The sequence below is a fragment of the Ranitomeya variabilis genome, chromosome 1 (assembly GCF_051348905.1).
Source record: "Ranitomeya variabilis isolate aRanVar5 chromosome 1, aRanVar5.hap1, whole genome shotgun sequence".
NCBI classification, from domain to species: Eukaryota; Metazoa; Chordata; class Amphibia; order Anura; family Dendrobatidae; genus Ranitomeya; species Ranitomeya variabilis.
Genome location: NC_135232.1, coordinates 170017775 through 170161953, shown reverse-complemented (window position 1 = coordinate 170161953; position 144179 = coordinate 170017775). Strand labels below are relative to the sequence as shown.

Below are 144179 nucleotides of genomic sequence, written 5' to 3'. Positions count from 1 at the left end.
CAGTGTGGTATTTCCGTGACAGCCCTCATATATCTGCGTGCTCCTAGTTTGGTCATTATAGGCCAGTGGACCACTTTTTTGCTGTCTGATACTCTAATTATATTCAGCACTATTTAGCATAAAAAAATATAAAAAGGCCACATTTTTGCCAGTGTGGTATTTCCGTGACAGGCCTCATATCTGCGTGCTCGAAGTTTGGGCATTGTAGGCCGGTGTACCATTTCTTTTGCTGTTTGATACTGAAATTATATACAGCACCATTTAGCTTAAAAAAATATAAAAGGGCGACATTTTTGCCAGTGTGGTATTTCCGTGACAGCCCTCATATATCTGCGTGCTCCAAGTTTGGGCATTGTAGGCCGGTGTACCACTTATTTGCTGTCTGTTACTCTAATTATATACAGCAGTATTTAGCTTAAAAAAAATAAAAGGGCCACATATTTGCCAGTGTGGTATTTCCGTGACAGCCCTCATATATCTGCGTGCTCCAAGTTTAGGCATTGTAGGCCGGTGTACCACTTTTTTTGCTGTCTGTTACTCTAATTATATACAGCACTATTTAGCTTTAAAAAATATAAAAAGGCCACATTTTTGCCAGTGTGGCATTTCCGTGACAGGCCTCATATCTGCGTGCTCGAAGTTTGGGCATTGTAGGCCGGTGTACCATTTTTTTTGCTGTGCGATACTCTAATTATATACAGCACTATTTAGCATAAATTAGCTTCACAAAAAAAGCCCCCAAAAATTGAATACAGTCTGTTATGTCAGGCTGAGGCCTGCCTGGTGTTTGGGTTTAAAAAATCGTAGTTTTGCAGGCATACTGATCAGATATTATTTTGCTACCAATACATTTGTGTTGAGCATTTGAAATAGTGCAGTAGTCCATTTAAAATGGGCAAGGCAAGGGGCAAGAGACGGGGAAGTGGACGTGATGCTGATGGTGCATGCAGAGGATGAGGCCATGGACAAGGTGAAAGTGGGCAACAACAAAGACCCACATCTTCTAGTTCGACCTTCCTGTCCCAGTTTCTAGGGGACCGCAGCACACCACTGTGAAACGATTGTTGGGTGGATAGCGGATAGTGCTTCCAGTCACTTAGCTACCACCACCGTATCTTCCGCACAGTCAAGTCAGAGTAGCCGTGAGTGTGGCCTGGATATTCCTCACCATGATCCTCCTTCCTCTCACCATGCCGAGTTCCCTGAGATAACTGATCCCACACTTGGACACTCTGAAGAGCTATTCAGTTTTCCATTTCAAGATTCCAAACTCTCGGACGGTCAACTTGAAGTGGGGACAGATGAGATCGCATGTAGAGATGCCCAAAGCTTTGACCAACCCTGGTCACACGAAGGCAATGGTGGGAAAGTGTCAGAAGAGGTGGATGATGATGGGACACAATTGCCAGAAAGTCAGGAAGAGGAGGAAGACGAGGTGGTGGATGACTATGTGACTGACCCAACCTGGCAGGAGGACATACAGACCGAGGGCAGCAGCACACATGGGGAAGGAGGCATATCACCCCAACAGGCAGGAAGAAGCAGTGTGGTGGCCACAGACAGAAGGCGTGCATCCGTTCCCTGTAACACCAACATGAGGAAAGTTGCAATTCCAACTGTTGGTTCTTCCCGAGTCTGGTTATTTTTTAAAGACTCTGCCGATAACCCCAGACAGGCCATTTGCAGCAACTGCAATGCCCGCATCAGTAGCGGTAGCAAACAACCAGCGTGACCACCACCAGCATGATCAGGCACATGTCAGCAAAGCACCCGACTTTGTGGGCCAACCCCAAGCTCCAGGACCACTGTCTGCAGGTGATACCACTGGTTCTTCCACTGTTTTGTGTAGAAGCCAATGCCCAGTCCACCGTGCATGTGAAGATGCCTCTAGCCTTACACCTGTTGTGGCCCACAGTCAAGCACCACCATTATCAAGCCCTTCCGTCCTTGTCCCAGCACAGCCTTCATTTGTCTATACCCCAGTCTTTGGAATGCAAGCGGAAATACCCAGCCAACAGCCCACAGGCCACAGTCCTAAATTCTTATATTTCTCTTCTGCTTGCGCTAGAAATGCTGCCTTTTAGGCTCATTGAGACGGAAGCTTTCCGCAACCTGATGGCGGCGGCTGTCCCGAGGTACTCGGTCCCCAGTCGCCACTATTTCTCCCATGGTGCCATACCGGCATTATACCAGCACAATGTCCCACAACATTACCCGTGCCCTCAACAATGCTGTTACAGGGAAAGTCCACCTAACCACGGACACATGGACAAGTGCATGTGGGCAGGGACAGTACAGCTCACTGACGGTACACTGGGTTAACATAGTGGAACCTGGGACCCAGTCAGACCTTGGGATGGAACACATCCTCCCCACGCCGAGGATTGCTGGCCCTATGTCAATCAGGGTTGCCTCCAGTCTACAGCTCCTGCACCTCCTCCTTCTCCTCTTCATCCTCCATCTCTGCAATCAACACATCACTCAGAAGCTGGAAGCACTGCAGCACTGACTCAGCCAAGCAGGAACAGGCTGTGCTGAAGCTAATCTGCATAGGTGACAAACCGAAAAATGCAGAGGAGTTGTGGACAGCGCTGAAAGAGCAGTCAGATGTTTGGATGACAATGCTGAACCTACAGCCATGCATGGTCGTGTGTGACAATGGCTGTAACCTGGTGGCGGCTCTGAGGCAAGGTGAGCTCACACACATACCTTGCTTGGCCCATGTGCTTAACCTCGTGGTTCAACGTTTTCTGAAAAGCTACCCGGAGCTGCCGGATCTGCTAGTGAAAGTTCGCCGTCTGTCTGCCCATTTTAGAAAGTCAGCTACAGCTTCAGCCGCCCTTGCCATGCTTCAGCAGCGTTTGCAGCTTCCAGCTCACCGGCTGTTGTGTGATGTCCCCACGCGCTGGAACTCTATGCTGCATATGTTGGAAAGGATCTGTGTGCAAGGAGGCAGTTGTTGACTACCAACATCAACAATGCCGTCGATATTCAGTTCACACTCCACACGTAAGACCTCAGGAGTGGACATGGATATCCGACATATGTACCATCCTCCAAAACTTTGAGGACTGCACCAAGATGGTGAGCGGAGATGACGTTATAATTAGCATCACCATCCAGCTTCTCATTCTTAAAAACTCTCTGCTCACAATTAAAGAGGATGCATTGCAGGCAGAGCATGAGGACATGGAGCAAGGAACCATACAGGGGGATTACATTCAGCCCAGCCTCATGTCTTCTCAACATGGATTGGTAGTTAATGAGGAGGAGGAAGAACAGGAGCTACTTTCATGTGATATAGACGGTACTACAAACACAGCTGTCATACTGTCTGTTCAGCAGGGATGGCCTGAGGACAGGGAGGAGGATGAGGACAGCATGGTCAGTCGTCCTGTTGGTGAGGACATGGAAGTCTTGCCTGTTAGCAGTCTGGCACGAATGGCTGACTTTATGTTGCGCTGCGTTTCACGTGACCCTCGCATTCTAAAAATTTTGGATGACACTCATTACTGGTTGGTGACAATTCTAGGCCCACTCTACAAGGAGAACTTTCAATCTCTTCTGCCGGAGGCAGAGATGTGTACCAAAATGTTTCAGTACCAGAGGGCCCTTGTAGCGGAATTACTTAGAAAAATAGTTTGTTGTACAACCAAGGAGTCCAAGCGGAAGAGACAGAAGTACAATCCAGCTGAGGCAGGGGAACAATGGCAAAGTTCTGAGACAGTTTTCTCAGACCCTCCCATCGTGCTGGCACAGAGGCAAGGGGTGCTGTCACAAGAAGTGCAATGTTTGGGAAGATGCTGAGGGAGTACCTTGCAGATCGTACAAACATCCTCTGGGATTCCTCTGTGCCTTTTAATTATTGGGTATCCAAGCTGGACATGTTGCATGAACTGGCTCTCAGCACCTTGGAGGTCCTGACCTGCCCTGCTGCTAGAATTCTGTCAGAGCAGGTTTTCAGTGCCGCTAGTGGAGTTATAACAGATAAGCGCATCCACCTGTCAACCGAAAATGCTGACAGGCTGACTCTTATAAAAATGAACAAGGGCTGGATTGGGAAAGACTTCTGTACACCACCAAGTGAAAACAGCGAAACATAACCTCAAATACATTCTCTCTTTTGGTGAGTTGTATTCTCGTGCACCTCTTCACAACCACACATGGCTATACACTTCCAGATTTGGTCTGTTTGTTGTTATACTCCTCCTCATCATCCATAACCAGAAGAGCACCAGAGTGAACGGATTCCGTGATGCCAAAGGCACAATTTTTTTTTGCAAGGGTTTAAACATTATGCCCGTAACTAATTGGAAACTAAAACAAATGTCACTCCCACAAAAAAAAAAGATGTAAGTCTATTTATCCTCTGTATTCTTATATTTTCCATTTTCCCAATCTCTGGCACATTCAGGCTTCAAATCTATGAACCTGTGTTTGCCCCTCCCTTTTGTTATTTACTTTCATCGGTGGATTCACATTTTTTATTTCCTTGTCTAATTTTATAATGATTCAGCTTTATGTCTCTTCATTGTCCACCACTAGATCACCAGGCTTATCAGCCTCTGGGCCGTTACAGGCAGTCAATTTTTTGGCAAGGGTGTCTCGGATGCCCATAGTATGTTTTTAATAAATGTATCCCCCTTGGGGAAATGTTTGTCAGCCCATAGGTACTTAGTGTATGGGCATTACAAGTGTAGGGACACAATCCTTTACATTGGGCCGGGCCTAGGTTTTAATGAGGCCTTCAGCAATGTCTCTTCATTCTCCACCACTAGATCACCAGAGTTCACGTGTTCTGTGCTGCTACAGACAGTTAATTTTTTGGCAAGGGTGTCTCGGTTGCCCATAGTATGTTTTTAATCAATGTATTTCCCTTGGGAAAATGTTTGTCAGCCCCTAGGCACTTCGTGTATGGGCATTACAAGTGTAGCGGACACAATCCTTTACATTAGGCCTAGGTTTTAATGAGGCCTTCAGCAATGTCTCCTCATTCTCCACCACTAGACCACCAGGGTTCACGTGTTCTGTGCTGCTACAGAGAGTCAATTTTTTTGGCAAGGGTGTCTCGGATGCCCATAGTATGTTTTTAGTCAGTGTATCCCCCCTGGGGAAATGTTTGTCTGGCCAGAGACACTTAGTGTATGGGCATTACAAGTGTAGGAGACACAATCCTTTACATTGGGCCTAGGTTTGTAATGAGGCCTTTAGCAATGTCTCCTCATTCTCCACCACTAGATCACCAGGGTTCATGTGTTCTGTGATGCTACAGACAGTCGATTTTTTGGCAAGGGTGTCTCGGATGCACATAGTATGTTTTTAGTCAGTGTATCCCCCTTGGGGAAATGTTTGTCTGACCAGAGACACTTAGCGTATGAGCATTACAAGTGTAGGAGACACAATCCTTTACATTGGGCCTAGGTTTGTAATGAGGCCTTCAGCAATGTCTCCTCATTCTCCACCACTAGATCACCAGGGTTCATGTGTTCTGTGCTGCTACAGACAGTCGATTTTTTGGCAAGGGTGTCTCGGATGCGCATAGTATGTTTTTAATAAATGTATCCCCCTTGAGGAAATTTAAATTTCAAAAAAACGACCGTCTCTTCCAAACATAGAATAAGTGTGAACAGGTGCTGAACCTAGAGTCACCAACTCGTATACAGTCAAATAAATAAGGCAGCACACTGCGACGCTAAAACATGCAAACATGAAAATTGAACTACATTACTGCACTAGAAATATGAAAAAATTAGAGCGTTTAGCCATAAATTGGCCAATTCATGTGTACTTGGTAGCCACATTAGGGCATCTCTCGTATACCAGGTCCTAAACTTTCCTTTCCTTGCTGAGAATAAACTGTTGTACTTTTGAGCGACATCCTTGGTTTTAGCATGTCTTGTACTAGAAAGCAGGGAAAAAAATTCCAAGTGCGGTGAAATTGCAACAAAAGTGCAATCCCACACTTCTTTTTTGTTTGGCTTTTTTGCTAGGTTCACTAAACGCTAAAACTGACCTGCCATTATGATTCTCCAGGTCATTACGAGTTCATAGACACCTAACATGACTAGGTTAATTTTTATCTAAGTGGTGAAAAAAAATTCCAAACTTTGCTAAAAAAAAAAAAAAAAAAAAAAAGTGCCATATTCTGATACCCGTAGCATCTCCATTTTTCATAAACTGGGGTCGGTTGAGGGCTTATTTCTTGTGTGCCAAGCTGGCGTTTTTAATTATACCATTTCTGTGCAGATACGTTCTTTTGATCGCCTGTTATTGCAATTTAATGCAATGTCGCGGCGACCAAAAAAACATAATTCTGGCGTTTCAAATTTTTTTCTCGCTACGCTGTTTAGCGATCAGGTTAATGCTTTTTTTTATTGATAGATCGGGCGATTCTGAATGCGGCAATACCAAATATGTGTAGGTTTCTTTTTTTTTTTTTTAGCGATTTGTTTTGAATGGGGCGAAAGGAGGGTGATTTAAACTTTTATATTTTTTTTATTTTTGTGATGGACGGCCGGTTCTTGGTAGATTTCCAGTGGTAGATACTCCTTCAATTTCAATATGATCACTTGCACAGTGCTCCTTGAGATGTTTAAAGTTTTGTACATCATTTTGTATCCAAATCCGACTTTAAACTTCTACACAACAGTATCACGGACCTGCCTGTTGTGTTCCTTGGTCTTCATGATGCTTTCTGTGCTTCAAACAGAACCCTAAGGGTATGAGTCCACGTTCAGGATTGCATCAGGATTTGGTCAGGATTTTTCATCAGTATTTGTAAGCCAAAACCAGGAGTGGAACAATTAGAGGAAAAGTATAACAGAAACATATGCACCACTTTTGCATTTATCACCCACTCCTGGTTTTGGCTTACAAATACTGAGAAAAATCCTGACCAAATCCTGATGCAATCCTGAACGTGGACACATACCCTAAGACTATCACAGAACAGGTGCAATTATACGGAGACTTGATTACACACAGGTGGATTTTATTTATCATCATTAGGCATTTAGGACAATATTGGATCATTCAGAGATCCACAATGAAATTCTGGAGTGAGTTTGCTGCGCTGAAAGTAAAGGGGCCGAATAATATTGCACGCCCCACTTTCCAGTTTTTGTATTTCCAGAAAAATGTAAAACAACCAATACATTTCGTTCAACTTCACAATTATGTTCCACTTGTTGTTGATTCTTCACCAAAAATGAACATTTGGTATCTTTGTGTTTGAAGCATGATATGTGGGAAAAGGTTGAAAAGTTCCAGGGGGCCGAATACTTTCGCAAGGCACTGTATACACTGCTCAAAAAAATAAAGGGAACATTTAAACAACAGAATATAACTCCAAGTAAATCAAACTTCTGTGAAATCAAACTGTCCACTTAGGAATCAACACTGATTGACAATCAATTTCACATGCTGTTGTGTATTTGTAATCTTGCCTGAAGAAGGAGCCACTGTGCTCTGAAAGCTTGCAAACATATTATTTTCTGGTTAGCCAATAAAGGTATCACTCCTAGAATACTTCTGTCATCATTGTGCAGAAAAATATTCACATCAATTTTTCTGGCTAACACGGTACCACAATACAATTTGTTATTGTACAACACGCTGTTGTGCAGATGGAATATACAACAGATGGAAATTATTGGCAATTATCTAGACACCTTCAATAAAGGAGTGGTTTTGCAGGTGGGTACCACAGACCACATCTCCATACCAATGCTTTCTGGCTGATGTTTTGGTCACTTATGAATGTTGGTTGTGCTTTCACACTCGTGGTAGCATGAGATGGACTCTACAACCCACACAAGTGGCACAGGTAGTGCAGCTCATCCAGGATGGCACATCAATGCGAGCTGTGGCAAGGTTTGCTGTGTCTGTCAGTGTAGTGTCTAGAGGCTGGAGGGGCTACCAAGACACAGGCCAGTGCAGCAGGAGACGTGGAGGGGGCCGTAGCAGGGCAACAACCCAGCAGCAGGACCGCTACCTTCGCCTTTGTGCAAGGAGGACCAGGAGGAGCACTGCCAGAGCACTGCAAAATGACCTCCAGCAGGCCAGAAATGTGCATGTGTCTGCACAAATGGTTAGAAACCAACTCTATGAGGATGGTCTGAGTCCCACAGATGGTGGTTGTGCTCACAGCCCAACAGCGTTCAGGACACTTGGCATTTGCAACAGAACACCAGGATTGGCAAATTCGCCACTGGCGCCCTGTGCTCTTCACAGATGAAAGCAGGTTCACATTGAGCATATGTGACAGACGTGACAGAGTCTGCAGATGCCGTGGAGAGCGATCTGCTGCCTGCAACATCCTTCAGCATGACCGGTTTGGCAGTGGGTTAGTAATGGTGAGGGGTGGCATTTCTTTGGAGGGCAACGTGGCTATAGCCATAGGCAGATCCGTAAAGGCTACAAAAGAGCCTGTTCAGTCTCTCGCAATCAGCTTTTGTATCAAACTACACCCAAAAAGAAGGATGACGCCCAGGTGAGACTAATTACTCCTTTTAATAGTCAATGGACTGAATTCACCCAAATAATCAACAAACATTGGGGGATACTGTTGTCTGACCCAGTCTTAAAAAAGGTTCTTTCAGATAGACCCATGATTACGGCCAAAAGGTCTAATAATCTACGCGACCTACTTGTTCGCAGCCATTACTCCCCAAAGGGTAGAAAGGAGGGTATGAATGGACCCATTAATGGTTTTTTTCCATGCGCCTTGTGTAAGGCCTGCTTAAATCATGTTAAAAGCAAGGAGTTTTCTAACCCTCAGGATGGTCGTATCTACAAAATTCGTCATCAGTTGACCTGTGCCTCCAAGGGCGTAATCTATCATGCTCAATGTCCTTGTAACAAGGTTTACATCGGAATGACAACACGTGAATTAAAATTGAGAACAAGAGAACACATTTGTGACATTGAAAGGGCTAAGACTGCCAAGGATGCTAAATCTCTTAAAACGCTCGCCCGGCATTTCTATCTATACCATGAATGCAATGCCAGTAAGCTCAAAATAAAGGCCATTGATCAGGTCTCTTTAGGACCACGTGGTGGGGACCTGTATAAAGCTCTTGCGAAGATTGAAAGCCGGTGGATTTACCGTTTGAATACGGTTACCCCGGCTGGCCTTAATGAAAATTTTGGGTTCGGGTCCTTCTTATAGTAGACATCATTCACGTTTTTTAAGGGGTTAGGGTTGGTTTTTATCATACATTCTTCTGTTTTTAATTTTTATTTGCTAATTCTAATTATAATTTTTACAGCCTTCCATGTGATTTGTATGTCGGTTGAAGTGCATCTCATCCCTCGGCCAAATTTGATGTATTGAAGTGTATCCATATCCAGGGTTATTTGTGAACCACTGAGAAGAAAGCGGTGTCCTGGGATTCGAGAAATCTTCCTGTAAAGCCTTATGATATTGTCGTTTGACTTTTATTTTCAAGTGTTGTTATGTGTAGCAATTCCTTTATATGTTATTCTTATCACATGCCTTATTAGGCGCGTTTGTCTTTTTATAATGTCTACTTTTCTTTATTTATTCATTCAATTTTGTGTCACATGTCACTATTGTTTTTAGGTACCACTGTTGGAGTGGTTGTAATTATATTTATATATAAATGGATATTAATATATATTTTGTTCACATCATTGCTCTTAATATCACTATTAGGTATTCTCGTTTGTGTGACACAGTTCTGTTCATTTTTTTATTATATGTGTGCCTTCACTGTAACTATATGGGCTGTTGCTACACTGTTTGTTAGGTCCTGTCGCGCGGATATTTATATTGTTTATGTTGTAATAGAGCGCTATGTACTTGTACTTATCATCTGTTTCCCTCCCGGCTTCCCAGTGCGCATGCGCGGCTTCCCTGGTCTCCGGATCCTCCTGGGGGCGGTACTTGGTGCGTGTCAGGTGACCGCCGTCTTCATGACGGCGCTCGCTTGTCTGTGCCCCGCCGCTCCTGAGAGGGTTCATTGGGGCCTTGGAGACGGCGCATGCGCCCCACATATGGGAGCCTGGACGGTATACTAACTTCGGTATGGGACGTCATATCCCCTCTGTCATGTGACAGATGGGGGCGTGGTCAGCGTCGGACCTATGGTTAAGAGATGTACTTTATCAGACATCTGCATTTGGAGCACACTATTGGCTGTAATTTGCTTAAATAGCCGGAACCCTTTCCCCTACGCACGCCTCCTGAAGAAGTTGACACGAAACGTGCGTTGGGGCGGCGGGGAGTTCCTGTTACCAGCGTTGTGCCTGTTTCATACAGTTGTAAGTTATGCTCACCTCCTACTTAGGTTTTCTAATGCATTTTCAATAGGTCCACTAGGACATTGTTGCACTATGCACTTTTGTTAATGCTGCTATTTGAGGTTTAGCCCTTTTTGCACAGACCTATACCTATAGGTTGTATGTATTTAGTCTATGCGTTTTCAATAGGTCCATTAGGACATTGTTGCACTTTGCACTTTCTGTAAATTCTGCTGCTTTAAATTGATTCTTTTTTTGCACTGACCTTATATTTATTGGTCACATATGATTTGCACTGAGGGCACGAGCATTTACTATTCACTATGGCATTGATAGTGCTGGTCACAGTACTCCCTGTGTTATGTGGTATCCAGTAGTTCTTTTACCATTTAGTTTCCTTGAGTTGTATATTTCATGCTATTCTATTAATAAAAGTATTTATGCAAGGATTATACTCTGTGTGTGGTCTCTGTACCGCTTGTTATAGTATCATGTTCAGCTGAGTTTGTGTCCTATATTACCCCCTGGGACATTTGTTTTGTTGTTTCCTGCTAATCATACTCTACTGGAGAATATTTCCAGGTAGTTTTTATTATTAAATCAACACTCTAAATAAAATAACCAGAAAAATAAAAAATGCAAGATTGCGCTTTTTTTGGTAATTTGTCACAGTTCGATTTTTTCACTTTTTTCAGTACGTCACATGACAAAATAGGTGGTATAATACAATAGCGCAACTCGTCCCACAAAAAAAAACAAAGCCTCACACTGTTGTGTCTCAACTGAAAAATAAAAAAGTTATGGCTCTTGGATTGAGGGGAGGACAAAACGAAAGTGCAAAAACAGAAAATCGCCCAGTTGGGTAAGGGTAAATTAGGGAAAACCAAAAACATGCATCCTGTGTGAACAGAACCATTTGGGCCCAACTGCAACCTGAAAAAAATATAAAGTGTACAAAAACAGGTATTGGTTGATTTTCTGGCCATAATACGTAAGCTGGCAACCTGCGTCAAGGGTCCTTACACTTGCCAGTCCTACTCTAACATAAAAACCAGAAAAAGAGGAAAAAATCCTCCAATATTCAAGAAAAAACAAAAACAGGCAGAGATGCTTACCTGTCTAACTGGGCCATAATACCAGGGCTACCACTAGAAATTTTGGGGCCCCATACTGGCAAAATTTTCAGGGCCCCCTTGAGACTCCGCCCAGGCTCCACCCCAGCCCCGCCTCCACGCTCCACCCCTCGAACTGTCCACAGTCCCACGGCTCTTTCTTGGAAAATCTCCACTTCTCACCTATCACACATTGACAGTTCCCATCACCAGATCACACATATAGCTGGCAGCTTTTGTTTTGGCCAAAAGATTTTTTAAGCCACCAAAATGACAAGGTAGACACTTTTGGCCAGGCCCTACTCTACTGTAACCTATTAAATATTTGTTAAAATAAGCAATACAATTTAGGTATATTTTTATTTATTTTTCAATTTTTAAAATGACCTATAATACCACATACAAGGAACAAATACCACAGCACCATGACCAGATGACATATTACCACCACAGTGATCGAATAATGTCAAATACAAGGAACAAATACCGCTACACCATGACCAGACCACATATTACCACCACATAGTGACTGAATACTACAATACTGATCAGTAATAAAAAAAACCCACAATACTATCACCATAAGTGCCATTATACACAGGAGTTCTGTACTTAGTATGCAGTGTCTGTGTACAGGTAATACAGTGATCACTGGTGATATTATACACATTAGCTCTGTATATAGTGTATAGGTAATACAGTGATCACTGGTGACATTATACACAGGACCGCTGTATATAGTATACAGTGTATAGTGTCAGTGTATAGGTAACACACTGACTCAAAAAAAAACACTCAAAACAAATATTAGTGGAATCCTAGAAACAACCAAAAAAAAACAACCAAAACACAAGGATCCCTAAAATGTAACCTTTATTGATTATAAAAGCTAAAATCAGTTTGCTCCAATATAAGAGACAATAATGTTAGAAGAAAAAATATTCAAAATATTAAAAACTAACTTACCCTATCAGGTGTCCTAATTACTGCTCCCTACCTGACAGTGGAGGTTGGCACCCTAAGTTTCTGCGGTAGGCGCCCCCACTCCTCGACGGCTGGCCCTAATAACCCTACTTACACCCTATATTCCCTAGTAGAGACCTACTCATTCTCAGAAAAAATGAAATAAATATAAAAAATAAAAAAAATGCACAAATGAACAAGAAAAAAGCAAAAAATTAAACTCAGCAAAAAAACAAAATTGTTTTTATCATATTAGACAAAAAGGTCCCTAATAGGGCATAGCAAAACACAATTATTGGATAACAATGCCAATATCTTGTTTAGATGAAAAATATCAGTGTCTCGTTTATCCAACAAATATACAAGCGGGCCACTTCATCTCGCACTGCTTCATATAGTCATGTATATCACGGGTTTTCAAACAATCAAATAACACCCAAAAAGATATGATGTCCTTAATAGGACTACAGCCCACAAAAACAAAAACATCCCCGCAGGGAACCACCAGAGCAGATTGAGCAGTCAAAAAATATTAATCACATTCCACAGTATAATACTGTAGCATATGCTTCTACTCATCTGCATCCCAGAAGCGTTGTGGGTCCTGTAGTCATCCAGCTCCGCTGGTCTCCTGCCGGGATATTCTCCCTAGATTGCCCGACGCGTTTCCCCCCCGTGGAAATCCTGGGGGTTCATCAGGGGACATGGAACAATGCCACAAAAAAAGATAGAGATGCAGGAGCTCCTGCGTGATATAATATGATTTATTATATTTATTTCATTTTTTCTGAGAATGAGGAGCCTACCGCAGAAACTTAGGGTGCCAACCTCCGCTGTCAGGTAGGGAGCAGTAATTAGGACACCTGATAGGGTAAGTTAGTTTTTAATATTTTGAATATTTTTTCTTCTAACATTATTGTCTCTTATATTGGAGCAAACTGATTTTAGCTTTTATAATCAATAAAGGTTACATTTTAGGGATCCTTGTTGTGTTTTGGTTTTTTTTTTTAACACACTGACTCACCAGTGACGCCTCTAGGTGAAGTCCTTCATCGTTCATCCAGCACAGACTGCCATCACTTCATCCAGCCAGGACTCGTCTCTGCAGGAAATAACACCGTTATCTCGAGTTCCGCTTACAGAACACATTACTTAATTTTCCCAACTTCTACATTACACCACATGAAGAAGGCGACATAGTATCACTCTACACAGTAACAGGACCGCCCCCCCATTTAAAACAGTATACTAAAAAAATAAAATAAATACATCACTGCAGTAATAATATCCCTTAATTAGCCCCTATGGTAATAATATTCACCATCCTAGCCCCCATGTGTCTCATTCCTGACGTCAGCCATATGTTCTCCCATCCTGCCCTCATGAGTATCCATTCTGCCCCATATGATCTCCCCATCCTGCCCCATCTGTCTCCATCGTATCCATCTTGCCCCATGATCCTGCCCCATCTATCTCCAATCCTGCCCCCAGTGTATCCAATCATGTCCGTATCTCCATTCTACCCCGTCTCCAATCATGCCCCCATGTCTGCAATCATGCCCCCTGTGTCTCCATTCTGCTCCATCTGTTTCCAATCCTGCCCCATTTGTCTCCAGTCATGCCCCAGTGTTTCCAGTCATGCCGCCATGTCTTTCATCCTACCCCTGTGTCTCCAATCATGCCCCGTATCTCCATTCTGCCCGTGTCCAGCACTCTGCCCCAATGTCCAGTTCTCTGCATCAGTGTCCAGCATTCTGCCCCAATGTCCAGCTTTCTGCCCCTGTGTCCAGCTTTCTGCCCGTGTCCAGCTTTCTGCCCGTGTCCAGCTTTCTGCCCGTGTCCAGCATTCTGCCCCTGTGTCCATCCATCTGCCCCTGTGTCCAGCATTCTGCCCCTGTGTCCAGCTTTCTGCCCGTGTCCAGCGTTCTGCTCCTGTGTCCAGCGTTCTGCCCCTGTGTCCAGCGTTCTGCCCGTGTCCAGCTATCTGCCCGTGTCCAGCGTTCTGCTCCTGTGTCCAGCGTTCTGCCCCTGTGTCCAGCTTTCTGCCCCTATATCCAGCTTTCTGCAAGTGTCCAGCTTTCTGCCCGTGTCCAGCTTTCTGCCCGTGTCCAGCATTCTGCCCCAATGTCCAGCTCTCTGCATCAGTGTCCAGCATTCTGCCTGTGTCCAGCATTCTGCCCCAATGTCCAGCTTTCTGCCCGTGTCCAGCTTTCTGCCCATGTCCAGCTTTCTGCCCGTGTCCAGCTTTCTGCCCATATGTCCAGCATTCTGCCCCTGTGTCCAGCATTCTGCCCGTGTCCAGCATCCTGCCTGTGTCCAGTATTCTGCCCGTGTACAGCTTTCTGCCCGTGTCCAGCATTCTGCTCCTGTGTCCAGCGTTCTGCCCGTGTCCAGCTTTCTGCCCCTATGTCCAGCTTTCTGCACCAGTGTCCAGCTTTCTGCACCAGTGTTCAGCGCTCTGCCCGTGTCCAGCATTCTTCCCATATCCAGCATTCTGACCGTGTCCAGCATTCTGCCCATATCCAGCATTCTGCCCGTGTCCAGCATTCTGCCCCTGTATCCAGCTTTCTGCCCCTGTATCCAGCTTTCTGCCCCTGTGTCCAGCATTCTGCCAGTGTCCAGCGTTCTGCCCCTGTGTCCAGCTTTCTGCCCCTCTGTTCAGCTTTCTGCCCCTGTGTCCAGCATTCTGACCGTGTCCATCATTCTGACCGTGTCCAGCATTCTGCCCGTGTCCAGCATTCTGCCCGTGTCCAGCTTTTTGACCCAATGCCCAGCGTTCTGCCCGTGTCCAGCTTTTTGCCCGTGTCCAGCTTTTTGCCCGTGTCCAGCTTTTTGCCCGTGTCCAGCGTTCTGCCCGTGTCCATCTTTCTACACCAGTGTCCAGCGTTCTGCCCGTGTCCAGTGTTCTGCCCCTGTGTCCAGCGTTCTGCCCGTGTCCAGCGTTCTGCCTCTGTGTCCAGCTTTCTGCCCGTGTCCAGCTTTCTGCACCAGTGTCCAGCGTTCTGCCCTTGTGTCCAGCGTTCTGCCTCTGTGTCCAGCTTTCTGCCCGTGTCCAGCTTTCTGCACCAGTGTCCAGCCTTCTGCCCTTGTGTCCAGCGTTCTGCCCCTGTGTCCAGCTTTCTTCACCAGTGTCCAGCGTTCTGCCCCTGTGTCCAGCGTTCTGCCTCTGTGTCCAGCGTTCTGCCCCTGTGTCCAGCATTCTGCCCTGGGCCCCCCGGATCGCCGCTCTCAATAAAAAACAAAACAAAAACAAGTTCTTCTCACCTGACCGCGCTCCTGCGGCGGGCGAAGCTCTCTCCATGCAGGTGAAGCGTGCACTCGCCGGAGACTGACAATGACATCAGATGCCGGCGACATGCACGCTGCGGATGACGTCAGCTGCCAGCCTCAGATTGGCTGGCGGCTGTTCACTATTGACGTGCGGGAATAGCGATAAACAGCTGCAGCGCCGCTAAGGGCCCGGTTTAGCCTGCGGCTGCCGGTAGGAGCCCGGTGAGCAGATGAGACGGGGCCCGATGCGGGCCCCTTCTGCCCACCGGGCCCCTTCTGCCCACCGGGCCCCATACGCCAGTCAGGGCAGTAATGCCCTGATGGCGGCCCTGCATAATACACTAACAGGGTACAGCGGAACCAAGTAAAATGGCAGCTGCACAGGTGCAATAATACCAAATGAGACAGCCAGTCTTCAGTCAGGGATTGGCCGTGTGGCACACCAGTGCAATACTATCTGCTGCATCCTGTTAAGTAAATTAGGACCTCCCAGAAAGTCTATAGGCATGTAAAGTACTTTGAGGTATAAAATGATGTTTGCCCTTCCAGATGAAATTATAGAGTTTGGACTTTAGTTTTTTTTAGTTGTCCTGGATTGATAGGAATATGTAGGCTGCTTGCATTACAGAGCTAAAAATGTCTTCAATCGACTCCAAGAGGAACTCAGCGTTCTGCACATATTGTCCAGGAAAATGAAAGGCTTTTTAATTATGATATTCATGGCAATTTTTACACCGCAAATCATATTTTTGGGAGAATTTCAGCAAATCCGGCACATTCGAATTTAAAAAGATCCGCTCATCTGAAAGCAGTATGAAGTAGGGGCAGAGACCGTGATTCAAGCTTATGGAGCATCTTATTGCAGCTAGGATACAATCAGTGTTTTATCTGCTGCAGATATACCAGTTATATGAATGCTGAGCTGTGCACTGTGCATAGGCAGCAAGCAGCCAATCAGTGGTAGGAGCAGGGTTATAGAGAGCTTGTACATATGGATAGAACTACATGGCAGCAAGTTTACTTCTAGTGGTAATCTTCTGCTGACTAAAACTGTGATTTTCTCAAAACTACAGCAAGTTGCCCTGTAAATGACCCACTGTTTGGCTTAGGGTCTCTGCACCTACATCTGTCACGTTATTGGTGGAGCAGAGCTGGAATCCATTGGCCAGAGGGGCACGAGTAGGGAAAAGCAAGTGCTAGTAGAAGTCCTTGGAGGTAGCAACATAAAATGTAGGAAACAACCTGAGATGAGTGGGAACAGTCTGGGTAAGACAGTGCTAGGAGCTGGAGACTGGAACTAGAGAAACAGCAAAGCACAATACTCAAGCCATGAGTTAAGTGTTGCAGGTGGCTTTACTAGGCCCAAACAGGAAACAAGATGGCTTCCACAGGTTCAGTATCTGCCATGTTAGCAGAGGGCGACTGCTGAACACAGCTGCAGCGTCCAGTGAAATGCAGCACAATTATCATGGTGAACAATAGCAGCCACTAGTGGTCAATTGGCAGAAGAACACCAGGATCTTGACATGCTGCTCTCAGATTCGGCAACAAAACATAGTGACAGATTCCCTTTAAGACAGAAGTACAATACAGATTACAGTGCAATACGGTTGTCACAAAATACCCACTGTATATAAAAACATAATTGGGATCCCAATCAATAAAATCATAAATTGATGAAATTGATTGATGCATATATAAGTGGGATCAGGATGGATATATGGGGGGAGCCAGGATGGAATAATCGGAGGTGAGGCCCAGACAATGGACCAGGATGGATATATGGGGGGGCAGGACAAGGGACATATGGGGGCCAGTATGGATAGCTGGGGGCAGGATGGATATCTGTGAGCAAGGCTGCACAAGGGACATAGAGGGGCAGGCTGGCGCATATTATAAAATAAAGGGGACCAGGCTGGGCGAGATTACTAAATAAAGGGGTCCAGGATGAGGGACTTAATTACTGCTTGGGGGCCAGAATGAGAAACATGCTGTATTAGTCTATGGTGACAAGTGGGGAAGATCATTTCTTTAGAGTCCAATTAGGGACATTATTACTACTGTAATATAATTTACTTTTTAGGAAACAGTTTTTCATGGAGGGAACAAAATGGGGGTCCTCTTATGTACAGGACGGCACTACGTCGCTTTTTTCTTCATCTGACGTAGTGTAGAAGTCGGGGAAAAAGTGGGGAATGTGCTCTGGAAGCGATCAGCAATTGATGAATGTGTGTTATTTTTTGCAGAGATGAGCAATATAAAATGTAGGAAACAACCAGAGATGAGTGGGAACAGTCTGGGTAAGACAGTGCTAGGAGCTGGAGACTGGAACTAGAGAAACAGCAAAGCACAATACTCAAGCCATGAGTTAAGTGTTGCAGGTGGCTTTACTAGGCCCAAACAGGAAACAAGATGGCTTCCACAGGTTCAGTATCTGCCATGTTAGCAGAGGGCGACTGCTGAACACAGCTGCAGGGTCCAGTGAAATGCAGCACAATTATCATGGTGAACACTAGCAGCCACTAGTGGTCAATCCGCAGAAGAACACCAGGATCTTGACATGCTGCTCTCAGATTCGGCAACAAAACATAGTGACAGATTCCCTTTAAGACAGAAGTACAATACAGATTACAGTGCAATACGGTTGTCACAAAATACCCACTGTATATAAAAACATAATTGGGATCCCAATCAATAAAATCATAAATTGATCCATTGATTACATTATTTTAACCAAATATTACACAAAAGGGAAAAGTACGCCGACAATACTTGTAAACTGTGTAAGAAACAAGGGTAGATTTAATACATTTATCACAGGGTATGCAGATATTTAAGGGAACTGGGCAATCAGATCTCCATTTTGGTCTAGTCAGCAATTGTAAACTGTTCTCTGACATAAAAAGACATAAAATGAGGAAGAAGATCTTAAGTAGCCGGCTTTACAGAGCAAAAGTGGATTTAGTTAGGAAACGGATAGGAAAAACATTGATTATTATGTCATATTCATTGTATGTAAGACAGCTATAAAATATGAGAAGGTGCGGCTTTGGCTCTTCAGAACATTTTTATAATTGGGAGAAAATATGGAAAAATGTAGTGGAGAACATTAAAACTTAAGGAAGAGGGATAAACAACCACCAAGACAACAGTTGGGTTTATTTTATTTATTTTTTTAATATTGTGTAATGTTACAAAAAAATTATCTGAACATTTGGAAATGGGTAGCAGTGGGGAAATTAGACGGATTGTTGTTTTTGTCTACTTTCTTTTCTTGTATTTGTACAGTATGTTTTATATATTTAAATAAAGTTATAAAAAATGACAACAAACAATCACAGCATTCCGCTGATGTCACAAATGACTGGATGATATAGAATACCCAGTCATCCAGAGTTCCGTTGAGGGTTTTTGTAGGCGTTTGTAGAGAGAGGAGCGTTGTGAGTGACTATTGCGAATATAATGAGAAAAAAGCGCTTAAGGCGTACTGAAGTTCTCTCTGACACCGAGGACAGCAGCGATGATGATGATTTCCATCAGGTGAGCATCACTTTTAGATTTTCAAATAATTAGAATACAATTGAGACAAAAAATCCCAGAAAAAGATGGTTGGACCAAAAATATAGCTCCAGAAAGAGGAAATATGGCGGGAGGAGTTTGGATCATGTTTGCAGAGTAAAGACGGCCCTCCGTTGTGGTATTTGTGACAATATGTCCATGTACAGGATACATAATAATATTGCATGAAGAAAAGCAAATGTCACCACCTTATCCACTTCCTAACCATAAGTATCCCGTATACCCGTTATACTCTGCACATGAAATAAGCGCAGCCCAATGGTAACCACATTCACACAGGCGTCTAACTGTATCTTACTGGAAAATGGACTAAGATAAATTAGAGATCTTCATGGTTATAGATTCTATCTGACATGTTTGCTATTTTTTACAGTCTCATCCGCGAAAGAGGCCAATACCGAGGTCTCCAAGCCAGGATAACACCAGAGGCTTCAATTCGGGCTCGACCCCGAGTATACCAGGTACTGTGCTCCGATCCAGTAAAGGTCCTGACATATTAAGGAGTTATAGTCATTGGGTGCAGAACACGTGCACATTGTGGTCAGGGCTTGGATTTAAGTCTTTTCCATGTCTACAGTAATGAATTCATATTAGCCATTTCTTTTTAACATTTGGTCAGGAATATTCCTGCGGCCATATTACAGTCAGACAGAAATGGGATATGGGGATTTCTTCTCATGGTGGCCATGCACAGTGCAGGTTACTGTAGCTGAATGTGATTGCCTGCCCCATGTACATATAGGGGTACACTGAATACTATATTACGGTGTATGTCTTTGATGTTGAGCCTCAGTCATTGCTATTACACTATTCTAATAAGAGATTTATATTGTGTTGCCCCCACAGATCTGACTTCACCACCTTCAGATCGTGATCCGGACAGTACCACCTGGTAAGACGCATGTCTCCTCCATTACTAGATACCTGAGGGGGATTAATGACTAATATGGCTCATATTCTTTTACATTTATTTTACAGCTCCGATGAGATCATTTTGATATTTGTTGATGATGATTCCAATAGAGCTGGAACGTCCACATCTAATAGTAAGTTATTATTTCTAAATACAATCCAGGGTTATGTAATTGTAGAAAGAACATTGAGTTTTCAGTTTTATCTCAGATCAGTTTCCAGATGTAATGATTGAAGGCAAATTATAGAAGGTTGTGTGCATATTTAAATTAAAGATACATTAAAAGGGTAATTCTATTTTAGCCATGCTGTATTGGTGTGGGTCCATGTCTGGAACACTTCCATGTTCGGAGAACAACATTTAAGTTCAGCATTTGGTCAGGAATATTCCTGCAGCTGCTCTAAATTCAGGCAGAAATGGGATTTGGAGATTTCTTCTCATGGTGGCCGTGCACAGTGCAGGTTACTGTAGCTGAAAGTGATCTTTTGTCCCATGTACATATCAGGGTATACTGGATACTTTAGTAGGATTTCCTTGATGTTGAGCCTCAGTCGCTGATATTACAATATTCTAACAAAAGATTTATGTTGTGTTTCCCCCACAGATCTGACTTCACCACCTTCAGATCATATTCCGGACAGTACCACCTGGTAAGACACACGTCTCCTCCATTACTAGATACCTGATGGGGAATAATGACTAATGATGACTCATATTCTGTTACATTTATGTCACAGCTCCGATGATGACATCATTGTGGATGATGGTGATTCCGATTCTGGTGAATCTTCCACATATAATAGTAAGTTATCATTTCTAGATACAATCCAGGGTTATATTGTTGTAGAAAGAACAATGTGTTTTCTGTATTGTCACAGATCAGTTTCCAAATCTAACAATTAAAATTATCGATGGATCTGTACCTCTAACCCCTAAGGAAATGGTCAGTCGTTGTGCTTTTGTTTTTTTTCTCCTTCTTCCTTGAGACATAAGTTTTTTGTTTCCAACCACATTGCCCTATGAGGGCTTGTTTTTAATGTGACGAGATGATCTTTTCAATGACCACATTCATATTACCATATAATGCTCTGAAAAATAGGAAAAATTCCAAGTGAGGGGAAATTGTGAAAAAAAAGCCACAATTCCAGATTTGTATTTTGCTTTGATTTTTATGGCATTCATTGCACAGTAAAATTGACGTGAAAATATAATTTTCCAGGTCAATATCATTATGTCCATACCAAACTGGCAAAGCTTTTCTAAGTGTTAACATTTTTCTCTGAAATTGTTACTAAATATATTTGCTTGTGTCGCCATTTTCAGAGATCTGTAACATTTTTACTTTGCCGTTTGTGGAGCTGTGTGAGGACTTGCTTTTTATCAGGATAACTGATATTTTTGCTGATACTATTGATGTGGTCTGGTCCAATAATTATAGTCTTATTAGCTCTCTACACTCCATATCTATAGACCCCTCTCTAGTACAGACCTGCATACTAAAATGTCTGATTTTAGCCTTATAAAAATCATTTTCACTCTTTCATATTTCTGTACAGATGATTTACCATCTGATTGTGAGGAGAGCTCCACTACAGAGGAGAGGTGAGTTATGCCGGACGCATCTATCTTTATATAAAACCATGACCTCGGTAAGAAATATTTCTCGTGGATTCATATATGATTCCTTATCTTCCCCAGAACACAACTATGTAACATCTCCGGCTATATCCTGGAAGATATTATTTCTCCTACTTCCATCTACGTTACCCACTTCCAGGTAACTAAGGAAGAACTGGTGGAGCGACTGTACCATCTATACAACACGACAGTCTTCGAGAATAAGGTATCTTAGCATTGGTATCTGGGTGACACGTGACTTATCCATTATCTCCTCCTTCAAACGGTCATTTCTATGACTGACGTTCTGAAGAGCATACTAACCCCTTTGTCATGATTCTGACACTTAGCTATTGAATATCTCAGGTAAAAGTCCCTTACTTTAGTAAATTATGTCACCCTCTTCTTATCTGTGGGATGAGTGGAGACCTTACATGAGCTACCATGCAGAGACAAAGAAATAAGCAACTTTTGGCTTGACAGTCACAGGGTTTTCACATTTATATATAAAAAAAACCATTTTGTTGGCATCTGGACAATCTTGAAAAAGTGTATTTTTGTTCTCTCATTTTGCACTTCTCCATAGACCCCAGGCTCCATACAAGGAGAGCAGTGCTGGAAATCACGCATTAGATTTAGTTTGTTAGATTGGGGTCAAAGAGTTTTCAGGTTTAATGGAATTTGTTTCCTCTATTCTAGCTCCCTGAGAAAATGGACATTGTGTGGAATAAGAGGCTGACAAAAGCATCCGGTCAATGCCGTCACATAGAGCAGAACAACCAACGTTTCTCAGTTATTGAGCTTTCTGATAAAGTCTGTGATTCTGCAGGTAGGTTTCATGTCACGTCCATCCTGCGGCTTCATAAGACAACCTGTATGCAGGGCACAAAGCTGCTACTTGCAATGTAATACATCTTATATCAAGAAGAATGCAGTTAGATTTTCTCATGTCTGTATAAACTCTTATTTTAGAGCGACTACGATCCGTGCTTGTGCACGAGATGTGCCATGCTGCCTGCTGGATAATCGATGGTGAAGACAGAGACAACCATGGCCCATTATGGCAGGCTTACACAAGAAGGGTAAATGATATCCACCCTGAGCTGCCAGAAGTGACGATGTATCACAGTTATACCATCAACTATAATTACAAATACCAATGTTCCCTGTGTGATAACAAGTAAGTAGATTGTATGATTCATCGTGTCATGAAACACAATCGCTGTGAAGAGAAGTCAGTCCGGTTCTGTTGGTATAAGGTTTTAGTACTTTACTACTATCACAGCGGACCGACGTCTGGGGGCTGTAGGGATTAGGATATTACATATTATATTTTCTGTGCTGGGGTCAGGTTTTAATATATGGTTTCAATTTGTTCTTTTTATTGTAACCCATGGTATTAACCAACATTCACTCCAGTCTGGTAACCAATATTCCTCCTCTCTTTGTAGATTTGGCCGTTTTCGACAGATAGCTCTGAATAAATGTTATTGCCGTCGCTGTGGATGCCGATTACTTCAACTGTCCACCAGCTAAACATGTAACTATTCTCCAGAATATTTAGTCTCTAACTATGCTTCATTATAATTTAATGTTCAGATACTTTTATATATTTTTCCCCTGAGTTGTGACACAATAATTATCTGTGTTCACCACCAGCACCAGCAATTAGCAGCAAACACTCAGATTCCATCCTCATAGGTTACCAGATAAATACTGGATACATTTTCCATGACTTGCTGGATATGTAATGATTGGCAATTCCCATCATATCTACAATGCTTTTGCAAATCTCCTTTAATTTCAAGTTTAGCTGAATGTAATTTTTTTTCTATATTTTCAGGTTCACTATTTGAACATTGACACTTATGTAAATATCGGCACCTCATCTACCTGTGATGGAGGTAAGAAAGAATCATCCACTATTGTCAGCAATCAATAAAACATTATTGTAAAAGTATTGGGAATCCTGAGTATCTAATTTAGTCTCTTATTGCCTTTTGTTATATAAAATTTAAAAGGAACCTGTCACCCCGTTTTTTCCGTATGAGATAAAAATACTGTTAAATAGGGCCTGAGCTCTGCATTACAATAGTTTGCATCTCGGCTTCAGGAAAATGGCCGCCGCGATCTCCATCTGCGCACGCGCGGCATCCCGAGGCGATTTTCCTGAAGCCCCGGGCAGCAGAGCGCTCCATCTGCGCACGCGCGGCCACAGGAAGATGGCCGCCCCCACCGATCACCAGGGGAATAGCGCAGATCGCGCTCTTTTCCCTCCCCTGTGCAGTGGATTCTGGACTTGGGCATGCGCAAACCACTACGCCACCAACGGAAAAATAAGCAAGATCTGGGGGAAGACACCACGCCCATCTGACCAGACCAGCCTGATTGACAGGCGAAAACGGCTACTTTGGTAACGTATTTCGGCAGCATAGGTGGGGAATCGGGGTCCACAAAATACACTATTGTAATGCACAGCTCAGGCCCTATTTAACAGTATTTTTATCTCATACGGAAAAAACGGGGTGACAGGTTCCCTTTAAATACCTTTGTTTATTTTGCCTTTTCTTCACCATGTAGAAACACAATGGGCAAATGTCTTCAGCGCAAGCAAACATTCAGAATCCACCAATTCTGATTCACACAAAGCTTCAAACATGAATTTTCCAGGTAAATATTTCTGTGTAAAATGCAATATTGTTATAATTTCATGTCCGCGTGAATAGCCAGCAATAAAATAATAAAGTTACCTTTGCTTTAGTTTGTTACATTTGATAACAAGTATATATCTTCAATTTTATAAAAAGAAGTTTTTTAAATTGTTTTCAGATTAATGAGAAAGGCGCCTTATCACTTCTATACAAGCACGACGCATGGTTGTTCTGGAAAAAAGAGGCGAATATCTGCACTGGCCTACGCTGAGAACATTATCAGATTGAGTTTCCTTGACCAAGTCATTCTCCATGTTTATTTTTCAAAACGGTGACGACCCAGCATTAGATGGACAAGAGTAGTCATATATTGCTTTGCTTTTTACATCATTTTTCTGGGTTAAATATAAAAAGCATTCAAAAATGAATATCTTAGATCCTTATAGTTTTGAACTTTTGTTCTACAAATCGAAGGCTTTTGCTAAACATATCACAATCAATGTTGTCTAGTTCTAACATTTGATAGTTGGTCTATATTTACAATTATACAGTATAAAAAATATGCACTTTAAAATACAATTCAGAATAACCAGAAACACCATCCAAACTTGGAGAGTTGCATTACATATCCCTAATCAAGTGTGGTGCTAAGATACCTTAACCCCTTAGTGACAGAGCCAATTTGGTACTTAATGACTAAGCCAATTTTTACAATTCTGAACAGCTCTAGAACGCTTCAACCTATCCCACTGATTCTGAGACTGTTTCTTTGTGACATATTGTACTTTATATTAGTATTAAAATTTCTTTGATATAACTTAAATCTATTTATAAAAAATGGAAATTTGGCAAAAATTAGAAGTTTTTGCATTTTTCAAACTTTTAGTTTTTGTACCCTTAAATCAGGAAGTTATGTCACAAAACAGTTAATAAATAACATTTTCCACATATTAACTTTACATCAGCACAATTTTGGAAACACAATTTTTTTTCTTAGGACGTTATAAGGGTTAAAAGTTGACCAGCGATTTCTCATTTTTCCAACAAACTTTACAAAAGATTTTTAGAAGGGACCACCTCACATTTGAAGTGAGTTTGGGGGAGTCAATATAACAGAAAATACCCAAAAGTTACACAATTCTAAAAACTGCACCCCTCAAGGTGCGCAAAACCACATTCAAGAACAGGGTCGGACTGGCTGGGCGGGGTATCGGGGAAATCCCTGGTGGGCCCTTGTCTCTGGGGGTGAGGAGAGGAGGAGGAGGAATAGGATGAGAAGGAATAGAAAGAAGAGAAGAAAGAGAAGAAAAAAAAGTCTGCGGTTTTTAGGGGCACGGGCCCTTTAAAAGAGCAGACAGAGAAAGTGCAGGGGCGCGGGCACGCGGCGTTCATTACCTGAACCGCTGCAGCGCGCGTCCCGATAGTAGCTGTCAATTGTGCGCCCGTCATCACCACTGTATGACTTGTGTCATGCGCCGCATGCGACAGGCGCACCTCAGCCGCCGGCCTCTGCTACGTTGGCGGCCATTTTACTATGTGCACGCCAACCTGCAGCGAGGAGGAGAACGCCACCGCCGGGAGCGCAGGAAAGAGGAAACTTCTGTCTCTCTGTCTGTCTATGTCACTTTGTCTGTCTGTGCCTCTGTCTCTCTCTGTCTGTCTGTCCCCCTGTCTTTCCATGAAGCCAGAATAAGGGTCTAGGATGGATAAATGGGAGGGGGGAGAGCAGGAAAAAAGGGCCTTGATGCTTGATATGAGCAACTGCAGTCATGTTGTCCGAATATATTTGGATGTGCTGTCCAGCGAACTGGCAACCTGCTGCCAGTAGGGCTTCCTCTACAGCTTTTAACTCTCTGAAATTGGACAACTCCAGCTCGTTGTCTGGTCCCAGAGTCCTTGGAATGGGATATTGTTTATCATGGCTCCCCAGCCCCTCCTGCTGCCATCTGATGTAATTGTAGTTAGCGGGACCTGAGTCCAGCTCACACCTCTGTGGAGGTTTTTGGAATTTATCCACCATGCCAGGAAGTCTCTTACCTGACCCGGCATGTGTAGCCTTCTGTTTAGAGTACTGGGATGGCCGTTCCAGTTCCCTAAAATATGAGATTGAAGGACTCTGGAGTGGGCCTGAGCCCAGGCTACCGATTGGATGCAGGCTGTCATGGAGCCCACAACTGACATGCCTTCTCGGAGTGTAGGGGACCTCATGTCTCTGAACCTCTTGACCTTAGTTATTAAGGTCAGATGGTGGTCTTCTGGAAGGAAAGACATGTTTTGCAGAGTTCAGGAGTACTCCTAGGAATTTTCTGGCTTTGGAGGGCCGTAGGTGAGACGTTTTCAGGTTCGGGATCCAACCCAGAGATCTTAATATACCGAGAGTCTTTGATACATGAGATTCCAGAGCCGTCTAGGTGGAGGCTATCATCAGCAAGTCGTCCAAGTAAGGCACTATACAGACGCCTTGACTCCGGATAAAGGACACTGCTTCTGCCATAACCTTGGAGAAGATTCTTGGCGCAGAGATGCCAAACGGAAGGACGTTGAACTTCCCTGCCAGCCGACTTCCCTGTACCGCAAACCTGAGATATTTTCTGTGTGTTGGGTGGATTGGAATATGGAAGTAGGCGTCTTTCAAGTAGATGGTCGACATAAAGAAGTGAGGCCCGATCAAAGTAATGGCCGATCTTAAGGACTCCATCTTGAATCTGCGGAATCTTACATGTTGGTTCAGTCCCTTCAGATTTATGATACGAGCCTCGCTTGAGGGTTTGGCTACCAGAAACAGTCGAGAGTAGTGGCCCAGACTTCATTCAGACTCAGACCTTATAAGATCAAACGTGATCTCCCAAGTTCCAGAGACCTACTAGCAGCGCTGTTTGATCCCTTGGGGTTGGAAAGGAGGTGACTTTCAGACCCTGTGGAGGGGAGGAGATGAACTCTATCAATAGGCCCTCCTTGATGACATTGAGAATCCAGTGACAAGTGGTGATGTTCTGTCACTGATGTATATATCTTGAGAGTCTCCCCTCCACCGGGTCGGAGTAATTGTTTCTCCTGTTGGGACTGCTGTTGCTGGAGGACAAGAATATACTTCCCCCCACCTTTTGCATAGCTCCACCTCCCAGTCTTGCCTTTCCCCCTTTGGGAGGTTTGAGGCTGTGAGGCACGGAAAAAAATGTTTTTTTAGAGGGTTTTTGTTCCGGGAGGGCTTTTTTCTTGTCAGTGGTCTTTTCTAGGATCTCGTCTAGGGAAGGACAAAATACATATTCTCCTTTAAAGGGTATGGCACATTACTTGGCTTTGGAGGTGATGTCACCAGACCACATCTTGAGCTAGAGAGCTCTCCTAGCCGAGTTGGATTGCACAAGTGACCTGGCGGCAACTCTGATGGATTCCCTGCGAAGGACAGGCAGTGGGTCTAGCAGTTCACCCCTGGAGGTACCCTGGGATATGAGTTTCTAGTTCCTCTAACCAGCGGGAGAGGGCTCTAGCTACGCAGGTGGAAGCAATGTTAGCCTTTATGGCAAACGTAGATGTCTCCCAGGACTTCTTCAAGAGACTCTCTATTTTTCTGTCCTTTGGATCCTTCAATTGCGAAGAATCTTCAAATGGGAGTGAAGTGACGTTCTTTTCGTAACCCTTGCCACCTGTATGTCGACTTTAGGAATGTCCCATCTAACAGAATCACCTTCCAGGGGAATCTGTGTTTCATCTCTGAGGGGGTGCTGAGGCGTTTCTCCAGCAGCTCCCGCTCCTGAGAAATCATATCAAGTATATTAGTATGCACTGGTAACCCTACAAGTTTCCCTATTTTTAGCCCACCAAACATCTGGTCCTGAATGGACTGAGGCTCTGATTCCTCTTCCAGCCCCATAGTACTGCGTACTGCAAATACCAGCTCCTCAATACGGTCAGAGGAAAATAGATATTTTCTGGTTTCAGAGGCATTGGGTGACACGGGTTCCTCCTATCTACCAGAGGACGATGAGTAGAATAGGTCTGATTCAGACTCAAAGTCCTCAACCTGTACTTTCCTTTTCTTTCCTGGAGAAGGGGGTGGTGGATGTGGAGGGGTAAAAGCCACCAGGTTATACTGCTCCTCTTGCTTGACCAGCGAGCGAATTTCTTCCAAATTGAGGGTTGCTCTGTTCTGACTACTTTGTCGATGCATGACTGGCAGAGCTTTTTATCCCATAGTGAGGGTAGCTTTATATAACAAATGGCGCACTTTTTCCTAATAGTGGCTTTGGGGGTAGACTTGTCTCCCTGGAACGAGAGGGAGAGAGGGGTCAGAAAAGAAGGACCCCCTAAATTATCCCTGCATACACTTACTGTGGCAGGGGCAGAGCTGGGCTCTGCAGAAGCAGGGCATGAAGTGCCTTCCATGCTGTAGGATAGCCTTACTTCTGTGGCGACTTCCGGTAGGTTTTATGGTGGTTGGTAGCCAGCCCCTGCCCCCAGCGTGGATAGTTTCCCCCTCCCCGTCCTGGGTCCATGTGCAGGCGGTGCGGCGTCCGCGAGCACTAAGCGCTGTTCCTGATATCCGGAAGTCCAGATGTGTTCCACTGGAGCGCAAAGTCCCAGAAGTGATGCGCATATGGAGGGGGAGAAGAACGGGGAGCTCCGGGAGGCCCCCGGTCGGAATCTCTGGCCTGCTTTGCCCTCTTGGGGGTGCGGGAAGGCCAGGAGGGGGTCCCGAGGTCACGGTAAAGGGGGACGACGGGAGCAGCCAGAAGGAGGTGAGGAGTGACCACCTGCTGCCCAGCAATACAGGCTCTGCCTGTCAAATCAAGGTAACTGCAGTCGCCGGCCACCACAGCACACGGAGACCTCTCCCTGCCCCATGGGGAACAGGAAAGACACTGGCAAGTGGGAGGGCTTTTTAACCTCTCTGTGTTTCCTGTCCCCCATCAGGGCAAAGAGGCAACCTCCATATGCCGTCGTGGAAGGAGACTAGAGAAAAAGGGGTGACAGATTCCCTTTAACAATTAAAGAGTGGCTATGGATGTCTGACATTTGTTTGGCTCTCCAAAACTTTGAGTATTCCACAAGGATGGTGAGCAGCGATGATGCTTCTGTGGCTACTTAAACAGTTGCTGCTCACAATTAAACATGGAGCTTTGCATGCGGAGCAGGTGGGGATGGAGGAAGACATAACACAGAGTAATTGTAGCCAGCCCAACCCCATCTCATCTGCTCAGCGCGAGTACAGTTCGCTGCTATATATGCCTCAAAAAACTTGTTTAAAATGTATCGGTATTATATTCCTCACCCATAGATTATTCCATGGTCTGGAGTCCATTTCATTTGTATATAACCCTCAAAAAACTTGGTCAATATTTATTGGTATTATATTACTGATCCAAAGGGTATTACATATTCTTTGGTAAATTTGGCAGGTATATAACCCTCAAAAAAGTCTTCAAATAGTTAGGCTGTGCGCACACGTTGCAGATATGTTGTATTTTTGTCTCTTTTTTCCTCCGCAAATTTGTGACAAAATCTGAAGCAATACCTGATGCCAGCAAAGTGAATGAGAAACCTGGCATGTTATGCACATGTTGAGTATTTTTTACTTGCAAATTTTATGCAGATGACCTGCTGCATGTCAATTCTCTGTGTTTTTATCCATTATCTTCACTCCAATCAATCAAAAACACAGGCAAAAATGCACCAAAAACGTGTGGTTTGCAGTTGCGCTTTCCCTGCCAAGGGATGCATACATTTTACTCAACGTGTGCATATACCCTTATCGGTATTATATTGCTCACCCATAGACTATTCTGTAGTCTGGAGTACATTTCCTTGGTATATAACCCTCAAATGTGTAAAGTCTAGGAGTACCAATACAAGACAATTTGAATAGAATGTGTATGAGGCCCTCCTTTATGTCTAATACAGGGTTTATCAGTCCCTTTAAGTCCTTAATTTTTGGCACTTCTTGCTTCCTTCAAAAATTCAACTGAAATTTTCTATTTTTAATAAAAAATCTATTTTGCTTTACTAAAATTATTAGTTTTTTAAAAATACTTTTAAAATGTTGCCTTATATACAAATTGTCTCTTCAGAGAGAAAGAGGACTAGAACTCTAGTGCCACCTAATGGAAGTAGCAATCCTAAGGCTATGTGCACACGTTGCGGATTTGCCTGCGGATTCGCAGCAGTTTTCCATCAGGTTTACAGTACCATGTATGTACCTATGGAAAACCAAATCCGCAGAGCCCATGGTGCGGACAATACAGCGTGGAAAAGCTGCGTTGTATTTTCAACAGCATGTCATTTCTTTGTGTGGATTCCACAGCGTTTTACACCTGCTCCTCAATAGGAATCTGCAGGTGTAAAACCACAGGTGAAATCCGCACAAAAAACGCAGAAAATCTGTGGGTAAAACGCATGAGAGGGGTCTGACCAGGATCCAAGAAGTATCATTTCTAGACTAGAACTCTAGTGCCACCTATTGGAAGTAGTAATCCTAACAGTCAATGTCGACCCTTTAACGAGCCTTGTCCTCTTCCTCTCTAAAGAGACAATTTGCGTATTTCCCAGAGAAGCATTGCGGCTTTAAGTCTCCTCATCTCGACATGCTTAACATGTCACTCTCCGCAAAGAGAAATGATACTTCTTGGATCCCGGTCAGACGCCTCTCACTCAGCCAAACTAGATTTCTACTTTGCACTGACGAGGGGCAGTGCCCCAAAACACAGTGTCTGCAAATTGAGATCTGGTTTGGCTCTTATCATAAGTCATGTGACAAGGCTCATTAAAGGGTCAACATTGACCATTAGGATTGCTACTTCCAATAGGTGGCATAACCAAAAAATGGATAACAAGTATGCAGACACACCACTCATGAAAAAGATATAATATAAAAATATATAGATTTTATTGAAAGATATAACACAATAAAAATATTAAATAACACACATCGGGTCAGAGGAAAAGAGTATACCCAAGTATAACACAAGTGGTACAGTGGAAAAGTAACGGATTATGGGTTAATACAAAGACCAAACAAAAGTCACTCCTAAAGTGGATGCTATTTTGCAGGTACTGGATACACCAAGTCATAAAGTGCCAATACTGCCAGAAGTACAAAGCAAGATGTCATATGTATGATCTAAGACATACCCATGTTAGACTGAAATGCCCGTCCACGGTACCACTAATGCCCCGACGCACGTTTCGCAGAGTGCATTCTCAAGGGGAGGTGTGTGTGTGTATTTGTCCTACCTCGTCCTGCTTTTATATCCCATCTGGTTAAAGGGAACCTGTCACCCCCAAAATCAAAGGTGAGCTAAGCCCACCGGCATCAGGGGCTTATCTACAGCATTCTGTAATGGTGTAGATAAGCCCCTGATGTATCCTGAAAGATGAGGAAAAGAGGATAGATTATACTCACTCAGAGGCGGTCCCGGTTATGTTCTGGTCCGATGGGCATCGCGGTCCGGTCCAGGGCCTCCCATCTTCTTACGATGACATCCTCTTCTTGTCTTCATGCTGCGGCTCCGGCGCACTTTGTCTGCCCTGTTGAGGGCAGATCAAAGTACTGCAGTGCGCAGGTGCCGGGCCTCTCTGACCTTTCCCGGCGCTTGCGCACTGCAGTACTTTGCTCTGCCCTCAACAGGGCAGACAAAGTACGCCTGCGCCGCAGCCTGAAGACAAGAAGAGGTCGTCATAGTAAGAAGATGGGAGGCCCCGGACCGGACCGCGACGCCCATCGGACCAGAACAGAACCGGGACCGCCCCTGGGTGAATATAACCTAACCTCTTTTTCTCATCTTTCAGGATAAATCGGGGGCTTATCTACAGCATTACAGAATGCTGTAGATAAGCACCTGATGCTGGTGGGCTTAGCTCACCTTCAATTTTGGGGGTGAAAGGTTCCCTTTAAGTCTAAGGCGAATTGTAAGTAGCGCATGTCACCGCCGCCCCCAGGTCCCAGGTGCATTGGTTTCTGGCACTCACTCTCAGCAAGAAGGGAGGAACTCCTCCGTGACGTCACTTCTGCCCACCGGCAGCCAATAGAGGCCTTTGATCAATGAAGGGATTCCGGGCTTATTGCGCATGCACGTCTCCATTTTTTAGAAGACCAAAGGCAGAGAGGTATATCGCTAAGCTATATTGTATGTGTGTGTGATGAAGGGGAGGGGAAACTTAGAAATACGCTAAAACACAAAAATACAAACATACAGCCACAGAGATGTAAGGTAAAACAAATTAAGGATATAACAAAGAAAATTCTTTCCAAACAGCCTATCTCATCTCCACATGATAATTGTCATACATAAATAGCCATACAGGAAATACGCCTTAAATGGGAGCACCACAAATATAAGAGTACAAGTACATCTATGTATCAGTGCTCAGCCTCAACAGCAATCACAACCCCCACATTCTCACATATATAATATAGTTGCAAAGAGAGGAACCTACAAAGATAAATGTCATTTAAATACCAATATAAATATTTAATCCAAATACAAAATCATTAAATGGATCATGTCAAAATGTAAACGATCTCTTCCTTTCGTTCCAGCTTGTACCATGCAATGATCAAGGGGTTCTAATGATGGAAGGTAAGTATCACACAATCGCATACGTAAGCAAGATGGATGAGGACAGGTTACTAAGAGTAGAAAGAAATACACAAGATATAAAAAATTTAAATACACACAATTACAAAACAGAGAACTATAAGAATGGAGCAAAACTCAGTTTTTCGTTAAGTCCCAACGGGGACATGGTATTCAGCTCGACAATCCACCTGACTTCAGATTGTGCTAGTATTTGTTTTAAATTGCCTCCCCTAACACCACCATACACTCTGCCAATGCCTTTGACCTTTAGGCCGCTAGGATCTGAATTATGGAGCTGTCTGAAGTGTTTCGGTATAGTTTTGAGTAACGAAGGATCGTTCACCTCCCTCGCCACAAGGATGTCCCGAACATGTTCCCTAACTCTAAGACGCAACTCTCTGGAGGTCAAACCAATGTATATTTTAGAGCATGGACTTTGGGCAAAGTAAATAACAAAAGACGTAGTACAAGAAATATAGTGGGTAATGGTGTATTCTCGAGTCCCATCCGCTGAGCAGAAGGACTTGGCTCTCTGAATATTATTGAGATTGCAGGTCATGCAATCCCCACATGGCACCAAACAGACCAGCTCGGGGGGCAATATGATGGCTTTTGACCAAATGTGTTAAGAACTGGTGGCCTAGGAGCAGCATGGACGAGCTCTGGAGTAGGTGGCCTCTATACTGACCGCAGACCCTGAACTTAACACCGCAACTAGAAGTAGCCGTGGGATGTTCCTGTAACTGCCTAGACACCTCGTCACAGCCGGTGGACTAATTACCCCTAAAGAAAGAAACAGGAAAACTATCTTGCCTCAGAGAAAATTCCAAAAGGAAAGACAGCCCCCCACAAATATTGACTGTGAGAGGAGAGGGAAATTACAAACGCAGACAGAAAACAGAATTTAGCAAAGGAGGCCACGCTACCTAGAAAGAAAAGACAGGGCAGAGTACTCTGCGGGCAGTATTAAAATACTACAAAAATCCACCACAGAGAATACAAAAATCTCCACACCTAACTAAAGGCATGGAGGGTAACTCTGCAACTCCAGAGCTTCCAGCTAGGCTGAATAAATCCTTACACAGACAAAGCTGGACAAGAAAAACATAGCAATTCACTGAACTATAAAGTCCACCGCATGTGGACTGAAAAAACAAAGCCAGGACTTATCTTTGATGATTTGGACAATCCAGCAGGAGAAACCAAGCAGAGATGTGAATTCTCCAGAAAACAATGGACAACTGGCACTCACCAAAGGGTGAGGCCAGACTAAATAGCCCCGTCCAAAGTGGTAGCACCTGATGACTGCTGTGAAGGACAAACAGCAGCACTACCACTTATAACCACAGGAGGGAGCCCAAGAGCAGAACCCACAACAGAATTCACAACACAAATGGTCCTTAAGATTCTTGCCCCGCCTGGCTGTTATAAAAGGCATCCTTGAAATGTCCCTACTCAATATAGGGTTAGTATGGAGAACTGGCAAATGCTTATTTAGAATTGAGCAAATTGTATCCCACTCACAATTAAAAGTGGAGATAAACCTAGTCTGTAAACCACCTTCCTTTTTAATGCCTGAATTAAGGTAGTTTTTCCCGTGGGGTATGTTTGGCTTGATGATATCCATTTTTAAAATTTCTTAACCCATAACCTCTATCAGAGAACCGAGTTTTTAAATCTTTGGCCTGTCGCTAAAATTTATCTTGTGTATAACATATATGGTTGGCCCTCAAAAATTGGCCAATAGGAATGGCTTTAATTGTCGAGTATGCGTGTGCAGATGAGGAATGCAATAGGGAATTAACATATGTTTCTTTGCGGCGGATATCAGTCTGGACATAACCCTCCCCATCGACCGATAGGGCAATGTCCAAAAAATCAATATTCTGTTGATGCCACTTATATGTCAATCTAATGTTAAAGGGATTTCTATTCAGATTAGGCATAAAGTCATCAAGTTCAGAAACAGAGCCCTGTCAAATAATTAAAAGGTCATCGATGTAACGAAACCAGCACTGCACATGGTCGGCGGCGCATGCCCCCCTCGACTCAGAAAACCTCCCTCTCCCAGTACCAGAGAAAGAGGTTTGCGTAGGCGAGAGCACAGGTCGCCCCCATGGCAGTGTCACGCCTCTGCAGGTAAAATTTCTGAATCTCTGCATTGATCGAAGGCCTCTACTGACTGCCGGTGGGAGGAAGTGACGTCACGGAGGAGTTCCTCCCCGCTTTCCAGGAATGAGTGCCAGAAACCAATGCACCTGGGACCCGTGGATGGCGGTGACATGCACTACTTATATAGTAACATAGTTATTAAGGTTGGAAGACTTTAAGTCCATCTAGTTCAAACCATAGACTAACCTAACATGCCCTAACATGTTGATCCAGAGGAAGGCAAAATAAAACCCATGTGGCAAAGACTAAGCTCCATATTGGGGAAAAAAAATTCCTTCCTGACTCCACATATGGCAATCAGACTGATTCCCTGGATCAATGCCCTATCAAGGAATCTAGTATATATAACCTGTAACATTATACTTTTCAAGAAAGGCATCCAGTCCCCTCTTAAATTTTAGCAATGAATCACTCATTACAACACTATAAGGCAGAGAGTTCCATAGTCTCACTGCTCTTACAGTAAAGAATCCGCGTCTGTTATTATGCTTAAACCTTTTTTCCTCCAGACGTAGAGGATGCCCCCTTGTCCCTGTCTCAGGTCTATGATTAAAAAGATCATCAGAAAGGTCTTTGTACTGTCCCCTCATATATTTATACATTAAAATAAAATCACCCCTTAGCCTTCGTTTTTCCAAACTAAATAGCCCCAAGTGTAATAACCTATCTTGGTATTGCAGACCCCCCAGTGCTCTAATAACCTTGGTCGCTCTTCTCTGCACCCGCTCTAGTTCAGCTATGTCTTTCTTATACACAGGAGACCAGAACTGTACACAGTATTCTAAGTGTGGTCAAACTAGTGACTTGTATAATGGTAAAATTATGTTCTCCTCATGAGCATCTATGCCTCTTTTAATGCATCCCATTATTTTATTTGCCTTTGCAGCAGCTGCCTGACACTGACCACTAAATGTGAGTTTGTCATCCACCCATACAGCCAGGTCTTTTTCATTGACGGTTTTGACCAGAGTTTTAGAATTAAGCACATAGTTATACATCTTATTACTTCTACCCAAGTGCATGACCTTACATTTATCCCCATTAAAGCTCATTTGCCATTTATCAGCCCAAGCTTCTAGTTTACATAAATCATCCTGTAATATAAAATTGTCCTCCTCTGTATTGATTACCCTGCAGAGTTTAATGTCATCTGCAATTATTGAAATTCTGATCTGTACGCCCCCTAAAAGGTCATTAATAAATGTTAACCCCTTCCTGACGTCGGACGGGATAGTACGTCCGACGTCAGGTCCCCTGCTTTGATGCAGGGCTCCGCGGTGAGCCCGCATCAAAGTCGGGACATGTCAGCTGTTTTGAACAGCTGACATGTGCCCGCAATAGGCGCGGGCAGAATCGCGATCTGCCCGCGCCTATTAACTAGTTAAATGCCGCTGTCAAACGCAGACAGCGGCATTTAACTACCGCATCCGGCCGGGCGGCCGGATATGACGTCATCGCCGACCCCCGTCACATGATCGGAGGTCGGCGATGCTTCTGAATGGTAACCATAGAGGTCCTTGAGACCTCTATGGTTACTGATCCTCGGCAGCTGTGAGCGCCACCCTGTGGTCGGAGCTCACAGCACACCTGCAATTCTGCTGTGTAGCAGCGATCTTATGATCGCTGCTACATAGCAGAGCCGATCGGGTTGTGCCTGCTTCTAGCCTCCCATGGAGGCTATTGAAGCATGGCAAAAGGGAAAAAAAAAGGTAAAAAAATGTGAAAAAAATAAAAAAAACATAAAAGTTTAAATCACCCCCCTTTTGCCCCAATCAAAATAAATCAATTAAAAAAAAATCAAACCTACACATATTTGGTATTGCTGCGTTCAGAATCGCCCGATCTATCAATAAAAAAAAAGCATTAACCTGATCGCTAAACGGCATAACGAGAAAAAAAATTGAAACGCCAGAATTACGTTTTTTTAGTCGCCGCGACATTGCATTAAAATGCAATAACGGGCAATGAAAAGTACGTATCTGCACCAAAATGGTATCATTAAAAACGCCAGCTCGGCACGCAAAAAATAAGCCCTCAACCGACCCCAGATCATGAAAAATGGAGACGCTACGGGTATCGGAAAATGGCGCAATTTTTTTTTTTTTTTTTTTTTAGCAAAGTTTGGAAATTTTTTTCACCACTTAGGTAAAAAATAACCTAGTCATGTTAGGTGTCTATGAACTCGTAATGACCTGCAGAATCATAATGGCAGGTCAGTTTTAGCATTTAATGAACCTAGCAAAAAAGCCAAGCAAAAAACAAGTGTGGGATTGCACTTTTTTTGCTATTTCACTGCACTTGGAATTTTTTTCCCGTTTTCTAGTACACGACATGGTAAAACCAATGATGTCGTTCAAAAGTACAACTCGTCCCGCAAAAAATAAGCCCTCACATGGCCAAATTTACGGAAAAGTAAAAAAGTTATGGCTCTGGGAAGGAGGGGAGTGAAAAACGAAAACAGAAAAACGGAAAATCCCACGGTCATGAAGGGGTTAAAAAGAGGGCCCAATACTGACCCCTGTGGTACCCCACTGCTAGCCGCGACCCAGTCCGAGTGTGCTTCATTAATAACCACCCTTTGTTTCCTATCTCTGAGCCAGCTCTTAACCCACTTACACATATTTTCCCCTATCCCCATTAATCTCATTTTATGTATCAACCTTTTGTGTGGCACCGTGTCAAAAGCTTTTGAAAAGTCCATATACATTACGTCCACTGGGTTCCCTTGGTTCAGTCCGGAACTTACCTCTTCATAGAAATTGATCAGATTATTCTGACAGGAACGGTCCCTAGTAAACCCATGTTGATACTGGGTCATGAGGTTATTCCTCTTCAGATACTCCAGCATAGCATCCCTTAGAATGCCCTCCAGGATTTTACCCATAGTAGAGGTTAAGCTTACTGGCCTATAATTTCTGAGTTCAGTTTTTGTCCCCTTTTTGAATATTGGCACCACATTTGCTATACGCCAGTCCTGTGGAAGAGACCCTGTTATTATGGAGTCTTTAAAGATTAAAAAATAATCGTCTATCAATGACGGTACTTAATTCCTGCAGTACTCGGGGGTGTATCCATCCGGGCCCGGAGATTTGTCAATTTTAGTGATTTTTAGACGTCACCGTACTTCCTGCTGGGTTAAGCAGGTGACATTTAATTGGGAATTTTTGTTATCACTGATCATATTGTCTGCCATGGGATTTTTTTTGTGTAAATACTGATGAAAAAAAGTCATTTAGCATATTGGCTTTTTCCTCATCCTCATCTACCATTTCACCCAGACTATTTTTAAGGGGGCCAACACTATCATTTTTTAGTTTCTTACTACTTACGTAGTTAAAGAATATTTTGGGATTATTTTTACTCTCTCTGGCAATGAGTCTCTCTGTCACAATTTTTGCTGCCTTGATTTGCTTTTTACAGAATTTATTTAATTTTCTGTATTTAATTAATGTCTCATCACTACCTACTTCCTTTAACCCCTTTCTGTCATTAGACGTACTATTCCGTCCATGTGGGGTGGGCCCTACTTCCCAAGGACGGAATAGTACGTCCAGCACGATTGGCCGCGCTCACGGGGGGAGCGCGGCCGATCGCGGCCGGGTGTCAGCTATCGCAGCTGACATCCGGCACTATGTGCCAGGAGCGGTCACGGACCGCCCCCGGCACATTAACCCCTGGCACACCGCGATCAAACATGATCGCGGTGTACCGGCGGTATAGGGAAGCTTCGCGCAGGGAGGGGGCTCCCTGCGGGCTTCCCTGAGACCCCCGGAGCAACGCGATGTGATCGCGTTGCTCCGAGGGTCTCCTACCTCCCTCCTCGCCGCAGGTCCCGGATCCAAGATGGCCGCGGCATCCGGGTCCTGCAGGGAGGGAGGTGGCTTACCGAGTGCCTGCTCAGTGCAGTGAGATCGCCGATTTGACAGAGTGCTGTGCACACTGTCAAATCACCGATCTGTAATGTCTCCCCCTGGGACAAAGTAAAAAAGTAAAAAAAAAATGTCCACATGTGTAAAAAAAAAAAAAAATTCCTAAATAAATAAATAAAATAAAAAAATTATTCCCATAAATACATTTCTTTATCTAAATAAAAAAAAAATCAAACAATAAAAGTACACATATTTAGTATCGCTGCGTCCGTAACGACCCCACCTATAAAACTATATCACTAGTTAACCCCTTCAGTGAACACCGTAAAAAAAAAAAAAAAAGAGGCAAAAAACAACGCTTTATTCTCATACCGCCAAACAAAAAGTGGAATAACACGCGATCAAAAAGACGGATATAAATAACCATGGTACCGCTGAAAACGTCATCTTGTCCCACAAAAAACGAGCCGCCATACACCATCATCAGCGAAAAAATAAAAAAGTTATAGTCCTCAGAATAAAGCGATGCCAAAATAATTATTTTTTCTATAAATTAGCTTTTATCGTATAAAAGCGCCAAAACATAAAAAAAATTATATAAATGAGGTATCGCTGTAATCGTACTGACCCGAAGAAAAAAACTGCTTTATCAATTTTACCAAACGCGGAACGGTATAAACGCCTCCCCCAAAAGAAATTCATGAATAGCTGGTTTTTGGTAATTCTGCCTCACAAAAATCGGAATAAAAAGCGATCAAAAAAATCTCCCGTGCCCGAACATGTTACCAATAAAAACGTCAACTCGTCCCTAAAAAAACAAGACCTCACATGACTCTGTGGACTCAAATATGGAAAAATTATAGCTCTCAAAATGTGGTAACGCAAAAAATATTTTTTGCAATAAAAAGCGTCTTTCAGGGTGTGACGGCAGCCAATCATAAAAATCCGCTAAATAACCCGCTATAAAAGTAAATCAAACCCCCCTTCATCACCCCCTTAGTTAGGGAAAAATTAAAAAAATTTAAAAAATGTATTTATTTCCATTTTCCCATTAGGGTTAGGGCTAGGGTTGGGGCTAAAGTTAGGGTTAGGGTTTGGATTACGATTACATTTACGGTTGGGAATAGGGTTGGGATTAGTGTTAGGGGTGTGTCTGGGTTAGAGATGTGGTTAGGGTTACCGTTGGGATTAGGGTTAGGGGTGTGTTTGGATTAGGGTTTCAGTTATAATTGGGTGGTTTCCACTGTTTAGTCACATCAGGGGCTCTCCAAACGTGACATGGCGTCCGATTTCAATTCCAGCCAATTCTGCGTTGAAAAAGTAAATCAGTGCTTCTTCCCTTCCAAGCTCTCCCGTGCGCCCAAAGAGGGGTTTACCCCAACATATCGGTTATCAGCGTACTCGGAACACATTGGAGAACAACTTTTGGGGTCCAATTTCTCCTGTTACCCTTGGGAAAATACAAAACTAGGGGCTAAAAAATAATTTTTGTGGAAAAAAAATATTTTTTATTTGCACGGCTCTCCGTTATAAACTGTAGTGAAACACTTGGGGGTTCAAAGCTCTCACAACACATCTAGATGAGTTCCTTAGGGGGTCTACTTTCCAAAATGGTGTCACTTGTGGGGGGGTTTTACTGTTTAGGTACATTAGGGGCTCTGCAAACGCAATGTGACGCCTGCAGACCATTCCATCTAAGTCTGCATTCCAAAAGGCGCTCCATCCCTTCCGAGCCCTCCCATGCGCCCAAACGGTGGTTCCCCCCCACATATGGGGTATCAGCGTACTCAGGACAAATTGGACAACAACTTTTGGGGTCCAATTTCTCCTGTTACCCTCGGGAAAATACAAAACTGGGGGCTAAAAAATAATTTTTGTGGGAAAAAATGTTTGTTTTATTTTAACGGCTCTGCATTATAAACTTCTGTGAAGCACTTGTTGGGTCAAAGTGCTCACCACACCTCTAGATAAGTTCCTTAGGGGGTCTACTTTCCAAAATGGTGTCACTTGTGGGGGGGTTTCAATGTTTAGGCACATCAGTGGCTCTCCAAACGCAACATGGCGTCCCATCTCAATTCCTGTCAATTTTGCAGTGAAAAGTCAAACGGCGCTCCTTCCCTTCCGAACTCTCCCATGCGCCCAAACAGTGGTTTACCCCCACATATGGGGTATCAGCGTACTCAGGACAAATTGTACAACAACTTTTGGGGTCCAATTTCTTCTCTTACCCTTTGGAAAACAAAAAATTGGGGGCGAAAAGATCATTTTTGTGAAAAAATATGATTTTTTATTTTTACGGTTCTGCATTATAAACTTCTGTGAAGCACTTGGTGGGTCAAAGTGCTCACCACACATCTAGATAAGTTCCTTAGGGGGTCTACTTTCCAAAATGGTGTCACTTGTGGGGGGTTTCAATGTTTAGGCACATCAGGGGCTCTCCAAACGCAACATGGCGTCCCATGTCAATTCCTGTCAATTTTGCAGTGAAAAGTCAAACGGCGCTCCTTCCCTTCCGAGCTCTCCCATGCGCCCAAACAGTGGTTTACCCCCACATATGGGGTATCAGCGTACTCAGGACAAATTGTACAACAACTTTTGGGGTCCATTTTCTCCTGTTTCCCTTGGTAAAATAAAACAAATTGGAGCTGAAGTAAATTTTGTGTGAAAAAAAGTTAAATGTTCATTTTTATTTAAACATTCCAAAAATTCCTGTGAAACACCTGAAGGGTTAATAAACTTTTTGAATGTGGTTTTGAGCACCTTGAGGGGTGCAGTTTTTAGAATGGTGTCACACTTGGGTATTTTCTATCATATAGACCCCTCAAAATGACTTCAAATGAGATGTGGTCCCTAAAAAAAAATGGTGTTGTAAAAATGAGAAATTGCTGGTCAACTTTTAACCCTTATAACTCCCTAACAAAAAAAAATGTTGGTTCCAAAATGGTGCTGATGTAAAGTAGACATGTGGGAAATGTTACTTATTAAGTATTTTGTGTGACATATCACTGTGATTTAATTGCATAAAAATTCAAATTTGGAAAATTGCGAAATTTTCAAAATTTTCGCCAAATTTCCATTTTTTTCACAAATAAACGCAGGTAATATCAAAGAAATTTTACCACTATCATGAAGTACAATATGTCACGAGAAAACAATGTCAGAATCACCAGGATCCGTTGAAGCGTTCCAGAGTTATAACCTCATAAAGGGACAGTGGTCAGAATTGTAAAAATTGGCCCGGTCCATAACGTGCAAACCAGCCTTGGGGGTGAAGGGGTTAATTCTCTAAATGCTTTCTTTTTGTCACTTATTGCGCCCCTTACAGCTCTATTTAGCTATATTGGTTTCCTCCTATTTCTAGTATGTTTATTCCCATACAGTATATATTGTGCACAGGTCCTATCCGGGATGCTAATAAACATCTCCCATTTTCTTTGTGTATTTTTATGTCTCAGGATATCGTCCCAGTTAATTGCACCAAGATCATCCGTTGGAAATTTGCCTTCCTGAAGTTTAGTGTCCTTGTAACGCCTCTACTACACATTAAAGGATACACGAAAACTTATTATTTTGTGATCACTATTACCCAAGTGACCCCCAACCCTTACATTTGATATGCGGTCTGGCCTGTTACGATTCGCCTTAGACTTAACCAGATGGGATATAAAAGCAGGACGGGGTAGGACAATACACACACACACCTCGCATTGAGAAAGCACTCTGCGAAACGCGCGTTGGGGCGTTAGCTGTATCGTGGACGGGCATTTCAGTCTAACATGGGTATGTCTTAGATCTTACATATGACATCTTGCTTTGTACTTTTGGCACTTTATGACTTGTATCCAGTACCTGCAAAATAGCATCCACTTTAGGAGTGACTTTTGTTATTTGGTCTTTGTATTAACGCATAATCCGTTACTTTTCCACTGTACCACGTGTTATACTTGGGTATACTCTTTTCCTCTGACCCTGTGAGTGTGTTATTTAATATTTTTATTGAGCTATAGCTTTCAATAAAATCTATATATTTTTATATTATATCTTTTTCATGAGGGGTGTGTCTGAATACTTGTTATCCATTTTTTGGTTATGAATTCTCAACACACCCCTGTTGTAGTTATATTTTGGAAATCACTATTATGGTGAAGGTTCCGATTAATATGTCTTTGGACATTTGTAGTTCCAATAGGTGGCACTAGAGTTCAAGTCCTCTTCCTTTCTGAAGAGAGAACTTGCATATTTCCCAGAGGAGCATTGCGGCTTTAAAGGCCCCGTCTCACATAGCGAGATCGCTGCTGAGTCACAAGTTTTGTGATGCAACAGCGACCTCCATAGCGATCTCGCTATGTGTGACACGTACCAGCGATCAGGCCCCTGCTGCGAGATCGCTGGTCGTGTCAGAATGGCCTGGACCTTTTTTTGGTTGTTGAGGCCCCGCTGACATCGCTGAATCGGTGTGTGTGACACCGATCCAGCGATGTCTTCACTGGTAACCAGGGTAAACATCGGGTTACTAAGCGCAGGGCCGCGCTTAGTAACCCGATGTTTACCCTGGTTACCAAAAAAAACAAACAGTACATACTCGCCTTTCGGTGTCCCTTGCCGTCTGCTTCCTGCTCTCACTGACTCCCGGCCGTACAGTGAGAAGTGAGAGCACAGCGGTGACGCCACCGCTGCGCTCTGCTCTCACTGTACGGCGGCTCAGTCAGAGCAGGAAGCAGACGGCAAGGGACCTGGACACCGAAAGGCGAGTATGTACTGTTTTTTTTTTTTTGGTAACCAGGGTAAACATCGGGTTACTAAGCGCGGCCCTGCGCTTAGTAACCCGATGTTTACCCTGGTTACCTGGGTGCTGCAGGGGGACTTCGGCATCGTTGAAGACAGTTTCAACGATGCCGAAGTCGTTCCCCTGATCGTTGGTCGCTGGGGAGAGCGGTCTGTGTGACAGCTCCCCAGCGACCACACAGCGACTTACCAACGATCACGGCCAGGTCGTATCGCTGGTCGTGATCGTTGGTAAATCGCTTAGTGAGACGGGGCCTTAAGTCTCCTCATCTCGACATGCTTAACATGTCACTCTCCGCAAGGAGAAATGATACGCCTAATATAGTTATTATACAGGAAAACATGTTTAACATTTTTTTCCTGTAAAATGCAATTTCTCTCAGTTGTGAATGTTTTAGTGTCACTCCTTAACCCCTTCATAATAGGAGGTATTTTCGTTTTTGCATTTCTGTTGTTTGCTCCCCTTCTTCCCAGAGCCATAACTTTTTTACTTTTCGGTCAACATGGCCATGTGAGGGCTTTTTTTTTTTGCAGGACGAGTTATACTATTGAACGAAACCATTGATTTTAACATATCATGTACTGGAAAACAGGAAAAAAATTCCAAGTGTGGGTCAAATTGCAAAAAAAAGTGCAATTCCACAATTGTTCTTTGCTTTTCTTTTTTACAATGTTCACTAAATGCTAAAACTGGCCTGCTATTATGATTCTCCAGGTCTTTACAAGTTCATAGACACCAAACAAGTCTAGGTTCTTTGTTATCTAAGTGGTGAAAAAAAATTCCAAAGTTAAAAAAAAAACCTGTGCCATTTTCTGATACCCATAACTTCTCCATTTTTCACAATCTTGGGTTGGATGAGGGCTTATTTTTTGCGTGCCAAGCTGACGCTTTTAAAAATACCATTTTGGTGCAAATACGATCTTTAGATTGCAATGTTGCGGCAACCAAAAACGTAATTCTGGCGTTTGACTTTTTTTTCTCATTATGCTGTCTAGCGATTTTTTTTTTAATATTGATAGATCGGGTGATTCTGAATGCAGCGATACCAAATATGTGTAGGTTTGATTTTTTGTTTTATTTTGAATGGGGTAAAAGGGGGGTTATTTAAACTTTTAAAAAATAAAAAAAATATATATATTTTTTTACTTTTGGCATGCTTCAATAATCTTCGTGGGAGACTAGAAGCTGCCATAACCCAATCACCTCTGCTACATAGAGGCGATGATCAGATCGACTGTATGTAGCAGAATTGCTGACTGGCTATGAGCGCGGACTAGTCTCAAGGCTGCAACACTTGCAGGGACTCCGGTTTGTTAGTCAGTCCCTGTATATGGTGCAGCTGTTGTACAGCCACAAGACATGCAGCCACGACAATTCAAACTTAGCATTCGAGCGCGCCAATACTCCTCCATATCCAAGCATGCTCGAGTGCGAACACTTTATCTGAGCACGCTCGCTCATCACTATTTACATTAAAAAAAAAAACAGCTTAAGGGGAACAGGGTTTTCTAAAATCAGAGAACCCTATACACATCGGTTCACAGGACAGACACTTCTGACAGGGATGTGTGAGAACTGCCACGGCCCGCACACCGAGAACCGGACATGTGACAAGCCGGGCCTTGCACGTCAGAGTGAGAAGACATATACAAGGTTTAGTCACAAACTGAACCTAGAAACCACCTTTAACTTTCCTGTGAGAATTTTTCTATGAATAGTCACAATTGCTGCCTCTTTTTGTATTAGATTGTACACAGCTGGGTGCCAGCAGCACTGGGCCTACAGGGCAACAACCAGCCACCAGCGCAACAGCTGTAGTTACAGTCTTCACTATGGAGTTAAGGGCAAAAAACTAAATTACCCTCGTAGGAAATCATTAATACGCGAAAAAAGCCGATACAATTAGTATGTCGGGAAAAACAAGCAAGTAAGCAGCTGAAGAGCGCACGCCCACACAAAAGCCTCGGCCAGCACTGTCTGAGATGACGCGAAGCCAAGTCACGGGCGGCTCACACAGAAGCCTCCGCCACCACTTAAGTAATAAGTATGCGGCGGATCACCGGCGGCTCACACAGAAGCCTCCGCCAGCATTTCCCGCCTTTTCTCCTCAACCCCGCGCTCAGGTATGAGGCACTGACTGCACCTTTATTCCTGTCTCCGCCCACTTCCCTTTCTCGGACCTTGCTCCGCCCAGGGGCGTGTCCTGTTAGCGAGGGCTGCTTGTAGCGATAACATGGCCTCCTTAGCAACCGGTAGCACGGAGACAGCAGAGTCCGCGGTGCAGGTACGGGCGTAACGTTATATGGGTGTAATAGGGAGCTCAGACACCGGCTACAGCTGCCTACAGATCGTGTGCCTTTATTCTGCGTTATTACATAGGTTCTATAGCTTCTGACGTCATATCGTCATTGACGTCATGGCTGTAATCTTGTGTTGTGGGATCTGTCACTGTCGCATGATATGTGCACACGTAGGTGGGATGTCTGCGGATTTTTCCGCACCTGTTTTTGTAAATCCGCAGGTAAACCGCACTGCGGATTACCTGCAGAATTACCACGGATTTCCTGCGATTTTTGTGTGGATTTCACCTGCGGATTCGTATTATGGAGCAGGTGTAAACCGCTGCGGAATCCGCACAAAGAATTGACATGCTGCGGAATGTAAACTGCAGCGTTTCCGCATGTTTTTTTCCGCAGCATGGGCACTGCGGATTTTGTTTTCCATACATTTACATGATACTGTAAACTCATGGAAAACCGCTGCGGATCCGCACCGTGTACACATACCCTATAAGTTTGGGCACTACTTGTTACATGCTTTTCTTAGGCTATGTGTACACAGCGCGTTTTTGATACGTTTTCGCTGCGGTTTAGCCACACGGAAATGGGCCAAAAACGCTATGGAATTCTTAGGCTATGTGCACACTTTGCGGGTGACCTCTGCGGGTTGTCCCGCAGCGGATTTGATAAATCTGCAGGGCAAAACCGCTGCGGTTATCCCTGCAGATTTATCGCGGTTTGTTCCGCGGTTTCCGCTGCGGGTTTCCGCCTATACTATTGATGCTGCATATGCAGCAATATGCAGCATCAATGGTAATGTTAAAATAAAAATAAAAAGTTTATATACTCACCCTCTGACGTCCCGATCTCCTCGGCGCTGCACCCGGCGGTCCGGTTCCAAAGATGATGGGCGAGAAGGACCTTCGTGACGTCACGGTCATGTGACCGCGACGTCACCGCAGGTCCTGTTCGCACAGCAACTCTGACCGGCTGGCCGCGTGCAGCGCTGAGAGGTGAGTATAACATGGTTTTTTATTTTAATTCTTTTTTTTTACACTAATATGGTTCCCAGGGCCTGGAGGAGAGTCTCCTCTCCTCCACCCCGGGTACCACCCGCACATTATCCGCTTACTTCCCGCAACGTGGGCACAGCCCCATGCGGGAAGTAAGCGGCTCAATGCATTCCTATGGGTGCAGAATCGCAGCGATTCTGCACAAAGAAGTGACATGCTGCGGAATGTAAACCGCTGCGTTTCTGCGCTGTTTTTCCCGCAGCATGTGCACAGCGGTTTGCGGTTTTCCATAGGTTTACATGTAAACGCAATGGAAACTGCAGCGGACCCGCAGCATCAAAATCGCCGCGGATCCATGGTAAAAACCGCAAAGTGTGAACATGGCCTTAGGGTACGTTCACACAGGATGTTTTTGCTGCTTTTTTTTTTTCTGCAGCAAATCCTGATCCTGGCAGGAAAGAAGCAGCGTCAATAATGCAGGTTTTGTTGCGTTTTTGGTGCATTTTTTTCTCTTTGTCCTTGCTAATGTCCTTGAATTTTCAGCAGCAAAAATGCAGCAAATAATGGTACCTGCGTTTTTGCAAAAACGCTGAAAGAAGTGACATGCTCCATGTCCGAAAAACGCAGCAAAGTACAAAATCCTGATGACACAAAAAACCAATGTGTGTGTATGAGATTTCTGAAATCTCATAGGCTTGGCTGGTACTGTAAAAAGCAGCTGAAAATTACCATAAAAAACGCAGCAAAAATGCCCTGTGTGAACCTACACAAAGGGCTCATACTTGCGCAAGACTCGGATGAATTTAGCACGGCGATTCCCGGCACTCAGGAGCGGAGCGTGCGGCTGCATGTATTCCTTTTCGGCCGCATGCTCCGATCTGAGGTGGTTTTCCTTTATTGGATGTTTTCCTTTATTGGATGCTGCCCTTCCCGTGGTTGTTCCTTCCTGGGGAAAGGCCTGGCTATTCACTGCTTGCGTTGAGAAACACGTGATGGTGTCTCCGCAGCTACTCTACATGCATTTGCATATTTCCCATAAGGGATGGGGGCAGTGTTCTGGATCACTGCGTTGAGAAACACGTGATGGTGTCTCCGCAGTGTTGGGTGTTTTGGTCTCCCCGAGGTCAATCATCCGTGCCTTTACACTGATCTGAGAGCCGGCAGCAGTTAACATGTGAGACTCATCCAAGTCTCGCGCAAGTGAGTATGAGCCCTTAGGGTATGTTCCCACGGTCAGTAGTCACTGCTTACATCTGTAGGGTCCAGATATTACAGCATTATGTGTGCATCGCCACCCGCGGCTTCCCTACGGAGACGGACATGCGGCGCGTCTTTCCAGACCGCAGCATGTCTATCTTGTGAAGACTCTGGTCTCTGCAAGAGAAATCCCACCCGTGCAATATATTGGACTCGGTGATTCTGCACGGTTCAATGATCACATGCGGAATCACCTGCGTACAATAGCTGGCAGCACTATGGACGGAGCGGACATGTGCTGCATCCAAAGCGCTGCCGATTCCTGACCGTGGGGGCGTAGCCTTATGCAAGCTAATTCAATGACAATCCTGAAGTGTTCTGCACATGATCAGTACATTTCCTTAAGTATTTGCAGTGCGTTTTTTCTGCAGCATGTCAATTCTTTGTGTTTCTGCAGCGTTTTTCACCCATTGACTTCAAGTGAGTCAGTCAAATCCGCAGCAAAAACGCAGTTATTAAAATGTTTGCAGATTTGCAGAGTTTTTGTTTTGCATTTTACCGGCGTCCTATGGTTTTTCCTACGCTGTCATCTGTGTGACAGCGTGGGAAACACTGGCCTGGTAGTTATCGGCCGTAATGCTACCGCCGGTAAGACCGTCAGTCAGAGGGCTGTGGAATCATGCTGTCAGATGTCAGTGTGACCCCGCAGTTGTGACAGTCACCCACGGTGACGCTACTTCATACTGTTGATCAGAGTACTGCGGGATCATGCTGTCAGGTGTAGGTGTGACCCCGCAGCTGACGGTCACCCGTGGTAACCTACTGCAGTCAGAGCGCTGCGGGGTCATGCTGTTAGATGTCAGCGTGACCCCTCAGCTGTGACTATGACCTGCAGCAGTGACCTGCGGTTAAAAGGTTAGGATATTCATAGCCTGGGAACCTTTAGGCTATGTGCACACGTTCAGGATTTTTCGCGTTTTTTCGGCCGTTTTCCGCGGAAAAAACACTAAAAAAAAGCTTACATTAATCATCCCATCATTTTAATGCATTCCGCGATTTTTGTGTACATGCTGTGTTTTTTTCCGCAAAAAAACACATTGTGGTAAAAAGCACAGCGTGTTCATTAATTTTGCGGATTTTTCTTGTTTTTGCCACTATATTATTGCATTGGGAAGCTCCAGAAAAAAAGCATGAAAAATCCGCAAAAAAAAAAAAAAAACGCGATAAAAACACACACAAAAAACGTGAGCAGATTTCCTGCAGAAAAAGTCTGGTTTTGTTCAGGAAAATTCTGCAGACATTCCTGAACATGTGCACATAGCCTTATGGCTATTGGCTCCTTCCCAGAATATTAAAGGGAACCTGTCACCACGTTTTTGGAAGATGGGATAAAAATAGCGTTAAATAGTGGCAGAGGTGGGCGTTACATTAGTGTGTGTGTTATGCGTTTATTACCCACCTAAGTTGCCGAAATAACTTTGCAAAGTCTCCGTTTTCGCCTGTCAATCAGGCTGGTCAGGTCGCATGGGCGTTGTCTTCCCCCAGATTTGGCGTAGTTTTCCGTTGGTGGCGTAGTGGTGTGCGCATGCCCAAAGTCCGGAATCCTCTTCCAGGGGATTTAAAATAGCGCGGTGTTCGTTATTGCATTGGTGATCGGTGGGCGCGGCCATCTTCCTTTGGCCGCGCGTGCGCAGAAGCGGCGCTCTGCTGGCCGCGGCTTCAGGAAAATGGCCGCCGCGATATCCATCTGCGCACGCGCGGCATCCCGCGGCCATTTTCCTGAAGCCGCGGCCAGCAGAGCGCCGCTTCTGCGCACGCGCGGCCAAAGGAAGATGGCCGCGCCCACCGATCACCAATGCAATAACGAACACCGCGCTATTTTAAATCCCCTGGAAGAGGATTCCGGACTTTGGGCATGCGCACACCACTACGCCACCAACGGAAAACTACGCCAAATCTGGGTGAAGACACCACGCCCATGTGACCTGACCAGCCTGATTGACAGGCGAAAACGGAGACTTTGCAAAGTTATTTCGGCAACTTAGGTGGGTAATAAACGCATAACACACACACTAATGTAACGCCCACCTCTGCCCCTATTTAACGCTATTTTTATCCCATCTTCCAAAAACGTGGTGACAGGTTCCCTTTAAAGGGAACCTGTCATCCAAAAAATCGAAGATGAGCTGCGGCCACCGGCATCAGGGGCTTATCTGCAGCATTCTGTAATGCTGTAGATAAGCCCCCGATGTAACCTAAAAGATGAGAAAAAGAGGTTATATTATACTCACCCAGGGGCGGTCCCACTGCTGTCCGGGTCCATGGCCTCCCATCTTACGATGACATCCTCTTCTTGTCTTCACGCTCCGGCGCATGCGTACTCTGCCCTGTTGAGGGCAGAGCAAAGTACTGCAGTGCGCAGGCGTCGGGCCTCTCTGACCTTTCCTGGCGCCTGCACACTGTATTAATTTGCTCTGTCCTCAACAGGGCAGACAAAGTCCGCCTGCGCCGGAGCTGCAGCGTGAAGACTAGAAGAGGACGTCATCATAAGAAGATGGGAGGCCCCGGACCGCGACGCCCATCGGACCCGGACCGCAGTGGGACCGCCCCTGGGTGAGTATAATATAACCTCTTTTTCTCTGTCGCCCATGACGGCACCACAGAGAGAGGGGATCCGCCCACCAAGGACAGGAAACCTACAGATAAAAAGGGCGGTACCACTCTCCCGCATCAGTTGGTTTCCTGTCCTTGATGGGAGACCTACAGACTTACCAGAAGGAAGATCGTCGTGGGATTCCGGGGCCAATCAGTCTGACTCAGGCAGCTGGGGTCCCTCTGCCTCGGCTGGTGTGGTCACCCGAAGCGCCACCGCTGGGGCTAGTGGGCCTCTAGGGTGTGCGGGGTAGGTGACATGGAGTTCGCGGTCACCTCCCTAGGTAAGATGCAGCAGCGGCAACATCCAGGGGGGTCCCTCTGTGGTTGCGGGAGGAGCGGCGCGGCTCTCCCTTTGGAAGCGTCAGCCTGCACACTGCATAGCCGACCGGCGTGCAGGGACCGCGCGTTAGGGCAGGCTGCAGGCTGCAAAAAGACCGGGAGCTTCGGTGGGCAGCAGGTCATGTGCGGCACCATCTTGAAACTGCACGTTGGAAAGAGCGATAATGGCACACTCCGCAGGCGCCAGAAGAGGCGCTTCTGCGCAGGCGCATAATTGAATCAAGTGGTGGGAATCGCCGCTGCATAAAAAAAAAAAAAAAAAAAAAAAAGGCTGCTTCAGTAATCCGTCGGTAAAGGAACCGCAGCACGAGCCGCAGCGCAAACCGCAGCACTAGCCACAAAAAAAAAAAAAATGCCACAGCAGCGATAAACATACAGGGGGGTCCCTCTGTGGTTACGGGGAGAGTGGCGCTCTCCCCCCTGAAGCATAAGCCTGCAATCTGCAAAAGCCGGGGCCCCCGGTGTGCAAGGGGGAAAAAAAAAAAAAAAAGCCGCATGCTGCCTCTCCCAGAATCTTCTCTAGGGAAACACCTGAGCTCGGCCTACTTCAGTTGCCAGGCCTGGACCTCATGGGGGAGAGAAAATCATTGACAGCAATGCAGCATTCCTGATGGGACGCCGCTTCCCCTTATGATGGGCTCTCGGCGTCACCAGCTCCCCCTGTTTTTTAGCAGGTATGGAGCCAGCACAGGTAAGTGCATGGTGGAATGTTCTGTTGATAGCTCATGCCTTTGTGCAAAGCTGTGCTAGAGCTTCATATGTGAGGTATGTTTTCACATATACACAGCCAGACCTTGGACCTCTAGGCTATAATAAGGCCATATGTCCAGGCTACATCTCATGATTTGCCTTAAGTTAGTTGCATGTCTTGTCTGCGCAGAGCCTTATGATTAGACTTCAAAAGTGACCTTTGGAAGCATGGTTTTCACTTTTTTTTTTTTTTTTGTGAGGGGGGTCTGATAAACAGGTGTCTCACTTTTCTTTGCAACTTAACTACTCTATGCCTTGGGAGGACAATTTGGGAGCACTTTGCCTCCATGAAGACTGCCCTCCAGCTGCGACTCATTAGTTAGCTCCTTCGGGTGGGGTCAGTCTGACAAATGAGATGTACTATTCAGAGTGGAGGCTTATCCGTATCTCTGAGAGATTGCTCTTTTGCTTGTAACTATGTGCCAATTTTCAAGCATGACTGTAGCTCTATGCTTTATATTGCGTGTGGCTGAACATCATATAATAATAATAATGGTCTTTGTTTTTGTATAGCGCTAACATATTACGCAGCGCTTTGCGGACCTTGCCATCGCTGTCCCCGGTGGGGCTCACAGTCTGAATTTCCTATCGGTGTGTCTTTGGGGTGTGGGAGGAGGCCGGAGTGCCCGGAGGAGACCCACGCAAACACGGAGAGAGCATGCGGGCTCTTTGCGGATGTTGTCCTGGGTGGGATTTGGGCCCGGGACTCCAGCGCTGCAGGGCTGGCCACTAAGCCACCGTGCTGCCCCATATCATACGGCATCATGATACTTTTATGCATTATATTGAGTGCAACACATTGCATCATGTTTCCTCTATGCATCGTATTGAGTGCCTCTGTGTGTCATATTGCATCTTAGAGCCTCTATGCATCTTACCGAGTGCCCTTGCATGTCATGGTGCCTCTTTGCATTATATTGCGTGTCTGTGTATCATATTGCTTCTATGCATTATGTCGTGTGTCCCTGTATCATGTAGCATCATAGTGCTTCTATGCATTATATTACATGCCTCTACGTATCATATTACATCATGGTGCCTCTATGCCTTATATTGCGTGCCTCTGTGCATCATATTGCGGCATGGTGCCTCTATGCATCTTACTGAGTGCCTCTGTGCGTCATATGGCATCATGGTGCCTCTATACATCATACTAAGTGCCCCTGTGCATCATATTGCATCATGGTGCCTCTATGCATTATATGGCATGTCTCTGTGTATCATATTGCATCATAGTGCTTTTATGCATTATATTGCATGCATCTATGTATCATTTTGCATCATAGTACCTCTAGGCATCGTATTGAGTGCCTCTGCGTGTTGTATTGCATCATAGTGCCTCTATGCATCGTACTGAGTGCCTCTGGGTGTCATATTGTATCATAGTGCATCAATGCATCATACTGAGTGCCTCTGTGCTTCATATTGCATTATTGTGCCTCTACGTATCATATTGAGAGCCTCTGTGCATCATGTTGCATCATAGTGCCTTTATGCATCATATTGAGTGCATCTGTGCTTCATATTGCATCAGTGCCTCTATGCATCATATTGAGTGCCGCTGTGCAGCATGTTGCATTGTAGTGCCTTTATGCATCATATTGAGTACCTCTGCTTCATATTGCATCATTGTGCTTTTATGCATCATATTGAGTGCCTCTGCATCATGTTGCATCTTAGTGCCTCTATGCATCATATCGAGTGCCTCTGTGTATCATATTGCATCATAGTGCCTCTGTGCTTCATGTTGTATTATAGTGTTTCATATTGCCTGTGTGCATCATAGTTCACAGTGCCTCAGTGCATCATGTCGCATCTTAGTGCTTCATATTGCCTTTATACATTGTATTGCATTATATTGCATCGTGGTGCTTCATTGTGCTTTTTTGCTTCACATTGCACATTGATGCATAGCCCCTCCATGCATCAAGATGTGTTCTTACGGGCATCTTATTGCTTCAGTGCCCCTGTGCCTTAGGGGGTATCATTAGTATCATAGTACCTCTGTGCTTCCTAGTACTTCGGGCTTGGTATTTTCTTTTTTGGCTCTGGGTTAGACCTTCTGATTTAGGTTATGCAGCCACGCACAAGGTATATCGTGGATCTACCATTTCACATTTTTGTCTTGGGCCCCAACTTTGGCTTATAGAGTCCTAGTGGTTTTGTACCCAGTTCCAACTTCTGTTGATTCATTCTTTACAACAGGGCTTAGCTGAGCTTTGCTTGAATTGGCTGAGTAAATTAGCAGTTCTTCCGTATGGAACAGTTTTTCTCAACCTATAAAGGGACATACTACTGTCCTGGGAGCAGAGAATACCAAGAGGTGGAAGGAAAAAATCCTTAACAATTCCACATGTGACAATCAGGCTGGTTTCCTTGATTAACATCCAGTAGACAGATTCCCGTCCCATAAGTCTATTGTACTATGGTTACCAGGGATGGCATGTCTGCCTTTGGCACCTTGTGGCGAATCAGCACCTCTCTGGTGGGAAGAATCCTGTTTTTCTCTAGCCATGGAGTATGGTTACTCCCTCCATGGCTGATAACACTGACAAGCTTGCCTTTTAGGATATGTATATGTGTGTAATGTCAGTAAAATAGGAGCGATGATCCACGTTTCCCTTTCAGCGTTTCTAATGAGAGGCCAACTCTGGTAATGTTGGGAAATATTACCTGCCGGATTGTGTATTCCTTAGTTGCAATAATATCCAACCCTTGTTTGGGGTTTAGACACCTAAGGATTCGGAATAGACGTGATCTCCTGGATGAGTAATGTGTGTACATCCTAATGCTCTGCCATTATCCATGTACTAACTGTTATTGGTTTGATCTTCCCATTAAAACTCCTATCCCTCAAAACATCCCTGCTCGTCGCCCTTTCATCTGCTCGTAGAATAAGCGACATACAGGCACTACCTTCTAACCCTCCTCATACACTGTTTTTAGAGAATAGGGTTACTCTCAAAATAGATCCTGCATACCTCCCGAAGGTGGCATCCCGGTTCCACAGAACTCAAGAGATATCTCTTCCCTCCTTTTGTCTTAACCCTAAAAATAGGGAGGAGGAATCATTGCATACACTAGATGTCAGGAGATGCTTCACGTAGTACTTAGAAGCCACCAGAGAGAATAGGGAGGATGCCTCTCTTTTTGTGTGCTTTCAGGATCCCTGGAAGGGGAAAAAAGCCTCCAAAGCTACTCTGGCGAGATGGATCACAGATGCTATCAGCCTATCATACTCATCAAGTGGAATGTCTATTTCCGGGGAGGTCAAGGCTCACTCAACGAGAGCAGTGGCAGCTTCTTGGGCGAGAAGGCCGGAGCTTCGATTGACCAGATATGTAGAGCTGCTACTTGGTCATCACCTTCCACATTCTATAGGCACTATAGATTGGACCTTATCTCCTCTTCGGACCTTACTTTCGGTAAAGGGTTCTGGAAGCGGTGGTCCCTCCCTGAATGTACAAATCTATGAAATCTCTCCGTGGTGCCGTCATGGGCGACAGAGAAAAATATAGTTCTTACCGATAACGGTATTTCTCTGAGCCCATGACGGCACCTGTACATTCCCTCCCTTCACTCATGGGTGTGCACATTAATATAGTGCCATAGTTTATTTTATGATAGGTCACGCGGTATCTCAATTAAGTTAAGTAATATTGAAACTAATAAGCTGTTCCATAGTCTCCCATTGTTCTCTAGTAAACAACTGATGCGGGAGAGTGGTACCGCCCTTTTTATCTGTAGGTTTCTTGTCCTTGGTGGGCGGATCCCCTCTCTCCGTGGTGCCGTCATGGGCTCAGAGAAATACCGTTATCGGTAAGAACTATATTTTTCTCATCTTTCAGGTTACATCGGGGGCTTATCTACAGCATTCCAGAATGTTGTAGATAAGCCCCTGATGCCGATGGCCACAGCTCATCTTCGATTTTTGGGGTGACAGCTAGCGTCCAGATGTTACAGCATAGTGGAGGGGATTTCATGAAATCCCGTCTCCACTATGCGTTAAAAAAGCCAGGCGGCAGACCCGTGTAACGGACATGCGGCGCGTCTTTTCGGAACGCAGCATGTCTGTTTACACTGCGAAGACGCTCCGTCGCCGTGCCGTAAATTTCCCATAGATAATCATTAGATGCGATAAAATCGCATCTAATGATTAGTGAAATGCGTAGAAACTGCGTTAGGCTAGTGTCACATTTGCATTAGAATCCGCAGCATTTAAACCGCAAATGAAGGAAAAACCGCTTTGTGGAATGTTCTCCGGGATGAGTTCATACCCCTACCCACGGAGGACATGTGGATTGAAATTGTTGAAAAATTCTGGAGTGTGTGCGATTTCCCCAACTGTTTGGGAGCGGTGGATGGAAAGCACATACGCATTATCAAACCCACCAGAATTGGATCGGAGTACTTCAACTACAAAAAATATTTTTCAGTTCTCATGGCAATAGCAGATGTGGACTGTCCCTTCATCGCCGTGGACATTGGAGCTTTTGGCCATGGGACTGACTCACAGACTTTCAAGAACTCGGATATGGGCCAACGTGTGTATGGAAGAAATTTTAATTTTCCGCTGCCACAACCTCTCCCCAACACTCAAGGCCCACCGATGCCATTTGTTATGGTTGGGGATGAGGCCTTTCAGATGTGTGAAAACCTGCTGAAGCCATATTCCAGTTGGGACTTGAACCACACTAAAAGGATTTATAACTACAGACTGACCAGGGCCCGAAGAACAGTGGAGTGTACCTTTGGGATTCTTGTCTCAAAATGGCGCATTCTTGCGACAGCCATTAATCTAAAAATGGAGACAATCGATGAGGTGGTCAAAGCCTGTGTGGTTCTCCACAATTTACATAATGGCTAAGGAGCGACCCAACATTGAAATGGATGAACCAGTTGCAAACCCATTGCCAGATTACCAGCATCACCCGCTGCGGTCAACTGTTGAAGTTGGCCACATGCGGGACCAATTTGCTGCCTATTTTGATTCTGATATTGGACGTGTGGCATGGCAAGACAATATTGTGTAAAATGTCCTGTTGGGTTTGGGTCTGTACCAGTTATGTTTTAAATGTTACTAATATTTTTTGTTAATAAACTTCGTGTTTTGATATCTTGACCGAGTCTCCTATGTATTTCCTCTAAAAAACACTTAGGTTGCTAGTGATAAGGTAGTTGACATCATTACGTCCTGATTCTGTTCTGCAGTATCTATTGGACGCAGACTGAAGAGACGATGGAGGTATAATACAAAGCAGATTTACACTCATCAAGTCAGGTGTCAAATAATGAATTCATGATGCACAAATAACAGCCTCATGAATTCACTATTTCTGACACATGTCCAGGTGAGTATAGATATGCCTTGTATGACCTCCATCGTCTCTTCAGTTTGCGTGAAATAGATTACGTACGCTGAAGAAAAAATGGAGGTTATACACAGCAGTTCTCTACTCACCAGGTCGGTTGTCATAAATAATGAGTTCAAGACGCAGAGTTTTGTACATCATGAACTCACTATTTATGATATATGACCTGTTGAGTATAGTTCTGCTTTGTATTACCACCATTTTCTCTTCAGTCTGCAACACAGATTAATCAGACTGAAGAGATTATGGAGAAAATACAAGTTATATTTTTTTTTGCCACCTCATAGCTCTATACCAAATACACAAAGCTGCAGTGTTGTACTTAATAACTACTGGATCTATGAGTTGGCAAAAAAATATAGTGTGCGGCGCAGTGTTTTATTAGGCGCAGCGGTGTGTGTTGCCGGCGGCGAAATACACAAATAACCAAACATTGGGAGCAAAAAACATTATTTATTTTTTAACAAAAAAAAAAAAATTAACTGCGCCTGCTTGGGGTAGAGTGATGGAACTGGGGGGGGGTGTAGCTGTGAGGCCTGGCTAAGTGTGGACGACGCAGGGGTGGCAGGAGAAGGGGCAATTAAAGTAGTGGGGTCTGGGAGTTCGGGGGTGGACTTGACACATGAGAGGCCTGAAACACACTGGAAGGGTGAGACAAACCTGACATTACAGACACATTGGGAGGTGATGGGGGGGAATACAGATAGTACGCTGTTTTTTCTTTTGTTTTCCCTTTTTTGGATCTACATGGTCTGGGGAGCCTCGGTGGGCTCATTTGTTGCGGCCTGGTCGTGGGTGACCTGTCAGGGCCCGGCTGCTGCATTGTGCTCGTAGAGCGTACAGCCATGCCAGAGTCCATTGTGCTAATAGAGCGGAAGGCCATGCCAGAGTCCATTGTGCTCGTAGAGCGGAAGGCCATGCCAGAGAGTCCATTGTGCTCGTAGAGCGTACAGCCATGCCAGAGTACATTGTGCTCGTAGAGCGAAAGGCCATGCCAGGGTCCTGCTGCTGCATGGTGGTGGCAGTGGAGGAGGTCCAAGCTGGAGCAGCAGTTGTCATGGTGGTGGCAGTGGGCTGTCCAACAGCACTTGGCATGGTGGTGGTGCTGTAGTGGTGTCCGGCAGTGTGCTTGGAATGGAGGTGGCCGTGCAGTGGTATGCAGCAGAGCTCGGCATTGAGGTCAAGCGTGACAGTGTTGGCACAGGTGGATATGCCGCCACTGTCTGCTGAAAATACAGACTCTGCTGCATAGCCTGCACGTAAGCAGCATTGCAGACCTGCATGACACTAAGCTGGAGATCAGGAGTAAGGTGTTCCGACATGCCCTGTTCAATTTGATTAAAAAAATGATTTGCTGGCCTCTGGAGGTCGGCTTTCACTTGGTCAAGGCTTTTGGTGACCTCCTAGATGCGTGTATTTATATGGCTAATGGCAGTATCCAGTCAGTCACCCATCGCCTTGAGTCCATCATGAAAGACCGAGCTCAAGTGCAAAAACTCTGGCATGATTGGCCTGTCCGAGGCCCTCTGCCGCTGCCCGGAAGAGCCCAAAAAAAAGGGGCAGAGGACTTCGAAAGGGGAACACCTGGTGGACCAGCTTCATGATCTCCAGTTTGTGTGGCAGGGCCACTTGCTGCAGCGCTGCTGGATGGCTGGGACGGGTCCGTGGCTGTCTGATGAAGGACCGCTCCAGAACCAGGGTCAAGAGTGCTGCTCCATGTGCTGTGAAAAAAGAAAAAAAAAATAATACCAAACATTTACAAAACGCCAACTCCTGTGGAATAGAAACATACAGATTAGGGCAATACAACACAACCTAATTCACCAAAAAAATACTTACGTTCTCTGGGCAACGACCGGTCTCAAAAATGCCAGAATGCGGTGGTATTTATATTTTCGGATCCTTGCTTCCGAACCACTAGCAAGCCGGCTCTCTTGACGAAGGTCCTTGTTGAAGCGATCTTTCATCGAACGCCAACGTGTTTTGACTTTGAGCACTGTTGAAAAAACAAAAAGAATGGTTAGACAATGGACTTTTGGCCGTGATCACACAACTGTGTGTGATGAGAGAAACTCCTGAGAGTTTCTCTCATCACACACAGTTGTGTGATCCCGGCCAAGGTCACCGCTGCAGCACACTGCATTGCAATACTTACAAAATGCATTTCGGACCCGAGTTGGGGTGTTGTCCCAGCCATCCCACATCGCTTTGGCCACCTCATTCCATAGCCGCCGGATCGTCACGTTGTCCGAGTGCTGTGGAATTCATGTGTCTCACAACGGGACTCGCTAACGGACCAGGGAGATTAGGAGGTCATTTTCAATGAGGTCCTCATCCCGTTCTGAAACCTAAAAAATAAAAAAGACATTAATGTTTGAGAGATTAACATAAGGAAAAGAAAGAAAACAGAGGCAGAAAACTGGCATGAATATTAAGTCAAGAAAAAAAAGGAGTCGAAAAGAAAAAGGTAAAGAAAGAGGACAGTAAAGAAATGAACATTCAAGAATAGTAAAGTGAGGATACAATAAACAGTCAGCCAGGTATACTTACACGCTGCCGCCTTGCCACCCGACCGTGAACTCGCTGCTCCTGCTCAGCCTCTGCCGCAGTGGAAGAAGTGCTCTAAAAAAAGGGAAAAAAAATTGTCACGTGTAGATGTGACAGTGAATACTTACCAATCTGAGGAGGTGAGTACTCACTTCACTGACATGTTCGGCTTGTGCAGGCCCAGGACGTTGCTCCTCCTCAGAAAAAGATGACATTCTGATGCATGCAGAAAGAAAAAAATGGCAGAAATTAGGACATATAGAGACAGAAAATAGAAAATAAATGCATTGGCTTTGATATACTCACATTGTTCAGAGTCTTGTTTCCTCCAAGGTGCTTTCCTCTGTCTGGTCTGCTTCCCAGTCTGCTATATAGTGACCTGCAAATGCCCACTCCCTCCTTTTATCAGATGGTATGTGGGGGGTGGCTAATCAGTGTCTTGACATGTTTTCCTGTGATGCAACGCATGCGTTCACAAACGCAAGCAACCGCATGTGCTTGCGAACGCATGCGTTCACATAGACAGCGTTTTTTTGCCACAGTCCTTCCGCTAAAAACCGCATACGTTTCTAGGCGGGAAATTGACGCCTCTAAAATTACTACATGTAGCGTTTACCGCGCCAAACCCCAGACGACGAAACGACGCATGCGTCGTCAAACGCGGCAAAACGCAACCGATCGCAGACACATGCGTCCCTAATGTTAAATATAGGAATACACAACGCATGCGGAAGAAACACTGCGTACACAACCGCAAATGTGAAACCAGCAGCTTGCTATGCATGTCACATGCCGGCTTACCTGTCCCGCCGCCGGAAGCCCCGCGTCCACTGCAGTTCTCGCGGTAAGATAAGTTCTTGCGATAACTTAGCTTACCGCGAGAACTGCCGTGCACGTGACCGGGGGTTATCTCCAGTCACACTAGGCTGGTTCTCACGGTCAGCTGACCGTGAGTGCTAGAATGTAGGTGATCGCTGGAGAGTTATCTCCAGCAATCATCTACAAGCTCTGCTATGTCTGGATGTCAGGCATCCAGATGTAGCAGAGCTGGACTTGTCGTGGGACACTCGTTATGGGATATCTGCGGACAGGGAGTATGAATTTGGTTTTTTTTTTTTTTTTTGCAGGACGAGGGTCTTCAAGAGGATTCAGCGTACAATAAAGATATGGTCAAAAAGTGTGTGTAATCATTTCATTAAAATCCTTTTTCTAGCGTCTGTGTTTTATTTACACTTTACTAGGATTAATAATGGATAGGCGTCTTATTGACGCCTCGCCATTATTAACCGGGCTTAATGTCACCTCATTTCTTAATGTCTTAATGTCTTCCTAATACCCGACACTGCCGCCGGCACTCGGGACCGGAGCGTGCAGCTGCATAGAAATACATGCAGCTGCACACTCCGCTCCTGAGTGCCGGCGGCAGTGCCGGGCAGTGCAGGGAAGCGGACGCCGGGGGACGAGACAGACACCGGAATGTAAGTATGTAGTGTTTGGTTTTTTTTACATTTACAATGGTAACCAGGGTAAATATCGGGTTACTAAGCGCGGCCCTGCGCTTAGTAACCCGATGTTTACCCTGGTTACCAGTGAAGACATCGCTGAATCCGCGTCACACACGCCGATGCAGCGATGTCAGCGGGTGATCCAGCGACGAAATAAGGTGCTGGCCTTCTAGCTCCGACCAATGATGTCACAGCAGGATCCTGATCGCTGCTGCGTGTCAAACAACGATATCGCTATCCAGGACGCTGCAACGTCACGGATCGCTATCGTTATCGTTGTTCAGTGTGAAGGTACCTTAAGCCCAGAGCTAGGTATCAATGACAGCTGCTGGCACCAAGCCCTAATCCCATTACCCCACACATCAGCATGAAATGGTGGTGTTGAACCAAGAAATTACATCACAAAACCTTTTTTTTATGTCTTTATTTAGCACAAAAAAGCATTAATTGCTGTACAAAAACGCATGCAAAAACGTGAGTTTTTTTTCTGCAGCGTTTTCCCTGCCAAGAGATGCAGGAACCTTGCAGAAATTTCTGCAAGCAAATACTCAATGTACGCACATAGCCTTAGGCTATGTGCGCGCGTTGCGTATTTGATGCATTTTCACAGCTTTTTTTTTTTTCTGTGCGTAAATGGTCAAAACACGCAATGGAATACTTAAGCAAGGTAATTCAATGATAGTCCTGAAGTGTTGTGCACATGATCAGTAAATTTCCGTTTGTATTTGCAGTGCGTTTTTTTCTGCAGCATGTCAATTCTTTTTGCGTTTTTGACCCATTGAATGCACATGAAAAAACCACATGCAAAAGTGCACCAAAAACACAGCGTATTTTTCCGGAGCGTTTTTGCTGCCAAGAGATGCAGAAATCTTGCAGAAATTTCTGCAAGCAAATACGCAACGTGTGCACATACCTTACAGTGAGGAGGTTTCTGGAGCAGATTTCTTTCAAAAGCTTCATTAATCCTGCAGATCCGCTGCACGTCACACGGCAAATCTGTGGCAGAAAGTGACGGTTAATCCTGATTTCTGCTGCAGAATTTGCAGATACATGTTGAATTTTTCCCAAACAAAAAATGTAGTGTGTGAACATGGCATCCACTACTGCCAGCCCTTTCTCAATCACTTCACCACCCATGTGAAAGAAAAGCATCTGTCCGCCCTCTGATGTTGGCGCCGGATCTCCTGGGGCTTGTGATGTCATGGCACATGAACCCTGCAACCAATCACTGGCCGCTTCATGCTCACTTCCTGCGGATGACACTGACCTGTGAGCTGCTGCTGCTCTCTGCCTCCGGAGGACCCAGTGCTGGCTCCGCCGGTCGGTACAGCATGCTTTCATTTCCCATGGGGCATGTAGTACCTATTTGTACCTCTTTAAGGCTACGTTCACATTTGCGGTCAGCGCCGCAGCGTCGGGCGCCGCAGCGGCGCCGCATGCGTCATGCGCCCCTATATTTAACATGGGGGCGCATGGACATGCGTTGTGCTGCGTTTAGCGCCGCATGGCCGCAAGCGTTGGACGCAAGAAACGCATCAAGTTGCATTTTTTTTGCGTCCAACTTTCGGCCAAAAACGACGCATGCGGCGCAAAACGCAGCGTTTTAGCGTGCGTTTTGCCGCGTTTTTGTTTGCGTTGTGCGCTGCGGCGCCGACGCTGCGGCGCACAACGCAAATGTGAACGTAGCCTAATTCACATCATGGCAATTCGTGCTGCAGATTTCCACAACGGATTTCCCTGTGTGAAATGTATAGGAAGAAATCCTCTCAAAATCTGCATGCAATTATTTTCGCAGATTTACAGTGGATTTTTTTGTTGTGTGTGTTCTGCTTAATTTCCATCCTATGTACACTTAACGGTCCTAGGTCCATATGATGGTTTTTGGGTGATCAGACAATTATTCGGCCAGGTACTTGTACGAAATTGACCTAAGGCTAAAAGCACACTTGCTGTTTTTGGTCCAGTTTTTGCAGGCAAACACACAAGTGGATACAAAATTGAGAATTATGAGGCTATACACTACATTTTTTGAGAAGTTTATTAACAAAAAAATCTTTCAAGTGGTAACCTCTTCAGGAAATGTTTCTTTTTTTGCGTGTTGTAGGAGAGGTTGTAAATGGTGATGAGCGAGCTTGCTTGGATAAGATGTTATCCCAGCATGCTCGAGTGCTAGTAGAGTGTCTTTGGCGTGCCCAAATAATATGTTTCAGTCACTGTGGCTGCATGTCTCGCGTCTGTTTGACAGCCGCAACACGTGCAGGGATTGTATTCCAGCATCCCGAAGATAATCCATTACACCTTAACACCTTATCCAAGCACATTCACTCATCGCTAGTTGTAAAGTGTTGGGTTTTTTTGAATGTTCATTGTCTAGCTTGGAGCTTCAAAAAAGTGACATCCTCTTTTTTGTGGGGGTCCATTTTATGGGATCCCAGTCATCAGGGATTTATCGTTTGTCTGTCCTGTGGATAGGTGATACATTTTGATTTTAGTAAAACCTCTTTCAGCTTTCTTCACATTTTCTTTTTATCTGGCTTAAAAGGAAATTTAATGCATTTTTTTTAAACATTATGGAGTTTTTCATGTACTTTAAAGAAGCATATGAGAAAATACTAGTAAAAAAAAACACAAACCGAAAGCATGTTGCATATTTAGATAAATGCAAAGTACCCAAAAATGAATGGACTGCACAAGCAAAAAAGCTTGTGGGTTACATTTATGTTTCAGAAGGAAAAAGTAAGGGGCTGATACATTCCGAGCACTGCGATGGAGGAGACCAGGCTATTCACAGGATGAGACATTTAATGGCCCTACAGGTTTCAGGGACGGACTATTCCTGAAATGCTTAGTGCCATTAAACGTCTCATCTTGTGAATAGTCTGGTCTCCATTGCAGCACCCGGAACATATGTGCCTCCTTCTTTTTCCTCTTGAATTGTATCTCTAGCTCCTGTCCAGTGAGGGTGGGGAACCGACAGTCTTTGCGGCAGCTGAGCGGGGAAGCCATCCATCATACACCTCCTCGAAGAGTGTGCTTATTCAGTACAGCGGGGCAGCTCCTGCCCGGTGAGAGTGGGGAGCTAAGGGTCGGTGCAGCAGCTGATCGGGGAAGCCATCCATCATACACCTCCTCCAAGAGTGTTCTCATTCAGTGCAGCTCCTGCCCCGTGAAAGTGGGGAGCTAACGGTCGGTGCGGCAGCTGAGCGGGGAAGCCATCCATCTTTCACCTCCTCCAAGAGTGTGCTTATTCAGTACAGTGGTACAGCTCCTGCCCGCTGAGAGTGGGGAGCTAACGGTGGGTGCGGCAGCTGAGCGGGGAAGCCGTCCGTCATACACCTCCTCCAAGAGTATGCTTATTCAGTACAGCGGTGTAGCTCCTGCCCGGTGAGAGTGGGGAGCTAACGGTCGGTGCGGCAGCTGAGCGGGGAAGCCATCCATCTTACACCTCTTCCAAGAGTGCTTATTCAGTACAGCAGTGCAGCTCCTATCCAGTGAGCAAAATCTACTTGGTCCTTGTCTTCTGCGGTTGCCTATTCACAAGGAGCGCTTTTCTGTCTTTTTTTCTCCACATTTTTTATGTTGACTTTCACCTAACATCTGGCCAACTTGTTTTAAGACATGTAAAACTGCTACAAAAAGCTGGTATTTCCGCTAAATAATTATTGTAAAAAACACCAAAGAAACATTTGCTTCTGTTGGAAAACAAACTGAAAAAATGTTCTGACATTGATATTTGACCATGAGACGTTTCTGATGCATTTGTATTTTTGCAGGATGATGGTAGTTTTTCTATTCCTGGTGGTGATAATGCTCACATCTGGAAGCTGAAACAAGCAAAAAAAGCTGAATTTATCCGTGAAGCTGAAAAACTCGGACACCAGTAAGTGGACACTGAGGTCTCATTAATAACATTACCATGTAAGGCATTCTGGTCCTTAAAAGGATTGTCTACTATTCGGAAACCCATTCTCAATCCCAATGTTTGCCCCTTGTAAAATAACACCTATACTCACCTCCGTTGCTGGCGCCGTTCCTGCGATATCCGCACAGAAATAGCTTGACATTGGCTGTAGGGCAGAGGTGTCAAACTGCATTCCTCGAGGGCCGCCAACAGGTCATGTTTTCAGGATTTCCGTGTATTGCACAGGTGATAATTTAATCACCTGCACAGAATGATTCCAGCACCTTGTGGAATGCTAAGGAAAATCCTGAAAACATGATCTGTTGGCGGCCCTCGAGGAATGCAGTTTGACACCTGCTGTAGGGGTCACGTGAGATAACAATCTGCTTCAGAAGCAGCGCTCTGTTCCTCTGAATGTATGTGGTGCGTCCAAGGTTGGGGAGAGTGAATGAAGCACTGATTGGCCTCAGGGATTGTTGTCTCACTCGATCCCTGGGAGAGCCAGTACTGACACCAATGGAATTGCACCAAATGTGAGTATAGTTGTTGTTATTTTACTTGGGGGAAAACATAGTTATTGAGAAGGGGTCATCTGAGTAGTGGATAACCCCCTTTTAAAGGTACCTGACAGCTGATTCATTCATTCATGCAACTCCATCATTGAAGTGTGGTATGTTTTACTCTAAAATACAGCGGCATAAAACCTACCATGTGGTACAGGTGAAAACCTACCATGTGGCACAGGTGACTAGTCTAAGAAGCCTAGTGGATATAAGGGGAGAGACCTGTCATTCAGTGGGGCGGAGAGAACCATCAATTACTTGTCTTTTGGACTAGTTGCCCAAACTGCAAGATCCTCAGCAGGCTTCTAAATGTTTGCAGTTTTTTTTTGTTTTGTTTTTTTTTGCTGAAAAACCATAATGTTTCACAATGAAACTTACCTGTCTGAAATTATATAGCCAGTCTCTGGTTCATGCTGCTAGTTTGGGCAGCATGAACTAGCTGTCATGTTTCTTATGAAGAGTTATGCCTTTCATGGCTGAGACTGAAATAACTCTATCCAGCCTAGCACAGCCAGATATACTGAAACTGTGTACGGTAACTGTGTAGCTTAACTGCTCTAGGAAGTTGCCATAATCCAACCTCAATTGGTCGGAGCCTCAGTGGAGTTATTTCTGTCTTGGCCGTTAGAAGTTGAGATGGTAATAACTCCACGAGATTTAAGTTGGGTCCCTCTGGTTTGAAGGAAATATGTTGGAATGGTCTATGCACTACGTAGTAAGTATATTGTATAACAGTACTTTTAGGAAGATTCATGAGACATTTCTGCTTACAAATCATTTTCTCTTTGTAACACCGCTGTTGGCGTGCCTCCCCCCCACCTCTGGCCACACGGCATGGTCCTCGGTATGCTTCCTGCTTCCATGTGTTGTGCATGCGGTACTTCCCAGCGGCGCACCTAGTGCATGCTCATTGTAAAATGGCCCCAGCCAATGGCTGGGAGGCATTTAGTATAAAAGGCACCCTACCCAGTAGAGAGGTGCCGAAGCTACAAGTATCATTAGGTAGTGTGTAGTGGTCTACTAGTGAGTTGTGAGGTCTCCCTGTTCCTGGTGCGTCCCGTGTCCTGTACCCGTAGTCCCTGGTCCTTGTTTGGCCAGTCTTCAACCTGAACCCTTGTTCCCTGTGTGACCAGTGTCTGAACCTCATCCCCCGCTTCGTGTGCAGCCAATACCTTAATCAGTGTACGAGACCCGTGTGTATGAACGTGTGCCTACCTGAGTATTCCGTGTATCCGGACTGTCCTATCAGTCTCTGAATCAGCCTTGTCTGAGACTCAGGGTCACTGACCTTAATTTACTTTCTCCTTCGCCAATACCTTGTAGATTGTAAGCCCACAAGTGTGCTCTCCTTCTGTACAAGTCTGTTACTGTTAACCCATTAATGACAGGGCTAATTTTTTTTAAATCTGACATGTCACTTTATGTAGTAATAACTCTGAAATTCTTCAACATATCCCATTGATTTTGAGATTGATTTTTTTCCGTGACATATTCTACTTTATGATAATGATCAATTTAGGTTGATATGTTTTGCTTTAATTTTAAAAATATCAGAACTTTGACAAAAATGTAAAAAATTAGCAATTTTCAAACTTTGAATAATTATCCCTTTAATCCAGATAGTCGTACCATAGAAACACATTAATAAATAACATTTCACTAATGTCTGCTTTACATCAGCACCATTTGTAAAATGTTGTTTTATTTTGTTAGCATTTTAGAAGGTTTTAGCGGTAACTTTTCATTTTTTCAAGGAAATTTACAAAACTTGTTTTTATAGGGACCTGTTCAGTTTTGAAGTGACTTTGGGGGTCCTACATATTGGAAACTCCTAAAAGTGATACCATTTTAAAACCACACCCCTCAGCATATTCTAAATTGCTTTCAGGTAGTTTATTAATCCTTCAGGTGCTTTTCAGGAATTAATGCAGTGACATGTCAGGAATGAAAACACTTATTTTGCCACCTAAATTTTGATAGCTTCCGAACAGGCTGCTATAGCTGGCAGACTCTAAGGCCGTTGTTTGCCATGGCAGTTCATGGCCAAATATCTGGACCACACGATCAAGATCTCAAGGTGCCAATGCGGTTAAAGAGGGAACCTCAGCACTTTCTTAACCATTTAGATGCTGTAGTCCCTACTGACAGCAGCATTTAAGGGGTTAAACAGCCATGGTTGGTGTAAACACTGATTGTGGCTGATGCAGCAAGTTCTCAACTATAGTGTATAGCTGACAACTGCTGGATTGTCATCTATACGGGGAAGCTATTCTCTTATATCTCAGGTCAGTAAAAAGACGTATTAGTGATCACTAAAGGGGTTAATTGGTTTATTGTACTTTTATATATGTATTTTATACGTGTAAATCCTCTTCATGCAGCCGGTAATTAACCCCTTAACGACCGCCGATACGCCTTTTAACGGCGGCCGCTAAAGGTTCTTAAACCACAGCGCCGTTAATTAACGGCGCTGTGGAAAAAGTGAATAGCGCCCCCCCAGAGTCGGATTTTCTCTGGGGTCTCGGTTGCCGAGGGTAGCCGAGACCCCAGAGAACATGATTCGGGGGGTTTTTACCGACCCCCGAGTTGCGATCGCCGGTAATTACCGTTTACCGGCGGTCGCAACAAAAAAAAAAACGCGATTTGCCATTTAATTTCTCTGTCACATCGGAGGACAGAGAAATGGGGTCCCCGATAGCCCCCCAATACTCACCTATCTCCCCCGGTGCTCCTCGTGGCTCCCAATGGGCGCCGCCATTTTTTTCCGGGGAAAAAATGGCGGGCGCATGCGCAGTGCGCCCGCCGCCCGGCACCCAGAAGATCTTTGGGATCTCGGCTGCCGGGGGTAGCCGAGACCCCAAAGAACATGATCGAGGTCGGTTTTTACCGACCCCTGTTTTGCTATCGCCGGTAATTAAATGTTTACCGGCGACCGCAAAAAAAAAAAAAAGCGTTGTCATTCTCTGTCCTCTGATGTGATCGCACATCAGAGGACAGAGATATAGGGGGATTCGGGGACCCTGTTATACTTACCGGTGTCCCTGGGTCCTCTTGCTTCTTCTGCTGGCCGCCGGCTTCTTGCTCCGGTAAGAAAATGGCGGGCGCATGCGCAGTGCGCCCGCCATGATCTGCCGGCCGGCAGAGGAAGATTATTCCACTTGTTTTATTTTGGTCACTGTGAGATCCTATCACAGTGATCAAAGTAAAAAAAATAGTAAATAACCCCCCCCCCCCTTTATCACCCCCTTAGTAAGGAAAAAATAATAAAATTAAAAAAATGTATGAATTCCTATTTTCCAATTAGGGTTAGGGGTAGGGTTAGGATATGTGCACACGTAGAATGGTTCTCTGCAAATTTTTCCGCAGCGGATTTGATAAATCTGCAGGGCCAAAACGCTGCGTTTTTCCTGCGTACGGATGTACCGCGGTTTTTGTGCGGATTCCCCTGCGGTTTTCTATTATGGAGCAGGTGTAAAACCGCTGCGGAATCCGCAGAAAGAATGGACATGCTGCGGAATGTAAACCGCTGCGTTTCTGCGTGTTTTTTTCCGCAGCATGGGCACAGCGTTTTATGTTTCCCATAGGTTTACATTGTACTCTAAACTCATGGAAAACTGCTGCGGAAACGCTGCGGATCCGCAGCAAATTCCGCAACGTGTGCACATAGCCTTAGGGTTAGGGTTAGGGCTAGGGATAGGGCTTGGGTTAGGGTTAGAGCTAGGATTAGGGTTAGGGCTAGGGTTAGGGTTGGGGCTAGGTTTAGGGCTAAAGTTAGGGTTTGGGCTAAAGTTAGGGTTAGGGCTAGGGTTGTGGCTAAAGTTAGGGTTAGAGTTGGGATTAGGGTTTGGATTAGGGTTGGCATTAGGGTTACATTTGGGATTAGGGTTAGGTTTGGGATTATGGTTAAGGCTAGGGTTGGGATTAGGGATAGGGGTGTATTGGGATTAGGGTTAAGTTTTGAGGTTAGGGTTGAGATTAGGATTATTGGTGTGTTGGGTTTAGGGTTTTGAATAGGGTTATGGTTAGCTTTGGGATTAGGGTTAGGGGTGTTTTGGGGGTTAGGGTTGTGATTAGGATTATGGATCGGGTTGGGATTAGGGTTAGGGGTGTGTTGGGGTTAGGGTTGGAGTTAGAATTGGGGGGTTTCCACTGTGTAGGTACATCAGGGGGTCTCTAAACGCCACAGCCAATTTTGCGCTCAAAAAGTCAAATGGTGCTCCCTCCCTTCTGAGCTCTGCCATGCGCCCAAACAGTGGTTTACCCCTACATATGGGGCATCAGCGTACTCGGGATAAATTGGACAACTTTTGGGGTCCAATTTCTCCTGTTACCCTTGTGAAAATAAAAACTTGGGGGCTAAAAAATCTTTATTGTGGAAAAAAAAAAATATTTTTTATTTTCACGACTCTGCATTATAAACTTCTGTGAAGCACTTGGGCATTCAAAGTTCTCACCACACATCTAGATAAGTTCCTTGGGGGTCTAGTTTCCAAAATGGGGTCACTTGTGGGGGGTTTCTACTGTTTAGGTACATTGGGGGCTCTGCAAATGCAACATAACGCCCGCAGACCATTCTATCAAAGTCTGCATTCCAAAACGGTGCTCTTTCCCTTCCGAGCTCAGCCATGCGCCCAAACAATGGTCTCCCCCACATATGGGGTATCAGTGTACTCAGCATAAATTGCACAATACATTTTGGGGGCCAATTTCTCCTGTTACCCTTGTGAAAGTAAAAATTTGGGGGTGAAAAGATCATTTTTGTGGAAAAAATATGATTTTATTTTCATGGCTCTACATTATAAACTTTTGTGAAGCAGTTGGGGGTTCATAGTTCTCAGCACACATCTAAATAAGCTCTTTGGGGGGTCTAGTTTCCAAAATGGGGTCACTTGTGGGGGGTTTCTACTGTTTAGGTACATCAGGAGCTCTGCAAATGCAACATGACACCCACAGACCATCCCATCAAAGTCTGCATTCCAAGCGGCGCTCCTTCCCTTCCGAGCCCCGATGGGTGCCCAAACAGTGCCCCCCCACATATGGGGTATCAGCGTACTCAGGACAAACTGGTCAACAGATTTTGGGGTCCAATGTCTCCTGTTACCCTTGAGAAAATAAAAAATTGCAGGCTAAAAAATCATTTTTGAGGGGAAAAAAAGGATTTTTTATTTTCACGGCTCTACGTTATAAATTTCTGTGAAGCACTTGGGGGTTTAAAGTGCTCACCACACATCTAGATAAGTTCCTTAAGGGGTCTAGTTTCCAAAATGGGGTCACTTGTGGGGAGTTTCTACTGTTTAGGCACATCAGGGGCTCTCCAAACGCGACATGGTGTCCGATCTCAATTCCAGCCAATTCTACATTGAAAAAGTAAAACGGCACTCCTCTTCCAAGCTCTGCGGTGCGCCCAAACAGTGGTTTACCCCCACATATGGGGTATCGACGTACTCAGGAGAAACTGCACAACAACTTTTGTGGTCTAATTTCTCCTGTTACGCTTGTCAAAATAAAAATTTTGGGGCAAAAAAATATTTTTTGTAGAAAAAATGCGATTTTTTTTTTTTTTTTTTTTTTTTTTTTTTTTTTTTAATTTATTTATTTTTTTTAATTTTCACGGCTCTACGTTATAAACTTCTGTGAAGCACCTTTAAAGTGCTCACCACACATCTATATAAGTTCCTTAAGGGGTCTAGTTTCCAAAATAGTGTCACTTGTGGGGGGTTTCCACTGTTTAGGCACATCAGGGGCTCTCTAAACATGACATGGCATCCGATCTCAATACCAGCCAATTCTGCATTGAAAAAGTCAAACTGCGCTCCTTCTCTTCCAAGCTCTGCGGTGCGCCCAAACAGTGGTTTACCCCCACATATGGGGTATCGGCATATTCAGGAGAAATTGCACAACAAAATGTATGGTTAAATTTCTGTTTTTACACTTGTGAAAATAAAAAAATATGGTTCTGAATTAAAATGTTTGCAAAAAAAGTTAAATGTTCGTTTTTTCCTTCCACATTGTTTCAGTTCCTGTGAAGCACGTAAAGGGTTAATAAACTTCTTGAATGTGGTTTTGAGCACCTTGAGGGGTGCAGTTTTTAGAATGGTGTCACACTTGGTTATTTTCTATCATATAGACCCCTCAAAATGACTTCAAATGTGATGTGGTCCCTAAAAAAAAAATGGTGTTGTAAAAATGAGAAATTGCTGGTCAACTTTTAACCCTTTATAACTCCCTAACAAAAAAAAATGTTGTTTCCAAAATTGTGCTGATGTAAAGTAGACATGTGGGAAATGTTATTTATTAACTATTTTGTGTGACATCTCTCTGATTTAAGGGCATAAAAATACAAAGTTTGAAAATTGCAAAATTTTTAAAATTTTCGCCATATTTCCATTTTTTTCATAAATAATCGAAGAAATGTTGCCACTAATATGAAGCACAATATGTCACGAAAAAACAGTCTCAGAATCAGCGGGATCTGTTAAAGCGTTCCAGAGTTATAACCTCATAAAGTGACAGTGTTCAGAATTGTAAAAATTGGCTCGGTCATTAAGTACCAAATTGGCTCTGTCACTAAGGGGTTAAAGGTAGTCCATCACCCTCAAAATGCATTGTTAATGGGTTATATAGTGTTATAAGGGGCTTAGCCCCTATAACAACCATACTAGCACTGTATCTGTTGCTGGTACAGACCCCTAGTAAATAACTTTAATTTATATACAAGTGAAGCATCTTTGGGGCACCTTTGGTGTGATCGAGAGTTTGGTCCACTGTGACGCCTCTTAATTTGCATATTGCAGCCCTTCATCCCGCTAATACACTCGGGTGTCAAAAAAAAGGAGAAGGGGACGAATACGCTTGCGGCCAGGCACGCATCAGCAGCATTCAGACTGTGCTTACTCTGGGAAGCAAACACTATGAATCAAAAGTGGTGGAAGACCCTAATATGTAGGTGAGGAGGTATAACCGTGCACCACACTCTTGGCCAGGCCAGGGAGCACCAAAGGTGCAGGTGCAGTTCTAGTATAGTTGTTTTAGATGCTCAGTCCTCTACAATACTGTATAGCCCGTTTAAAATGCATTTAGGGGGTGGCAGACTCGCTTCAACGGAGCTTTAAAATAAATAATAATAATTACAATATTTCTGGATTTTATACATGGGTGACTGACCGTACTTGATAACACAAGTACCGTAACTATTACGTAGAATAGCAATACTTGGAATATTACTCCATTTAACTATTCATGGCCCTTTCCATCATGGTTGGTACTATCTCTCCCTCATCTCTGAGAGAGCCTTTAGTTTTTGAGCCCCATGGCATCTGCTATATTGACTTCTGATTTGCTGCCATTAATATGATTCAGAGCTGCTATTGGCTTTAGCCTCCTTTACCCTTTTGATTCTTTGACATGCATGTGGGATGACTGATTTCTATTTTTTTTATCCTTTTATTTTTCCTAATGTAGAATAACTGTTTTAGAAAAAGACAAGAATGGGCATCTCTATAACAAGAAGAATGACTTCCGGATTGAGTACAGTACGCTTGAAGAGTATGAGCAAAAGCTGTCAAACAGCAGAAAAGCAGACAGTATGCAGTTTATTTACTATATTATGTGTTTTATCTGATGTATGTGTAAATCCTGTATTATATATGTGATACAGGCTGATTTTTTTTTTTTTTTCCTTTTGTTTTTGTTCACAGAAAATAAAACTGAACAACAACTCACAAAAATTCACAACAATGTCCGACGGCTGCAGCTCCAGCTTAAAGATGTCAGACCTACTCCAGAGTGTAAGTACGCTGCACAGAGATGTACAACACAACTGTAAATGCAAATCTGCTAATTACTATGGTGTGGGTTTATGTACAGGGCTTTAAAACAAAAATTAGAAACCAGCAGACCAGTATGCTTTAAAAGTAACCTCCCTTTCCCTGGAAAACAGCTTGTCACACTCTCGGCATTCTCAGAACCAACTTTACGCAGCAGCCACATGCTTCTCCATAGTCTTGAAGCAGTTCTCATGTTTAGGCCAAGGTGCTGTGGAGGCCAGGTCACTTGACACAACACCCCAGGACTCTACTTTTTACCAGGGGGCTCTTGCTCATTCTGGTAGTGCTTTTTGTGTCATTGTTGTTTCAAAGATGAAATTAGACCCCTATTCAAGGGAACCTGTCTTGAGGTTTATGCTTCCCAATCCATAGGTAGTAGAATGAACCAAAGCCTTCTGCAGTATTAACTGTCGATGTGACAGAGGAAGGCGCACTGACTGCACTGTGTCGGCTGTGTGTGCAACAACCAAGCCAACATATCAATTAATATGGTTTTCTAAGCTAGAAGATGTGAAGAAACCAGAGTATATCGTAATTACTCAGACACCTATGTTTTTGCAAACCAATAAGAACTGACTTTTCATCTGTATATTGGCTTGTGGATTTAAGTGTTTATGCCTGGTGGTTCAAGAAGACAGACTTACAAACTGATATACCATTTAACATACTGTGTAAGTCTGTAATAGTGACTTGTACATAGTGTGTTTATCTTTGTTTATTGATGTGGGCTGATATGCTAATTGTGCATTGAATTCTGGAACCAGCTTGGTGACTTCTAAAGCAGAGAGGGAAAGACTGTGCAGATAGATTGAATGGTCAAGTAGTGCTTACTTGATCTCATCACCATTGTTTACCTTATCTTGATGTTGGCATGAAGGACACTGGGTAATTCTAAAAATAGCTTACATGCCTTGGGTATAAAAAGACTCAGAGATCACATCATTAGCTGAAGTAACACAGAGCAACCAGCCGGACATTCTGCAAACCACCCAATGGACAAGAGACAGGACTGCAGCCAATTCATCATGGCACCATCATGAGGGACACAGTTCTATGATTCTACAGGACACAACCTAAGGGTTTTCGGCTCCGGTTGAAAGGACACAGATCCGATCCAGTGACCATCTCTGAACCATGGATATGTTTGGAGAAAGCCAGGTTTGGGACCCACTGGTTGCCTGGTTCCATGGAGATGGTTGGATAAGCCAGGTGGTGACTCTCGTGTCAACTGGCTTTGGACCTTGTATGGACTCTATCGACTGTTCTTGGTCATCTCCCTACGCTTGTCTTTACCTCTTCTCTGTGTGTATCACAGGTGGAATAGTGACCCTGGGAGCTCTGACGTCATGTCAACTGGCTTTTGACCTTGTACGGACTCTATGGACTGTTCTCTGTCATCTCCCTACGCTTCTAGATATCTCTTTTCTGTGTGTATATCACAGGTGGAATAGCGACCTTGGGAGCTCTTATATAACATCTACCTTTATCCCGTCGAGACAACGGAAGATTGAGACCCTGCAATGTGCACTATGTTGGGGTAATTGCTGGGACTGTTCTGTTTGCTATTGTGTGTTGTAGTTCAATAAAGTATTGCCACACTATTTTACCCTACCCCTGTTTTTGTGTAGTGTATTGCCCACCGGGAGATAGAGCGGGCGTTCAGTGGTATGAGTCCTGGTCCATGCAGTCTTGCTAAAGGCAGCCAGGCCAGTGGACAAGAGCACCCACTGACCCCATTTCTCCACAATTAGTGGCAGCGGTGGGACACTACTCAGCCCGGCGGAACCGGGGGGCTGCAGGGGACTGGTGCTCTCACACACAGTCCAGGGCTCCACAACCAGAGTGGTACAGACCCAGCAGACCATTGGTGAGGCATGCACAGCAGGTTTCGGATGCCACTATGTCCAACCCCACCAAATCAGCCTTGGGAAGAGGACCAGAGTGGATACATGACCTCAACGAGAAATGGAAACTACAGGAGATGTTACATATTCAACGGATTGAATGGGATTTTATCCAGAAACTATGGAATGCAGAGGAAGCTATGCGTTGACCCAATGGATACCAGTTGTTTTTATTCAATTATGTGTGGAGTTTATTTTCATAAGGAGGACATGGAATATACTCTAAAGAAACTGGATGATCGGAATCCTATAAATTCTGGCTAATTAAGATGGGGGAGCTATGTGAAAAAAACAGAGTATATCTTAGTTACCCAACAGCTATGTTTTTGCAAACCAATAAGAACTGACTTTTCATCTGTATATTGGCTTGTGGATTTAAGTGTTTATGTCTGGTGGTTCAAGAAGACAGACTTGCAAACTGATATACCATTTAACATACTGTGTAAGTCTGTAATAGTAAAGGTACCTTCACACGAAGCGACGCTGCAGCGATAGCGACAACGATGCCGATCGCTGCAGCGTCGCTGTGTGGTCGCTGGGGAGCTGTCACACAGACCGCTCTCCAGCGACCAACGATGCCGAGGTCCCCGGGTAACCAGGGTAAACATCGGGTTGCTAAGCGCCGGGCCGCGCTTAGTAACCCGATGTTTACCCTGGTTACCAGCGTAAAAGTAAAAAAAACAAACAGTACATACTCACCTGCGCGTCCCCCAGCGTCTGCTTCCTGACACTGACTGAGCTCCGGCCCTAACAGCACAGCGGTGACGTCACCGCTGTGCTTTCACTTTCGGGCCGGCGCTCAGTAAGTGTCAGGAAGCAGACGCTGGGGGACGCGCAGGTGAGTATGTACTGTTTGTTTTTTTTACTTTTACGCTGGTAACCAGGGTAAACATCGGGTTACTAAGCGCGGCCCTGTGCTTGGTAACCCGATGTTTACCCTGGTTACCAGTGTAAAACATCGCTGGTATCGTTGCTTTTGCTTTCAAACACAACGATACACGGCGATCGGACGACCAAATAAAGTTCTGGACTTTATTCAGCGACCAGCGACATCACAGCAGGATCCTGATCGCTGCTGCGTGTCAAACTAAACGATATCGCTAGCGAGGACGCTGCAACGTCACGGATCGCTAGCGATATCGTTACAAAGTCGTTTCGTGTGAAGGTACCTTAACTTGTACATAGTGTGTGTTTATCTTTGTTTATTGATGTGGGCTGATATGCTAATTGTTCATTGAATTCTAGAACCAGCTTGGTGACTTCTAAAGCAGAGAGGGAAAGACTGTGCAGATAGATTGAATGGTCAAGTAGTGCTTACTTGATCTCATCACCATTGTTTACCTTATCTTGATGTTGGCATGAAGGACACTGGGTAATTCTAAAAATAGCTTACATGCCTTGGGTATAAAAAGACTCAGAGATCACATCATTAGCTGAAGTAACACAGAGCAACCAGCCGGACATTCTGCAAACCACCAAATGGACAAGAGACAGGACTGCAGCCAATTCATAATGACACCATCACGAGGGACACAGATCTATGATTCTGTAGGAAACAACCTAGGGGTTTTTGGCTCTGGTTGAAATGACACAGATCTGATCCAGTGACCATCTCTGAACCATGGATATGTTTGGAGAAAGCCAGGTTTGGGACCCACTGGTTGCCTGGTTACATGGAGATGGTCGGATAAGCCAGGTGGTGACTCGTGTCAAGTGACTTTGGACCTTGTATGGACTCTATGGACTGTTCTTGGTCATCTCCCTACGCTTGTCTTTACCTCTTCTCTGTGTGTGTATCACAGGTGGAATAGTGACCCTGGGAGCTCTGACGTCATGTCAACTGGCTTTTGACCTTGTGCGGACTATGGACTGTTCTCTGTCATCTCCATATGCTTGTCGACATCTCTTCTCTGTGTGTATATCACAGGTGGAATAGCGACCCTGGGAGCTCTTCTATAACATCTACCATTAGCCCGTCGAGACAACGGAAGAGTGAGACCCTGCAATGTGCACTATGTTGGGATAATTGCTGGGACTGTTCTGTTTGCTATTGTGTGTTGTGGTTCAAGTATTGCCACACTGTTTTACCCTACCCCTGGGTTGTCTGTGTAGTGTATTGCCCACCGGGAGATAGAGCGGGCGTTCAGTGGTATGAGTCCTGGTCCATGCAGTCTTGCTAAAGGCAGCCGGGCCAGTTCATGAGAGCACCCACTGACCCCGTTTCTCCACAGAAGAATTTTATTGTTGCTGGTTGTACAGCAGGTTGGCTATAGCAATGAAACTGCTTTCAGCTTCAGTTAATTTGAATATCGCACCACCCTATGTCCTGGGGTGTTCAGTTACATTGTAGCCGCACCTTGACTATGATGTATCCGCAATGTGTGAACCAATTAGTAATAAAGATGCCGCAAGATGGATAATAAAGTGGAAAAGACTCGAGAAAATGCAGGGTGTACATAGCCTTACTAGTGTTTGACCCAACAGCTATCAAAACTGTAAGGTCAGCTTTAGTCTGGGAACTGAGCTCAAAAAGTGCATAGTGCAGCATGTCCTATTAATATGGCCTTATGTGTCAGAAAGCTCCTACCAATTTATTGGCCCATGTACACATACCAACGCACATGTAAAATGCTAAATTGGGTGGTTTATTTTGAAGGAAGAAGGAAACATCCAGCTCAACGAGATAGTGAAAAAAAATGATCATGACTAAGGGTGCTCTGTCACCAGAAACGCGTTGATACTGTTTTTATTCCTGTTGTTGCTGATGTTTTTATCCTCCACATATATTATTGAAGTGAATAAAGGAACGACACGTTTTTTCACTATCTCGTTGAGCTGGATGTTTCCTTCTTCCTTGATCTTTCTACGCCCTGACACAGCGGTTCCATGCTTCGAGTATCCAGAGATGTCAACCATGGTGAGCTGAACTTTGCTTTGTGGTTTATTTTGACATAGAAATCATCCCGATCAGTAGGACATTGGAATAATGCTGTATATACAACAATTGTATTAATGATCTTTTCTTATTGGTCTGTGTAAACAGGTTAATAAATGAGTGCTGATCGACAAGGGGACATCATCAGCTTTTCTAAATGGACTTGAACTCTATTCTGAGGGACTGCTAATTTAACATTAATCAGTCTGACTATAATATACAGTGCCTTGAAAACTGATTCCTACCCGTGAACTTTTTCACGTTACACCCACAAACTTTAATGTATTTTATTTGGATGTTATGTGATGTACCAACACAAAGTAGAAAGTATTTGTCAAGTGTAAAGAAAATGATACATGGTTTTCTAAATATTTTAAAAATCTGAAAATTGTCACTTGCATTTGTATACTTTTGTAGGACCATCTTTCGCTGCAAATCTTTTGGGGTATGTCTCTACTAGGTTTGCATATCTAGAAGCTGAACTATTTGCACAATCTTCTTTGCAAACAAGCTCCAACTCAGTGAGATTGGATGGAGTCTTCTGAATATATTTTGAAGTCTTGCCACAGATTTTAAATAAGAGTTAGGTCTCGATGTTGACTGGGCCACTCACACTCATGAATATGTTTTGATCTAAGCCATTCCATGGTAGCTGTGGCAGTAGGTTTAGGTTTGTTGTCCTGCTGGAAGATGAACCTACACCCCTGTCTCAAGTATTTTGCAGTCTGACAGATTTTCCTCTAGGATTTCCCTGTTTAGCTGAATCCATCTTCTGATCAACTCTGACCAGCTTCTCTATCCCTGCTGAAGAAAAGCATCCTCAAAGCTTGTTTGACAGTAGGGGATGGTGTTTTCAGGGTAATCTGCAGTGTTATTTTTCTGCCATACATAGTTTTGTATTTGGCCCAGAAAGTTCTAATATCGTCTCATCTCATTTGACCAGAGCATCTTCTACATTCTAGCTGTGCCCCCTGTATGGCTTTATACAAACTGCATATGTGACTTCTTATGGCTTGCCTTAAAAAAAAAAAAAAAAAAGGCTTTATTCTTGCCGCTCTTCTATGAAGGTGAAATTTGAGCAGTATTTGGCTAATAGTTGTCCTGTGGATGGACAGATTCTCCCACCTGAGCTGTGAATCTCTGCAGCTCCTCCAGAGTGACCATGGGCCTTTTGGCTGCTTCTAGTGCTCTCCTTGCTAGGGATGTCCATTTAGGACCTAAATTTTAGGTGGACGGCCATGTCTTGGTAAAGTTTTGGCTATGCCACACTCCTTCCATTTTTGGATAATGGATTGAGTGCTCCATGTGATTTCAGAGCTTTGATTGTTTGTTTTTTTTCCCTTTTAAACTATTCTTGCTTTAGTTTTATCCATAACTTTATCCCTGACCTGTTTGGTGTGTTCCTTGGTTTTCATTATGCTAGTTTGATACCTATTGTTCTCAAATAAACCTGTGAGGCCTTCATAGAACAACGGTAATTATACTGAGAACAAATTGCACACTGCTGAACTCAATTTACTAACTATATTACTTGTGGAAGTAATTGGTCACTGAGGATTTTATTTAGGGGTATCAGACTACAAGGTGACTGAATATAAATACACGTCACAATTTTCAGATTTACATTTTTTAAATGATTAAAGGGCCACTGTCACCCCCCTCCAGCCGTTATAAACTAAAAGAGCCACCTTGTGCAGCAGTAATGCTGCATTCTAACAAGGTGGCTCTTTTAGTTTTAGGTTCAAGTATACCCCAAATAAAGCATTTTTATACTTAGCCACAATTCCTGTCTCTAGCCAGGTAGGCGGGTCCTCACTCCCCAGCTTGGCCAGCTCCTCTGCCGTCACTCACATCTTCCTGCGCTTTCGGCGCCGCCCCCTCAGCGCTGTTATCGTTTCAAATCCGGCGCCTGCGCTGTGTACTGGTGTCCTGCGCAGACGCAGTAAGCTCTGGCCGTCTGATGTAATGGCTGATACCAGAGAACAAAAGACATCCACAGAACACCTGGATGGATCTGCTGCACAGCAAATAGCTGTAGGACCTGCGATGATGTCACTGCCATGTGATTAGGGCAATGCATAGGGTGTGGAGATTCCGGATGTGGGCAACGAACACATCCGGAATCACCGCACGTACAGAAGGGGGCGACGCTTTGGGCGGAACGGGTTTTCCACTCCATCCAAAGCGCCGTAAATCCGGACAGTGGACACGCACCCTTAGCGTAACCGGGGCTTATCTTTTGGAGCTGTTAAACCGGTAATGGTTGGTCACTATATTACACCAGATGTAACATTTCAATATTTCTCTTGCAGTTGTTGAGAGGCTTAGAGAAATGATGGAAGAAGTAGATAATGCAGTTACTGCTTTTAAGGAAGAACAAAGGATAATGTAAGTTACAAAAACTTAACTGTAATTTTATGACCATTTAGTATTCTTCCCTTCTTTGCTTACAATGAATACTATAAAAAAAGAAGGAACCCTGCAGACCAGTACCCTATGCAGTGGGGAACATAAGTATTTGATACACTGACGATTTTGCAAGTTTTCCCACCAACAAAGAATGTAATTTTTATCGTAGGTACATTTCAACTGTGAGAGACAGAATCTTAAAAAAATCCAGAAAATCACATTATATGATTTTTACATAATTAATTTGCATTTTATTGCATTAAATAAGTATTTGATTCAGTAGAAAAAACAGAACTTAATATTTGGCACGTAAACCTTTGTTTGCATTTTCCTGTAGTTCTTGAACAAGTTTGCACACACTGCAGGAGGGATTTTGGACCATTCCTCCAAACAGATCTTTTCCAGATCTTTCAGGTTTCGGGGCTGCCGTTCTACCTTCCTCCACAGATTTTCTATTGGGTTCAGGTCTAGAAACTGGCTAGGCCACTCCAGGACCTTGAAATGCTTCTTACGGAGCCTCTTCTTAGTTGTCCTGGCTGTGTGTTTTGAGTCATTGGCCAAAATCTCGTAATGCATGAACTCATCCATCCTCCCTTCAATACTATGCAGACATCCTGTCCCCTATGCAGAAAAGAACCCCCAAAGTATGATGTTTCCCCACCATGCTTCATGGTTTTGATGGTGTTCTTGGGATTGTACTCATCCTTTTTCCTCTAAATGCGGTGAGTGGAGTTGATACTAAAAGTTAAATTTTGGTCTCATCTGACCACATGACCTTTTCCCATGACTCTTCTGGATCATCCAGATGGCCTTTGGCGAACTTCGGATGGGCCTGGACATGTGCTGGCATGAGGCGAGTGACATTGCGTGCCCTGCAGGTTTTTAAACCATGACATCGTAGTGTGTTACGGTAACGTTTGAGACTGGTCCCAGCTCTCTTTAGATAATTGACCAGGTCCTCCCATGTTGTTCTGGGCTGATTCCTGACCTTTCTCAGAATCATCCTTACACCACGAGGCAAGATCTTGCATGGAGCCCTAGACCAAGGAAGATTGACAGTCATCTTCTGTTTCTTCCATTTTCTAATAATTGTGCCAACAGTTGTTGCCTTCTCACCAAACTGGTTGCCTATTGTCCTGTAGCCCATCCCAGCCTTCTGCTGGACTACAATTTTGTCCTTGGTGTACTTAGACTGCTCTTTGGTCTTGGCCATGATGGAGAGGTTGGAATGCGATACAGGTAACGAGTTCAAACCGGTGCAATTAACCACTTTCTGACATCGGACGTACTATCCCGTCGAGGTGGGGTGGGCCCGTATGACCACCGACGGGATAGTACGTCCAGCGCGATCGGCCGCGTTCACCGGGGGAGCGCGGCCGATCGCGGACGGGTGTCACCTGACTATCCGTCACGGACCTCCCCCGGCACATTAACCCCTGGCACACTGCGATCAAACATGATCGCAGTGTTCCGGCGGTATAGGGAAGCATCGCGCAGGGAGGGGACTCCCTACGGGCTTCCCTGAGACCCCCGGAGCAATGCGATGTAATCGCTTTGCTCCGAGGGTCTCTTACCTCCTCCTCCCTGCAGCAGGCCCGAATCCAAGATGGCCGCGGCATCCGGGTCCTGCAGGGAGGTGGCTTCACTGCGCCTGCTCAGAGCAGGCGCCGGGAAGCCTCCAGGAGCTGTGCATGTCAGATCGCCGATCTTACACTATAACATCATGCCCCCCATCCTGGGGCAATGTTATAGTGTAAAAAAAAAAAAAATTCCAAAAAAAATGCAAAAAATATATATATATATATATTGTTCCTATAAATACATTTCATTATCTAAATAAAAAAAAACAATAAAAGTACACGTATTTAGTATTGCCGCGTCCGTAGCGACCCGACCTATAAAACTGTCCCACTAGTTAACCCCTTCAGTGAACACCGTAAAAGAAAAAAAAAAAAAACGAGGCAAAAAACAACGCTTTATTATCATACCGCCAAATAAAAAGTGGAATAACACGTGATCAAAAAGACGGATATAAATAACCATGGTACCGCTGAAAACATCATCTTGTCCCGCAAAAAAAGAGCTGCCATACAGCGTCATCAAAGAAAAAATAAAAAAGTTATAGTCCTCAGAATAAAGCGATGCAAAAATAATTATTTTTTCTATAAAATAGTTTTCATCGTATAAAAGCACCAAAACATAAAAAAATGATATAAATGAGGTATCGCTGTAATTGTACTGACCCGAAGAATAAAACTGCTTTATCCATTTTACCAAACGCGGAACGGTATAAACGCCTCCCCCAAAACAAATTCATGAATAGCAGGTTTTTGGTCATTCTGCCTCACAAAAATCGGAATAAAAAGCGATCAAAAAATGTCACGTGCCCGAAAATGTTACAAATAAAAACGTCAACTCGTCCCGCAAAAAAACAAGACCTCACATGACTCTGTGGACCAAAATATGGAAAAATTATAGCTCTCAAAATGTGGTAACGCAAAAAATATTTTTTGCAATAAAAAGCGTCTTTCAGTGTGTGAAGGCTGCCAATCATAAAAATCCGCTAAAAAACCCGCTATAAAAGTAAATCAAACCCCCCTTCATCACCCCCTTAGTTAGCGAAAAATTAAAAAAATGTATTTATTTCCATTTTCGCATTAGGCTTAGCATAAGGGTTAGGGCTAGGGTTAAAGGGCCACTGTCACCCCCTCCAGCCGTTACAAACTAAAAGAGCCACCTTGTGCAGCAATAATGCTGCATTCTAACAAGGTGGCTCTTTTAGTTTTTGCTTCTGTTATTCCCTCAATAATGCGTTTTATAATTTTCCCCAAATACCTGTCTTTGTACCTGGAGGCGGGTGTGAAGCCTCCTCTGTGAAGCGCCCAACTGCCGTCACTCATCCCTTCTGGGGCGATGGTCGCCGCCCCCTGAGCGCTGTTATCTTCTGAAATCGGGCGCCTGCGCTGTGCGTGCCTGCCTGGGGCAGGCGCATTGAGAATTGCCCGTCAGAGCTCAGATGCCGGGTTCCGTTCTGCGCCTGTGCGGGCAGTGCGGCCAGTCTGTTGCTGAATCCCCGCACTGTATTATGCACAATGCGGGGCTGGGATTCCTGGGCATGCGCACTGCGCTGTTCAGACGCTCCCCCAGTCCCCCACCTTCCAGCGTTGCCGTAATATACAGGTTTCCTTGCCGGCGTTTGGAACAGCCGCACAGAACAACGCTGGAAGGCGGGGGACCTGGGGGAGCGTGCAGGGGTTCTGTCCTCAGACTTTCAATTCCGTCCGAGGACAAAAAGGGGTTAAAGAAAAATGAACAGGTCTGTGAGAGCCATAATTCCTGCTAGTTGGTAGGTGATCAAATACTTATTTCATGCAATTTAATTATTTAAAAATCATACAATGTGATTTTCTAGTTTTTATTTTTAGATTCTGTCTCTCACAGTTGGTGTTTACAGTACAATATAAATTACAGACCTCTCTATTCTTTGCAGGTGGAAAAAAACTTGCTAAATCGTCAGTGTATGAAATACTTTTTTTTTCCCCACCATACTACTTACTATAGGAAAAAATGCTGGTGCATTCATTGCAAGTATTGACTTCAGTGTGGCCTTCACACATCAACTAAAAAGACAAGTGAAGTGTTAAGAAACAAAACATATGAAAAGCCCATCGATGTTGCATGAATAACATGTTGCTATTTCCCAGCTCTGTGTTTCTCGTTCAGCTGAGATTTAGGAACTAGCATTTATGTAGTGTAGGACAAGGGTCTATGCTAGTGTTATTTATCTTCATTCTTTATACCTTTTTTAAGCAGTGATAGCTATATAGCCATTGTAATACATGACTTTATTTTTTGAGTACTTGACTGATGATGAGAAACCCTGTCATATACAACCCAAAGAGAAGCAATTGATGCACATTATAAAAACTTTCGCCAATGTATTCCAATCCAAACAAGTTATCACATACTCAGAATATCCTTTTATGTGAGCAGCGAGGCAATTGAAAGCACCACTTTAGTAGACTGCAGATGTGTATTTTCTGTGCAGAGAATACAGGTACCACAATCTGCATCGTTTACCTATAGATAGTGCTAAGAAGGATGGTGTATTTGTTTCTAGTAATATGCCAAGTTGTAACTAGGTGAGCCAAAAATGCAGCAGACGCACAGGGTGTATGAGAGTGGAAATAGTATTTACTGTTATAGGTAAAAAGGCAAATGTGTAGTTAAAGTGAACCTGTCAGCAGGATTGAGCTGAGTAAATGACAGACTTGGTTGGCGCTGTTATACTGATTAAAATGATACCTTGGTTGATGAAATCCATCTGGTGGTTTTGTTTAATCTTTATTTGTAGTTTGCAGTTATTGATATTCTCGTGCTTCGGGGCGGCCCCTGTCTTTATGTGGTGCTCTGCTTAGCTATTCATCTTTATGGCTTATGAGAGGTCACTGATCCTTCAGTGGCCTGCCCCCATTTTACATACTAAATATAATATGGTTTGCAAAAAAAAAAAAATTCAAAATCAGCAGGTAGGCGGCACCTGCGCTGTAGCATGATACGGTAGATAATATGCATATTTTCATTTTAGTAAAATTTTTTTTTATAAAAAAATATCTCGGTCAAAATGACGCCAGCGGCCATGTCTGCGCAGTAGCATCTATCGCGTACCGATAGATACTACTGTGTAGGCGCAGCTGGCACCATTTTGATGAAGCTCAGTTTTTTTTTTCCGAAGCTTGATAGATGCTACTGCGCGGCCGCCAGCACCATTTTTCTTTTTTCTTTATAATATATGTCTAAATAAAATGAAAATATGCATATTATCTACCATATCATGCTACGGCGCCTGCCTGCGGAATGTGATTTTTTTTTTTATCTTTTTGCAAACCAGATTATATTCAGTATGTAAAATAGGGGCAGGTCACTGAAGGATCAGTGATCTGTCAGAAGACATAAAGATAAATATGTAAGCAGAGCACCACATAAAGACCCCCTCCCCACAGGTCTCTCCGAACCACGAGAATGTCAATAACTGAAAACTACAAATAAAGATGAAACAAAACCACCAGATGGATTTCATCAACCAAGGTATCATTTTAATCAGTAGAATGATGCCAACCTGACACTGTAGTGTACTCAGCACAATCCTGCTGACAGGTTCACTTTAAGTATGGACTCAAAATAATAAGTTGTAAATAATACAAGTTAACTAAGCATATAATAGTAGAGCAGCTATACAAACTCTAGAAAATGTAGTACATAGCCAAAAAATACAATATAATAAATTTTTTTATTGATAGAAGATACAAAAAAAAGCATAAAAAAGTGTATCAATCACTTAGAAGGCACTGTACACAGCAGGAGGAGGTGAATGGTGTTGTATGTTATGAATTGATAATTGGTAACTAAAGGAAAGAGCCAAGCATAGTAGGATGATATAACAACAAGTGCTGAGCATCTGAAGTAAGGCAAGTATATCTGGGAGAAAACTCCACATAAAAATAGACCGATGTATATATAGAAATAATGATGGCACTTACCGATATGTACTCCTCTGGCTGGAAGGGCGCCAGCCCTTTTTCAGGGAGTCAGCCCTTCTTCAGGGAGTGTTGTTTTGTTATACCATGGCTTGTTGTTACACCATCCTACTATGCTTGGGACTTTCCTACAGTTATTTATCTATTCAGAATATACATCAATCAACTGCTCTTGCTGTGGAATTCGCCCTTTATGACATTTCTCCCACCTTTTTTTTTTGTATTTTCTATCAATAAATAATTACCTATACCTTATACTTTGGCTATGTATTTTTCCAGGATGTCCCTCCTGACAGCACCATGGAGATTATCCTTCCTTACACGGACAGGAAATGCACAAGAGGTTAAAAGACCCTCCCCACCCACATTCACCGGTGTTGTGCCTGACCTTACAGGGACAGGAAGAAGATAGAGGTTGGGGTTGGAGCTCTGGCGGGATTTACCTTTTTTTTTTTGTTTCAATATGTTTATTTAAAGTTTTCATAACAATATATAACAAAAACGACCTTCCATGTAAAGAAGGCATAGTTATTTTCAGAGCATCTTGACAGCAATGTAAAAGTAACCATATCCATAAAGGTCAATCATATAAACCGAACAAGAAAGACGAGACAGGACAGACTAGGGATAGAAACAACAGGGGGAATAGCATCACTTCGATTTACCAAATATGGGGGGAAATCCAACATGTCATGGCATCAGGCGCAGATAATTGGGCGAGTGCTGATTAATCGTAGTATACTAATTATGTTAATGGGCTATTACAGATATAAGATGTAAGAAATTCATGGAGACAGTAGGAGGGTCCGTGTCAGGGGTGTGCTGGAGGCGAGATCGAGCCAAGGGCTCCAGATTCGAAAAAAGGCACTCATGTCATCACACCTAGTTGCTTGGATTCTCTCGCACATTAAAATTTCATTCATTCTGTCTCTCACCATCGAAATGGACAGTGTCTGAGTTCTCCATTTAGAAGCTATATGGATTTTAGCTGCCATGCACAATGTATTCGCTAATCTCTGAAGGTTCTTCGAGAATCCATGTGGCATCTTACCCAATAGGAATACTGTGGGGTCCATGATAATTGGTTTACCAAATAATTGGTTAATAATTGAATTAACTTCTTGCCATAGTTTCTCAACAATCGGACATTTCCACCAAATGTGGAGCATATCCCCAGGGATATTACAGCCCCTAAAGCAATCTTTAGAGATGTGCGGATAAATGGCATGTAATTTGGTTGGAACATAGTATGCCCTATGTAACACCTTAAGTGATGTTTCAGTCAGAGATGTTTGATGGCTGCCTCTAGACAAGGTTTCACTGCATTTATGCCACGTCTCCAGAGGCAAGACGAGCTCCAGATCATTCTCCCATTGCAGCATATAATTTAGTTTCCCTGATGTATGAGCAGCATTCATCGTGGAATATATTAGCGAGATTATCCCATTACCCATAGGGTTTCCAGAATACCTTTGTTCAAAACCAGTGAGCCTAAAAGGGGCCCCTCGTGACAGATACTGTCTGGCAAAGTGAAAAACTTGATTGATGCGCATAACCTCCCCAGTCGGAGGGCCATGACATTGTATAAATTCTTGCTTAGTGAGTAAAATATTAAAAGGGGAGCAGAGGTGTTTTAGCATGGTAATCCCCTTCCCGATCCACCAGGAGAACAGTGCAGGCTCCAACCCCGGTTGAAACATAGGATTTCGAAACAATGATGTAAGGGGTGAAGACTTAGATTGAAGATTATGCTTAAATCTCTCCTTTCTCCATATGATCAGAGAGAGGGCGGAAAATGGAGCTGTGACCTGAATGCCCGGCGGGAGTCTTACCGTAGACCACAAGAGGCCACAAAGAGAATATGGTTGCAGGAAGTAGGATTCTAATTGCACCCACCTGGGAGTATTACTGTTAGAAGAAAGTTTGGACAATTGAGCTATTTGGGCTGCTTTGAAATATATCAAGAGATTAGGCAATGACATGCCTCCATACTTTCTGTGTAAACACATTATGTTTTGTTTGATACGGGGTCTCTTTCCATTCCATATAAATTTGGAAATAATTGACTGGATCTCTCGGAGACATTTCAAAGGGACCGCAACAGGTAGTGACCTAAATAGGTATAGGAATCTCGGCAAAGTAACCATCTTTATAGTGTGTAACCGGCCAAGCCATGAAATTTTTAAGCGAGACCATTTTGCTATGTCAGTCTTAAATTTAGCAATTAAAGGGGAATTGTTCCACTTGAAAAGGGAGGATTTATGAGTCGTAAGGTTAATTCCCAAGTAGGATAGGGAATGTTCCCTTCTCGTAAATCCGAACTGTGAGATCAAATGTCTTGGTCAGTCTTAGAGGTGTTGACGAATAGGGCCTCTGACTTATCAACATTTATCTTGAGACCTGATATTTTTTCAAATGTACGTAGAAGCGAAAATAGGTTGGGCAGAGTAGAGTAGGGGTTAGACAATGTGAGTAAAAGGTCATCTGCAAAAAGGCTCAGTTTGTATTTTTCACCCAGACCTGTGGGTCCTAATATGTTTGGATTTTCTCTTATGGCTGCGGCCAACGGCTCCATGGCTAAAGCAAATAATGCTGGGGATAACGGACATCCCTGACGAGTACCTCTTTGTATATTTATAGATAACGGTTTAGTGGATGGGAGTTTGAGGTATGCTGATGGGTTATCATATATTAGTTGAAGGCAGGAAATCAGCTTTTGAGGGAAATTAAATTTGTCCAACACTGAAAAAAGATAAGGCCAAAGAACTGTATCAAAAGCCTTTTCGATATCTAGAGCCAGTACCATCAAAGGCTTCTGCGTACGGTTCGCTGAGTGGATAATGTTGAGATTTCTACGTATGTTGTCAGGTCCTTGTCTCATCGGGATAAAACCCACCTGATCCCGATGTATAAGCGAGGGAAGTATTTTGTTCAGTCTATCAGTGATAAGGGAAGTGAAAATTTTTAAGTCGACGTTTAATAAAGAAATGGGGCGGTAGTTTTTAACTAATAAGTGATCTCGTTTTGGTTTAGGAATGACAGTTACGTGGGCGATGTAGAACTCAGGGGGCATTTGGGAGCCTGAAAGAAGGGCGTTGCAGAAATTTTTAATGTGGGGCACTAGGAGATCTCCAAATTTTTTGTAATAAAGGGCTGACAGGCCGTCTGGACCCGGAGCCTTGCCCGATTTTAATTTTTTGATTATTGTAATAATTTCCTCAGGAAGGATTTCTGACTGGAGTTGCTGTATAGCAGGTTCAGAGATTTTTGGAAGGGAAACACCTTGTAAAAAAGAGTTCAGGGAGTTCAAGGGGGTGTCTTGAGGGGAGGAGTACAATTTTTGATAATATTCATAAAAGACTTTATAGATAACCTCTGGATGAGCTGATATGCGTCCAGAGTTATCCCTGATGGAGGGGATAGAGTTTAAAAACTCTCTTGCGCGTAGCTGGCGCGCTAACATTTTGGAAGGTTTGTTTGCCTGCTTGTAAAAGGAGGCTCTAGTCCAGGCGAGGGTTTTCTCTGTTTTAACAGTGAGCAGTGATTTCAGCTGTTTTTTAACATCTGAGATTTGTTTTATTAGATAGCGAGATGTCGAAAGCTGATTAGCCTGTTCTAGCTTGAACAGTTTGGTTTCCAGTCTATTTTGGAGGGCTGATCTGTTTTTTTTTCGGGTGGAAGCTATCTTGATTATAGAGCCAGTTATGAATTTTTTATGGGCCATCCAGATGTTACCAGGGGAGGAGTCATTAGTTACATTAGTTTGAAAGAAAAGTTTAAGATCTTCTTTGAGTTGAGAGGATATAGTGGGGTCTGTAAGCAGAGATTCATTTAAGCGCCACTTAAAAAGGCCAGACGTGGTAATATCAAATTTAAAGACCGACAGAACAGAATCATGATCTGACCAAGCTGATGGGACATGTCGTGAGTATAAGGCTGATGTTAGAGTGTTTGCAGTCGTTAACTGTAAGTCAATGCGAGAGTACGATTTGTGTACCGGTGAGTAGAACGTGAAGCCCCTTGCCTGCCCGTTAATCTCCCGCCAGACATCCACCAATCTGTTCTCCCTCATCAAATGCAAAATTTGTTTCCTATCTCTCTTGGAAACATCAGACCTCCGTACTGCACTACTGTCCTGGGTTGGATCAAGGACCATGTTGAAATCTCCACACCATATCAGGTGGTGGTATGAGATTTGAGAGAGCTTTGATAGAATTAATTTAAAAACCCGGACCTGGGAGGTAGCGGGGAGATAACTATTAATAATACAGATTTTTTTACCCTGAAGGGTTCCCTGTAGTATTAGAAACCTTCCTTCTGGATCTGAGTATGAGTCAGTCAAGTGGAAGGAGAAGGAGTTTTTTAGTAATATAGCAACGCCTCTGGTTTTTCTGTCCCAAGAGGCAAGGAAATAGCGGGAATAGCTCGAGTCAAAAAATTTAGGTGAGGAAGAAGAGGAGAAATGGGTTTCTTGTAAACACAAGATATCTGGCTTGTGTTTATGGTAATCTATGAATGCTCTCCTCCTTTTAATGGGAGAGTTAAGACCCTTTACGTTGTGAGAAATAACCCTACACATTAGTAAAGATACAAGTAATGCTTACAAACTCAGACACTCGACTAGTCCTGCCAGATCTCCACCGTTGGAAGCTGCGAAGCGAACGACATGGGGTAAGTCTACAAGAAAACAAAGGGAGAGAGACATAACAAGGGAAAACAAACACATATAACATTAATAGAACAATAGTGTGAGTTCTAGCCTCACGAAATATGGAGATCCGGAATACCATATTAAAAGTAAACCGGGGATCACCAAAATAGGGCAACATGTAGTAAACCCGAGGCCGCACCCGTTATGATTACAAGCCCAGCCAAGGAGGGGAGGGGGATGGAGAAAAGGGAGGAAGGAAAAAAAAAGGAAAAAAAAAAAAAAAAAAGGGGGGGGGGAGGGGAAAGGAGAGGGGGGAGGGGAAGAGAGGGAAGAGGAAAGGAAAAGGAGGGGGGGGGAGGGGGAAGGAAGGAGGGGGGGGAAGGAAGGGGGAGAGAAGAAGGGGGGGGGGGGAGAAAGAGGGGGAAGGAGGGGGGGAGAAGGAGGGGGAGGATGGGAAATCTAGTATAAAAATAATAAATAAGTGAAATAGAAAGAATAAACTGGTGCGGGCTTATTCAGAAAAGTTCGAAATCGGGAAAAATATAGATCAGTCTAATGATCATTAACAGACAACTGTAAATAATTCAATGTAGTCAACCGGTGGAGTCAATGTAAAGCCACATCTTAGGAATTAAACCCAAAAAAACCAGGAAACAGTCAAGTGATTCGTGAACGTTGGCTTCTGGTCGCAGGAACCTGCTGCCATTCTTTAGCTGGTCTGGGTCTTCTTTGCGGAAGTGGAGGCAGAACATCAGGAAGCGGAATTCCAGCTTGCTCTAGCACCTTTTTGCCTTCATCCAGTGTACGACAAATATGCTGCTCATTCTTATGTGTAAAAGATAAAGAGAATGGGAATCCCCAGCGGTATTTCACTTGCACTGACTGTAGTGCCATGGTGATTGGTTTAAGGGCTCTCCTGCGAAACAACGTGGCTGGCGCTATGTCCGCAAACAATTTCACAGAGTCTGGAAGTCCAGGAAGTGTAGATAAAGATCTCGCAGCATTAAGAATTAAATCTCTAGATTCTTCATATTGCATTTTGAGGATCACGTCTCTGGGAATGTCTGCGGAACGTGTTCTGCCTAGTGCCCTGTGGATTCTTGTGACATGTAATGAGGACGGATCTGCCTGCGGCAGGAGCGCAATAAATAGGGTAGTGACTGTCTCTTTTAATGTCACATAGGATTCTGGTAAGCCACGCACTCTAATATTACCTCTTCTAGACCTGTTCTCTAGGTCCTCACTTCTCAGCTCTAGGTCCATGATGCGGTCAGCATGAAGTGTGAGGGTCTCTTGGTCTTCACTAAGGGCCTCTGCAGTGGCCTCCATTTTCTCCTCCAAACATACTGTGCGCTGGGAGATATCTTGCAGCTGGGTGGAGACTGCATTCATGGCTGCAGAGAGTTCTGTGCGGAAGGTCTCCTGGAGTGATTTGGTGAGTGCTGCAGTTGAGATAACAGCGTCCCCTCCATTATTCAGATCCTCATCGTCTGCCCCTTCAGTGAGCTGCAGCGCCGGGGTGTGAGAGAGAGTGAGGACAGGCGCGGCGGCCATTTTACCTGCACCGCCGCCCGCCAAGAGTTCTAATATCGGGCGACTTGCCGGCTGTCCTGCGCCACCTTTCCTGGGCATTGCGGATCTCGGCGCTCTCGGAGGTGAGGAGAAGCGAACCGCCGTGAAAAGAACCCGATTCCGGCGTCCAAAAGGGGGGAAATCAAGCCTCGGGATGCGGAGCTCAGCCGAGCACTTCCTGCTCCATTAGAGTCCGCGCATGCGCCCGGGATTTACCTTTTGAGGGGCTCAGGGGGCTCGGGGTTCATCCTCTCCTTCCCCCTGTCAAGACGCCTGGGGCCGACACCCTCAAAAGGGGGGTACCTCAGCCAGGTCCTCCATTGAGCGGGAGCTCCGGGGTTGGAGCCGCTTCCCTCCAGCGAGGGCTCTCGGCGTCCAATACCGGCAGGTCACTTCCGCTGACGTCACATCCGGGGCAGTCGGAGGAACGTTCGGATGCGTTCCAGGCTGGAACGCAAGATGCGACGTGCTTACTGGTGACGTCAGATGCCAGGTACCCAGCAGATGGTTTCCGAGAAAGGATCTACCGGGCAGTGAGAAGGCAAGGTAGGAAATAAAAACTGCCTTAGTCGGTGTCAGGCTGTGACAGAGTAAACCTCTGAAACAGCATAGAGGACCCTGGAAAGAGTATTGCCCCTCCTGAATCACCAATGATCGAAAATATAACACCGGCCTTGACACCTGTAGCTAGGAGGTCTGCCAATGCCACAGGGAAGTCCAGGAGATGTGCCCTCTAGAAGCAAGCTGCCTGATTCAGGGGCTAAACAGCTGTGTGAAGCATTGATATGTAAAGTCATCAGGGACGAAAAATCTTCCTTTCTGACCGAGATGCGATCCATGGTTATAAAGAGGAAGTTCAGGCTTCCATCTCAGGCCTTTTACCGGCCCAGTCACCCCAGCAGGGTCCCCGTCCTAAAAGACTGAGAGGGGAAATGGAACAATCCTCAGAGGAGGAGGATCAGTCCATATGCTCGGACCTGGAAGAAGAGGGGGAAATCACCTCGGAAGTGGTTTTTTCCTTAGACGACAGACGAATTGCTCCGGGCCGCCAGCGACTATGCAGATACAGGAATCCATGAGGCCTCAGTCGATACAAGATGAGATGTTCGGGAGTCTGAGGTCACAAATTCAGCGTGTGTTTCCTGTCAATGACCATATCCGGGCAATGATCATGGAGGATTGGTAGGACACGGAGAAGTGTTTTAGTCATTCCTCGGGATTTCAGGCTCCGTCTGCCGTTTGACCCAGAAGAGATAGAGGCGATTCCAAAAATCAATGTTCCAGTAGCCAGAGTGACTAGAAGGACTTTAATTCCATTTGAGGACTCAACTAGCCTCAGGGAGCCTATGGAAAGAAAGGCAGATGGACTCCTTAAAAGGGCTTGGGAAGTATCTATGGCAATCATTAAAGCAAATATTGCCGCCACATCAGTGGACAGGTCCATGCATAGATGGGTCGACCAACTGGGGAGGAGCAGTTAAAGGGAAAGACTTCTAGAATGACTATGTTAGAAGGACTTCCGTTGTTGAAACTCGCCACCGGGTTCTTGGCGGATGCCTCAGCGGAATCTGTACATTTAGATGCCTACAATAACTCTTTGTCCAATGCAGCTTGGAAAGCTGTAAGGATGAAGACCTGGTCGGGTGATTACCAATCAAAGAATAAGCTTTGTGCCATACCTTTTTCAGGCTTGAGAGTGTTCGGCCCAGTTCTAGATAACATACTAGAAAATGCCACCGACATGAAAAAAGGGGTTCCCTGAGGAGAAGTCTAGAAGACATTATCTCTTTCAAAGGTCCTGGCCTTCCCAGGGACAGGAGTTTCGGGGGAAAGGAAAATCTAGTCGTTGGGACAACCCTAAAGGGGGAAAGAGCAGAGCCCCTCCCTCACGATTCGGCTCCAGTTCAAAAAGTAGAAGGCAATGACGCCGGGTTGGTAGGGGGTCGCCTGGGGAAATTCATAAAGTCTTGGAGACTAGTCTCCCAAAATCAGTGCGTCTTAAATACTATTTCTCAGGGCTACACCCTAGAGTTCATCATACCCCCTGCAAGGTTTGTGGTGACAAATCCCCGATCAATTACCACTGCCTCCCCCATATGAACAGACATAAAGGACTTTTTAAAAGCCAGAGTGGTGGTCCCAGTTCCACAGTCAGAGTTGGGTCTGGGACATTACTCAACACTGTTCTCAATAAAAAAGCTCTCAGGAGAGAGTCGCACCATCATAAACTTGTACAAGAGGTTCAGAATGGAGTCTCTAAAGACCACTTCCCCTCATAGACCAAAATTCAGAAATGTGCACAATAGACCTAAATACTACCACGTTCCGATTCACCCACTCTCGCAGAAATACCTACGGTTCGCGCTAAAGTTAGGAAGCAAGTTCTACCATTTCCAGTTTTGCGCTCTTCCATTCAGCCTCGCTTCGGTGCCTTGAATGTTTACAAAGCTGGGCGGAGATCATGGCCCACCTGAGACGGAAAGAAGTGTCCATTGTTCCATATTTGGACGACTTCCTACTGTTAGGAGTCGAGTTCCCGCCTCTGCACAGGGGAAATCTCGGGCCATCTCCGCTGCGGTCTCCCATTCTTCTCCTGCTGCAGTGGAGCCTGCTCAGCGGAGACGTTAGTCCCAGCATCTCGCTCAGTCTGACTCTGTACTAAGAGTTACTGCTGCTTTTCCTGCTTCTGCCATTGAAGTCAGTGCTGGGCAGCAGCGAGCAGACGCTTCTGGGACTAAGTCCTGCTTTTCTCGTTCTGAGCATGCCCAGAGTAAGATCTCTCAGTGGAGATCGAGGGTCACATAATCAGATACTGCAGCTAAGGCATTGGTCCTTCAGGTCCTGTAGGTGCTCACGCTCTGTGGCAGCCGCTCATTGGTCCTTCTAGGAAGGTCCTGTACGTGCTGCAACTATTTAAGGCTCGTATGGCCGCACGGCCATGCGCTAGTATTCTATGTTATGTGCTTTGCGCCAATGTGGTAATGTGAGTTTGTGTTCAGGGATCCGGCTGAAATAAGCCCCTAGAATGCTGGCATCTCCGGCGAGGAGTTTGTGTGCATGCATGACCACTGACTGCTCTTAGTTGGGTAGTTAGCCTGTGCCACTGTGAAGTCAAACAGGGCGCAGTGCTTTGAGTTTCGGCTACTCTGTGAAGTAACGGTTAGCTCATACTGCCATATAGTTCCGCCGTTTGCTAGCAGCAGGTTCTCCTGCACGGTGGACCCAGGGCTGCGAACGCATCAATTATAATAAAACCTATATACTTACTCGGTGTGTTCCGCTAGCCCTAACTTAATACTAGCGCCTGGATCTGGCTAGTAAATGGCGGACATTCAGCAATCCTTGCAGTATATCCAGCAGCTGGAAGGTAGGTTGGCGGCTCTCGAGAGCTCAACCTCAGCTGTGGATGTTACCGCAGTTGCTGTACAGGCTGCTAGCGTGGCTGCAGCAACCTTGTCCACTGCAGAATTTTGGGATGGGGTGAATCTTGTGGGGGTAGGTGTCAGAGGGAGTGCGTTCAGGTTGCTACTACAGAGGTACCCGCAGATCTATCCTCTCTCCCCAAGCAATATTGGTCTTATGCGGACGTGTTCTCCAAAAAGGCGGCGGAGACCCTACCGCCCCATCGCCCCTATGACTGTCCTATTGACCTCTTGCCTGGTGCTGAGCCTCCCCGGGGTCAAATCTATCCGTTATCTCTCCTGGAGACGGAGGCAATGTCTCAGTACATTCAAGAGAATCTGGCAAGAGGGTTCATCAGGAAGTCAGTGTCACCTGCTGGGGCTGGGTTCTTCTTCGTGCAGAAGAAGAATGGGGAACTGCGTCCATGCATAGATTACAGGGGTCTTAAAGCCATCACCGTTAAGAATAAGTATCCTTTGCCCTTGATATCTGAGCTCTTCGATAGGCTTCGGGGAGCAAGGGTATTTACTAAATTAGATCTGCGGGGTGCTTACAACCTGATTCGCATCCGTGAGGGGGACGAATGGAAGATGGCTTTTAACACCAGGGATGGGCATTATGAATATCTGGTGATGCCCTTCGGGCTCTGTAATGCCCCAGCCGTTTTCCAAGACTTTGTGAACGACATCTTCCGGGATATGCTCTCCACCTCGGTCGTAGTCTATCTGGATGATATTCTCATCTACTCTCCAGATATTGACTCCCACCGGAGAGATGTTTGCAAAGTCTTCGACCTCCTACAGGCAAACTCCCTCTATGCCAAGTTGGAGAAGTGTATGTTCGAGCAGGAGTCCTTACCTTTCCTAGGCTATATTATCTCCGCCCAGGGATTGGCTATGGATCCTGCCAAACTACAGGCTGTGATGGACTGGCAGGAACCCCATTCTCTTAAAGCGGTGCAGCGCTTTATGGGGTTCATTAATTATTATCGCCAGTTCATTCCGCACTTCTCAACTTTGGTAGCTCCCTTGGTTGCCCTCACCAAGAAGGTAGTAAATCCCAAATTGTGGTCTGAGGAGGTCTCCAAGGCCTTTAACTCCATAAAGTCACATTTCGCTAGCGCTCCCATCCTACATCACCCCGATGTAGATAAGCCATTTATCATGGAGGTGGATGCCTCATCTGTTGGTGCTGGAGCAGTCCTCTTCCAAAAGGATGCTCAAGGTCGGAAGCATCCTTGCTTCTTTTCTAAGACCTTCTCACCAGCAGAGAGGAATTATTCCATCGGGGACAGGGAGTTGCTAGCCATGAAGTTGGCTTTCTCGGAGTGGAGACATCTCTTGGAGGGAGCTCGTTTTCCCTTCCAAGTCTTCACAGATCATAAAAATTTGGTGTAACTGCAGACAGCCCAGCGGTTAAATTCTCACCAGGCCAGATGGTCCTTGTTCTTCTCCCAGTTTCATTTCACCCTCCATTTTCTTTCTGGGGAGAAGAACATTCGTGCCGACGCTCTCTCTCGCTCCTTTATGTCATCTGTGGAGGAGGAAGAGGAGCCTCGGCTTATTGTCCCCACTGCGAGCCTGAGAACTGTGGCCCCGGTTTCCCTAGAGTCTGCCTCCGGGCAAGACTTTTGTACCATCCAGTTTGCGACCAGAGGTTCTCTTGGGCACACTCGTCCAGGGTGGGTGGACATTTTGGTTCCAAAAGGACATCTGAGTTACTGGCGAGGACATACTGGTGGCCGCATATGGCTCGTGATGTCGCAGACTATGTTCGGGCGTGTGTCTCTTGCGCCAAGAACAAGTCCCCTCGGCAACGGCCAGCTGGGTTGCTTTACCCTCTGCCGGTGGCGGACAGGCCCTGGGAGATGGTCGGGATGGACTTTGTGGTGGGCTTACCCAAGTCTTGTAACTGCACCATTATCTGGGTGATCACCGACCATTTTTCCAAAATGGTTCATTTGGTGCCTCTTCCATGGCTACCTTCTGCACAGGCTCTGGCAGCCTAGTTCATCAAGCATATCTTTCGCTTACACGGTATGCCGGACAAGATTGTCAGTGACCGGGGTCCCCAGTTTGCGTCTCTGTTCTGGAGGGAGCTTTGTCGTCTACTCAGTATTGAGTTAAATCTCTCCTCGGCTTATCATCCCGAGACGAATGGGTTGGTTGAGAGGGCCAATCAGACTCTGGTCACTTATTTACGACATTTTGTTTCTGCCAGGCAGGATGACTGGGCATCCTTGTTACCGTGGGCTGAGTTTGCCCTTAACAACGCTGTAGCCGACTCCCCCGGTCAGACTCCTTTCCAACTTAATTACGGCCAACATCCGCGGGTTCCTGTGCCGTCTGCTGACTCCAGGGTGGCAGACTGGGCAGTGGACGCACAAGACATTTGGGACTGCACTCAGGAGGCCATCCGGGCCTCCAAGGAGAGAATGAGGTCCTCCGCCGATGCACATCGGCGCCCTGCCCCGACCTTTGCTCCTGGCGACTTAGTGTGGCTCTCCGCTCATGACATCAGGCTGCGTGTTGAGTCCACTAAGTTTGCACCTCGCTACTTGGGTCACTTCAAGGTCCTCGAACAGGTTAATCCTGTGGTCTACCGTCTAGCCCTTCCTCCACGCCTAGGTATCACCGACACCTTTCATGTGTCCCTCCTTAAGCCTGTATACATGTCCTGGTTTTTGGAGTCGTCTGTCGGGACATCGGGTTCGTCTACTGATGATTATGAGGTGAACGCTATTTTGGGGTGCAAGGTGGTTGGTGGCAAAAAATTTTATTTGGTGGACTGGAAGGGTTACGGTCCTGAGGATAGGTCCTGGGAGCCTGCTGAGCACATTCGGGCCCCGTAGCTCATTGTTGCCTTCGAACGTAGCGAGGCCCAAGGAGGGGGGGGGTCCTAGGAGGGGGGGTAATGTTAGGGGTTGAGTTCCTGCCTCTGCACAGGGGGAATCTCGGGCCATCTCCGCTGCGGTCTCCCATTCTTCTCCTGCCGCAGTGGAGCCTGCTCAGCGGAGACGTCGGTCCCAGGGTCTCGCTCAGTCTGACTCTGTACTAAGAGTTACTGCTGCTTTTCCTGCTTCTGCCATTGAAGTCAGTGCTGGGCAGCAGCGAGCAGATGCTTCTGGGAGATCGAGGGTCACATGATCAGATACTGCAGCTAAGGCCATTGGTCCTTCAGGAAGGTCCTGTAGGTGCTCACGCTCTGTGGCAGCCTCTCATTGGTCCTTCTAGGAAGGTCCTGTATGTGCTGCAACTATTTAAGGCACGGCCATGCGCTAGTATTGTTCTATATTATGTGCTTTGCGCCAATGTGGTCATGTGAGTTTGTGTTCAGGGACCCGGCTGAAATAAGCCCCTAGAATGCTGGCACCTCCGGTGAGGACATTTTGTGTGAATGTATTCAGGGACCTGGCTGAAATAAGCCCCTAGAATGCTGGCACCTCCGGCGAGGAGTTTGTGTGCATGCATGACCACTGACTGCTCTTAGTTGGGTAGTTAGCCTGTGCCACTGTGAAGTCAAACAGGGCGCAGTGCTTTGAGTTTCGGCTACTCTGTGAAGTAACAGGGTTAGCTCATACTGCCATATAGTTCCGCCGTTTGCTAGCAGCAGGTTCTCCTGCACGATGGAACCCGGGCTGCGAACGCATCAATTATAATAAAACCTATATACTTACTCTGTGCGTTCCGCTAGCCCTAACACCTACTGATATCAGCTTCAAAGGCAGAATTAGAAGAACAGCTAAATCTGGTGATCCCTACTTTAGAAGGTCTAGGTTGGATCCTCAACTGAGAAAAATCAGACCTGCTGGCTGGTACCCAGAAGAAGTTTCTTGGAGTTATTTTAGACTCCAGAGGTTCTCGCAACTTCAGAGGAGAAGCAAGAGCCGGTAAAGAACAAGATTTGTCGTCTTTTTCGGAATTGAGTTTCCATAAGGACAGCAATGAGGGTTCTAGGAACATTAACGGCCTGCATATCATGTGTCTGTTGGGTCAGTCCCATACAAGAGGACTGCAGAGGGAGATCCTGTCAGCCTGGGACAGAAGACAGACGTCCTTGGACAAACAGACCCGTCTATCCCCGTCATTAAAGTCATCCCTAACATGGTGGACCAATATTATTAACCTCACACAGGGAGTTCTGTGGATTTTGTCACCTGGTTTCAGGATGCTTTACAGTTGGCATGAGACAAGACTGGTGGTAGCGCTCACCTCTTCTTCTCCGAATAAGCTGTTTTCCAGATGTCCCAAACAATCGAAAAGGGGATTCATCAGAGAAAATGACTTTTCCCCAGTCCTCAGCAGTCCACTCCCTGTACCTTTTGCAGAATATCAGTCGGTCCCTGATGTTTTTTCTGGAGAGAAGTGGCTTCTTTGCTGCCCTCCTTGAAACCAGGCCTTGCTCAAAGAGTCTCCGCCTCACAGTGCGTGCAGAAGCACTCACATCAGCCTGCTGCCATTCCTGAGCAAGCTCGGCACTGCTGGTAGTCCGATCCCGCAGCTGAAACAGTTTTAAGATACGGTCCTGGCGCTTGCCGGTCTTTCTTGGGCGCCCTGGAGCCTTTTTGACAACAATGGAAGCTCTCTCCTTGAAGTTCTTGATGATGCGATAGATTGTTGACTGCGGTGCAATCTTTGTAGCTGTGATACTCTTCCCTGTTAGGCCATTTTTGTGCAGTGCAATGATGGCTGCACGTGTTTCTTTAGAGATAACCATGGTTAACTGAAGAGAAACAATGATACCAAGCATCAGCCTCCTTTTAAGGTGTCCAGTGATGTCATTCTTACTTAATCATGACTGATTGATCGCCAGCCCTGTTCTCATCAACACCCACACCTGTGTTAATGGATCAATCACTAAAACGATGTTAGCTGCTCCTTTTAAGGCAGGACTGCAATGATGTTGAAATATGTTTTGGGGGTTAAAGTTCATTTTCTGTGCAAATATTGACTTTGCAAGTACAGTAATTGCTGTTAAGCTGATCACTCTGACATTCAGGAGTATATGCAAATTGCCATTAGAAAAAATGTAGCAGTAGACTTTGGAAAAATTAATATTTGTCTTATTCTCAAAATTTTTGTCCATGACTGTAGATTTAGTTGTCTGATCTCCTGAATCCCCACCCATCACCATTATGGTGGTCGTCCCTTTGTCAGTGTCAAAGAGTGTTTGGAATGCGAGTTCTAGTGATTGGATTCCGGGGGTTACTATACGTAAGCCTGTTACTACTTTTGATTCATTTATACATTTATTGCATGTTTTAGATATGAAGAGCTCATGAAAGAAGAAAAGACAACTGTTATTGAGCTGAATGCCCTGGAAAAAAAAATAGAGGCATCATTCAGCGCTGTAGTGGAAAAGTCCTTCAAGGTTCCCTCTGGTAAAGCACAGGTGGAGAACATGGCCTGTAGTCAGCTTCCAGAAGATGTTGTGGCATTTGAGAAATTTCTGCAGCAGACAGGTGGCCGTTTAGGAGCATGGGATGACTTTGATCATCAAAGCTTTCTGAAAATTTGGACAAAGCACAAAGGAAGGCCCTCATATTTGGAAGAGGCCTTGACATACCTTCCAAGCAGGACAAGGGAAGATGTTGAACAACATGAAAGTTGGTATAAGGAGTTTCTATTCTTAGAAGAGAAAAAGAAAGACGTAAGAATAATTATTAAAAATAGTATAATGGTTATTCACTGGTTCTGATAATATTCATCATAAATGCAAGAGCTTAATTCAAACTTCTGAAAGTACTAATAGATGTAGGAAAAGCAGAAGTCCAGCGTGGGTGATGTCCATAAACAATACCTTTTATTCCATTTTTGTTAAAAGCACATAAATCCAAAGTCCATCTTCATATCCATAGACACAAAAACGGGTGATTCATACCAGTGACAGTCACAGGCTTAAAGTGCATTAAAATCAAACGCGTTTCAACGGTCTTGCCGCCTTACTCATTGTGATAAAAATAAAATGAAAGAGGGCTGCCATATAGGACTAGGCCCATTAGGTTACACCCCCTGATCTTGCAGACAACAGAAACAGGGCAACACCTACAGGTAATTAGTGAGTTTAACCTGAAATTTGCATGTACAAATACTATGCTTAAGGCAGGAGAAAAAAAAAAAAAAACATATGCAAGAATTATAACTTATCATTCATAATAATTCATAAGATCCTGCCGGATATTCATGCCTAGGAGGGCTCTGGACTTAAGTTGATACATCCACCATATCTCTCTGTTGGTTATTTTTCTTTTTATATCTCCCCCCTCGAAATGGAGCTTTAACCCTTTCAATCCCGCGGACCTCCAATGAGCTGACATCCCCATTGTGTTTATGGATGAAGTGTTTGGATGCAGCAGAGCTCTTATGGGTGATTTTATTCACTGCATCAGACAGGTGCCTCCGTATTCTCACCTTCAGGGGACCCCCTGTGCACCCCACATATTGCTGGTCACAGGTGGTGCAATTAATCAGATACACCACATTGGAGGTGTTGCAGTTAATGTAGTGGTGAATTTTGTACGTCTTTTTAGTGACAGATGAGTGGAATTCCTTACTGGTCACCATATATTTACAGCAGGTGCAGATATTGTGCCCGCACTTGTATGTGCCTTTAGTACTGAGCCAGTTTTCTTTCTCTTTTAACCTTTTGTCCTCACTAACAAAGAGGCTGGGGGATAAGATGTCGTTCAGACTGGGGGCTTTTTTAGCGATATAACGCACTGGTTTGGCCAGGATTTGGTTCAGCTTTTTATCCTGGCTCAGCATAGGGATTCTTTTTCTAATGATGTCAGTAATCTCTTTGAACTGAGGGCTGTATGTAGTGGTGAAGGTGATGTGCTCCTCACTGGACACACGGGTATTACTCGCCTTATTCAGCATAGTATCCCGATCTATATCCTCCACAATGCTCTCAGCCCTCTGCAGCATCCAGCTGGGGTAACCCCTATGAGCCAGCCTGGCCTTCACCTCCCTCTTACTCCCCTCATAGACTTCCTTGGTGGTACTGTTCCTCTTAAACCTGTAGAGTTCCCCCACAGGTATGTTTTTTATTACATGTCTCGGATGACATGATTTGGCATGTAATATGGAATTAGTCGCGGTACGTTTCCTGAAAGGGGAGATTGTGATTGAATCTGAATTTAGATCTAAAGTGACATCTAAAAAATTAATGTTTCTACCACCAATTGTATAGGTGAATTTCAAATTCATTTCATTACACTGGTCAACAGCATTTTTGGTGCCAAAGATATTTCATCGAATTTGGGGTATTTTTGGGGTGCTGATTCTGAATATGTCATCAGGTTTGCCAGATTGGCTCAAGTTTTTGAGATTTTTGGTATCTTATTTATAGCACTTGTTGGTAAATGCGACACATCATCTCATTAATTTCTTTGGATTAGTACTTGAACTGAGCAGTTCTCAATATAGTTTTGTGTTAATTAGTGTTCTAAAAGTTTGTTCATAGCTTGATTTTTGCACTAACTTTATGTTGTTGTCTGTTTTCCAGTGAAAAGCATGAACTCATCAAGAAGAAGTTGTCTTAACGATCCAGACTCATTCTGTTACATTTGTGGTGAATACACACTGCCAAAACATAGAAGAAACATAACAGACTTCGTAAAAAAAGTGTATTTTGCCTATTTTGGGGTTATGCTTGGGGACCAAGACAAGTTTTGGGCACCACACATAGTGTGCAAAGCATGTATCGAATTATTAAGAAAATGGAGCAAAGGACAAAGAAAAAGCTTCAAATTTGGTGTTCCAGTGGTGTGGAGAGAGCCAAAAAATCATCATGATGACTGTTATTTATGGTAAACACAGGTACAGGCACATCTTCACAATGAGGGACAGGCCTTCTTGCAGATTCCATGTTACTCCCATTTTCGTTTCTTATGCTTATTGAATCCTTGCACTTGCACTGCACAGAAATAACAGTCATCATGATGATTTTTTGGCTCTCTCCACACCATTGGAACACCAAATTTGAAGCTTTTTCTTTGTCCTTTGCTCCATTTTCGTAATAATTCGATACATGCTTTGCACACTATGTGTGGTGCCCAAAACTTGTCTTGGTCCCCAAGCATAACCCCAAAATAGGCAAAATACACTTTTTTTTACGAAGTCTGTTATGTTTCTTCTATGTTTTGGCAGTGTGTATTCACCACAAATGTAACAGAATGAGTCTGGATCGTTAAGACAACTTCTTCTTGATGAGTGCATGCTTTTCACTGGAAAACAGACAACAACATAAAGTTAGTGCAAAAATCAAGCTATGAACAAACTTTTAGAACACTAATTAACACAAAACTATATTGAGAACTGCTCAGTTCAAGTACTAATCCAAAGAAATTAATGAGATGATGCGTCGCATTTACCAACAAGTGCTATAAATAAGATACCAAAAATGTCAAAAACTTGAGCCAATCTGGCAAAACTGATAGCATATTCAGAATCAGCACCCCAAAAATACCCCAAATTCATTAAAATATTTTGGACACCAGAAAAATTTTTTTTTTTTGTTGACCTGTGTTATCATTCATATATTTGATAAGTTCAGGTATCAAGTCCGCAGGTCCCTCCCATATGAGGAGCAGGTCGTCCAGATAGCGCCCCAGCCACCTAATATAGGGGGAGAAGGGGTTAACATGTGAAAACATGAACAAGCTCTCCCAAGCTGCCATATACAGGTTAGCAATAGATGGCGAGAACCCTGCGCCCATCGGGGCTCCGCAAACCTGCAAAAAAAACTTTGTTAAAGGAAAAAAAGTTATGTTTGAGGAGAAAGTCCACAGAGGAAATCAAAAATTCCTGTATAGCTGGAGTGTAGTCGCTGTAGTCCTGGAGATGTCTCCTCAGGATGGAGATAGTCAGGTCATGCATCAGGGAGGGATACAAGGCCTCCATGTCACAGGAGATGAAGATACAGTCTCCAGACCATTCAGTCTTATCCAGGGAGGAAATCAGATGCTTGGTATCTTTTATATAGCCTGGTAGTCTAGAAATCAGTGGTTGCAGATACATATCCACCCAGGTACTGAGGTTTTCACCCATGCTTCCAATCCCTGCTACTATGGGTCTGAATGTAGGAGGGAAGACCTCCTTGTGGATCTTAGGCAGGGAATGGAAGATGGGGATTATAGGGTGTTCCACAAATAAATCCTCAGACAGTTTTTTATCCAGTGCCCCTATAGCAAAACCCTCAGAAAGCAGATGTTTTAGTTTTTTCTGGAACAGTTCAGTGGGATCATGCTGTAGTCTCCTATACGTGCTGCTGTTATTCAGCATCGCCATGTTCTGCTGGACATATAGACCTGCATTCAGTAGGACCACAGCTCCTCCCTTGTCCGCTCTTCTGACCATGAGATCCTGGTTGCCTCTGATCTCCTCCAGAGCTTTCCTTTCTGTTTTACTCAGATTGGGTCTGTTATGGTTACATGAGGATTTTTTCTTAAGTTCTATCAGGTCCTCCTCTATGCATTCCTGGAATGAATCCAAGATGTTAGGTCTTGAATTGACAGGGTAAAAATAGGGTTTTTTTGATTTATAACCAGAGTTTAGATTTTTGATGGATTCTATAGATTCACTCTCAAGGGTCCTCAGGTCACTAATGGAGCAAAGTTCCTGGAAAGTCCCTATTTCACCCAGTGTGGTCTGGTCACTCTGTGTGGTCAGGTTCTGTATAGTGCCCTGATCAGATTTTTCCTTGAAAAAGTGGTATTTTAAAGTCAAATTTCGAACAAATTTATTCACATCTAGTAATGTTCTGTACATATCAAATTCATTTGTAGGGGAGAAGGTGAGACCTTTAGATAGAATCTCCATTTGGGTCTCACTAATTAGATAGCTGGACAAGTTAATTACCACATTTTTCTCGCCTTCTTTCGCCTCTGTGGATATCTTCTTGTTGTTATGCTTCCTGCCACCCCTTCTCCTGCGTCTCGTCTGTTTTTTTGGAGGCGCTTGAGTTGGGGCGTCTTTCCCAAATCTTTGGTCATGATAAGGGGTAAATCGTTGTCTTTCATAGGAGGAATCAGACGTATTTCCTGAGGTGTACTCGTCTGAATGTTCATGAGAGACGTCCGTATCAGAGAAGTTAACCCTTCTTTGTTGATAATTCATCTGTCCATTTCTATTACTCCATTTCAGGATTGAACTAGGTGATTTATATGGTGCACGTCTTTTTTTCATGCCAGTCATATACCTCATTACGAATATAGTCCTGATGGTCCCGTTCAAATTTGCTTTTTTTAGTTTGGGTAATATATTCCTCCAGTTTGCTGAGATTTAATTTAATAGATTTCATCCATTCATCATATTGTTTCAGAGATGAGTATACTTTTAAAGAGTTTTTAGTCTCATCAATTTGTTCATGAACTGAAGCTAAAACTTTCTCTTCCTCTTGAACAATAAGTTTCATAAGCTGAATGGAGCAATTATCCAGGATCTCATACCACGATTTCTCAAAGCCATCAGAGAAAGTAATGGTAGCTTTCTTCTTAAGTCTGAGTCCCCTGGGGATCATGTTTTTACTGATATATGCATTCAGTGTGGTAAAGTCCCACCATGTTTTAAGTTCCCTTGTTTGTAATTTTTCCAATAGTTTCATAAGGGTATCAAGTTCACATGATTCCTTTGTGTAGTCAGGTTTGGTTCTTGAGAATATTTCCTGTGCCTTATTCCCTCTAGCCGTAAGCTCTTCCTCCAGTGATTGTGTGGTGTGTAGTCCTTGTACTGTGTCCACATTAGAAGCCATATGTGACATTTTAGTCAAGTAACCCGTGTGTCTCGTTCAGTATATTATGATGGAAAATTGTAATTGAGAGGGGAGCAAGATCGCACTAAATATCAGAAAAAGAAAAAGCAACGAAGATCAGCTCACCTCCTCTCAGTCCCAGCGCACGGATCATGCAGTGCTGCAAGTGGTATGAAGGAAAAGCAGAAGTCCAGCGTGGGTGATGTCCATAAAAAATACCTTTTATTCCAGCTACCATTACTTTCTCTGATGGCTTTGAGAAATCGTGGTATGAGATCCTGGATAACTGCTCCATTCAGCTTATGAAACTTATTGTTCAAGAGGAAGAGAAAGTTTTAGCTTCAGTTCATGAACAAATTGATGAGACTAAAAACTCTTTAAAAGTATACTCATCTCTGAAACAATATGATGAATGGATGAAATCTATTAAATTAAATCTCAGCAAACTGGAGGAATATATTACCCAAACTAAAAAAAGCAAATTTGAACGGGACCATCAGGACTATATTCGTAATGAGGTATATGACTGGCATGAAAAAAGACGTGCACCATATAAATCACCTAGTTCAATCCTGAAATGGAGTAATAGAAATGGACAGATGAATTACCAACAAAGAAGGGTTAACTTCTCTGATACGGACGTCTCTCATGAACATTCAGACGAGTACACCTCAGGAAATACGTCTGATTCCTCCTATGAAAGACAACGATTTACCCCTTATCATGACCAAAGATTTGGGAAAGACGCCCCAACTCAAGCGCCTCCAAAAAACGGATGAGACGCAGGAGAAGGGGTGGCAGGAAGCATAACAACAAGAAGATATCCACAGAGGCGAAAGAAGGCGAGAAAAATGTGGTAATTAACTTGTCCAGCCATCTAATTAGTGAGAGCCAAATGGAGATTCTATCTAAAGGTCTCACCTTCTCCCCTACAAATGAATTTGATATGTACAGAACATTACTAGATGTGAATAAATTTGTTCGAAATTTGACTTTAAAATGCCACTTTTTCAAGGAAAAATCTGATCAGGGTACTATACCGAACCTGACCACACCGAGTGACCAGACCACACTGGGTGAAATAGGGACTTTCCAGGAACTTTGCTCCATTAGTGACCTGAGGACCCTTGAGAGTGAATCTATAGAATCCATCAAAAATCTAAACTCTGGTTATAAATCAAAAAAACCCTATTTTTACCCTGTCAATTCAAGACCTAACATCTTGGATTCATTCCAGGAATGCATAGAGGAGGACCTGATAGAACTTAAGAAAAAATCCTCATGTAACCATAACAGACCCAATCTGAGTAAAACAGAAAGGAAAGCTCTGGAGGAGATCAGAGGCAACCAGGATCTCATGGTCAGAAGAGCGGACATGGGAGGAGCTGTGGTCCTACTGAATGCAAGTCTATATGTCCAGCAGAACATGGCGATGCTGAATAACAGCAGCACGTATAGGAGACTACAGCATGATCCCACTGAACTGTTCCAGAAAAAACTAAAACATCTGCTTTCTGAGGGTTTTGCTATAGGGGCACTGGATAAAAAACTGTCTGAGGATTTATTTGTGGAACACCCTATAATCCCCATCTTCCATTCCCTGCCTAAGATCCACAAGGAGGTCTTCCCTCCTACATTCAGACCCATAGTAGCAGGGATTGGAAGCATGGGTGAAAACCTCAGTACCTGGGTGGATATGTATCTGCAACCACTGATTTCTAGACTACCAGGCTATATAAAAGATACCAAGCATCAGATTTCCTCCCTGGATAAGACTGAATGGTCTGGAGACTGTATCTTCATCTCCTGTGACATGGAGGCCTTGTATCCCTCCCTGATGCATGACCTGACTATCTCCATCCTGAGGAGACATCTCCAGGACTACAGCGACTACACTCCAGCTATACAGGAATTTTTGATTTCCTCTGTGGACTTTCTCCTCAAACATAACTTTTTTTCCTTTAACAAAGAGTTTTTTTTGCAGGTTTGCGGAGCCCCGATGGGCGCAGGGTTCTCGCCATCTATTGATAACCTGTATATGGCAGCTTGGGAGAGCTTGTTCATGTTTTCACATGTTAACCCCTTCTCCCCCTATATTAGGTGGCTGGGGCGCTATCTGGACGACCTGCTCCTCATATGGGAGGGACCTGCGGACTTGATACCTGAACTTATCAAATATATGAATGATAATGAAATGAATTTGAAATTCACCTATACAATTGGTGGTAGAAACATTAATTTTTTAGATGTCACTTTAGATCTAAATTCAGATTCAATCATCACAATCTCCCCTTTCAGGAAACGTACCGCGACTAATTCCATATTACATGCCAAATCATGTCATCCGAGACATGTAATAAAAAACATACCTGTGGGGGAACTCTACAGGTTTAAGAGGAACAGTACCACCAAGGAAGTCTATGAGGGGAGTAAGAGGGAGGTGAAGGCCAGGCTGGCTCATAGGGGTTACCCCAGCTGGATGCTGCAGAGGGCTGAGAGCATTGTGGAGGATATAGATCGGGATACTATGCTGAATAAGGCGAGTAATACCCGTGTGTCCAGTGAGGAGCACATCACCTTCACCACTACATACAGCCCTCAGTTCAAAGAGATTACTGACATCATTAGAAAAAGAATCCCTATGCTGAGCCAGGATAAAAAGCTGAACCAAATCCTGGCCAAACCAGTGCGTTATATCGCTAAAAAAGCCCCCAGTCTGAACGACATCTTATCCCCCAGCCTCTTTGTTAGTGAGGACAAAAGGTTAAGAGAAAGAAAACTGGCTCAGTACTAAAGGTACATACAAGTGCGGGCACAATATCTGCACCTGCTGTAAATATATGGTGAACAGTAAGGAATTCCACTCATCTGTCACTAAAAAGACGTACAAAATTCACCACTACATTAACTGCAACACCTCCAATGTGGTGTATCTGATTAATTGCACCACCTGTGACCAGCAATATGTGGGGTGCACAGGGGGTCCCCTGAAGGTGAGAATACGGAGGCACCTGTCTGATGCAGTGAATAAAATCACCCATAAGAGCTCTGCTGCATCCAAACACTTCATCCATAAACACAATGGGGACGTGAGCTCATTGGAGGTCCGCGGGATTGAAAGGGTTAAAGCTCCATTTCGAGGGGGAGATATAAAAAGAAAAATAACCAACAGAGAGATATGGTGGATGTATCAACTTAAGTCCAGAGCCCCCCTAGGCATGAATATCCGGCAGGATCTTATGAATTATTATGAATGATAAGTTATAATTCTTGCATATGTTTTTTTTTTTTTTTTTTTCTCCTGCCTTAAGCATAGTATTTGTACATGCAAATTTCAGGTTAAACGCACTAATTACCTGTAGGTGTTGCCCTATTTCTGTTGTCTGCAAGATCAGGGGGTGTAACCTAATGGGCCTAGTCCTATATGGCAGCCCTCTTTCATTTTATTTTTATCACAATGAGTAAGGCGGCAAGACCGTTGAAACGCGTTTGATTTTAATGCACTTTAAGCCTGTGACTGTCACTGGTATGAATCACCCGTTTTTGTGTCTATGGATATGAAGATGGACTTTGGATTTATGTGCTTTTAACAAAAATGGAATAAAAGGTATTTTTTATGGACATCACCCACGCTGGACTTCTGCTTTTCCTTCATACCACTTGCAGCACTGCATGATCCGTGCGCGGACTGAGAGGAGGTGAGCTGATCTTCGTTGCTTTTTCTTTTACTAATAGATGTAGTCTTGGTAAGCAACAAGCTATAGTACAGATTTGTTCTGCATCATGCACACTGCTGGAGACGGTATGAAGACCATAGGAATTCTGTGGGTGCTATATTGCAGCTGTGTTCATGAGGCCATAGTCAAATATCCAGAAGCCTGGTGTTATTGTCAAGTGATACTGCAGGGGCATTGCAAGTAAAGTGGTCTTCATAGTCCATTTCGTATTGTGAATTTAGCTGTACTTCTGAGCGAATGATGAGTTCATGAAGAAGGTGGGTCAAAAATACCGTAAGTGGCTGATAAGTAGAAGTCGCATTTGTCTCACACTATTTTACAAAGTTTGTTACCGTAAATTTGCTAGATTTATGCAGTTTGCTGAAAGTGACCATCTAATAATAATAAATAAATCTTTATTTTTATATAGCACTAACATATTCCGCAGCGCTTTACAGGTTGCACACATTATTATCGCTGTCCCCGTTGGGGCTCTCAATCTAAAGTCCCTATCCATATGTCTTTGGAATATGGGAGGAAACCGGAGAACCCGGAGGAAACCCACGCAAACACGGAGAGAACATACAAACTCTTTGCAGATGTTGTCCTTGGTGGGGTTTGAACCCAGGACTCTAGGGCCTAATAACTAGAAGCACGGATCATTTCTTTTATTCAGCGTCTGTTATTCACAGACATGTTCTATCTGTGTTTTTCACTGAGCGAACACTTTCCCTGTGTTTTTTTGTGTACCAATTCACCGATAAAAACCACCCACATAAACGTATAGATCTGTAAAAATCACACACCGTACATTGATGCCTACCATTTGCAGTCCTTGTGTTGATTATTTTTTTTTTTTTTTTTTTTTTTAACATTCTCATGGGTAGGAGAAGCTCTGCTTTTTTTTGTTTTGTCTTAAAGCATGTGAAAGCATGTGGTGAAAAAAATGATACTGATGAAAATCTGATCCAAAACACTGCTGAATTGTGTTTTTAAAGGGAACCTATCACCCCGTTTTTTTCGGTATGAGATAAAAATACTGTTAAATAGGGCCTGAGCTGAGCATTACAATAGTGTAGTTTGTGGACCCCGATTCCCCACCTATGCTGCCGAAATACGTTACCAAAGTAGTCGTTTTCGCCTGTCAATCAGGCTGGTCAGGTCGGATGGGCGTGGTTTCTTCCCCCAGATATTGCGTAGTTTTCCGTTGGTGGCGTAGTGGTGTGCGCATGTCCAAGGTCCCGAATCCTGCACAGGGGTGTGAAAATAGCAGCGATGTCCGTTAATCCATTAGTGGTCGGTGGGCGCGGCCATCTTCCTTTGGCCGCGCGTGCGCAGAAGCGGCGCTCTGCTGGCCGCGGCGCTCTGCTGGCCGCGGCTTCAGGAAAATGGCCGCCGCGATATCCATCTGCGCACGCGCGGATGTCCGCGGCCATTTTCCTGAAGCCGCGGCCAGCAGAGCGCCGCGGCCAGCAGAGCGCCGCTTCTGCGCACGCGCGGCCAAAGGAAGATGGCCGCGCCCACCGACCACTAATGGATTAACGGACATCGCTGCTATTTTCACACCCCTGTGCAGGATTCGGGACCTTGGACATGCGCACACCACTACGCCACCAACGGAAAACTACGCAATATCTGGGGGAAGAAACCACGCCCATCCGACCTGACCAGCCTGATTGACAGGCGAAAACGACTACTTTGGTAACGTATTTCGGCAGCATAGGTGGGGAATCGGGGTCCACAAACTACACTATTGTAATGCTCAGCTCAGGCCCTATTTAACAGTATTTTTATCTCATACCGAAAAAAACGGGGTGATAGGTTCCCTTTAAGTATGAGAAAAATCACAGACATCTGAATAAGGCCTAACTCTGCCTAGCATAAAAGTATAGATAAATGAAATCTTGGTATTCTTATATATTGACCTTTTATTTCCAAGTCTATTCAAAAGTGGAAAGCTAAGAAACAGGAGGAAAAAATAGATGTATCAAAAGTGCAAGACAAAATACATGAAATTTCTGAGTTTGATCAAAAGCAGCAGGAAGAGGCTCAAAGGCAAAAGTTGGAAGAAGAGAGGAGGAAACGGCACCAGGAACTTAAGGCCTGGAAGAGGCAGAAAGAGATTGAGGCTGCAGCAAAACTGGAGGCAAAATTGAAGGAAGAGGAAGAACATCAGAGAAAACAGAGGAAAGAGCGACAGAGGCAACTGGAAGTCAAGCTAGTAGTTGAGAAAAATACCAGGATCAGGAAGGAGCAAGAAGACTTTCTAAAACTAGAGAAAGAGATAAGGGAGGAAGCAGAGAGAGAAGAGAGAAAAAGAATGGCTGCTTATGAGATCTGTAGGTTTCAAGAACGGGTGAGTAAGAATAGTGGCTATTTTCTGAAAATGTGTCTTGTTTTCTGAAATCTCTTGTAAATGCTGTCAAAAATATTAGCAGCTTTGATAGACCTGCCCTGGTTATTTGAGATCCACAGCATGTCAATTAGTGTTTCAGATGTCAGTTCGTATTTCATCTTTTGCAATGCAAAGGATTAGATGAGCAGCTTCTCCACATCATGTTCAGAACAACATATAGCACTAAAAATCACTGCTGATTTTAGTACAGGCAGTTCAAAGGAGGGAGGCAACATGAGAACGCACCCCAGATTCTGAAATGAACACTCCAGGAAAACTGAAACGCTGTATTATGCCTGGTGCCCTGAGGGGGGTGATGTGTGTCACAGGGATTCAAAGACAGAAGTCACGCACCACCCCTTTACACTTACACTATTAGGAGGTACATATGCTTTTTCTAAGGGTTCCCTTAACTGTAATGTGGTTCATAGAGGTTTTCTAAGATTTACTTTAACCATTTATTCTAGGACCAAAAAAAAATTGAGGAAAAGACACATGAAAAAAAAGCCAAAGAAGAATCTGAAAAAGAGAGAGCGAGAAGGCTAGAGAAACTTAAAGAAAAGGTAATGCCTTCTTTCCTAAGGACCAGAATTAAAATTAATTATGCTTTTACTATTAAAACTCAACAATAAATCTTGCCATACAACTACAAATGTAGGTAGTAGCAGTCCACTAAAATGCCTGTTTTGACATTCCCTAGCAAGGCAAGATTTTTTTAAGTTGATATTAGAAAGGTCCATGTATGTACCATTAAAACGTTTATGCACTCGGAGCTCTCTGGTTCCTGCTTTTTGAGACTCCATTATAAAGGTGAGCCTACCATATACTGTAGCATAGAAAATGAAATAATAGAATGTCAGTTTTACAGCAAATTGCCTCTGCCTCTCCAAATTTCATCTGTTATGCCAGTGGTTAAGTTTATTGAATGTGTTTTTTTCCCAAGTAGGAAAGTAGAACACATTATCACGCTGCTGCAATGCAGGTATCACGCCTCTGCAGCACCACCTAGAGTGGACCCTCTGGGTCGTGATACCAGAGCCCCCTGAGCAAGCTGACCTAGTGAAACCTCCCCCCCCCCCCCCCCCCATACAGGGAGCATCAGGGGCAGGCCCAAAGGGGACAATAGCATGATGGCCGGAACCAAAGGGGCGGCCGTAGGGGACAGACCCACAACAAGGAATAGGACTAAGATGACGGAGGGCACAGGGACAAGGTGTAATGGCAAGGAGCCAGCAGCAATGCAGTAACAGCAGAAAGGGATGGAGATGTAGATACAGGATCTGAGGACCAGAGGCCAGGGGAACAAGGAGGATTCCAGGGACCTATGGGAGCCACAGGGAAGGCAGGCACTAGAAGAAAATAAGAGCACAGCAGGGTAAACACCAAAGAAAAACACGTTGGGGAGTGAACAGGGACCTGAATAAAGAGACTAGTAAGAGCACCAGCATCAGCGCTGGCAATAGAGCAAGTACAAACAATAATCAGGCACCTACCCTAGCAGGGAGCAGCCTAAAATACCCAGTCGTGGCCACCATGACGGGGCTGTGCTTCCGGGTCATGACCTCCCCTCCGCACAAAGTGCTGAAGGAGAGCGCGGCCGGGACCCAGGGCTCATGCGCGAGCAGCAGGACCTCCGGCAACCAGGAAGTGCTGGCAAGACGCGACGAGGAGCCTGCACATCACCGTGCTGGGGAGCAGGGGAGACAAGGTGGGAATCACAGGCAGCGGAATATGTAACAGCAGGTAGAAGCTAGCTCCGCTAGGTGGTGATAGAATGGAGAGAGGTTATGCACACAGATGAAGCAGACCTGCTGTGCAGCAGTGAAGCTACCATCAGGTGGCAGCAGACAAGTCATAAACAAGCCGGGTAAAATCCAAGACTGTAGTGCAGTAACCAAAGGAATAAGCAAACTCCGGGTCAGAGACAAGCCAGGGGATCAGTAACTGTCAGGAGCGGATATGCCAACGACAAGAGACAAAAGCAGGTCAGGATCCAAGCCGAGTTCAAGTATTAAGAAGTCCAGACACAAAGGGGACACACAGAGACAGGACAGGGTATAACACAGACAAGGGTCGAGTCAGGAATAACAGCAGGACAAGTCAGGGTGTAACAGAGTCAGCTACTCACAACTTAGGCAGAACTATAACTGACACCACCTGCAGGATGCAGTGAAGAGAAATAGCCTGAAGCCAAAACGAGGCAGAGAAAAGTTAACCTTTGACATGATCAGAGTGGGAAAGAAAGACAGAATACAAAACCTGGTCTGGATCATGACACACATTTTATACACTTAATATTACCATATGCATTGAAGGGTCTCTGTTAGCACAGGATGACTGTTCAAACCAGGTCCCACCGCTCTGCATTATGGCGGGGGCCAATCATTTAACTACACTTTCTCACCTGCTTGGATTCCCTGTATCTCCACCATTTTGTGGCTGTATAAAGCCAGAGCTATCAATCAAAGAAGAGCAAGGATACAGGTAGGTGGGACGGTGCACTTAAATATTATGTAATTGGTTTGAGCAGTCCTGTGCTGACAGACTCCCTTTTAAATGTTTGTAGGGTTTGCAAATCTGGGATGCACACCTATAAGATGAAAAATGTTGATCATGGATATGGGTATATGTATAAAACTGTACAGTGGAGATAAGGGCAATTACCTGTGCGACTTAGGTGTAGTAACTGTGCCAAAGACAATTTATTTGTGCTCAACTTGTGAATCATGTTTGGTTGTGATTGAGTTATTTTTTAATCATGTTTATGAAATGTGATCTTTTAAAATCTTGCAAAAGATGTTCTACATGTCATGAGCAGGTTGGTGTAAGTAACATCACGTGAAATGGAGTAAGCGAATAAGCCAGAATTGATCTGATGATTAGTTATGTGACATAGTACTTTCACAAACACTGGGAAGGGAAGTTGGGTTCTCATTCTTTCGTGAAGTGGTTAAGGAAGAGAGAAAAAAACAGACTGAAGTCATCTATCTGATGGTATAAATTATGTGCATTGTTTCAATTTGATTGTTTAATGAAACACTAGGCATACTGTGATTTTATCTATTTTAGGTGCACGTTCATGTTGATAGAGATCCTTCCAGACTATGCAAGCTTACTAAAGGATGGGAGGAGCGCTGTAAAAACATTGGCCCAACCGGATCTGCTCCATTAGCACATATTCCACACCGGTAATACTGATGTATATATTTTAAGCACAGTTCAGGGCTGGATCTATCATAAGACAGATGCCACCCATGCCCGACTTTGCCTTATGATTTACTCCTTTGTGGTTTCTGTCAGGCTGGAGTCACACTAGCGAGTTTTACGGATGTAAGAGCGCAGAAAATACGCCCGTAAAACTCGCCAAACAAACGGCACAATTATTCTCAATGGGTCTGGTCCTATCAGCCGTATATTACGGTTCAGTATTATACGGCTTTCTACGGCCGTAGTAAATCGCAGCATGCTGCGTTTGTCAGCGTATTGCGCAAATAATACGCCAATGAAAGTCTATGGTGGCGAGAAAAATACGGATTACACACGGACCAGCAGTGTGACTTGCGAGAAATACGCAGCGGTGTTAGTGAAAAGCCGGTAATTCAATTGCCGGCTTTTCATTTCTCCTTCACAAACCCGACATGATATGAGACATGGTTTACATACAGTAAACCATCTCATATCCCCTTTTTTTTTTTTGCATATTCCACACTACTAATGTTAGTAGTGTGTATGTGCAAAATTTGGGCGCTGTAGCTGCTAAAATAAAGGGTTAAATGGCGGAAAAAAATGGCGTGGGCTCCCGCGCAATTTTCTCCGCCAGCGTGGTAAAGCCAGTGACTGACGGCAGATATTAATAGCCTAAAGAGGGTCCATGGTTATTGGCCCCCCTGGCTACAAACCTCTGCCCCCAGCCACCCCAGAAAAGGCACATCTGGAAGATGCGCCTATTCTGGCACTTGGCCACTCTCTTCCCACTCCCGTGTAGCGGTGGGATATGGGGTAATGAAGGGTTAATGTCACCTTGCTATTGTAAGGTGACATTAAGCCAGATTAATAATGGAGAGGCGTCAATTATGTCACCTATCCATTATTAATCCAATTGTCTGAAAGGGTTAAAAAACACACACACACGTTATTAAAAAGTATAGTATTTTAATGAAATAAACAAACAGGTTGTTTTAGTATTTTATTGCTCTCTCAATCCATCCGGAACACCCTCGCTTGGCAAAATAATAAACCCACAATATACATACCTTCGGATGAACTGTCAGGTCCCACGAAGTAAATCCATCTGAAGGGGTTAAATCATTTTACAGCCAGGAGCTGTGCTAAAGCACTCGCTCGTGGTTGTAAAAACCCCGGGTGCTGAAAGGAAATCAGGGTGATCTGTACTTACATTGAGTTGCGGTGAGGCGCCCTCTGCTGGATGTTCTCATGAACTGCAGCCTTGGAAAAGTTCCCACGCTCGAGTTCATATGAGTTCATCCAGCAGAGGGCGCCTCACCGCGACTCAATGTAAGTACAGATCACCCTGATTTCCTTTCAGCACCCGGGGTTTTTACAACCACGAGCGAGTGCTTTAGCACAGCTCCTGGCTGTAAAATGATTTAACCCCTTCAGATGGATTTACTTCGTGGGACCTGACAGTTCATCCGAAGGTATGTATATTGTGGGTTTATTATTTTGCCAAGCGAGGGTGTTCCGGATGGATTGAGAGAGCAATAAAATACTAAAACAACCTGTTTGTTTATTTCATTAAAATACTTTTTAATAACGTGTGTGTGTTTTTTAACCCTTTCAGACAATTGGATTAATAATGGATAGGTGACATAATTGACGCCTCTCCATTATTAATCTGGCTTAATGTCACCTTACAATAGCAAGGTGACATTAACCCTTCATTACCCCATATCCCACAGCTACACGGGAGTGGGAAGAGAGTGGCCAAGTGCCAGAATAGGTGCATCTTCCAGATGTGCCTTTTCTGGGGTGGCTGGGGGCAGATGTTTGTAGCCAGGGGGGGCCAATAACCGTGGACCCTCTCCTGGCTATTAATATCTGCCGTCAGTCACTGGCTTTACCACTCTGGCGGAGAAAATTGTGCGGGAGCCCACGCCAATTTTTTCCGCCATTTAACCCTTTATTTTTGCAGCTACAGTGCCCAAATTTTGCACATACACACTATTAACATTAGTAGTGTGGAATATGTAAAAAAAAGGGATATGAGATGGTTTACTGTATGTAAACCATGTCTCATATCCTGTCGGGTTTGTGAAGGAGAAATGAAAAGCCGGCAATTGAATTACCGGCTTGTCACAAATAACGCGCTTAATTAAATCTAAATACAGAATATAAATATATATATATATATATATATATATATATATATATATAATGTGTATATATGTTTATATATGTTTTACCGAACATTTGAGCACATAAATCCATTAGATGTCGGTTTTGCAAGCCTGCGAGAAAATATCGCCGTACGGATGCCATACGGATTACATACGGAGGATGCCATGCGCAAAATACGCTGACACACCCTGCCTACGGATCACTATTTTGGGAACATTTCTCCGTATTACGGCCGTAAAAAAACGGACCGTATTGTCTTACGCTGAGTGTGACTCCAGCCTCATTCTGTCAGGAAGAAAAGTGATGCATATGCAAAGCTGTTCTTAAACATTTGGCGAAATCTGAAGCTGTGGTTCTGAATGGAAATGCCTGAACAGAGCCTGGAAAAAAAAATGAACAGATCAGTTCTTTTATTTCACACTGAGTGAGGGGTGCATAGTATAGCAGTTAGAATAGTGCTAGTGCAAGAGACTAGTTGGTCTGTACGATGAGAATATTCAGAGGTCATTTCTCAAGGATACTCCTTCTTGGTTCAGTTTGACTGGTGAGTGGATTAGAAAGGGACTTTAAAAAGTGATGCAGAATAGTGTACAAAAATATACATCTTTCCAGTTTTTTTTTTAATAAAATTAACGATGTCCTAAATTATATTTTTCAAGTAAATTAAACTTAGTAATGAATTCTTAAAATTTATAAAACTTAAAAAATCTAACAGAAAAATTGATAGAGCATTTCAAATTTTATGTATTTTTATTTGTAGGGCTGTACCAACATGGAGACAAGGTTTATAATCTGCTACATTCTGAAGATTATTGGACTATTAGCATTCACTAACTACAATACAGGACATCATCTCGTTTGTGCTGCGTTAAATCTATACTACAACCGCTACTTGTAAATGCAGACTTATAAATTAATGAACTAAATAACTACAAAACCTGCGGCAGCTACAAGGATCAGTTTGCCTTTCATGATGGATTTTAAGGCATATTGCGGTTGAGAATGATGTCTGACCACCGAACTGTACCACAGACAGCCGGCAATGGCACCTGATATGTAGGTCCACTAACATTGTAGCAGGGTTGTTTCAGTGTCAGTGTCAATTTTTTTTGTGTGTCGGAATTGATATAAAATGGACCTACTCCTGACTCCTAAAATATACAATAAATTGGATACATTAGTACAATGCAGAATGTGCTGTAAGGCTGTGTGCACACGTTGCACATTTTTCAAGTTTTTTTCTCGATAAAAACGCTATAAAGCCGCAAAAAATCTGCATACATTATGCATCCCATCATTTTTAATGAATTCTGCAATTTTTGTACACATGATGCGTCTTTTTCCGCAAAAAAAACGCATCGCGGTAAAAAACGCAGCATGTTCATTAATTTTGCTGATTTTTCGCGGATTTCCCACTATATAATGCATTGGGAAATGTCTGGAAAAATCCGCAAAAAAAACACACCAAAAACGCGGTAAAAACGCACAAAAAACGCATGCAGATTTCTTGCAGAAAATCTTAGGATTTTCTCAGGAATTTTCTGCAAGAAATCCTGAACGTGTGCACATAGCCTTAAAGGGAACCTGTCACCACGTTTTTGGAAGATGGGATAAAAATAGCGTTAAATAGGGGCAGAGGTGGGCATTACATTAGTGTGTTTGTTATGCGTTTATTACCCACCTAAGTTGCCGAAATACCTTTGCAAAGTCTCCGTTTTCGCCTGTCAATCAGGCTGATCTGGTCAAAAGGGCGTTGTCTTCCCCCAGATTTTGCGTAGTTTTCCGTTGGTGGCGTAGTGGTGTGCGCATGCCCAAGGTCCCGAATCCTCTGCCAGGGGATTTAAAAGAGCGCGCTGTTCGTTTTCATTGGTGATCGGTGGGCGCGGCCATCTTCCTTTGGCCGCGCGTGCGCAGAAGCGGCGCTCTGCTGGCCGCGGCTTCAGGAAAATGGCCGCCGCGATATCCATCTGCGCACGCGCGGCATCCCGCGGCCATTTTCCTGAAGCCGTGGCCAGCAGAGCGCCGCTTCTGCGCACGCGCGGCCAAAGGAAGATGGCCGCGCCCACCGATCACCAATGAAAACGAACAGCGCGCTCTTTTAAATCCCCTGGCAGAGGATTCAGGACTTTGGGCATGCGCACACCACTACGCCACCAACGGAAAACTACGCAAAATCTGGGGGAAGACAAGACGCCCTTTTGACCAGACCAGCCTGATTGACAGGCGAAAACGGAGACTTTGCTAAGGTATTTCGGCAACTTAGGTGGGTAATAAACGCATAACAAACACACTAATGTAATGCCCACCTCTGCCCCTATTTAACGCTATTTTTATCCCATCTTCCAAAAACGTGGTGACAGGTTCCCTTTAATGTTTTCATAATAATTTGGGAAAGTTATGAAATGTCCTAGAAATGTTTGTTCTGTTCCTGATCTAAGGATCTCGGCTTTTAGCAGAGATGAATCCGTGCTGCACTTTACAGTGAAGGAAATAATTATTTGATCCCTTGCTGATTTTATATGTTTGCCCACTGACAAAGACATGAACAGTCTATAATTTAAGGGTAGTTAATTTTAACCCCTTAGTGACAGAGCCAATTTGGTACTTAAAGAAGTTGTCCACTACTATAACCTTTTTTTTTTTTTTTTTTTCATAAATCTTGCTATTATGTGCCACTGAAAACATCTACTGTGTTTATTTTAGCAATATTACCTTTTATCATGCTGTAGCAGCCCACTTTAGTGCTGGATTCAGCTCTCATGGGGTTAATCGACAACTTCCTTTCTCCTGAGTCATTGTGCTCTAATACTACAAGTTCCATGATGCATTGCACTGCTACTAAGCCTGAACCTAGCACACCCTCTCCAAAACACACCCAACCCCTCCCTCCTCTCCCTCCTCTAGCTTCAAACAGATTTGTGATGTCATTTCTGTCCGACCTCCTCTTTTACATTTGTCCAACCCACACTCCATTACACACAGAGGGAAAGATAGATAGATAGATAGATATGGGATAGATAGATACATACAGATATATCTATGTCTATTTCCATAGGTATGTCCATATCCATGTTTCTAAACCCCTTCACCCCTGCAGCTTTTTTGTTTTCGTTTATCGCTCCCCTTCTTTCCAGAGCCATAATTTTTCCGTCAATATGGCCATGTGGGGGCTTATCTTTTGCGGGACAAGTTCTACTTTTGAACGACACCATTGGTTTTACCATGTCGTGTAGCAGAAAATGTGAAAAAAATTCAAAGTGCAATGAAATGGCAAAAAAAGTGCAATCCCACACTTGTTTTTTGCTTGGCTTTTTTGCTCGGTTCCCTAAATGCTAAGGCTGTGTGCACACATTGTGGATTTGATTGCAGATCCGCAGCGTTTTTTGCCGCACTGAATTGCATCAAATCCGCAGTGTAGTGCACAACCAATGTAAGTCAATGGGAGCCGCAGACTTGTTGTGCACATGCTGCGGAAAAGGCCGCACCGAAACGCAGCTTTTTTTTCTCGCAGCATGTCACTTCTTTTGTGCGGAACTGCAGCGTTTCTGCACCTTTAGGCTATGTGCACACTCTGCGGCGTGCTCTGCAGGTTCTCCCGCAGCGGAATTGATAAATCTGCAGGGCAAAACCGCTGCGGTTATCCCTGCAGATTTATCGCGGTTTGTTCCGCTATTTCCGCTGCGGGTTTCCGCCTATACTATTGATGCTGCATATGCAGCAATATGCAGCATCAATAGTAATGTAAAAAATAATAAAAATTGGCTATACTCACCCTCTGACGTCCGATCTCCTCGGCGCTGCACCCGGCGGTCCAGTTCCAAAGATGCTGTGCCGAGAAGGACCTTCGTGACGTCACGGTCATGTGACCCAGGCGTCATCACGGTCATGTGACCGCGACGTCACCACAGGTCCTGCTCGCACACCAACCCTGATACCGGACGGCCGCGTGCAGCGCTGAGAGGTGAGTATAGCATCATTTTTTATTTTAATTCTTTTTTTTTACACTATTTATGCTTCCCAGGGCCTGTAGGAGAGTCTCCTCTCCTCCACCCCGGGTAGCAACCGCACATGATCTGCTTATTTCCCGCATCATGGGCATAGCCCCATGCGGGAAGTAAGCGGTTCAATGCATTCCTATGGGTGCAGAATCGCTGCGATTCTGCACAAAGAAGTGACATGCTGCGGGTTTTAAACCGCTGCGTTTCTGCGCGGTTTTTCCCGCAGCATGTGCACAGCGGTTTGCGGTTTCCATAGGGTTTATATGTTAATGTAAACGCAATGGAAACTGCTGCGGACCCGCAGCATCAAAATCGCCGAGGATCCGCGGTAAAAACCGCTATGTGTGAACATGGCCTTAGACTTTCATTGAGTCGGGCACATCCGCCGCAAAACCGCAGATGTAAAAAAGATCTGCAGTTTTGCTGCGGATGTGGGTCCGAGAAACGCAGCAGCTCGGGAGGATGGAAGTGTGTGGGCGGTGACGGTGTGCGTCTATATGTGGGCGGGCGGGGTCTGCGGGCTGTTCGGATGTGTGCTGCGCTGTGCGGGACTGTTCAGGTGTGTGCGATGTATGTGGGCTCTTCGGATGTGTGCGGGGCTGTGGGGGGGGGTCTTTTGGGGTGTGTGTGCAGGCATCATCCGATGGAACTACAAGTACGCAGCATACAATCTGCAGCTCATTCGGATGTAATCCGGACAGTGGACACACACCCTACGCTATCCATACATCTATCAATAGATATCTATCCAGACACATCTACAGATAGATATATGGATAGATGTATGCATCTATAGATCTATCTATATGTAGATCTGTCTATCCATTTCATCTATCTGTCTATCTGTGTGTTTAAAGGAGTGTGGGTTGGACAAATGTAAAAGAGGAGGTTGGACAATAATGACATCACAAATCTTTTTTTTTTGTTCAATAATACATCTTTATTTACCTTTCAAAAACGCACCAAAACGACTAAAAACCGCGCAAAAACCGCAACAAAAGCGAATTAAAAAATGCATCAAAACCGTGCAAAAAACTGCATAAAAAATGCATCAAAACTGAAAAAAATCGCATCAAAACCGCACCATAATTGCATCAACACTGCACCAAAAACTGCATCAAAACTGCACAAAAACCGCACCAAAATCGCACCAAAAACTCGCATCAAAACCACACCAAAACCACACTAAGAACTGCATCAAAACCGCACCAAGAACTGCATCAAAACCGCACCAAAAACTGCATCAATACCGCACCAAAACTGCAAACTGCACCAGGTTTTGATGCAGTTTTTGGTGCAGTTTTGATGCAGTTTTTGGTGCGGTTTATGCGCGGTTTTAATGCCGTTTTTGGAAATAAGTAAATAAACGGAAAATGTGCATGATTTGAATGGAAACATGCATGAAAAAACGGATTCCAAGGCCGGATTCATCATTTCACAGCTCAGTTTCATAGTTTTTTGTAAACGCATGCGTTTTTAAGCACATGCGTTTGTTTGCGTTAAAAACGCATGCGTTTTTATAGAAAAAAAACAGAAAAAAACACTGAAACACCACCCACCACCATCAGGGTGATAAAGGGATCCAAACCCTACCCCTAACCTCACCCCTAACCGTTTAATGAACATTTTCTGACATAGTGCCACGATATTTCAGTGCCACGTATGTAAGTGCCATGTATGTAAGTGCCACGTGCCACGTATGTAAGTGCCACGTATTTCAGTGCCACGTATTTCAGTGCCACGTATTTCAGTGCCACGTATTTCAGTGCCACGTATTTCAGTGCCACGTATTTCAGTGCCACGTATTTCAGTGCCACGTATTTCAGTGCCACGTATTTCAGTGCCACGTATTTCAGTGCCACGTATTTCAGTGCCACGTATTTAAGTGCCACGTATTTAAGTACCACGTGACACGTATTTCAGTGCCACGGATTTAAGTGCCACGGATTTAAGTGCCACGGATTTAAGTGCCACGGATTTAAGTGCCACGGATTTAAGTGCCACGTATTTCAGTGTCACGTATTAAAGTGCCACGTATTTCTGTCACGTTTACGGTTAGGGTTGATGTCACCGCTCTATAGGACCCTCAGTGACACACTGACAGGAGGCAATGGCTCCTGCAGTGTATCACTGAGGTTACTAAAGTTCACTGGTCTCACTTTATGGCAAAAAGCTGCGTGGGAACTTTCTCATACAGCATGCCATAAAGTGAGACTAGGGACTATTTTCTCACAGGGGCGTAGGAATACATTGTGGGGAATACATTGTGGAAGGATACCTTCCTCCCCTCATTGTCTTCCTGGAGCCCCTGGTGAGTGGTTGCATCAGCAGATGCTCCAGCTCTCCACGGGAGATCGTCGAGGGACACTCGTTTTAATTGGATTTCTGCGGATCAGGGAGTATAGTGTTTGTTTATTATTTTAATATTTTTTACAGATGACAATGGCTTCGGGGATCAAAGTGACAAGTGATGGTGAGTATGTAATCTATGTTTAATGTACTGTATGTCTATATGTATGTATGTATGTAATTATGTATGTATGTATGTACTGTATGTCTATGTATGTACTGTATGCGCATGTCGTCGCATGCCGCATGTCGTCGCATGGTGCATGTCGTCGCATGCTGCATGTCACATGTTGTTGCATGGCGCATGTCATCGCATGCTGCATGTCGCATGTTGTCGCATGGCGCATGTCGTCCCATGTCGTCGCATGGCGCATGTCATTGCATGGTACATGTCGCATGCCGTCGCATGTTGCCGCATGGTGAGTGTCGTTGCATGGCGCATGTCGCATGTTGTCGCATGGCGCATGTCATCGCATGGCGCATGTCGTCCCATGTCGTCGCATGGCGCATGTCATCGCATGGCGCATGTCGTCCCATGTCGTCGCATGGCGCATTTCATTGCATGGTACATGTCGCATGCCGTCGCATGGCGCATGTTACGTGTCGTTGCATGGTGCATGTCGCCGCATGGTGCATGTTGTCGCATGGCGTCGCATGGTGAGTGTCGTCGCATGTCATGTGTTGTATGTATGTATGTATGTACGTATGTATTGTATATGTGTATTTTTTTTTACATTCAACACATTAGCCGGATGATGGGACTACTACTGTCCCATCATTGGCTAATGTGTCACTCACTGTCACTGTAGCAGGCAGAGCCCGATGGGACTTGTTGTCCCATCGGACGATGCCTGCACACAGACACACACACACACACACACACACACACACACACACACACACACACACACACACACACACACACACACACACACACACACACACACCACCCCCCAGCACATACCGGTCCGCACAGCGCCGGGGACCGGGACCGCAAAGCGCCGGCGACCGCACATCGCCGGGGACCGGGACCGCACAGCACCGGCGCCCGGGACTGCACAGCGCCGGGGACCGGGACCGCACAGCACCGGCGCCCGGGACCGCACAGCGCCGGGGACAGGGACCGCACAGCACCGGCGCTCGGGACCGCAAAGCGCCGGCGACCGCACAGCACCGGCGCCCGGGACCGCACAGCGCCGGGGACCGCCCACACATCCCTGCCTAGCCCCGCCCGCCCCCAGCACAGCCCCGCAGGCAGCCTCAGCCCCGCCCACAGCCCAGTCACTCTATGAGTGACTGCTGTCTGTGGAGCCTGGGGGCACGCCTGCTACTGACGTCACGTCAATTTCCAGAGTCTGGAAATTGACGTGACGTCGGCGGAAATGAGCGGCGGCTGAAGCCTGGGGGTCACGTGACCCGGACTCAGGCACCAGCATAGCGCCGCTCACAGGCGAAAACGGCTAAAGAAGGTATTTACACAAATCATCAGGGGCCCCGGGGGGATACATAGGGGGGTTAATTGAAAGTAGTGGACAACCCCTTTAATGACCGAGCCAATTTTTACAATTCTGACTACTGTCACTTTATGAGGTTATAACTCTGGAACGCTTTAACAGATCCCGCTGATTCTGAGAATGTTTTTCCGTGACATATTGTACTTCATGTTAGTGGTAACATTTCTTCGATATTACTTGCGATTATTTATGAAAAAAACGGAAATATGGCGAAAATGTTTAAAATTTTGCAATTTTCAAACTTTGTATTTTTATGCCCTTAAATCAGAGAGATATGTCACAAAAAATAGTTAATAAATAACATTTCCCACATGTCTACTTTAGATCAGCACAATTTTTAAAACAAAATATTTTTTGTTAGGGAGTTATAAGGGTTAAAAGTTGACCAGCAATTTCTCATTTTTACAACACTATTTTTTTTTAGGGACCACATCACATTTGAAGTCATTTTGAGGGGTCTATATGATAGAAAATAACCAAGTGTGACACCATTCTAAAAACTGCACCCCTCAAGGTGCTCAAAACCACATTCAAGAAGTTTATTAACCCTTTACGTGCTTCACAGGAACTGAAACAATGTGGAAGGAAAAAATGAAGATTTAACTTTTTTTTGCAAACATTTTACTTCAGAACCATTTTTTTTTATTTTCACAAGTGTAAAAACAGAAATTTAACCATAAATTTTGTTGTGCAATTTCTCCTGAATACGTCGATACCCCATATGTGGGGGTAAACCACTGTTTGGGCGCACCACAGAGCTTGGAAGAGAAGGAGCGCCGTTCGACTTTTTCAATGCAGGATTGGCTGGAATTGAGATCGGATGCCATGTCACGTTTAGAGAGTCCCTGATGTGCCTAAACAGTGGAAACGCTCCACAAGTGACACCATTTTGAAAACTAGACCCCTTAAGGAACTTATCTAGATGTGTGGTGAGCACTTTGATCCCCCAAGTGCTTCACAGAAGTTTATAAAGCAGAGCCATCAAAATTAAAAAATCACATTTGTTTACACAAAAATGATCTTTTCGCCCACAAATTCTTATTTTCACAAGGGTAACAGGAGAAATTAGACCACAAAAGTTGTTGTGCAATTTCTCCTGAGTACGTCAATACCCCATATGTGGGGGTAAACCACTGTTTGGGCGCACCGCAGAGCTTGGAAGAGAAGGAGTGCCGTTTTACTTTTTCAATGTAGAATTGACTGGAATTGAGATCGGACGCCATGTCGCGTTTGGAGAGCCCCTGATGTGCCTAAACAGTGGAAACCCCCCACAAGTGACACCATTTTGGAAACTAGACCCATTAAGGAACTTAACTAGATGTGTGGTGAGCACTTTAAACCCCCAGGTGCTTCACAGAAGTTTATAATGTAGAGCCATGAAAATTAAAAAAATCATTTTTTCCACAAAAATGATCTTTTCACCCCCAAATTTTTACTTTCACAAGGGTAACAGGAGAAATTGGACCCCAAAATGTATTGTGCAATTTATGCTGAGTAGGCTGATACCCCATATGTGGGGGTAAACCACTGTTTGGGCGCATGGCAGAGCTCAGAAGGGAAGGAGTGCCATTTTGGAATGCAGACTTTGATAGAATGGTCTGCGGGCGTTATGTTGCGTTTGCAGAGCCCCTGATGTACCTAAACAGTAGAAACCCCCCACAAGTGACCCCATTTTGGAAACTAGACCCCCAAGGAACTTATCTAGATGTGTGGTGAGAACTTTGAATGCCCAAGTGCTTCACAGAAGTTTATAATGCAGAGTCGTGAAAATAAAAAATATTTTTTTTTTCCACAAAAAAGATTTTTTTAGCCCCCAAGTTTTTATTTTCACAAGGGTAACAGGAGAAATTGGACCCCAAAAGTTGTTGTCCAATTTATCCCGAGTACTCTGATGCCCCATATGTGGGGTAAACCACTGTGTGGGCACACGGCAGAGCTCAGAAGGGAGGGAGCACCATTTGACTTTTTGAGCGCAAAATTGGCTGTGGCGTTGAGACCCCCTGATGTACCTAAACAGTGGAAACCCCCCAATTCTAACTCCAACCCTAACCCCAACACACCCCTAACCCTAATCCCAACCCGATCCATAATCCTAATCACAACCCTAACGATAATCACAACCCTAACCCCAAAACAACCCTAATCCCAACCCTAACCATAACCTAATCAGAACCCTAAATCCAACACACCCCTAATCCTAATCTCAACTGTTGTGAATTCTGCTCTTGGGCTCCCTCCGGTGGTTACAAGTGGTAGTGCTGCTGTCTCTGGATCGCAGCATTCATTAGGTGTGTCAAGTTTTTGCAATCCTGACTGGGCTATTTAGCCTTGCTTGACCCTTTAGTCAGTGCCAGTTGTCCATTGTTCCTGGAGGATTCACATCCTTGCCTGCTCTCTCCTGCTTGCTGTTCCTTTCAACAAAGATAAGTTCTGGCCTTGATTTTTGCTGTCCACATGCTGTGGCCTTATTGTTCAGTTCTTTTCCATGTTTTTGTCTTGTCCAGCTTGGTCTGAATAAGGATTTGTTTAGCCAAGCTGGTATCTCTGGAGATGCAGATATACCCTCCATATCTTTAGTTAGCTGTGGAGATTTTTGTATTTTCTGTGGTGGATATTTTCTAGTGTTTTAATACTGACCGCATAGTACTCTGTCCTATCCTTTCTATTTAGCTAGAAGTGGCCTCCTTTGCTAAATTCTGATTTCAGTCTGTGTATGTTTTTTCCCTCTCCTCTCACAGTCAATATTTGTGGGGGGCTGTCTGTCTATGCCTATTTGGGAATTTTCTCTGAGGCAAGATAGTTTTCCCTTTTCTATCTCTAGGGGTAATTAGTCCTCCGGCTGTGTCGAGATGTCTAGGGAGCGCTAGGTACATTCCACGGCTACTTCTAGTTGCGGTGTTAGGTTCAGGGTCTGCGGTCAGTACAGGTACCACCTTCTCCAGAGTACATCTCATGCTGCTCTTAGGCCACCAGATCATAACACTCAACCCTAACCTCAAACCTAACCCTAATCCCAATGCACCCCTGACCCTAATCCCAACCCTAACCCTAATCCCAAACCTAACCCTAATGCCAACCCTAATCCAAACCCTAATCCCAACTTTAACCCTAACTTTAGCCCCAACCCTAGCCCTAAATTTAGCCCTAGCCCTAACTTTAGCCCCAACCCTAGCCCTAACTTTAGCCCCAACCCTAGCCCTAACCCTAAATTTAGCCCCAACCCTAACCCTAAATTTAGCCCCAACCCTAACCCTAAATTTAGCCCCAACCCTAACCCTAAATTTAGCCCCAACTCCTCTAGCTGCCGGCCGGCAGATCATGGCGGGCGCACTGTGCATGTGCCCGCCATTTTCTTACCGGAGGAAGAAGCCGGCGGCCAGGAGGGGACACAGGAGGACCCAGGGACACCATTAAGTATAACAGGGTCCCCGAATCCCCCTATTTCTCTGTCCTCTGATGTGCAATCACATCAGAGGACAGAGAATTACACATCACTTTTTTTTTTTTTTTTTTTGCAGTCGCCGGTAACAGTTAATTACTGGCGATCGCAAAACAGAGGTCGGTAAAAACCGACCCCGATCATGTTTTTTGGGATCTCGGCTACTCCTGGCAGCCGAGACCCCAAAGATCTTCCGGGTGCCGGCCAGCCGGCGCATGCGCCCTCCATTTTTTGGCCGGAACAAGATGGCGGCGCCCATCAGGAGCTACGAGGAGCACCGGGGGAGACAGGTGAGTATCGGGGGGCGATCGGGGACCCCATTTCTCTGTCCTCTGATGTGCGATCACATCGGAGGACAGAGAAATTAAATGGGAAATTGCGTTTTGGGTTTTTTGCGACCGCCGGTAAACGGTTAATCACCGGCAATCGCAACCCGGGGGTCGGTAAAAAAAACCCCGAATCATGTTCTCTGGGGTCTCGGCTACCCCCTATAACCGAGACCCCAGAGAAAATCCAACTCTGGGGGGCGCTATTCACTTTTTCCACAGCGCCGTTAATTAACGGCAGTGTGGTTTAAGTACCCTTAACTGCCGCCGTTAAAAGGTGTATCGGCGGTCGTTAAGGGGTTAACATTGAGAGAATATCAAAAATAAAATCCAGAAAATCACATTGTATATATTTATGTGCGTTTGCAGTGAGAAATAAGCATTTGATCCCTCTAGAAAACAAGACTTAATACTTGGTGGCAAAACCCTTGTTGTCAAGCATAGCAGTCAGACGTTTTTTGTAGTTGATGAGGTTTGCGCACATGTCAGGAGGAAATTTGGTCCACTCCTCTCTGCAGATGAACTCTAAATCATTAAGATTTTGAGGCTGTCGTTTGGCAACTCGGAGCTTCAATTTCATCTATAAGTTTGCTATGGGATTACGGTTTGGAGACTGGCTAGGCCACTCCGTGACCTTAATGTGCTTCTTTTTGAGCCACTCTTCTGTTGCCTTGGCTGTATGTTTTGGGTCATTGTGTTGCTGGAAAACCCAGCCACGATCCATTTTAATGTCCTGGCGGAGGGAAGGAGGTTGTCACTCAGGATTTTACGGTACATGGCTCCATCCATTCTCCCATTGATGCGGTAAATTAGTCCTGTGCCCTTAGCAGAGAAACACCCCCGAAACATAAGGTTTCCACCTCCATGCTTGACAGTGGGGACGGTGTTCTTTTGGGTCATAGGCAGCATTTCTCTTCCTCCAAACACCGTGAGTTAATGCCAAAGACCTCCGTTTTTGTCTCATCTGACCACAGCACCTTCTCCCAATCACTCACAGGTGTTCATTGGCAAGCTTCAGACCGGCCTGCATATGTGCCTTCTTGAGCAGGGGGACCTTATGGGCACTGTAGGATTTTAAACCTTTACGGCGTTATGAGTTACCAATGGTTTTCTTGGTGACCGTGGTCCCAGCTGCCTTGAGGTCATTAACAAGTTCCCCCGTGTGGTTTTAAGCTGATCTTTCACCTTCCTCATGATCAAGGATACCCCACGAGGTGAGATTTTGCATGGTGCCCCAGATTGATGTCGATTAACAGTCATTTTGTATTTCTTCCATTTTCTTACTATTGCACCAACAGTTGTCTCCTCACCCAGCGTCTTACGTATGGTTTTGTAGGCCATTCCATCTTTGTGCAGGTCTGTGATCTTGTCCCTGACATCCTTCTAAAACTCTTTGGTCTTGCCCATGTTGTAGAGGTTAGAGTCTGACTGATTAATTGAGTTTGTAGACAGGAGTCTTTTATAAAGGTGGCTATGTAAGACAGCTGTCTTTAATGCAGGTAACGTGTTGATTAGGAGCATCTAACTGGTCTGTAGGAGCCAGAACTCTTGATGGTTGGTAGGGGATCAAATACTTATTTCTCACTGCAAAATGCAAATAAATTTATATAATTTGTACAATGTGATTCGCTGGATTTTATTTTTGATATTCTACCTCTCAATGTTAAAATTAACCTACCCTTAAAATTATAGACTGCTCTTGTCTTTGTCAGTGGGCAAATTTACAAAATCAGCAGGGGATCAAATACTTATTTCCTTCACTGTATGTATATGCTGAGTAGTGAGGCAGGGCTGTGGAGTCAGGATTCAGGGACATTGCTTAGTCGGAGGTTGGGCTTACTGATTCTACAGCCCTGCATTTTAGTCATGCTGTAGAAATATCTGTCAAGACATAATGACTTTGAGAAGTATTTAGTTGTTATATCAGTGGTAAGACTGACAGCAGACCATTTACCGTATATACTCGAGTATAAGCTGACCCGAGTATAAGCCGAGACCCCTAATTTTGCCACAAAAAACTTTGAAAACTTAATGACTCGATTATAAGCCTAGGTTGGGAAATGCAGCAGCTACCGGTAAATGTCAAAAATAAAAATAGATACCAATAAAAGTAAAATTAATTGAGACATCAGTAGGTTAAGTGTTTTTGAATATCCATATTGAATCAGGAGCCCCATATAATGCTCCATACAGTTCATGATGGGCCCCATAGGATGCTCCATATTAAAATATGCCCCAAATACTGCACAAATGCTGATTATGGCCCCATAAGATGCTCCATACAGACATTTGCCCCATATAATGCTGCACAAATGCTCTCTCCCTCTGACCTGAGCGTCACTGCAGAGGACGCAGAAGACACAGCGGTGGAACTCGGAGAGGTCAATATCGCGCACTGCCCCCGTCATACTCACCTGCTCCTGGCGCGGTCCCTGCACGTCCCTGGTTCTCCGGGTGCTGACAGCTTCTTCCAGTGTTGAGCGGTCACATGGTACCGCTCATTACAGTAATGAATATGCGGCTCCACCCCTATGGGAGTGGAGTCGGGTCCATATTCATTACTGTAATGAGCGGTACCATGTGACCGCTCAACACAGGAAGAAGCTGCCGGCGCCCGGAGAACCAGGGACGTACAGGGACAGCGCCAGGAGCAGGTGAGTATGATTAGACAGCTGCCGTTCCCAATCCCCTGCCGACCCCTTGGAATGACTCGAGTATAAGCCGAGAGGGGCAATTTCAGCCTAAAAAAATTCTCGGTTTATACTAGAGTATATACGGTACTTGTGCCTTGTGTAAGAAGCTAAACTGGCAAATACAATGGAAATGCCATAAATATACAAGGTGGCAAAACAACCTTAAAGTCTTTACGTGGGATGTGCAGTGTGCACACAACGTTTTCTCAGGTAAGCGAATCATGCAAGTTTTTTTTCAAGAGTAATATTTTTCAAGAAATTAAAACTTTTTTGTCTTTTGGTTTTTTTTTTTTGTAGATTCCTGAGCATTTTTCCCACATTTTTTGACTGGTGTTTTTTTAAAAAACTATTTTACAGTTTTTTTTATTGGTTTTATTAGCAATTATCATATAACAGTTACACATTGTTAGGGCTCTTTCAGACAACAGTGCATCCGGTACTCGTGGTGAAAGTGTACACATGTACTGTAGACACACAAGTAGACCCAGTCAAGTGAATGGGTCTGTGCACATTTCAGTGTGTTTTCACAGACACACGGTCCTTAGGCAAAATACGCTAACATAACAGCAGCACGGGCCGCAAAACGTCCCGCACACATGCACCCTGATGACACACGGATAACATCTTTGTGTCATCAGTGTGACACCGGTGCCTTGGAATCAGCGAGACGGCTCTCATCATTCTCCCCTGCTCCGCCTGCGATCAGCGTAAGCAGGGGAAAATGTCGACTTATTTTCAACTGATAACAGTGAGCGCTGCCTGCGCTATGAATAAATAAATGAAGAAAACAGTGTGAGTTCCCCTGTATTTTTGATAACCAGCCAGGCACAACGGACAGCTGGGGCCTGCAACCCTCAGCTGTTAGCATTAGCAAGGCTGGTTATCAAGAATAGAGGGGTTTAATTAATTAAAAAATAAAAATTTACTTTTAAATAAAAATTGAAAAGTGTATTTTGTTTTTATTTCAAATTAAAGACTTTATACTTGCTGTATGTTTATTTACCATACAACTATAGGATTAGTAATGGATTGGTGTCTTAGGCTACTTTCACACTAGCGTCGTACTCGGCCCGTCGCAGAGCGTCGTACCGACGCTAGCGTTGTATACGCCGCACAACAGGGGCAGCGGATGCATTTTTCCAGCGCATCCGGCGCCCCATTGTGAGGTGCGGGGAGGTGTAACATGTAACGTTTTTTGCATACGACGGTCCGCCACAACACGGCGCACCCGTCGCATGACGGTTGCGATGTGTGGCAATGCGTCGCTAATGTTAGTCAATGGTGAAAAAAAAAATCCTGCAAGCACTTTTGCAGGATGCGTTTTTTCGCTAGAACAACGCATTGCGACGTATTGCAAAAAACGCTAGTGTGAAAATAGCCTTATAGATGCTTCTCCAAAACTAACCCATGGGCTGGATGTCACCTGACTATACAAATGTGAACCCCACTTGCCACCGCTACAGGGCAAGTGGGAAGAGCCGGGCAAAGCGCCAGAATTGGTGCATCTAATAGATGTGGCTTTTCTGGTTAGCTGCATAGCAGAAACCCTGCAGCACCTGGACTAATGCAGGTGAGAGGACCAAGCTTACCATAAGAGCTTACATAATACAGTACATGGAAAGAAACTCTGCCGTAGAAACTGCTTCACTGGGAAATGCTGATTTGTGATATCCCAGGGAACACCCGTGGCCGGCAAAGAGGAAGACAAGGCGGGGGGCCGATGCTGTCAGGGACACAAGAACTCAAGTGACCACACTCTCACAGTTCTGATGAAAGTCTGAATTAAGACTGAAAACGTTCAACAAATATATCGAATGCAAAATAAAAGGAACTTTATTTTTCAATATAATTCTACCTGAGTGCCTATTTTAATCTTTATTCAACAATGGAGAAACTGATTAGTGTTTTCCCAAGCAAACCACTCAAAAGTGTCAGGACTCTGAACATTTTTTATTACCTTTTGTGCATTACTGCCCTTTTCCAAGATGGCGTCTTTGGTCTCATGTGCACTGTGTCTTCCTGCTATAAAACTCCACCCCATCCTGGAGCAATGGAGTGCTCTGCTTCCCGGGGCTTCAGGAAAGAGGCCACGCGTGCGCAGATGGAGATCACGGCGGCCATTTTCCTGAAGCCGAGATCTAAATCTGCGAACTCGGCTTCAGGAAATTGGCCGCCGCGATCTCCATCTGCGCACGCGCGGCATCCCTAGGCCATTTTCCTGAAGCCCCGGGAAGCAGAGCACTCCATCTGCGCACGCGCGGCCTAAGGAAGATGGCCACCGATAAACCGGTGATCAACCCGGCTCTGCTGCTCACATTGCATTCTGGGCTGCTGCGTCACCTCACCTATGGAAGGGACCCTGCGCACGCCATACCACACCTCTGCCGCCGCCACCACACCACTGCGGGTAAGCCTGCATTACGACTATAAGACGCACCCCCTATATTCGCCCCTTTTTTGGGGGGGGAAAAGTGCGTCTTGTAGTCCGAAAAATATGGTAACTTTTTGATCATATTCAATTTAGTGAGAAGCACTTGTATGTCCACCTTCTATTCAATATGTGACCTATATTATACCTTCTGTTGGTGTATTTATACAGTGGCAAGTAAAGGTTTGGGCACCCCTGGTTAAAATTACTGTTATTGTGAACAGTTAAACAAGTTGAAGATGAAATGATCTCTAAGAGGCCTAAAGTTAAAGATGACAAATTTACTTTGTATTTTAGGCAAAAAATATATTTATCTTTTACATTTTAAAAATTGCAAAAAGGAAAATGGGCCAATGCAAAAGTTTGGGCACCCTGCATGGTTAGTACCTATTTTTAGACCCATTTAGGAGAAAAAAAACGGGTGAGTGCTATGCAAGTGTCATGCGAGTGTAATGCGATTTCCATGCAACATCCGTATGACATGCGATTTTAACATGAGGTTTTACATACAGCAGTTCTCTGTATGTAAAAGCTCATGTTAAAATCGCATTGTAAAATACAACTGTACACATCTTTTTAAAACCAAATAATCTTCAAAATATATATACAGACAGTACAGACCAAAAGTTTGGACACACCTTCTCATTTAAAGATTTTTCTGTATTTTCATGACTGAAAATTGTACATTCACACTGAAGGCATCAAAACTATGAATTAACACTTGTGGAATTATATACTTAACAAAAAAAGTGTGAGACAACTGAAATGATGTCTTATATTCTAGGTTCTTCACAGTAGCCACCATTTGCTTTGATGACTGCTTTGCACACTCTTGGCATTCTCTTGGCATTCTCTTAATGAGCTTCAAGAGGTAGTCACCGGGAATGGTCTTCCAACAATCTTGAAGGAGTTCCCAGAGATGCTTAGAACTTGTTGGCCCTTTTGCCTTCACTCTGCGGTCCAGCTCACCCCAAACCATCTCGATTGGGTTCAGTTCTGGTGACTGTGGAGGCCAGGTCATCTGGCATAGCACCCCATCACTCTCCTTCCTGGTCAAATAGCCCTTACACAGCCTGGAGGTGTGTTTGGGGTCATTGTCCTGTTGAAAAATATATGATGGTCCAATGAAACGCAAACCGGATGGAACAGCATGCCGCTGCAAGATGCTGTGGTAGCCATGCTGGTTCAGTATGCCTTCAATTTTAAATAAATCCTCAACAGTGTCACCAACAAAGCACCCCCACACCATCACACCTCCTCCATGCTTCATGGTGGGAACCAGGCATGTAGAGTCCATTCATTCATCTTTTCTGCGTGGCACAAAGACACTGGTTGGAACCAAAGGTCTCAAATTTGGACTCCTCAGAACAAAGCACAGATTTCCACTGGTCTAATGTCCATTCCTTTTGTTCTTTAGCCCAAACAAGTTTCTTCTGCTTGTTGCCTGTCCTTAGCAGTGGTTTCCTAGCAGCTATTTTACCATGAAGGCCTGCTGCACAAAGTCTCCGCTTAACAGTTGTTGTAGAGATGTGTCTGCTGCTAGAACTTTGTGTGGCATTGACCCGGTATCTAAGCTGAGCTGCTGTTAACCTGCGATTTCTGAGGCTGGTGACTCAGATAAACTTATCCTCAGAAGCAGAGGTGACTCTTGGTCTTCCTTTCCTGGGGGGTCCTCATGTGAGTTTCTTTGTAGCGCTTGATGGTTTTTGCCACTGCACTTGGGGACACTTTCAAAGTTTTCCCAATTTTTCGGACAGACTGACCTTTATTTCTTAAAGTAATGATGGCCACTCGTTTTTCTTTACTTAGCTGCTTTTTTCTTGCCATAATACAAATTTTATCAGTCTATTCAGTAGGACTATCAGCTGTGTATCCACCAGACTTCTTCACAACACAACTGATGGTCCAAACCCCATTTATAAGGCAAGAGATCACACTTATTAAACCTGACAGGGCACACCTGTGAAGTGAAAACCATTCTCGGTGACTACCTCTTGAAGCTCATCAAGAGAATGCCAAGAGTGTGCAAAGCAGTCATCAAAGCAAAAGGTGGCTACTTTGAAGAACCTAGAATATAAGACATAATTTCAGTTGTTTCACACTTTTTTGTTAAGTATATAATTCCACATGTGTTAATTCGTAGTTTTGATGCCTTCAGTGTGAATGTACAATTTTCATAGTCATGAAAATACAGAAAAATCTTTAAATGAGGTGTGTCCAAACTTTTGGTCTGTACTGTATATCAGATAGATTAAAAGTCGGCAGATGCCGCGTATAGTTTAGAATAGAATTATACACATAGTATAGGTGTGTGTATATATTTCTCAAAGAGATAGCAGAATAGCCGACAGGCTAGGAGACATGGTTAACATACAGTAAACCATTGCAGAACAGTTAGATTTATATATGTCAGTGACTAATACTGTTAGTAGTGTGTGTGTAAAATTTGGGATCTTATGTATTTAATAAAATACTGTTTTCATGGAAAAACTGGCGTGGGCTCCTGCACAATTTTCTGCGCCAGAGGGAAAGCCAGTGAGTGAGGGCAGATAATAATAGCCTACAAAGGGACCATGGTTATTTGCCCCCCTTCCCCCCGGCTAAAAACATCTGCCCCCAGCCACCCCAGAAAAGGCTCATCTGTAAGATGCTCCAATTCCGACACTTAGCCTCTCTCTTCCCTCTGCCCTGTAGCCGTGGCATATGGGGTAATAAGGGGTTAATGTCACCTTTGCATTGTAAGGTAACATTAAGCTGGCTTAGTAATGGAAATCCGTCAATAAGACACTTCTCCATTACTAAGCCAACAGTTTGTAAAGGGGTAAATAACCACACACATGCAGAATAAATTATTATAATAAAACACTAAACACTGTTTGACCATTTTATTGTACTGGTAATCCATGTGATGCCCTCGATTTCCTGTAAAAAATGAAAAAATAGCAAACCAACAATATGCCCATACCTGTCCGGCATTCAGTCAGTTCCACGCTGTAATCTATATCTGGGGTATATACAGTTTACAACCGGGAGCACTGCTAAAGCGTCCGGTCCGGTTGTAAACTACTGGGGAATGAATGAAATGCTGGGAGCGGAGCTTCAGTGACTAGTGGTGATGTCACTGAAGCTGTGCTCCCTTGACGGCCTGAACTAAGATGAACTCTTCAGCGTGGGAAAATCAGCTGGCATTTTCCCACGCTAAAAGGTTCTTTGGCTGTTAATATCTGTCCTCATTCACTGACTTTCCCTCTCTGGTGCAAAAAATTGCACAGGAGTCCACGCCAGTTATTGCCGTGAAAACATTCTTTTATTAAATACATACCGGTCCCAAATTTTACACACACATAGTACTAACAATATTAGTCACTGATATATAGAAATCTAACTGTTCTGCAATGGTTTAATGTGTGTAAGCCAGGTCTCCTATCCTGTCGGCTTCTGAAATGAGAAACCGACAAATGAATTATCAGCTATTCTGCTATCTATCTCTCTATGAAATATAAATATATATGTGTGTCACTAACATTATATATATATATATATATATATCTCTTCTATGTGTATATATCTATTCTGTCTTTTCTATTCTTAACATGTCAATGTGATTTGTACTCGTCCGTTTTTCTCGCAAGTGAGTATGAGCCCTGAGATTATTTTTGGAGGATGGCCAGGTGTCAAGAAGAGCAATAAAGAATTCACTTCTCTCTAAGAGAAACATCAAGGACAGACTGCCATTCTGCAGGAAGTACAGGGATTGGACTGCAGAGGATTGAAGTTCTCTGATGAAGCCCCTTCAGACTATTTGGGACATCTGAAAGAATGAGTGTCCAGAGAAGAAAAGGTGAGCGCTACCATGACTTCTGTGTCATGCCAACAGTAGAGCATCCCGAGATTATATGTGTTTGCGTTTTATCCATGGAGGGGCCTCATGCACAATTTCACTCAAGAACACTGCCATGAATAAAGAATGTACCAAAGCATCCTACAAGAGCAACTACTCCCAATGATCCAGGAGCAATTTGGTGATGAACAATGCTTTAGTTCCAGCATGATAGAGATCATGTTAAAAAGGCAAAAGTAATAACAAAGTGGATTGGTGAACAATATACTGAAATTGTGTGTCAGCAGCCAGTAAACTCTGCAGCTCTAATTGGACAAGAATAGTGATGATCAGTCAGGATCTGGCCCAGAAGCTGAGATCCAGCTGTGAGGGCGAATGACAGAAGTCTAGAAAAATAATATTGAGTCATTACGTAATGTAAACTCAATGTATTTGTGACTAAAAGCTTAAAAACTGTTTTTGGCTTACAAATACTGATGTAAAATACTGACCAAATACTGCTAGTGTGACGGCAGCCTAAGATTTCCAACACACTGAAGTAGCAAATGTGAGAAAACCAACATTTGGGTTAATCTGAAAGGCTGGCTATGACTTTACCAACGATGAATGGCAGATGAATGGCAAATGAGCGCACTGTCTGGCAGTGGTGGAGAAGTTTGCCATTCTGGATATTTCTGTAGTGTTCATCGGGCCCTAGTCCCTGCACTGCGCACACCGTGTGCCTGTATAATGTATATGTGTACACTGTGTGTGTGTATAATATATGTGCATATACCATACCTCCCAACCATCCCGGATCCCGCGGGACTGTCCTGATTTTGACAGTGAGCCCCGGGATCCCGGGAGGGACATTAGTTGTCCCGCACTACGTGCCTAGGGCGGGGACAATGCAGGGGGCGGCACCTGAGTAACTTAGGTTTGTGGCTGTTTTTTTTTTTTTTTTCTAAAAGCTGGGTCACCTCCCGACCGACCCCGCCCCCTGTGCTGCGCTGCCTGCCACGCTGAGGGAGAGAGGCTGAGAGCCAGCAGCGATCAAGATGAGAGGTCAGCGACTCACTACCTCCTGTGTGTGCACGGAGCTCCGGCTTCTCCTGCTCTTATCTGCTATCCCGGCAGAGAAGGAGAGACGGGGGAGGTGCCGGGACAGTGCAGAGCTGTGAGCAGCCGGAGAAACTGAAGAGCTGCACATGGATATCAGCCGCCCCTGCAACACAGAGGAGATTGTGTGTGATGTGTGTGATGCTGCATGTGTGTGTGTGTGAGATGCTGCATGTGTATGTGTGTGTGTGTGAGATGCTGCATGTGTGTGAGATGCTGCATGTGTGTGTGTGTGAGATGCTGCATGTGTGTGTGTGATGCTGCATGTGTGTGTCTGATGCTGCATGTGTGTGTCTGATGCTGTGTGTGTGTGTGTGTGTGTCTGATGCTGCGCGTGTGTGTGTGTGTGTGAGAGATGCTGCATGTGTGTGTGTGTCATGTGTGTATGAGGTATCTGGTGTGTATGTGATGGCTGTGTGTGTGTGTGTGTGATGGCTGTGTGATGGCTGTGTGTGTGTGATGGCTGTGTGTGTGTGTGTGTGTGTGATGGCTGCATGTGTGTGTGTGATGGCTGCGTGTGTGATGCATTTGTGTCAAAGCTGCATGTGTTTGTGAGCTGCGTTTGTGATGCTGCGTGTGTGTGTGATACTGTGTGGGAGCTGCGTGCGTGTGTGAGCTGTGTGTGTGAGCCGTGTGCGTGTGTGTGTTAGCGTGTGTGTGAGCTGCGTGCCTGTATGTCATTATACAGTATGGAGAACTGTGGCCATTATACAGTATGGAGCATCATGTGCGGCCATTATACAGTATGGAGCATCATGTGCGGCCATTATACAGTATGGAGCATCATGTGCGGTCATTATACAGTATGGAGCATCATGTGCGGTCATTATACAGTATGGAGCATCATGTGCGGCCATTATACAGTATGGAGCATCATGTGTGGTCATTATACAGTATGGAGCATCATGTGCAGCCAATATACAGTATGGAGCACTGTGTGACCATTATACAGTATGGAGCATCATGTGCGGCCATTATACAGTATGGAGCATCATGTGCGGCCATTATACAGTATGGAGCATCATGTGTGGTCATTATACAGTATGGAGCATCATGTGCAGTCATTATACAGTATGGAGCGTCATGTGCGGCCATTATACAGTATGGAGCATCATGTGTGGCCATTATACAGTATGGAGCATCATGTGCAGCCAATATACAGTATGGAGCATTGTGTGACCATTATACAGTATGGAGCATCATGTGCGGCCATTATACAGTATGGAGCATCATGTGTGGCCATTATACAGTATGGAGCATCATGTGCGGTCATTATACAGTATGGAGCATCATGTGCGGTCATTATACAGTATGGAGCATCATGTGTGGCCATTATACAGTATGGAGCATTGTGTGACCATTATACAGTATGGAGCGTCATGTGTGGTCATTATACAGTATGGAGCACTGTGTGGCCATATTTTTTTGTTTATAATTATTGTATATGAAACAGTGTGATCAGCAGTGCTAAATGGGTGTGGTTGGGACGTGGATATGGGTGTGACTAATTATGAATGGGTGTGGTCAGAGGTGTGGCCTAAAATTTGCCGCGGCGCGCATTGCGCGCCGCAAACTTGTCTCTCTTTCACGATGCTGAAGTTGGTTTCTTATTCGTTCAGTTTCTTATTCGGGCTGAAGTTGGTTTCTTATTCAGCAGTTTCTTATTCGGCTATTTTTTATTTTCTGTTTTTTTTTCAGGTTTTTGTATAAAAATAAACCATTCTGAGTATATAATAATATGCGGTCATGTGTCCTTTTGTGAATACACTTAAAAACAGATACAAAATTTAGAAGGCTGGCACAAAAATGGGCATCAAAGTGGGCACTGAGGTATGGTATTAAAGGTGTTAAATGGCTTTGTGCCACTGATCTGACACCTGACTTGCATACCTTGTGATGCCACACATCAAGTTCCTGTCAATCCAGCCTGGCACAAATGGGTTCTGGGCATCAGAACTGGCATCAAAGTGGGCAGAGAACCAATTTTCACACATGCGAATAAGTAACAGCTATTTTTAAGGGGTTAAATGCCTTTGTGCCACTTACTAAACACCTGATTTACATACCTACTGATGCCCCACATGAAATCCATGTCACTCCAGCCTGGCACAAATGTGTTCTGGGCATCAAAACTGGCATCAAATGGGGCAAATCGCCCATTTTCACTGATTTGAATAAGTAACAGCTATTTTTAAGGGGTTAAATAGCTTTGTGCCACTGATCTAACACCTGATTTACATACCTACTGATGCCCCACATGAAATCCAAGTCAATCCAGCCTGGCACAAATGGGTTCTGGGCATCAAAACTGGCATCAAAGGGGGCAAATAGCACATTTTCACAGATTTGAATAAGTAACAGCAATTTTTAAGGGGTTAAATGCCTTTGTGCCACTAATCTAACACCTGATTTACATACCTAGTGATGCCCCACATCAAAGTCAAATCACTTCAGCCTGGCACAAATGGGTTCTGGGCATCAAAACTGGCATCAAAGGGGGCAAATCGCCCATTTTCACAGATTTGAATAAGTAACAGCTATTTTTAAGGGGTTAAATAGCTTTGTGCCACTGATCTAACACCTGATTAACATACCTACTGATGCCCCACATGAAATCCAAGTCAATCCAGCCTGGCACAAATGGGTTCTGGGCATTAAAACTGGCATCAAATGGGGCAAATCGCCCATTTTCACTGATTTGAATAAGTAACAGCTATTTTTAAGGGGTTAAATGCCTTTGTGCCACTGATCTAACACCTGATTTACATACCTACTGATGCCCCACATGAAATCCAAGTCAATCCAGCCTGGCACAAATGGGTTCTGGGCATCAGAACTGGCATCAAAGTGGGCAGAGAACAAATTTTCACACATGCGAATAAGTAACAGCTATTTTAAGGGGTTAAATGCCTTTGTGCCACTTATTAAACACCTGATTTACATACCTACTGATGCCCCACATGAAATCCATGTCACTCCAGCCTGGCACAAATGTGTTCTGGGCATCAAAACTGGCATCAAAGTGGGCAAATCACCCATTTTCACAGATTTGAATAAGTAACAGCTATTTTTAAGGGGTTAAATGCCTTTGTGCCACTGATCTAACACCTGATTAACATACCTAATGATGCCCTACATGAAATGCATGTCAATACAGCCTGGCACAAATGGATTCTGGGCATCAAAACTGGCATCAAAGTGGGCAAATCACCCATTTTCACAGATTTGAATAAGTAACAGCTATTTTTAAGGGGTTAAATGCCTTTGTGCCACTGATTTAACACCTGATTTACATACCTACTGATGCCCCTCATTAAATGCATGTCAATCCAGCCTGGCACAAATGGGTTCTGGGCATCAGAACTGGCATCATAGGGGGCAAATTGCCCGTTTTCACAGATTTGAATAAGTAACTGATGTTTTTAAGGGGTTAAATGCCTTTGGGCCACTGATCTGACACTTAAAATATACAGAAAGTGATGCCCTGCATCAAACCCAGGTCCCTTCTGCCTGGCCCAAATGGGTTCTGGGCACCAGAACTGGCATCAAAGTGGGCAAACAGCCCATTTTCGCAGATTTGAATAAGTAACTGATGTTTTTAAGGGGTTAAATGCCTTTGGGCCACTGATCTGACACTTAAAATACACAGAAAGTGATGCCCTGCATCAAACCCAGGTCCCTTCTGCCTGGCCCAAATGGGTTCTGGGCACCAGAACTGGCATCAAAGTGGGCAAACAGCCCATTTTCGCAGATTTGAATAAGTAACTGATGTTTTTAAGGGGTTAAATGCCTTTGGGCCACTGATCTGACACTTAAAATACACAGACAGTGATGCCCTGCATCAAAACCAGGTCCTTTCAGCCTGGCCCAAATGGGTTCTGGGCACCAGAACTGGCATCAAAGTGGGCAAACAGCCCATTTTCACAGATTTGAATAAGTAACTGATGTTTTTAAGGGGTTAAATGAGCTTGGGCCACTGATCTCACACCACTTTTACATAAACAGTAAGGCTATACACACACTAGTGAATTAAAAATCGGTCTCATTTTGATTTTCGAGACTCGGTCGAGTGTAATACCACTGTCTTGTGAGTGTCATGCATTTTTTGTGTGAGTACAATCCCAGTTTTCACACCTATCATCCG

The 144179-nt window shown here is 44.4% G+C and overlaps 2 protein-coding genes across 3 annotated transcripts; both read left to right on the top strand.

Annotated features, from left to right (window-relative positions):
• Window positions 1–19024: 19024 nt before the first annotated feature.
• LOC143793804 (germ cell nuclear acidic protein-like) lies at window positions 19025–24704 on the top strand. 2 transcript variants are annotated; one of them, XM_077280784.1, is made up of 14 exons: window positions 19025–19148; window positions 19561–19648; window positions 20034–20079; window positions 20166–20233; window positions 20705–20750; window positions 20838–20902; window positions 21657–21702; window positions 21799–21943; window positions 22417–22546; window positions 22690–22897; window positions 23169–23257; window positions 23561–23621; window positions 24298–24387; window positions 24547–24704. In XM_077280784.1, the coding sequence occupies exons 1-11, from the start codon at window positions 19071–19073 to the stop codon at window positions 23251–23253; spliced, it is 1005 nt and encodes a 334-aa protein (XP_077136899.1). In that variant the 5' UTR covers window positions 19025–19070; the 3' UTR covers window positions 23254–23257; window positions 23561–23621; window positions 24298–24387; window positions 24547–24704. The 2 variants fall into 2 exon arrangements, with proteins under 2 accessions (XP_077136899.1, XP_077136900.1); XM_077280785.1 differs by lacking the exons at window positions 20034–20079; window positions 20166–20233.
• Window positions 24705–45898: 21194 nt separating this feature from the next.
• CCDC112 (coiled-coil domain containing 112) lies at window positions 45899–126521 on the top strand. Its single transcript, XM_077290571.1, has 12 exons — window positions 45899–46055; window positions 65202–65308; window positions 73354–73475; window positions 73590–73679; window positions 80870–80945; window positions 101393–101777; window positions 112536–112952; window positions 113459–113554; window positions 116061–116179; window positions 119110–119919; window positions 120710–120950; window positions 126250–126521. Exons 1-10 carry the CDS (start codon window positions 46005–46007, stop codon window positions 119138–119140), a joined length of 1494 nt encoding a protein of 497 aa, XP_077146686.1. The 5' UTR covers window positions 45899–46004; the 3' UTR covers window positions 119141–119919; window positions 120710–120950; window positions 126250–126521.
• Window positions 126522–144179: the final 17658 nt, after the last annotated feature.

Bases quoted from the DNA above. Each gene is read 5' to 3' on its own strand.
- LOC143793804 (XM_077280784.1), top strand. From the start codon at position 19,071: ATGAGAAAAAAGCGCTTAAGGCGTACTGAAGTTCTCTCTGACACCGAG. The intron at 19,149-19,560 runs GTGAGCATCACT...TATTTTTTACAG, and splicing joins ATGATGATGATTTCCATCAG to TCTCATCCGCGAAAGAGGCC. The intron at 22,898-23,168 runs GTAAGTAGATTG...CTCTCTTTGTAG, and splicing joins TGTTCCCTGTGTGATAACAA to ATTTGGCCGTTTTCGACAGA.
- CCDC112 (XM_077290571.1), top strand. From the start codon at position 46,005: ATGGCCTCCTTAGCAACCGGTAGCACGGAGACAGCAGAGTCCGCGGTG. The intron at 73,680-80,869 runs GTAAGTACGCTG...TTTCTCTTGCAG, and splicing joins TGTCAGACCTACTCCAGAGT to TTGTTGAGAGGCTTAGAGAA. The intron at 113,555-116,060 runs GTAATGCCTTCT...TATCTATTTTAG, and splicing joins TAGAGAAACTTAAAGAAAAG to GTGCACGTTCATGTTGATAG.